At 39.8% G+C, this 121896-nt stretch overlaps 1 protein-coding gene across 1 annotated transcript; it reads left to right on the forward strand.

Annotated features, from left to right (window-relative positions):
- The first annotated feature begins 34883 nt into the window (after positions 1-34883).
- On the forward strand, positions 34884-121267 carry LOC148595134 (uncharacterized). The gene is made up of 5 exons (XM_088522159.1): positions 34884-35585; positions 63050-63196; positions 67235-67369; positions 112902-112935; positions 121173-121267. The coding sequence occupies exons 1-5, from the start codon at positions 34884-34886 to the stop codon at positions 121265-121267; spliced, it is 1113 nt and encodes a 370-aa protein (XP_088378285.1).
- The last annotated feature ends 629 nt before the right edge of the window (positions 121268-121896 follow it).

The following is a 121896-nucleotide window of genomic DNA, read 5'->3' on the forward strand; positions in this document are numbered from 1 at the left end:
GCGTGGGGGAAGCTGCTGATTTCCTCAGATTACAAGCAAAGACCTTTGGTAGGTTTCCCAGCACTAGGCTCCAGAGACCAAGAGGTAGGGCTCATGGCTGGGCAGGGAAGGCTCTGCAGCTGCCTGGAGGTGGGAAAACAAAACAGTATTTTTTTTTTTTAATATACTGTTAATGAGAGATCAGGGTGGGTCCCTACATCTGGAAAGACGAAGGGCAAGTGGAGGTCAGGGCTATTACCTTCAGCATTCAACAGATGTCCTCTAGCCTTCCTGGCAATGACTGCTGTAAGAGCAAATAGCCCTGGCCCTGCTCTTAGACAAGACTTGCTATGTCAAGAGGACTTTTCCTAGCTGCACAACCAGTCTGCTTCAGCCCCTCCTTCCAAACTTGGATGTGCTAAGGTTGGAGGGATGAAATGACAGCAAAAAAAATAACATAGCATAAGTACAGATGTAGAAGCAAACGTCCTTCATTCATTTAACCGGTGTCAGATGAGCACAAAACTGTGGGGCACTATAACTGAAGTTCAGACTCTATGAACTACCTGTGAATGGAAAGAAATTAAGAGAAGCAGACAGACTGGAAATTGAAATTGCTGCTGTTTGCAGGGCAAAATGTCCACAGGCAGTCTTGTAAACTATAGGATTTGATAAGTAAGGTGAGTTCCAACGGGAAGGCCTTCCAGGGAAGACCTTCTGTCTGGGTATGTGAGGATTGGGTATATGACCACAGGTTGATCTTTGGAAAACAAGATCAGAACAGATAAGTTTTGCGTGGTTTTAAATGAGGTAATTCAGAGGACAACTGAATATTGCAGTGAGGATGGGATGCCAAGAGCGTTGGTGTTTTAACATTACCAGTATTTGGCCCTCACACAGTGAGATATGGGAATAGTCAACCTAGACAGAAGGTGCCTTTTGGGTGGCCACTTTGTCACAGCAATGCTAAAAGGACAGACAAGAGACTATCCAAGCAATATTTTAGTGGTATTTCACCTAACTTCAAGCATATCAGTAGCCAAATTACATCATGCCTTGGGTGGGAGGGGCAAATTATTTGAATAATTTTCTTTAGGAAGACTGACCTGCCATTTGCCTTCAAAATAATGTCTAGCTTTCCCAAATCTGGTTCCTGCACAGGGTCAGGCATCTGCCTTCTGTTCTGGCCTGCCAGTGGCTTGGATATTTTCTGTCCTCTTCTTCCTCCAGATTTTCCTGTACGCTGGCCTCTCCTAATATCTCCCTGTGCCTAATGCATGTGTTTCACATCGGCTATGGCATATTTGCTGAATTCAAATTCTTCTCTCGAGTGCTTTACTACCGGACAGCTCTCCAAGGAAAGCTGCCTCCGGCGCTGCGGTCTGTCTCGCTCACGCCAGAGCGCGGCCACGTGAGGCCTGCGCACAGCTGCTTCATATCTCCTCTACTTGGTGCTGCGCCTCCCCTCTGCCCGCCCTCATCCTCCCCGCTGCATCATTTTAATTCTCTGCGTTCATCTGATTTACACCATTAACTCTGCCAGTCAGAGCTGTCTGGCCCAATTGTCATCCCAACTGCGGAGTTTTACACCACAAAGATGGAGCAAGAGGAGTCATTCTGGCATTGCTGATAGAGCAGGATCTGAATCTGGAACTGATTTTTCTTTCAATTATATGCACAATTTGGGCAATATAATTGAACAATGATCTGGTTTCCTTTGGAGTACACAACACCACATTTAAGCTTTTTAAAGTGAGACGGATTCTGAAAGAAAGCTTCCTACTTCGACTGTCTGTCTGAAAAATGGTGTCATCTGGCAAACAGGGGCAGTTAAGGAAGTTCCCGACAAGACAGTCGTAACCCGATATATGATATATTTGCTGTTGTGTATGCCATCAAACCAAACTGACAAACAAGCTAGTCTTCTGAGGCCTACAGCAGTTTAAATATTAAATTTTTTTGAAACATTTCAGAAATACTTTGAGACTTCTAATCTCAGCAATAAGATGGAGATCTTGGTTATTACTGCTCTTGAGTGAAATGTTCAGCTCATCAAGATCAAAATATTTTTCCAGTCAACAAAGGGACACGTTAGCTTGAACCTTCCCTAGTGCTTCATTTTCATCTGATACTGAGCTCACTGAAACTAAATTTCCCCAAAGCATCACTCTTTGGCTGAAAACAGGGTGGCTTCTTGCCAGATAGAAGACTTAAAGGTATTTGTGTGCTTACTTGACTTGCTTTGAATGGACATAACTGCGGAGTTTCGTACCGCCAGCTCCTTACATTCCTGCAGCAACTTCTTTCCTGTTGTGTTCTGGGTCCTCCCAGGCTCCTTGCCTCTACAGGTTAGGGGACACTGAAAAAATGTGTAACTCTAGAGCCGTGATGACAGCCTTGGCAAAGCCTGTTGTTGATGGGTGCTGGTTTGAGCAACATTGGCCTGCAATTTGCCCTGTGCCAGGAGTGCTTGATGGGGTGCAGCCTGGCATATGTCTGGGCTGGTTCGCGGGACGGGGAGAGTCTTGAGCACTGCCGTGCATGGGGAACCACACAGCCTTCCTCCCAGCAAAGGGGAGCAAGAGGAAGGATGAAAACAAGCATCTGCAAGCCTGGTAGTAAGGCTTAATGCAATATGTGCAATATGCAATGCAAAGGCAAAGCCAGGCTTTTGCTGATGCTCTCATTGCCGCTGCGGAATGACACTGGATGGATGCAAGCAGTACAGCTTGGATATTGGACATAGCCATACAGAAGCTGTGGACTGGCAATTGCACCCTGTCGACCACTGTCACCTTCAGCTGTGATATGTGGCTTAATCCTTTTCCGGGCCACATGCTCGCTGTCAGGAGGTGGCATCAATAAAGGAAATGAGCTGTGAACTGACACAGGTACAACTGTGACAGATATTAAAAACATTTTCAAGACATTCAGCATACCCTCTTTTGATGAGTGGTGTCACTTCCTATGGCTCTTGATGGCCGTTCTGACCTTGCCATGTGTCGCTGTGCTGCTGCCACTCCAGCCATGAGTTATGACACAAGTTACGACTCTGCGCAGTCCTATTTTATGATGATGATGATTTATCGCTTGTATTACAGTCGTGCCTAGAGGCCTGAAGCAAAACCAGGGCCTCATCATGCTAGTCACGGTATAAACATGCAGCAAGAGGCAGCCCTGCTCTTAAAAGATGACAAACAAAAGGTGGGAGGAGGAAGAGATACGCAGAAATATGAAGCAAATTTCCCAAGGCAGCCCAGCAGTGAGTGCCAATGCAGGGCAGAGGCTCATGACGCTGCCAGCATCTCCCAGCCCAAGAGTCCTCGACCTCTTCAGCACTGCCCAGCTTCTGCCACTCTCTGTTTCTCCTGTGCTTCAGGGAAATTTCTTCCTTTTTTCCAGTCTTTTTTTTTCACCATAGACATAACAGCCATTGCCACCAGCAAAAATGTCGGTCATCATTTCCAAACTGAGATCCAATGACTCCACTCCTCTTCAGAACGAAATGAAACAGATTAACCTAAATCACTGCTCTCTCGTTTAGGGACTTAAGTTATTTTTGGGTCAACAGCAAGGCTGAGAAAGTACTGAACCAAAAGTATAGAGATATCTGATGGAGCAGCTGCATCCTACCTCCACGGTAGCCCCTCCATGGGGCTTAATGCTCGTTTCCGCCCATGCCTAAAGTCTGTCCTTGCCTCTCCTTTGCAGTAGTTAGGGAGATATTGGAGGTCCTTGCTTTTGCTTCTAGTTGCGATCACACCTGACACTATGAGAGGAACTCTCCTCTGAGGATAAAGATGCTGTTTCCAGAGGTCAGCCTAAACCCTGGCTGCGCCGACTGGTGCCGGTCCTGTGCTAACATGAATTATACACTACTTTGAAAACTTTGCGAGCTGGCTTTTCTGGAGTGCACTGTGTATAGGAAAGACATATGAGATGCATACTTGGCCCAAAGATTTTCAAAGAGAGAGAGAAAAAAAGCCAGACCTCATATTTATGAAAATGTTGGGTTATGCCCTTTAGAAAAACTGGCAAATAAAACAGAGAGCTGCTCTGCCCCATGCTGCTAATCAGGAGCACCAGTTAAGCAGCCAAGAGTGGTACTGAGGCACTGATGTGGTATTCAGGGATTGTAAGATGTCTAAATAGTGGGCCCGGGTGTATGGTGACAGCTTACAGGAGAGGCTCCAGTACTTGCCAGACTCCAAGGCCTGCTAGAAAAAAACAGAATGTGCTGCCCCTAAAGCCCCGGAAATTGTGAACTGCGTCTAAGGAAAACAGAATTTTCTCTTCATTCCTTCTCTGGCTCTTCCCATTTCCATGATGTTGCTGCAGGTCTCAAGTATCATTGTGAGGGGAGTCCACCGAAAAGGAAATTTCCAACACATGATTTTAATGCTGATTTGACTATCAATAGCATATTTTAAATCATTTCATCTTGCATAATTCAGATGGAAAACAAAACAAAACAAAACAAAACCCAAAAAACAAACTGCAGCTTAATTTTTCTTCAAAGTGGCTGCTATCTAGAGTTATCTAATCTAGGAACATGGCCTTTGCCACTGCTCACTACACCACTCCTGAGTAACATTTCTGCACTCATTATCAATACAGCCAAATAACCAAATTTATGCATTTTGCAGATGTAATGTTCTCTTTGCCATGTTACACAGGGAGCCATATTATTGAATGAGCTACCCTAAGCTTTCAGACACTCCTTTAGCAGGTTGCCCCTTCCTCCTAGGTTTCCAATGATAACTAACTTTAGATACACTATGCAGTTTTGGGGTTTTTTTGCACGACCAAACTTGTGCCAACTATATGCTTGATATTCAGAGTCAACTAGAGTATAGGATTACAACATTAGCATGTTTCTACTGCTAATAACATTTTTTTCCAGACGATTTTTAATATTGCAATGTGCTTATGTTCTCAGCAGGCAGGCACTTAAGGAAAATCGTCACAGTTGAGCCACCATCACCATCTAAAGTGAGATGTCCAGTCCATCATAAGACTCTTCCCTGCTCAAAGACAACCTCTGACCCTTTCTCTGAGCAAGCACTGTAAATACAGCATCTGCAGGGGGACGCTTAGGGACCTAGGCACCAAGACAGCTTTGCTGGCTGGAGACATGTCCATAAGCACCATAAACATGGCAGTGCTCACGGGCTGTCAGCCTTTACCAAGTACACAACAACTCTGTGAAAACCAGTGCTGTCCAACAGTCCAGATTCCAAGGTCACTGCAGTGACCACAGTGCTGCTGTTTCTATGAGTAAATATTAAATATAATATAATATAATATAAATATACTATACACACAGGGTGGGAAAATGGGAGTCGAGTCTTAAAGGCGATAACATTGCCTGAGCTCCCGAGCGAACAAATTTAGTGCAGGCTCTATTATTGTTAAATGGCAACATTATCCTTGTAACAATATAGAAATGGAAATGCAACTGCGTATAAAATTGTATAATCATTAAAATCCATATAAATTTTGAGCACTCAAATAAAACACAATTGACTGCTGCTTGACACCTGAAACATTAGCATAATATTCGCACCATATGGTTGGCATTTTCTGTTTCTTATATCTGTCACTCTTCGTTCTTGTCAGCTGCTCTGGACAACTTGCCAGATAATATTTGCACTAGTGCCAAAAATGTCTAACAGCTGGTGCAGGACTGGTTAAACCCTCTGTGGCGTTTCAGAGTTCCGTGTTCCCATCACCACGCCAGCAAGCTGCCTCCTGGAGCAGATGTTTTGCTTTGTTTTTTTTTTTTTAAATTAACTTCAGTCGGCTTTTGTGCCTGTTGTCCGTTTTTTATGATCCCGCGTGCTGCTGCCTGCTGTGAGAGGAGTGAGCGCAGCGCTGTCCTGTCTTGGACAGTCTCAAACCACTTCGTGTAGCATCAGAAACACTTAGTGTGAGAAGAGCCCTGGGCCTCCGGCTTGGGTGTGCTTGTGCTGCTGAGGTACAGGGGACGAGCCAGAGCCCTTTGGGCCAAGGTCACCAGATATTAAATGCTCCTTTTTCAGCTGCAGCTCCTTGCAGCCTCTACACGTACATGTGCTGTGCTACAGCTGTGGGAGCACATCTGGGCTCCAGAGTTGGCACAGGGGGACCCACACTCCCAGTCACCCTCCCAAAAGCGGACAGGGCTTGCAGAAAACATATGCACACACTGCATGGGGATGGTCTTGCAGCCAGAGCAGGGCTTGGCACCCACCGCTCTGGAGGCCCTTGGCAGAGGCACAAGAGTCACCTCATGGGCTCTGCAAAAACCCTTTAGCACTAATGACTAAACTGGGGGGTTCTCTAGTGCCTTCTGTATGGAACTCAGTGTGCGTTTGGAAGAGCTTGGAAGCAATGTGCGTAGCTGATTTACATACCAGGATTTATGACGAGCAAGGCACAAGCACACCGTTGAATTAAACAAACAGGCAATTTCATAAACAATCCAATTTTATGGATGACACACGCAGTTCCCTCAAGGCTGTGAGCTTAAAGGGTTGATTTATACCTTGGGAAAGAGGATGCCTTGCGTTTGTGTTTATGCTCTTCTCTTGGTAGAGACAAGGAGTTATCTTCCCCTTACTCCTGTCAAATGCGGTCACTAGCCAGATCAATCAAACAGCTGAATCTTGAGTCCTCAGACACCACGATGCAGGTGTCTTGCTAAAATATGCTTCAGTCCCAGAGAGCATCACAGGGACAGTATATCTCCTTCTCTGGAGATCTTCCAAACCTGCCTGGATGCCACCCTGTGCCACGTGCTCTGCTGGAGCAGGGGATTGGATTAGATGATCTCTAGAGGTCCCTTCCCACCTCAAACATTCTGTGATTCTGTGACAAAGACAGGAAGAGAGGAGTGCGGAGGAGAGGGCAGTTCTGTCTCTCCAAAAAGGCTAATGTGATCATGTGAGGCTGCATCGTTTAACACAGATGAGCTTCGTGTCTAACAGGAGACAAGAAACAGAGTCAGAAAGAGCAGAAGGAAATATATGGGCCAGCCTGCAGTGGTGTCAGTACACCATCACCAAGCACAGTTTACACACTCCCCTTGACCACATGGGATGTGTAAATGCTGGATATTCAAGTAGTGGAAGTAGCGGCTTGTTCCTCATTTTCCTTTTTTTTTGCATATTCAGAATTTTTTTAAAAGTACATGTGTTAGAATATAGGCAGTGGGCTGCCTGTATCAGAAAACAGATTTGCATGCTTCTGATTTTTTGCAGACATTCCCTCCCCTGTACTGCATCCCTGGAAATTTTCCACCCTGGGTAATGGATGGAATTAGATTAGAAACAAGACAAGATACAATTACTCACTGAAGAAGAATCAGATAAACTGGTGAAATGGAGACTACAGCTGGGCCTGAGAGTGTCTGGTTTGTGTGTGTGCGGAGGAGTCACAGAGGATTTTATCCTTGGCATAGGTTATAACAGGCTAAACATATTTTCTGTATATTACAATATAGCTTTTTGCCTCCATTAAAAATAATTACTGAGTCATTACAGTCTCTCACATAATGGCTAGTATCACTTATTTCGAGTAAGGTGTTTGCCATGTGAAGCCCTCTCTTGAGAAACTGGGATTAAAACAAAAATAGGCTTCATTTTTTTTTTTCTGAGGGAAAAAAACCCCTTAGACCAGTGAGCTCTGCAAGGATCCTCTTCAGCACCATGGGATTCAGCACAGGTACAAACACCAGCCTGCTCATTTCTTCACCCAGACTCTTGCCTCACTTCATATGTAGATCGTACTGTCTACGTACATGAGTCATGTTCTTCATTTGCAATAGAATTTAATATATTTAGGTACATGGAACATCCCCTTGCATGCTCGTGCTTTTTTAAGGCATTTCACCACTGTTCAAATCTGACCATCGGATTAGGTTAAGGTCACACAAGAAGCAGAATATAGCTGAGGGCACAAGGGCTGTAGCGAGGTGTGTTGCGTTGCATTTCCTGCCACGTGTGTTTATTTGTGAATGCACTCCCTGACGTGGCTGGGTTTTGAATCCCATAGGTTAGGAGGGAAAATGAGAAATTTGTGCTAATCGATGTTACTACCTATTTTGGGGAGGGAGGTGACTGTAGAACTCTCCAAAATTTCTGCACATCCCTCTCCCCTGCCCCAAACTTTAGATGTTGGTTATCAAACTGTGGTGTTCTGCTCCAAGAGAAAAACAAAAAGAATGTCATAGGTGGCTGTTTCTGGAGGCGAAACATGCAGTACAGTGCAGCTCATTACTCAGTAATGTAGTGCACGTACATGTGGTTGCAATCCATCATTTTTACCACCACCTCAAGCAGGATTACAACCAATCCGTAGGGTCAGACAAGTACCTATAATCCTAGGCAGCAAGTTCCTTTCAGCTCGGGCCATCGCAAATCTGTCATCTGTGGTGTTCCACTGATATTCTTCAGCTTATGAATGTGAATTATGCGATGGAGATAGTCTGAGTGCCAAGGCGACCAGGCAATGCTTTTGAACAACTGCAAGCCGTCAGGTGAGAAAATCAGCATTTTGCACTTCTTGTTGGTACATTTCATTACAGGACTTTTAAAGTTTCTTGCCTATTGGTGAGAAATACATTAACATGAAGTTCCTAAACTGAGTCCCTGCTCTGTATGTTCTCTACAGCTTGTATGACCTTTGCATCACCCCATTCACTTTAGAGAGCAAATCAGGTACCTAACCAGAGATGTTTGCAGAGTTGGTTGTTAATTCTTAGTATGGGTATAAAGGAGAGGCAAGGACAGCATGGTGGTTGTGACATGAAGTTATTAATTGCTTCTTCTGTACGCCACTCAAGCCATTGAAGCCATGTGGATAAGCCCCACTGCTGGCATGGGCCTTTAGAGGTCTGAGACAATATGTCAGTGTATATCCTGCATGGAAAAAGGCACAGTAGGTACTGTCTGTACTAACAGGGAAGGCAGAGAAATAAAAAGACTGTTTTTATTCCTCTGGTTCCTTCGGTCATGCTGCAATGGCGTGCCAGTGCTGCCTACCAACATGGGATGTTGGCAGCTGTAGCCCAGTCCTCCACACACCTACAAAGGATTCACTGCCTTGATGCGTTCTGGAGTCAAACTTTTTTTTCTGATAGATTTTCCTAAGGACAGAAACTTTTTGGAAGATTGAAGAGTTGATGAACTTTTTCAAAGATTTTGAAGATTTCTAAATGTTTTATTTCTCAGAACTCCTCTTCAGGCTGGTGTAGTTCTGCCAGCTCTGTAATGTCATTAGAAGCAACTTAAAATAAGCTCAGTCAAAGTAATGAAGATGACTCACAATCCAAAAATACATTTTTGATTTGCTTGTATTTCTCTAAGAAATATTTTGCTGAATTTTAATACCACAAAACACTGTTGTCTATTTAAAAATCTTAAGTAACTTTTAAGGGTTTTGTTTGACTGACTTCTTGGCCTTGCATCAATCTTGGGATTGTCTCACAAGCGACTCAGGGAACACCCACTGATAACAATGTCAAACATTCAATGTATTTACTGAACGTTTCCACTTGCTTGATCATTAAGGCATGCTTTTACTATGAGGTCACCGAAGTTGTGTAAGTGTAGAATTTATGGGGTGATTTGAACTATAGGGGAGTCCTGACATGTTTTTGGCAAATACTGTCAGATACCATGGACTGATGCCACTCAGGATTTTAGCTTTGGGATATAATCAGGTTCTAGCATGAATGTGTTACATTAGAATTCAAGTGCACTGATTGCACAGAAGATGGGAAAAAGGTTATTTAAACAGTCCATCCCTAACATTGTTGAAATCTTTTAACAGAAGACATTTTCTTGTCTGTTAAAAAAGATGATTTAATCATAAAGCCTCTTCTTTGGCAAACAGAAATGAAAATGTTATTTTAGAAAATCAGAGGAAGAAAACTTCATACAAATATAGATACAAGTGTGTCCCTCTGCTTTCGAATCCTATATTTAATCTGGAAAGAGCAGAAAGACAAAGGTTAAGAAAATAGAAATGAGACCAATTCACCAGCAGAATGTGATGGTTTAGAGTCCAGACTTTCTCAACTATATTTCTGGATTTACCATGGACTTCCTAGGTGATCCTGGAAGAGCTTATTTAAGGTCTACTTGAAACTCACTTAAATCACTGAAAATATTCCATTTCATTTCAGCAATAATTATTTGGCTGCCTTAATTTACCACTTTTCTTACCTGATAGTACTCTTATGGGAATTACCTACGACTTGAATGAAAATAAGCAGGAAAAGGATCTGGATCTAGGTAAATTGCTGGCTTTATCACATACCTGCTACTTGACCTTGGGTTTTCTGACCCTGTTTTTCCTCCACTCTCTTGTTTTGCATGTTTAAATTGCAAGCTCTTTCAGACAGGGTCCATTTCTCACAAGAGATTTGTGGAGGCTGTCAGCTGTGGTCCTATTGTAAGACAAACAACCGATGGCGACTACCAATCATGTCTGCAGTTGCAATAGCTATCTCTGTGTTGTCTTAAAGATATAAATAAGGCCAGTTCTGGTGCTGAGGAAGGATGACACAACCAAAACCAAAATGTGTTAGTACTTTGCAAAGACATTAACCATTTCACATTAGTCCCATTAATTTGACTCTGTTTCATTACCTGAACTTCTTCCTTAACACTTTAAAAATCAAATGCAGTTAACTCTTCGTCAAATGTAGGAGAACACAGGTAAATCAGTAGCATCTCAGTGTGGATTATGGAAGGAAATATGTTTACAAGTATTGGCTTACACTATATTTCTTCATTTCACAAGGAGAAAGAATAAAAGGCACAGAAAAAATAAGATAAAAGGTAGAAGAGTGATTTTAGAAGCTTGAGGATATACTTGTCATATATAGACTAAGCAAGACTAGCTGATCCGTGGAAGATTCTTTCGTAAAGAAGGCATGACTGATACTTGCTGTATTGGATTTGATAAACATTTTCTATGGATCACTAGCAGAATATGCACTTGAGAACTTTAAGAAGTATTTCTTCTGTTGATATGTAACATTCATGCAGCTCTATTTATAAATGCGCTCACTAGTGCAAGAAGTCCATCTGTTATGGAAAAGACCTCTGAATAACACGTTTCAGAACTTTGTGGCCTACTGCTTGAAAGCTTTTGAGTATTGCTTTTTTAAAAAAATAACTTAATTTTATTAACCCATTTACCTGGGATAAGTGCACAAATACTGAAATATGTCATTCTATCTTTATTTTTTATTTAAAGGTTTATATTCCTATAATAGGCTTAATCCCAATTAGCCCTATCCTACCAGACAGAAAAGGGTATTGTCATTTTCTATGAAAAACAAACAAACAAAAAAACAAGTCATCTGACAAATAGCACTTTTTTTTTTGGTAGACCTCATTCTCAGGGTATCTGAATGAGACAGGTATTGGAGAAATGGGTGTACTAATGTAGTAAAGCTGACACTATCAAGTATTGTGTATGATAAATATCACTTATGAGTTGTCACACAGCTATTATTGAGAGACTATTCAGAAGAACTCAGTGCATCATAGTAACTATCACTGTGCTCGCCGCACTCACTGATCAACCAGACATGATTAAACACAGCATTTGTTCTGCTTTCAGGACAAGTTACGCATAGAGCTTATTTAGTTGATATATTATTTGTATATAGGCACCCAAAGGAATTATTGTAAACTGAATACAGAGGTGTAGACCATGCTGGCATGTAGACCTTGTCCTCGGGCAAGTCCGGCAGCTCTAGGCACCCTCCTGGACCCAGGCCAAGGGAAGCTGGAGTGATAGCCAAGAATCCATGAGGACTCCATCCGCCAGCCCCTGCTTTCCTATGCCACAACCTGTCTCCTTCCTTTGCTTCAGCATCATACACATACTCAGGTATCTCCAGCTAGACCCCACTTAGTGTAAATTGCAGTTACCCCATGGACTTCACTACAGCCATAGCTGTGACAGCAGCCAAGTGTCTGAACCACCTGGTAGTGAAGTACACAAACATAAATGCAAGTAGTACTAAGTGCAGGATTTGAATACATGCTGCTTGCATCCATGCTAATGTCCTTAGGACGTGTTCTGCTTTCAAATTCGTTGGCCTCTAATCCTTTAATCTTTCCTCGGGATGAACTTCCATTGGCTTGAACCTGCCCAGCCATATGCTTTCAAGTCAGCCTCCCCCAATTACTGCACCACGTGCAGCCCTGCTGGACTTCTAAATCTTTCAAGAGGTTTGTAATTTGGTGCATTCCCTAAGGAAAATTTGGAACGAGTCCAGGGAACAAGGCTAATTTAGGCACTGTGAGTATACATCTTCTGAAGAAATGGCTCCAAGACCTCAACATGTTGGGCCGTGAAAAAGGAGCAGGTGAGATGGATTTAATTATAGTGTACAAATACCTAAGGGGACAAACAAAGACCTAGGCCTGAATCTATAGTGAAAAGGTAAAATATGAGGTCATGGGCTAAAATTAAAGTGTGTTTCCCTCAGAAGAAGACTAATCCGTATGTGCAGCAATCTGACAAACAAAGTAATGGAATATAGTAGTATATATTATTAACAACACATTTATTACTATTTCAGCGTGATTAGGTTGACCTTCTGGTGGTTCTTTCAGTCGCAAATGATTCTTTTTCTGAGTTATTAAGGGTTTCATTCTATCATGCAATTCTGGGTTTTTTTTTTCAATGATGAAATTCCTGGACTGAAAAAAATAAAAAAAAATCTAAAGATTCACAATGAGAAATATGTATCCTTTCCTTTTTCATGAAATGCTTTAAAAGTTTAGATATATAGTATTGTAGATCCTGCAAAATAGCATGACTCCTTCTATGGTGTGCTGCTGTAGAAGAACATAGTGAATACTGTGGAAGGCTGACAAGGACTGTTTCACATTAAAGTTACTTTGAAAAGGTGTAGAAGACTTGGAAAACCCAAGATTCTGTAACATTGAGAACACTGACCTAAGTGGACATTCTCCATCATTCACTCTTCCTGTATGTGTAGCAGAGAGAAAATAAAATAACTAATTTTGAAGCTAATAAGAACATGTGAAGCATGAACTGAAGACTGCCTTAAAGACAAACTCCCTTCACTAATTTGCAATGTTTTGGGTTTAAGTATTTGATAAGTCCTGAGGCTGTCATTGCTTCCCAGAGTATGTAAGAGCTGGTGCCCTCAAGCAGCAGTGATGCTCCTCACTGATCCAGGTACTCCCAGGAGACCCTCCTGAGCTCTCCCGCAGGAAAGTGGGCCTTTGGCACACACAGACCTGGGGTGACCCATCTGGGCCACACAGACACCCCTTACAGGGGTCACCTTTGCTGCCTCTCCTCTCAGTGGAGAGAGGAAAACTCTTCCAAAACGCGGTTCATTTTGGTGCAGGCATTGAAAATGGGTCAAGTGGATTTTGCCCACCAGGGCCTGCTCTTAATAAGCAAGTTTAGTTATAGAGTAAGTCTGAGGTGACTAAACACTCTCCTGGGGTCCTTTCACAAGTTAAGTTTGCACATCTATTGAAGGTTCATCGCAACTGACAGAATTTTAGCTATTCAAATTCAATAGGTTGTCTTCTCCTGGGCTTTCCTTTCCACATAGATCTCCTGTAGGTTACACAGAGGCTGTCTTTGTGCTTCTTACATTTCCTGTGCCATCAGGCACACTGGGGTGAAGGGGACTGAATCCACAAGCTGCTTTTTTTTGTCATCAATGTTCTTTAGGTCATTTTATATGAGAGAGAGACTGATCTTCAAAATGAAGATTATACTACTTCTTTAGCTACATTGCCCATTTCTGTTAATTCTCTAGAGAAGAGACTATTTTCTCATGGGTTTGGACAACTGCAGATTAAAAGCCACCACATATATCTTGCCAAAAAAAAAGAACATTTTAAAATAGATTTTACTTTAGATTAGGATGGAAACAGCATTGCTGATTTTCTCAGAACTGGAAATATTGATATGATTCACATCAAAAACTATTTTTAATAACTCCATGTTTTTATTGTTTCATAAAATGCATTTTCTTGATAGTAAAAGGCCACCATTCTTTCTAAAATAAAATAGAAATTCCTAATTCTAACATAATTAGGCTATTTTTATGCCATACTGTAACATGTCAGAGTAGTGGTACATAAAAATATTTTTTTTCAATACTTGTAATTTTTTTCTAGTTCAAAATAGTTTTGTTTTAGTTTTTGTTTTCTGAGGGATTTCATGGTTCCTCAGATGGGTCCTCTAGCTGCAAACAAAACAAATCCTTTTTTTTAATTTTGTTTTGTAGCTCACATTGATTAATTCCGTGGGAACAGCAGTCAATAAAATTAATAATGCAGCAATGACATTTTTTAGACCAAGTTCTGAATACTGCTGTGAAGTGCTTTATTAGATGATAGATCTATAAGGTCTAGTTATATTAATCAACTTTAACAAAATGCAAGTAGGTGGCTCAGCCATAAACACATCACATCAGGGTTGCATGAATCTGAAGAGAAGCCAACACCTCAGCAGGCCGTTTTGTTCTGATTTAGTCAATCATTTGGAGCAAATCTTGGATGGATTTAATCCACTCTTATTGTTGCTATTTGGCATGATATAATCTGAAGAAGTGACTTAAATAACTACATTATAGAGGAGCAAAGAAGCTAATAGAGGAGAATCATCTCTAACTAACAGTGTTGGAAGAAAATGGAAGAAAATGGAAGAAATTTTGGACTTGGTTATTATAGCAAAGAGCTCCCATTGCCTACAGAGCTTATTTAATTCAGGAAATTGGCTGAAATTATACTAGCAAAAGAAGTTTGTTGAGGACTTTGCTGCCAAAATACACTGCATCTCTCTGAAGGACATTTTTCCAGGACTCTTCTTTAAATTTAAAGGTAAATATGGTGACAGACTGAAAATTGCTCCATGAAATGCTCTGGGGAGAAAAATCGATCCTGGTGTAATGTGTTTATAGCAACACATTACTTACGATGAAGTGTAAAATGCTCAGGCTTCTGTCATTAAGATTGATGTCAAATTTAATTCCAGAAGTTTCTGAAATTAGTTCTAAATTGCAAACTGTGCTAGAAACTATAGACACATATGTCTATAGCTCTTCTGGTATTTTATCTATATCTATTATCTACAGCACTTCTGATATTTTCTCATTCCTTACATCGCCTTTCCCTCATAACTGTGATACTGTGTTTTTTTTCCATAGTTAATGGAGCCTCAGAAAAAGAGGAGAACATAGGTTTGAGTAGATGATATATTAAGATTATTGTCAACTTTGTCAAAATTATTGTCATTTGAATCTATATGTTTTAACTAGTTTCTGGCTGAGAATAAATGGCTCATGAATCTTTAAAACATCAGCCTGAAAATACACCTAGAAGCATGAATAATATCAAACACACAAAAGAAAATTTTAAAAATAGATACTTTAGATGGTTGAAGTAGCTTGCAATGAGCAAGACATCTCAAAACTTTGGTAAGTGAAACTTTTACGAAGAAAGCATAAAACCAGCCATTAGCTAACTGCTCTTCCAGCAAGATCCCTGAAAATATTCCAACCTATATTTCTAATTATCCATTGCTTTTTGATTCCACCTGAATTTAAAGTGACAAAATAAAACAAACAAACAGGAAAAAAACAGCACCCTCATGTCTTTTTAGTAAGGACTCAAAACCCAGAACATATTAATGTATTTTAGGAGATGTTCTGTTACTTCTCCAGACTTCAGGCAGTTTCAGGAGCGTCAGGAGCCACTAGTGATCTGGCCCTCTGTACAGCTGCTTTTGCTATCCGCAGCTATTTGTGTCCTGCTGTTTTCAGAGATTACTGTGTATACATTGCATTTAGTCAGTAAAGAACTTATTACGCATACAGTGTCTCGGCCCTGGCATAACATAAACAGATTTTTTTTCTAACATTGATACAACCCCTTTCACGTCAAAGAAGGAGTCACAGAGAGAAGCAGTGAAGAAGGAGAAATCTCCTCCCTTTAAAATCACATTTTTGAAGCATGTATTCCTGTGAGATATCATCCAGAGAAGCACGAATCATATTTTGAAGATTTTAGTGACATTTTCAATCTCCATCTGCCTCGTATTGAAGACATTTTGCATCTTTTCTTTCTTTTTGTATTGACATGACATCAAAAAAAAATCTTGCCTTAGGCCACATTTTCTAAACCACAGATGCAACTGCAGATATAATGTTTTTAGTAAATTGACAGAGGGAGCTGTAAGAGTGGTTTAGGTGATTCATATTCCTCTGGGCAGCGTCCCAAGTCTACTCTGAGTTAGCTTTGGTGTTCCCTTATCAGGAGGCACAGCATTGTCAGAAAACAGCATTTTGGGGCTAAAGCAACTATTCCCTTGTAATAACCCTCCGGCACTGACAAATTTTTAGCTCCCTTTAATAGGGAAACTCCTTATGCATGCCAGCTAAATCCAAAGTGCTGCTCCTGAGTCATCTTTACATCAGATTATCTTTGTTTCTGACACTAAGAAGATTTTTTCCTTTCCCTTGTTATCTCAAAGCATTTTAGCTGCTAGCACTTGGGTGCAAATTCAGTGATTATACTGGGTTATAGAGAAATATGGTTCTAGTATTTTACTCTCACTTATTTGACTTTTTTTTCTGAAGTTTCCTTTCTTTGGCCTTTTTCTGCAGTTTCTTTCTTGTGCAGTTGCAGTATCCTTTTACTGTGCTTCTCTCAGCACTGTCCAAACAGCTCTGCTTCTACGTATGTTCTTGATTTTACCCCCTGGTTTACCCTCACTGCCAGATGTGGGCTCGTGGCCAGGCACAAGGCTAAAACCAGCCTTGCCAGCTTGCCTGGTGTGGAAACACAGGCCTGATTCATCAAATGACTTGAGCTCCTGCCAGCAAACTCAAAGTCCTTTAAAAGTGTGGGAGTTGGGGTGTTGCATCGACCTTCACATCCTCTTGAACCAGCCTCACCTGCCTGCCCTGAGCATTAATGTCATCTGCAGTAGGTGTCTGCAAGGATGCAAAAGGATCATCCCTTTTAGGGTAATGTTCCAGTGGCAGCAGGAGAAGAGGAGGCTCCTAAGTGCTTAATGAATCATCTATGCAGGGACTGCAACATTTGATTTCTAGGCCCTCAGCCTGAAACCACTGCTCCTACTTTTCAGGAAAGTCCAACCACATTGAGGCTACGGCATGACATGATTCTTCTGCTGAAGCCAAACACTGCAGAAAGCAAGATGAGATTCACAGGACAAGCAAGGGGATGCTGGGGTCCTTAGCCTGGTGAGCAAAGAACCTCCCTAAAAAAAAAAGAAAATTGAAGCGAGACAACTTTGCTTGCCAAGGGGTCCTGCTGCCTGGGCTGCCCACAGCTGGACTGCAGGTACCCAGCGAGGGGGGTTTGAGAGCTGATAGGAGGTCACGGATGGGGCAGCAATCTCATGCTGGCCCAACCATGGCTATGAGGACAGTCACATCCATGTCTGCAAGGCATCATTCACTGCAAACTTCCACCCAGAGAAGTGTGAGTATCTATAGTGCCAACAGATTTGAAATAGGTATAGCACAAGGTCATGTAGGGAACAGGAAGGAGAAAAAATGGGACTGGGCTGTTGAGGACTGGCAGAGGACAATCTCTCACAGATGAGGTGGGTTGGCAAACAGAGCTGAACAAATAGCTTTTGCCAGAGGCAGCTTTGGGAAGAGTTTGGAATTAGTTCTTAATGGGTTTGACCCTACCTCTCCCTCTCTTATTCTGACCCTGGTTGACCCTACTCCTGTAGCAGACAGTGGGTAGCATCTTCTACTGAGATGATCCATTTCATCTCATCAATAATTTCACTCTCCTGATTAGACCTTCTCTTGAGCACAGACTGTTATTACTAGCTACTGGGAAGAGGTAGGGTAGGAAAGAACAGTAAAATGCTCTTGATCAGATAGAAAAAGCTTTCCAGAGGCCTCAAAGGACTGACAGAAAAAGTGAATAAATCCTATGGCTCAAGATTTTCTACTAAACTATTTAAATAGATATTTCTAGTAATTTGACAGATGTGACACTGTATGATGACTACCTTTCTTCTCTTTCTTTCCAAACTTACCCCCTAGAAGTTTTTTATTAATGTATATATATATTTTTATTTTTATTCTCAGGATGTGAAATTACTCTGGTAGAAGGAGGAATTCCCACTTCAGCTAACCATTAGATACTGTAGAGCAATGTCTTCTACCAAGCAAGATTTATAGATCTCAGTCTCTTTCAGTATTCAATACACATCTAACTGTAATGTTTACAGTTTTCTAGGCTGTAGAAAGATATTTCAAAAGAGGGGAAACTGCTGTTTAGCAAAAAGCAGAAGAAATAGCAGCATAGATTAAACTCTAAAAACATATATTTATTCTGGTGTAGCAGACTATTTAAATATATTCTGAAATATCAACATTTTTTGATTTTCTGGATTTCCAGAAGCAATATCTTCAATCTGAAATGTTTTTGGCCTAGGTGAGTAAGTGGGAAATACCAAGGGAGATATACAGGAACCAAAGATAAGGTTTTAAAAGCATCACATTGGAACATGTGGAACTGCTGGAGAGAGTCCAGCGCGGGCCTATGAGGATGATCAGGGGCCCGGAACACCTACCCTGTGAGGAAAGGCTGAGGGAGCTGGGCCTGTTCAGCCTGGAGAAGAGGAAGCTGAGAGCGGACCTGATCAGTGTCTATAAGTACCTCAAGGGAGAGAGTGAGGATGGTGCTGGCCTCTCTTGAGTGGTGGCCACCAATAGGACTAGAGGTAATGGCCACAAACTGAAACACCAAAAGTTCCACAGGAACTTAAGGAAAATTTTTTTTCCTGTGAGGGTGACAGAGCCCTGGAACAGGCTGCCCAGAGAGGTTGTGGAGTCTCCTTCTCTGGAGATTTTCCAAACCTGCCTGGATGCAACCCTGTGCCACGTGCTCTAGGTGTCCCTGCTGGAGCAGGGTGGGTTGGACTAGATGCTCTCTAGAGGTCCCTTCCAACCTTAATGATTCTATGATTCTATGGTTTCTACTTGTTTTAACTCCAAAGAACAGTGAGTTATACTGAAAGCCTAACATACAATCTGCCTCATCTTTCACCAGTAATTTAGTTTCTGAAGATGTTTCCTTTCTCTCTCTGCATCATTCATAATCAGTTAATCTCTGCTATCCCAGACAGCTCTCCAGGCTAGAAACATTTCCATCTGTCAGGTGCTCCTTCGAGGGGTGTCTAAGCTCCTCTGCACTTGTATGGGTATTGATTTGTCACACATCTTTTGAGGAAAAAAAATGAACGCCATTAATTCAGCCCTAGTCACTGTTCCTGATTAAATGTAGAAGTATCTAGTGTTTAGGAATTCTTAAGAGTCATACTAGATCTTAGAGAGTAAGAGGCACTCCCAGTTTTGCAGACTTTGTAACAAGCATGTAAATATGTGACTGTATATCCTAAGTAGTATTACTTCTGCATATCTTACGCTCCTGAAATATCGCTCCTGAAATATGTGCAAATGCAACACACCCTATGAGAAAGATGCTGGACAAAATAAAGTTATAAAGCTATTTGCTGCATTTCTTGAAGCAAATGTAAAAGGAGAATTTTGAAAATCATAAGTTGGCATCATTTTATTTCTCATGCTCTTTAGTACGTCATCATGTATCTATCAGAAAATAGAAATCTTGCCACACAAATGTCAATTTGGGATATCATTGTTCTTTGTAAGGAGTATTAAGACTGGACTGTAGGTAATTTGCCATCCGTAAACAGAACACACACATTTGTGGGAATCTTCCTAGTCTTCTTTTCGACACTGCTTGCCCCTTAAGATACAACATTTGCAGTATGCTGTGTATTTCTACGGTAACATTTAAAATATCTTTGAAGAATTGTTTCCATGTGACTCTTGCTTCTATAGGCAGTATTTCAGCATGATACCACTCACGCACAATACACAAATTCTGTTCTAAAATCTCAATGTACAAATCGTAGCTAATTTTGTACCTGGTGTCCAAAATGATATATCATTTTGCAAGATATGTATATGCATTGTACTTCCCATGTATATACAATAGTGTTCTCCATTCCTAGGTCCCTGTCACATCTTCAGTAAGAATTAGCTTCCTGTAAAATAATACTTTGCTGTCTTAGTTGAAACACTAGGTAAAAACTCTCTCAAAGCAAATTCTGTAAATTAGCAGGCCAGCATTTTATCTTACTTGCATTGGTGGAGGTTCATTACTACAAAAGTTATTTTGGACTTGCTTCACGGTAATAAATACAGTCCAGTAGGGCAGTTTTCCTGGATAAATTATTAGTAAAGACTTTCAAGCATGTTTCAATGTCTAAAGAAATATCTTACTTCTAGGGCACATTGAGTTTGCTCAGTTAAGTGAGAAGTGGGAATCTGTAGCTGAAATGTTAAATACGTTAGGATTCAGCATATGAAGGATACAGAAAAAAAGAAAAGCTTCTTAATTATAAACTGATTTTTTTTTTGTTCCTGTTATGCCTCCAGAGCTTCTAAATGTGTCTCTTTTGAACAGAACACACTTTTCTTTCAGTATAGGAACTTCTTTTAGCTTAGTCACATTACTGGCTGTTACAGAACGTTATTACTTTAAAACAGAGTATTTCTGATGATCAAAAGAGAACCACATATACTTGATACAGGAACTAGCCTGCATGACAGTTTGCAGAACAGTTCTTTGAGGTTTACAAAGCTCTTGTCTGTGAAGATCTCTTTCCTTTTGACATGCGAATTCTAGGATTGTTTTGGTGTCAAGCTTAGGAACAATTCTAATTAAATTATATCCATTTTTATTATGGAGATTCTGTTGGAAATTGTGAACTGATCAACAGAGTTAAGTTTATATATATATATATATATATATAGTGTTAGATGTTGTAATTCACAGATAGTCTTGGACTCTTAAGGAACATGATTGTGGTCCGTGGTTATTTGCACCAGTAAACAATACAAGGGATCTTTAGCTACTGAAGAAGATATTATATGGTTAGCAATCTCCTTTTGGTCACTGGCCATCTGCATTCAGTTCAGCTTGTTCTTCTGCTTAGGTGCCAATGTGTCATTAGTGAAATAAATACATAAGCATGTATAAGTGAAATACAAGTACATAAGCGTTCTGCTTCTTGGTAATCCCATCTTTGTTCCTGCCGGAGTCCCCTGTGATTCAGATTATCCAGCTTTATGTCTCATTGAAAATTAAGAATCTTCAAACTCTTTTGCTTATGTGACATAGAAATTGAAATCTCTATATTTCTGTAAATGTCTTGAGCAAATATATAAAACTAAATAAAGAGAATTATCCAGAACTCTCAATTTCATTTCACTGACTAAAGCACCAGACCCATAAAGAGCAACACTGGGAGAAACTGAAACACAAGCTTTATGTTTTGGCTCTGCTGGGAAGAGCTAATATAGAAAGTATTACGCATCTTGAAAACAGACCCAAGTTTACAGCCAGAAGTTGCCTGTTCAAGCCTAATCTAAATGTTTAAATTAAATCAAACTACAACATGAGTCTTCACATGGCAGGGTTCATATTATAAAAGTTGTATCTATAAAGTAAAAATATGTCCATACGGTAGCTCTGGAAAGTACCTGAAACACCAAGTAGCAGAAAGAACTGAAATTTTCCATTACAATTTAATAAAATCAGTTCATTGGTCAAGAAGGGACAGGGAGAGAGACAGGATTCACTTAAAGCCCAATTTGTTTGCAGTTCCATACAAAATACTGACACCTTCTTCACCTAATTATTGCAAATGAATAGTGGACAGTCTTGGTCTCCCATATTTTCTTTTTGTGTAGGGAAATGGAGAGTGGTTTGGGAGCTTTGTTATAATAAATATACAGCATGTAAACTCACTGGCAGTCCACCTCTGCTCTGAGAAAAGGAGACTCAGCAGCACTTCAGGTAGAAGCTGGTAAAAACCTTCCACATGCCTGTACCCTTACTGCTTGTTTAGGATACTTTCAAATATCTTTGGAATTGTTTACATAAGTTAACATTTCTTTACTCAAGCGAAGGTTATCAAAGACAAGAATTCACTAAAAATGTGATTGTTCCAGTTACCATATTAGTATAAGAGGAAAATTTAGCCATTTGCACCATTACATAAACACACATAAATATGTCACTCAGAAGCGTGCTAAAGCAACATCAGCTAGATAGCAGAGGATATGGCCAAAAGTTAGCATGGTTCACTTCACCACTGCCTTGCTATAGTGACACTATCTTTGTCACCTGCCTCATGTCCAAGACAAAGTAGAAAATAGCAGGCTATAAAGTTGTAGGAACATGTAATTAAACAAAATTACCATATCATAATGCACATTTTCAGTGGGACCAAGGTGAGGTTGTGGAGAAAACTCAGTCTATCACTTGTCAATCAGTCATAAAAATGGAAACATTTAGCATCTAAAATCACCGTTGCTTTTCCTACATCTTAGAGAGATGATGAAAGCAGTGAATTATAACAAACATATGCAGAATATCTGCCAATATTTCACCTAGTGTATATAATTTTTAGGTTATTAGAACACAAAATGATCAGCTAAAGTGAGGTGGAAGAAGGCTAATAACAATCTTGCAAACTTTTATGCTTTATTCCTTTCAAACCAAAAGCAATTTGAGGGAAGTGTTGTAATTTGCTCTGTATCCATACACAATCTGACTCAACCTGGCCCCAATCTAGTTAGTAAAGAAGAACCAGAAATTTTAAACAAGTGCTAATCCTTGTATGCCCATTTATCTCTTATCTGCTCTTCTGCTAAGTGCAGACCACGGCTATACGCTAGGGTTGCGGCATCCCAGTTGTTGCAGGGCTTGTCAGAGCTCTGAGGATGTATGTTCTTGTGACGACCCGCTTACTCCATTTCTTCTGGTTTCTTTCCTACACAGGGCTCTCTTCCTGAGAAAGCCTGAGAGCACCTTCACTCTGGGTGCCATCTTGCAATGTAGGGTTCTACCAAAGCAATGCAGCTTCATGGCTAAAAATAAATTTGCCTCTGTGGTCCCCAGTACTTTCAAGTGTTCACACAACTTGTGGCAATGAAAGACTAATGAGATCAATTCCTTGCTCCCCACCCACCAATAACACAACATTCATTTGCTGCAGTTTTAAGGGAAGCGAGAAAGGTGGCAGAGAGAAACCTGTTAGCAGTAAGTACACAGAACCAGAGATGGTCATGTGGCTGGGTGTAGTTGGAGACATTCCTCTTTTCTTGTTACTCCTGCAGCTCCTGGCTCCAGTTGTTTGCAATCTATGCCTTGCTGTACAGGGCAGTCGGTATTTCACAGAACCCACCAGCTCTGTCATCACTCCAGCTTGGGAAGCAAAGGTTGTTTTCATTAGGTCTCTTATATTTTTAAGGTTGTCTTCAGAATAGGGTGGACTAAAATATGATTAAAAAACTGATAAGAGTGTGATGTTTTGAAATCCCATCATTTCAGAATTTTGATTATTCCACAAACGATCCCCTCAGAGTCACTGGGGTTTTTGTTCAATTTAGATCAAGTAGATTTTGCCCGTTTCTATGGCCTTGCATACAGCAGGCTCCCCTGAAGATGTCGGCAGCATCTGCTCTACTCTTTCTAGACCTCTGTTGGAGAACTGTGGCTGGAAGATATGAGAGCAAGCAGCCAGCGTGCTTCCAGACTGCTTCTTACCATTCTCTGATTCCCTGGACCCCTTTCCAGCTGATCTTGTGCTTCTCTATCCTCTTCGGCATCATCATATCATTCTTTTCCAGCCTGAGCTCCTTGTGCATCGCTCTACATCACAGCCAGCTCCAGACCCCTGGGAAGGTACTGCAGACAGCACTAGAGACAGAAATCCACACCGAACCAGCAGACAGGACAGCGAAGTCACCAACCTGGCCTTCATGGCCCCTGGCTGGAGCACAGTGAAGGTCTTATGGACATTTGATCTGAACTCAGCTAGGGAACATATTTTAAAGAGGGAAGTTTTATGGCGATGGCAAGGATTTTATGGTGTAGTTACTAGTTCAAAGGGAAACACTTTGAAAACCACAGCAATGAAAGACATTGACAGTGTCTTCACCACAAGACCACTGCTCATCTGGAGAAAAAGAAACTAGCAGCTTGGAGGTGAAAATTTCCTTTTTTTAAAAAAAAAAAAAATTCTTTTTTGTTGTTGTTGTTTATATATCAATTCAAGCATACTGAGATTTTATTCCCTGCAATGTTATTTGTAATTCCCAATTCCCTTCACCTCTCAATTTCTCTTATTTGGTTCCCCAGGGTAATTCAGTCTATCTTTATTTTCTTCTCCCCTACACATATTTTTGCAGATGCATCCTCTCTATTCTCACCTCCCCCCCTCCCTATTAGCTTGTTGAAGGTTATTGCTTTGTAGTCAGGATTTAAGCTACTTCTCTGAAAAAAGCCTGATTTCTGAACAATTGTATTTCCTTGTTCTTTTTCCAAAAAAAAAAAATCTGATTTGCTGATTTGCCTAAAATATTGCATGCTGCATTCCATCATGAAGTTTTTTTTTCTTTTCTGCCAAGAATTTCAATAAATATCAGAAAAATAATATTACAATAAATATGATTTGAACGGTGCAAAGCTGCTTATTTTGAGAAATGGTGCTTATGCAATGGTGCTTGGGCCAGTCCTATATATTTGCCTAGAAATACTCAGTAGATTTTATTCTGTAGATCCTCCTAGGAAATTTACCGTCCTATTAGTTTGGAGGCAAATAGGTTGTATCTATACTAATAAATTCAAAGCACATGACAGGAATTGAAACACTGAAACAGTCCATGCTGGTAAATAGTTCCCTGCCACGTCAATAGTTTTCCTTCCATCCCTGAAATAATTCCTTGGCACTGCTTGGTAGTTATAACAGATAAGGGGCCATCCCTAGGACCCAGCTTGCTTGGAGCCCCTCTGTTTTAGTGGCTAAGGCCATTTACTAATACGGACTATTCTGTACCAGATGGAGCTCAGCATTATTCCTGGTCCTGTTCATTTTACTGGAATAGATGTAACCTCAGTGGCCAAGGAACAGAAAGAAGTCTAAACCCACTATGTTACTACAGCTAATCGTGTGAGTCAGATGGATAATAAGAAATGGGAGAGAAAACATCATATATATATGAGGAGACTAAAGATGAGAGCAGAAGATTGGCAGCTGTGAGTGCAAGTCCCTTCCTGAATTATTCTATGGTTCTGTCTTCTCAAAATAAGGGGAATTTGGAGAATAAGGATTTATCCCAAATTCCAGCAGGATCAGGCAGCAGGACTATGAGAGGTGAATGCAAGAAGCTACACAAAGCCCATAAGGTGTAAGCTTTGTAGTAGAGTGGAAAAATGAGAGCTTCTTATTACAAATGCAAATGGTGGTTTCGATGTACACTGCCATTCATGCTTCAAAAGTAGTTGATTTTTGAAAAAGAGAAGGCCCGTGATTTTTTGAAGATCAGTCTGAGCTCAGCATAAAAACTTTGACCTTAATCTGTATGGATAATTAATTAGCAGTGGAAAGGGAGAAGAGGGACTGTCCTCCCTTATTTGTTTATAGAGTCTATGTATTCCTCTTTATTCTAAAATCACCATTTTTTTTGACCAGAATGCTAATGAAACTGTCAAGTATATTTATATATAAATACTTGTTTTTCTGCTTTTTAAGTAAAAATTACTGATATGATCATTATTTATCATTGCTAGGAAAAAAAAAAAGACCTTCTGCATCTAGCATGACAAAAATATGCCAAGACTTTAGCCTGATATGATTTACAGTGCCTAAGTTTTAAAACCATGAAAAACTGGTTTGCTGACAGATCTTTGCCTCCTAATATGTTTCAAGCATGCTGTCCCATAATAGATCGCTTATATGAGTACATGTGATGAACACAGGGGAATTTTCAATGAAAAAAGACTGAAACGTGGGCTCTTCTGAAGCTCAGGCAAGGCAGCTAAGCTTTTTCACATGTCAAGGAAAAAAAAACTTGGTGAGTTTGTTCCTCTCTGTTATTAGAGGTCACCTCTCTGCCCTGAATTAATGACTGTCATTAGCAGTACTCTGAAGGGAAAAAATCTCTCTCGTTAACACAACACATTTTCTACCTTTAAAAGCAAGGATGAAAGAGTTAATTTATCTCAGAATTTAACATATCTGAACAGATCTGCAGAGGCCACTGGCCAGTGAAAGGTGGACTAAGCTGTTTGAACGATGCTTGTATAAGGCACAGATTCTGCTTCTTTTAAGGGACTCCATGACAAGACTGTACTAATACTTAGGCCTCCATGTAAATCAGATTAATCAAATTTCATGTTCTGTGTCAGCTTTGTCATGCCAGGGAACTGACAGTCCTTTTGGTTAAGATATCTACTTATTCTTTCTTTTTATTTCCTGAAGGCTGGAAAAAAAATGGAGAGGAGAGGAGAGTAGAGGACAGGAGAGGAGAGGAGAGGAGAAGAGAGGAAAAGTTAAGAAATCTCCCTCACTTTTGCTTCGTATATCTTTTAGTCAAGATATAAGCTGAGAGATTCTGGCAGTTTTCTTCACTCCAACTTTCTTTTTGGGAAAAAAATATCCAGCTCAGTTGTTAATCATGGACTTTGCTTTGGACTTTAAAAGTTCTGGCAGGATTCACTAGTAGATACAGATAACATAGTTTTTCATGAAGGGCTGGTTATTTGTTATTTGTAGCTGCACTGACTTTGCTGGTAGATCTGGAAATCCCTCTCCTCCTCCAACAAACTAACCCCAGAATGGAGAATTCAAAAGAACTGTGAGTTTCTGTCAAATTTGTGAATATTTAATAACACCCCCCAAAAATCATAGGAGAAAAACAAAAGCGGTAAAAATGTTGGAAATATTTAAACATATGTCTAACCACTTTTTATCTGAGAGCTCTGAAAAAAAATAAACAGATTTATCAAAAGTAAATACCTTCCAACATAAGAATAAATATTTTTGTCAGATAGAATAAAATGTGCTGGACTGACCAACAAAAAGCATGTTGTTTTTGAGAGAAGAGTTCTTTTACCAGAAAAATAGTTCTTGACCAAAACTGAATGTGTCTCCTGATCTTTTGCTAACAACTGTTGCTCTTTTGTTCATAAATGGGCTGTGCAGGGTACTCAGTGGCCTGACTGCCCATACAGATAGAGTTCACAGAAGGTTCTCCTGAAATAACTTATCTTCATTGCAGCTGACACAGGCCCCCGTTGCTGCCGTTTATAACTCACTCAGCCATCAGATCTGCAGAGGAGGAGCTGCCCTCCGCATGCCTTGGAAGCAATAGGCATTTATTGGTGGGGTCATCAACTCTTTGGCATTCATGATGGACACTGATTAGAGAAGGTGATAAAGGCATTACTAGAAACCAAAGCCAGACACAGAATGAAAAAAAAAAAAAAAGAAAGGAAAAAAAAAAAGGTGTGCAAAGTAACATTTTAAATAGACACACCTATTTACAACTGCTGGTATTTTTATTCAAAGGGTATCAGTAAGAATTTAGTACTATTAGGCTCAGACGGTACAGCTGAGGTTTTAATTTGCTACAGTTCTGTTCTAATAGGTATAAAGAGACTAGAAGATTTTGAAACACTGAACTCAGAGGTGTTCTGACAAACCTTTGTACTCAGAACAGCAAGAGCTAGCGTGAGCTTATACAATTTAAAGCTAATTGCCCAGCCAACATCCTCATTACCATATTGATGCAGTTCATAAATCAAAGCCCTGCCTCTCCAAGCTGTTAGCCAGCCCTGTGCTAACTGTGTGCTTGGGCTGAGACACACAGCGAGTTGCACTGCAGCACGAGCACTGCAGAACCTTTAAAAGACGGATGGGAGCACAGACCTGGGGAGCTGAACTGCTGCGAACTGATTTAATGCACATGGCACAAAAGCAGTTGTTCTCGTTTGCTTTCTGAGTATGTTCTGACTTAGCCTGAAAACTTTCCATAATTGCTACTGGGTATAGATATGGGACTTTAGAGAGCCGAGAGCCGAGGGCTGTTTGGCTGCCAATTTACCTTCCTACAGGATCTTTTCTTAACCAAGAGACTCAGACCTACATTTTTATGAGCAATGGAGTTCACGGATGAGCTGAATTTAACCATGTACATTTAACTGCATGAATTTAATTGTGTACATAAGGTTTTATATAGGAAAGGGCAGGTTCAAGCCCCTACCAAAAACTCCTAAATTAATCACTTAAATAAGGTGCTTGAAGATAAGTTTCTGGAATAGTTTACTTAGTAAAATCAAGATGAAATTCAGTTGCCTAAATAAGTGCCTACCTACTTGCAGATACCTACTAGTGTTCTTTGGAATACCCTGTTATCCTAAGACACCCACACAGTATATATGCTAAAGAACATAGAGAAGAGCCACAGCTCTCTGAGCTGGCCACCGAAGGGCAGATGAGATAGTCCAGGACTTCACCAGGCAATTGAATTTAGGCAACTGAGTCCTGTCTGGACTAATTTTTCCTTCAGGTGTGCTAAAGTATTTCCTTCAGCGAGCTAAAGTAGGTATCAGAAGCAACCTAGTCATATGAACAGCACAAATAAATCTGAGCTGGGTTCGTTAGCTCGCACCGCAAGACTGTGTCCAGCTCCTCAAGCTCACTGCATAGAACTAGCCGAGAATTTCTCCGAGTATTATTGTTCCAAATCTGGGCGCCTCATGAGCTATTTTTCTTTGTATGCCTTGCTTAGAAAGCAGCAAGTGAGATTTATATTGCCTGTGGTTTCTCATGAGCTAAGCATGATAGACCCGGCCATCAGCTGGGGGCCAACACAACTGTCATCTTCTAATGACAGGCTGTTGTGCAGGATGAGCTTTGATGATACACAAGAGCCAAACAGTAAAAAAATAACAAACTAAAACAACCTGCTCCCTATTTACCTAGTCAGTGAGACACAGCTGTCATATGCCATTTCTCTTTCATCAACTTAGAAAAAAAATAGAGATATGACTATGATGTTTCAGTAGTTTATCTCATATATATATCCTCCAATATGAGAAAATTGTTTCTTCTAAACTCTCTTTATGTGTGCATAGTAAAGATTAATTTCTAATCAGTCTAATGAGCATCCTATGAACAAGTGTAATGGAATTCACTCTAGAGTCTGAAGAAATAATGGCGATATGGAGGCTGGAGAGAGAAAACAGCTCATAGCTGCATGTTTGCTTGTAGCAAGGATGTGTCTTGACTGTGGGTTGGACTGGCTGCTCAGATGAAGCGCTAGGATTTAACAATGCCAAGATCCATGCCAGGATCCTCACCCTAGAGGGAGACAGATCTTTTTTTTTCATATGTGTTTTGCCCAGTGCTAGTTTTAAAATATTTATAAGGTGTCAGTTCATTTTGGGGCCTCTGCAGTGTCTGAGTTTGGCTGCTGTTCTGTTTCATGTTCTTTGCACCATTCAAATAAAAACAAAATGGAAGTATTCTAGGGTAGTATAGATTTTTTTTTATAATTAATAACACAATTTTAAGTACACACATATGGACACACATACACCTTTCACCCATTTTTTCCTCTCAATTTGCCTCCATTTCACATCAGGTTTAATTTCTATAGTTCACTGTAATTTTAAATCACTTGAAATTACCTTCTAAAACATGCAGTCCAACAGCCTCAGGCCAGTATCTCATCAGGAGCTTGATGCTGCATTTCAGAGGTTTAAGACAAAATAGCACGAAGCACAACAGAAAATACAAAATTTGAATGCAATGTTAAAAGAGCCTCATGGTAGAAGGAAAGCCAGAGTAGCACTTATTCTTTAAATATACTTCACTGATATGCTGATAATTGCGCTGAAAGCCATAAACTCTAAATACACCATTCACACTTTTTGGTACCTTCTGGCCAGAGGAAGGAATCAGGTAGGCAAGGGGTATGGGACATTTCCAAAGGTGAAGAACCATGTCTAGTCCTTAGTTTTACTGGTGCTCACAGGCTCCTGATCTCTGATTTTGCTCAGTTTATGTAACTGTTCAAAGCACAGGCCGCAATTCCTTGCAAAGACAAAACTCTCTATTATGTAAACGGACTGGAACTAAACATCACCCAGATGTCTATGTTCTTAGAAATGGCATGAATAATACTATTGCAAAAGCTCACCTAAGTTGTGATTAAACCCTCCTTCCTCTAAGGCGACAATGACAGTGGGGTTGATAATGATGTTTTAGACCCAAACACAAGTGAGGCAAGATGTGCTATTACTGGTAGTATGTTAGCATCTTGTCTGGATCAACCTCAAGCTCAGCTAACTAAACTGAATGCATCAGTGATTCCTCCTGGAGTTGAATCTTCCCCTGCTAAATATTATTAGTAGTCCCAGCTGTAAATATTTTGCTATGCATTAGTCAGGAAGGTGGTTGGAAAATGACATATCTGTAACTATGAGACAGCGTGTCTGTAACTAGGAGCTGCACCAGAGAAAAAACAGGAATGTAGGCACAGTTATGCTTGAAAAAATGTCCCTTTGCCCATATAATTTGTTCCATCTGGGAAGACATTTCACTTTCCTTGATGGTGTAAAATGACCACCTGATTGAAGTGGGGCTGGACATTGGAAAGTTAAAAGGAAGGGTTGATAGTTAAGCTATTTTGAGATAATAAGCATATCTAAAGCTGAGGCAAGTTTTATTGAATTATCATATCAAGAAATTTCTGTAAAATGGTTGCCTAAAGAGAGGAGTTCATTTGCTGAGTGACTCATTCATAAATATACCTAATTCTTTGTTGACTTAAATACTAGTTAAGTTCAGTGAAGGCAATCGGTGCACGGAGTGCAAGAGAACTCAACACCTTAACGCAGTCTCCCTCACTCACTGAATGAGTCAGCAGGGGTCTAGATTTTGCAGCATCTATGAGTACTTCTGGATATTTCAAAGTGAAATATTACATAGTATTACTATATAATATGCAAGATCCCTTACCTGAGTAGAACGGTATTGCAGCTTCTCCATTTTGCTGTTTGCTCTAATCAAAAGCAATATAGAAAAACACTTCCAAAATTAAACTATGACTCAGCAGCCAAGAATATTGCTGAGAAGATAAGAAGACTTTCCAGTGTGTATTTCTACTGACAATTCACACATTCCTCTTTCCAGACTAGATTTGCAAATAACTGTTCTGTAATCACACCAGGAAACTCACATTCCCAGAGTGAGTACACTCTGCAGTACATGTAGAAGCCTGTCTGCAGCTTGTCTGCAGCTATGATCCTCTACCTACATATAGAGGAAGGCTCGTAAAATGTTGGCAGCAAAATGCAAGTCTTGAAGCAATGGACACAAATAATAATTAGAATTTGCAAGTGACATGAAAACCTAATTCTGGTGTTCCTTTACACTGGCTTGGAGGTACTACATCCAAAGGCATTTCGCAGCCTACCTGTTCAAACTGACAGTATCCAGAGCAGAGGGAGGGCTGTGTGAAACTGCAGCCAGGTGCTTGGGATGATAAAGTAAAGCACAATCTGAATGAGGTCACGCACGTTGTATTTTTAGAAGTACCTGGTGTTCCTGTGAAGCACGCTTTTGCTCTCTCCTTTTTTTTTTTAATTTTCCTCACTTTTTTTCCCTTTCTTTCTGTGAATAATTTGGCCAGTGCTTGCAGAGGCTGTTTTAGCCCTGGGGCTTCTCACACACACTTCTGTTGACAGAGCTCTGTGCAGCACGCAGGCTGAAATGCCTTTTGTCAAGGATCTGTTCCCCTCTCTCTCTGTTCTGCCCCAATGCTTGGAGGATCTTTTGGCTACTGAAAGTTCCTGTTGTTACGCTCATGGAAATTAACTGACTTGAAAAATATGGAGTTACCTTGCAAAACAGGTAAAACTATAAGTAGGAAAAAAAGTCCTAGTTTGCTATTAGTCTATGTGTTTCAATTTTTTTTTTTGCTACTTTTTTAATTTGTCAGGGAAAGACTAAGTCATTAGAGATTGTTAAACAAAGTTAAAAGGGAAACAAATGCATTAGGGGCTGAGGGATAAAAACTCACTATTTTAAGCAACTAGTGTTGCACTGTTCCAACCAGGATCAGGACTCAATATGCTAATTTACTATGTCAGTTCACATTTAAATGGACGTAATAAAAAGTAATAAAATTTCACACATTCACATGCTTTGTAACACCAAAATACATAATGGGTAGTGAAATGTGCTAGTTTTGTCAGGGTTTGCAAAGTTAGTTTGCTATTGTAGTAACCTTATGAAATAAAGCATAATCATTTGCCCCAGAAAACAATGCTCCTAAAGAAAATAGAAATGAGGCTATCCATGTTAAAGTCTTTGCAAAATCCTCCTATTTAATGATTAAGTTTAATACGTGCTTTTTGTGTGATATTTGTTTGAGCAAATCAGATCAAGATGCACAAAAATCTGAGAGTATGCACATATAAATTTACTCTTACCAGACCATAAGAGAACTTTCTTTCTACAGCATTTTACTAGCTATGTCACCAATCTTTACTAATTTATTCCTAACTTGCATGGATCTTTCCTTAGAGAATAAAAATCAGGTTGCAAGTTTTAAACTCCTGTAAGTGTAATAAGATGTAGTTGATTGGATCCCACATTGCACATTTTACCTTAGAAAAAAATCCTTTGCAACTCTTTGGTGCTCTTCTGAAACCTATTTTGGAGTTGGCTTTAGCTAAACAGTTGAATGCAATCTGAGGGATATTCTACATTGTCCCTTCCAGGTGGAAAAGAAAAAACAACAAAAACAAAACAAAACACTTTTTGGTGTTTAGTTTTAGTGATAATTATGCTATTTTGAAGGTCTGTACTATGCGCCTTTTACTGCAAGGACAAATTTAGCTCTAAATGTGTAGATTTCTCTGAGTTATTAATTTTGCAATAGGCAAGATTTCCAAGTGGACAGCTCTGCTGAATATATTCCATTTTTAGGAGCTATAATGTGAGAGTAAATCTCTATAACATAAGGAATTTTGTATAATAGTTTTTTTTTCCAGTCACTGCAACACTATGTGAGGAGATATGATCCATAGGATGAACATCGGTAAATTCACACTCTGCCTTCTTTTCCCTTCCTATTCATAGATTTTTTGCCACACCTGCACAAAATCAGCCTACTCCTGGGTTCTTTCTTTGTCCCAATCTCAAGGAGAAAAAGAAAAAAGTTCAGTGGAGGAGGAAAATCTAATAAAAAGCAAAACTTTTACAGTTAAATTTCAGCTTCACACCACACTTGGTAAAACTGAGCAAAGGCAAAGGCAAACAAGACAAAGAACATAATTTAAAAAGAAACTGGACCTTTATTTTGGATGCTAGGAAAATCCAGAGATAACTAATAATACACATTTTTGCAAGGATCCAAACTCCTGTTTGAGGATCTAAAGCATCATCTTAAAATATCAGACTTAAATAAAATACCTTTAACTTACCCCATCCTTGCCTCCTTCAGAATTATTGCAGCTTCTTCTGGAACATTTTAACCAGACTGTTACAGCAAAGATGTTCCTGTGAGCAAACAGCTGTATTTCTACAGGATGTCATTACAGCAGAGTCTGCTCAGCAGCATCAGCTGCACTGAAGAGGGTGAAGGGAAGAGGCTAAGGCTGGGCAGTTTCTGCCAGAAGAGGGAAAATATACATGTATATTTATACATATATCCATTATATATATATATATATATGTACACACATATATGTATTGTTATAGATTATAGATACAGAGAGAGTATCTATAATGTTTATAACATTAACATGTATACTGAGCAATGACAAAATATGCCTTGCTGGCATGCATTGCTCGGTTTATGGCACCCACAGTGACAAGCATGTCACAAATCAGCATCTTCCTTTGCCTGCTCCCCGCTTTGACAATGACAGTGCTGCCTTGTGACACGTCGTGCTCATCGCTGACAGGCTTGCCATGTACATCAAAGGCTTAAGCTTCTCTTCTTATTTTGAAAAGCTTCTGTTCCGCTTTGTTGTCTCACATGTGAAGTCCTGAAACAATCATTAAAATAAATGCTATCAATATTCAATACATCACAAAAAGCAAAATACATATATGGGACAATTCCTTGATGCAAGATCAGTTCTTCAGAGGCCCATTTCCTCCCGTGCCCTGGAGCTCCATAGAGGAGATGCAAGTGCAGAAGTTAGAACTAAATCACACCCACAGCCACCTTCAGTTTAGAATTGAAACTCCCTGTATTTTTATCTTTCTCTTTCTTGGTTTGCAAGTGTATTGGAAATGGACAAGTGCTACAAAGCAATGGCAATTCAGAGAACCAAGAGAGAGAAAATTCTAGCTAAATTAAATGTACTTTCTTTGCGCCCCTTCCTTTGGCTCCTTGCTCTTTCCAATGATATTTTAATAGCTATGCCAGAGCAGTGTGTGAGTTTTCAATTATTTAACTGACAATAAAATACAGTGAACAGAAATATGTTTAGATAACAAATACATACCTAACAAATATCAGTTTGAATAATTCCAATCCATTGTGTCAACAATCAAAGCAAAGTCAACATTTAAAAACATTTCTGCATTTGCCACTTCTTTCCTAATCTGTAAGGCAAACAATTCAAAGTTCTCTGGTTTTAAGTTCATTTAATCTGCATACATCAAATATTTTTGAAGAAAAACTATGTGCAAATTTGATGTTGGAATTATATACTCTAGGATCACTCTCACTAATGCAGTCCAATGCAAGCATGTTACCATTTTATTTTTTTTTAATTTTCAGGAGCAGCAAGAGTTCAGATCAACGGTATGAGAATTCAAATATTAATAATGATACTGTGATTATGTTTATGAAACAATAAGAAGGTATTTCTTGGCTACATATGCCGAGCTATGTTCCTTAGGAAAACCAAGAATGAAGTCTTTTTGATCTCTGGTGGATGAAAATTGTTGGAATGGAAACTAATATCTGTGAAGAAGAACAGGACTCACCTTATCGTACATCTGTCAAGTGTCTGGGGACTCCAAAGGAAGCAAAGCATGAACAGGAAGCAGAAGAACAGGAAAGTCCATCTCCATTTCATACTGTTTTAGTGGATTCTGAGTTGAGTTTGTCAGCTTTGTCACCCTTGCTAGACTACAACGGGACATCCTTGGCACCTGGCGTGGTTGCTGGCTGTGTGAGTGCCCCTGACCAGTCCGAGACGAAGCAGCTTTGTGAAGAATTTTTGAGTTCTGCAAAGCACAAGCCCAAGAAAGATCCTTTAAACCTGCCCTCGCACTCAGACTGGAAACAAGAAAGACATCATGAGATCAGAGTCATCAAACACAAAACAAGTGCTATCACATTTTCTGACTTTGAATCTTTATCACATGAAGCTAACACTAAACTCCACATTTACGAGGAAGCAGGAGGAGCAGCTTTTTTGTCTGAAGAGGAAGCAGCAGATGGTAGAGGTGATGATGATGTGTTTACAGAACTGCCAAGGTATCAGGCATATTTCAGTAGTCTTCATAAAAGGAATGTTTCCCAAAGGAAACAAGATAAATGTGAACCTATCAAACATCAACGCATCTGTCATCTAGAGGACTGTAGTGATCCTTCTGAAAAGGAACTGAGGGACCATAACAAGGATGAAAAACACATGGACCCAGAGGTAATACAAGCTACTCTTTTGTTCCAAACGTGTTTTAAATAATTTAATAATTCAATCATCTAAATTATTTAATTATTTACTACCATTTAAGTTTGGTTAGTGGTGGGGAAGGAATTTCACAAGTTATTAGATAGGGCTAGTTGACGAAAATGGAACTGATCAACATGAATGGTCATTTTAAATAAAATGGTGATTACAGTATACATGGGGAACCTTTATACATAACTTTCTGCAGCTTTTCACAGGGTATATTCAAAGACTATATGTCTCGAACACATAGAACATTTCTGTTTTAGTCTTTGGGGAGCCCCATAAATGGATCCTTCTCTCTTTTTTTGGCCCTGATTTTTTACTAATAAAGTAAAATGCATCAGAATCACTTATGCTGGTTCCTTTTGCACTGTTAACTAAAAAACAGCTGTAAACTGGACTGTTCAGATATTTTTAAGGTTGCTTCACAGAATAAAGTGGAACAAAACAGTTGGAATGCACCAGTAAATCTGATTCAATAATCCTTTTTTAATTAAAAACCTTTCAAAATTAATTTCCCCTACTGTATAAATATATTTGTTAAATAAAATAAACATGCAAATAGAACCATAGAATAATTTAGGGTGGAAGAAATATTTGAAGATCACTAGGTCCAACCTCATGTGCAAACCAATTAGAAAATATCCGAAAATACAATTACAACCCCGTGGATTTTCTACCATTCAAAATTTTTTTGGCATACTTTTTCCAAATTACATACCAAGAATAAAAACTCATAGTAAAATATACTAAACATTAAAAATATAATGATAGGCTTTTAAATGAGTCCAATCTCCTTCTCCAGACTGACTGTGTTTCCATTAGCCTGGGCTTCAAACTTTGATTTTCCATTTTGTCTTTCTTTCAATATGGGAACATTGGCTCAGTTTCCTCTGCTCTTACAAGATTGAATATGACACCACACCAAGGTGTGTATTCCCAGCCATTCCCTGTGTCCAGTGACACTTAGGAAGCAATAGAGTAAGGAGTCCTGTGAGGACGCAGCATATTTCTTCATGCTGAATAATGGATATTTTTACTGTAGTATCAGTGCAGCCACTCCTAACCCATAGCACTGTTCTGTTAAACAGCACTGTTTTCTGTTTTCTTATTTCACTAAAATAATACACAGGATAGGTAACAATCTAGTCTATAATAAAATAAAATAAATAGTTTATATCTATACTGGTCTACATCATGGCGCTTTGCAGACTCCTAATGTTCATAATGAAAACAAGAAGTTTTAGCACAAAGTCAAAAACGCTCTGTAATAAGAATCATCCAGCTATAATATAACATTTTGGAGGGAAAAAAAATGGAGTAAATTAACTGTGTTTTTTGGAACTGGAGGAATAGGAGCTTTTCAAATGAGTTCTCGCTAGTCTGGAGAATAAACAGAGCTCTCCCTTACCAGCTGGTGACAAACCAAGTGCCTGGAGCAAAACATGTTTATCTTTGGAGAAGTTCGGCTCTGGTACAAAAATATGAAGTGATTCCAAATGATGGGGAAAACAAACTCTTAAAAATCCCAACATTCCTGAAGCTGTGGCACAAATTAATCTCGAACTCCCAGGTCAGTCATACCTTGCCTTTTTCTCTCTTCCTCTCCTCCTTCTTTATTAGGTTATTTTCCATGTAAGTCAGCTTTATGCCTTGAAAATCATTGTGGTTCCTTGTTTTTATGCAGTGTTTTCTAATTTTCCTCTACCTGTATCTGTCCTTTTACTTCTACTGCATAGAACACAGTGTTGCTTCATTAATTTCTGATTAAATCAAAGTAAGAGAGTAAACGTAGGAGAATAATGTCTAAATTATCGTCAAAATTGTGATATATAACACTTAATTACTTCTCTCCTTTAATCTTTCTCCAATTTTATGAGACTAATTCTGCCTCTCTCTCAATGGGAGTTTTGTAGTTTTCTTCCACGCTGACCCCAACTTTACTGAGGAAACCCATTAACTCACAGAGAAATAAGGCAGGTTTCTACGAACTGTTCACAGCAACTAATATTAGGAAACGTAGGCCCATTTTTCCAAAACATTCTACTTTTTGATGCGATACTGACTCAGAGATATTCTTGTGACATATAATTTATTAAACTATTATATTGCTCTCATAATCTATGCCAAGTCTTGCTTCCTCATGTATTCAAGAACAGTAATATCCACATTCCACTTAAAATAAATACAGACGCAAATGCATATGCAATATGCCTTGGATTCTGCTTATGGAAGGTCATTCCTGGAGGTAAGTGGGGAAGACCAGGGCCTGTTGTCAGTTACTTCATGTCCACGTCATAAAATAAACTCAAGGATGCAGCTTGCAGTGCAAATAATGGATTATAAATTGCCATAGAAGCATATGAAATGTGTCAAAGACATTTCAAAAACTCTGTGGATGCAATACTTCAGTCCTGGCTTTGATTTTGATTTTTTCTATGTAAATCAATACATATCACTCTTGGAAGGCCTCCAATATATATATACTCATATATATAAATAAAAGGATTATCTTGTCTTTGAAATTTCAGCAGCAGTCATGCATTAATATTCAGAATAAAAGCTCTCCCCATGATTCTAGTCCGAAGCCACATTAAGCAAATGTGCATCATTGTTAGGTTAACACTATTACTTAGAAATGGAACTGTGGAGAAATGCCTTTCCAGTGGAAAGGAATTAGCTAAAAAAAAAGACAGCATGGAGTAAAAATATTGTCAAAAGCGACCATTATTGCTAAGCCCCAGACTTAAAAATAGTATAATAAACAAATCCCCCTAGCCATTCAATACAGATAAGAACTATCAAATGTAATGGCCTGATTGATACCCTGGCTAAATCCATGGTGCTGCAGCTCACAGTGAAACAGCGATTAGGATCTGCCCCGCAGGGCTATTCCTAAGCAAATGCACTTGTTACGGAGCACAGAGGGATGCACGGCAGCAGATTGCCTATTTTAACTATAGAAAGCGAATTTGCTACCTTCTGCACTCTGCGGAACACTGTCTCTCGCAGGCAGTCACAAAGAGCAAAGCTGGTGTCGAGTCTGCTCTTAAACAGCTGTTACAGGCATCTAAGTGATAGTTGTTGAGCTTGTTTCATACTAATTAATAAGCAGAGAAGAATCTCCAGATACACCAAACAGTGCAGTACAGCTAAGAGGTGACAAACACAACTTGCGCACGCTGCCAATGCCATGCCAAGGGGAAGAAACGGCTGAAAACAGTTCTCACAATGATGTCCATTAAAAATGTTCTTTCTTCTTTTCTAAAGGCATACAGAATCTTTTAGCTCTGAATAGTACAAGATAAATGATGCCTGTGTTCAATTTATGGACTCAGTGTGGTCCCTCAGCTTTCACTCCTAGGGCAGTCTCATATATATTTCCTGTGGTTTCTCATCAAATCTAAATTTGGCAACAGCATCTTCTTTTCAGGAGCCTGGAATCAGTGGTATAAGTAAAGCCCAAATATATTTCTTAAAGGAATTTTAACTGAAGGAGCAAAAATTTAAGCATTTAAAATCAAACCTGAAATATTATATCAGGTTATTCTTCATTTTCTGAGATCTATTTGGGTGACATCATGGCTAACATAGCACTAAAGAGATTTTGACGTCTTTAACCATGCCAGTGAGTTTCTGCATCCTTAGTACAGACTTTTCTCCTGTGGCTACCTCCCTTGCAAAATTGCCCTCTTATCTTGAGAATGAGATTATTTTTAAAATCATTAATCTTCTCCTGATATTATTTATGATTGTTGTGACTTGTTCTGTCCAAACATTTTCTCAGCAGCTCTGAAGTGGTATCTTGGGATGTTCTTTCTAGCTCACATTTTTTTCAATACGCCTTCCTATTAAACTATGCATACTGCTTGTCCCAGGGAACCCATCTTAGCTCTTTAGATGCTCTGTTGCAAAGGCTGAGACATGAACTGGCACCAGCACATGTCGTCTGGGTCCAGTTTCCTCTGAGGATTATGTTTGTACATTTTTTACCTGCAATATGGGTTTGTAAGAGATGTAACTTTCAGAAGAATTCAAGAGAAGTAATTTCTTGTTAAAGAAGAAATGTAAAGAAGAAATGTGAAGGAGAATGTAAGGAAGATGGAGTCAAACTCTTCTCAGTGGTGGCCAGTGACAGGACAAGGGTTAATGAGTACAAGTTGAAACACAGGAAGTTCCATCTCCATGTGAGGAAGAACTTCTTTCCTGTGAGGGTGACAGAGCCCTGGAACAGGCTGCCCAGAGAGGTTGTGGAGTCTCCTTCTCTGGAGATCTTCAAAACCTGCCTGGATGCCACCCTGTGCCATGTGCTCTAGGTGTCCCTGCTGGAGCAGGGGGTTGGACTAGATGATCTCTAGAGGTCCCTTCCAACCTCAACCATTCTGTGATTCTATGTGAAACGAGTCCTTCCTATTTCTATGGAATCTGCTGAATGAGCTGCTTTTGTATCGTTGTGTGCTACACAGCCTGTCTGAGCTGTAGAGGCTGGTGAGCAGGGTGCAGAGCACCAAACCTGCTAGTCCTTACACAGGAGCCCGAGAGACCTTACAGGGCCTGGAGTGGCACACAGGTTCCCCCCATGTCTTCCTCCTCGCAGGGAGGAAGATGAAACCCAATAGGCTTGTTGGTTTTCATACTTTTCAGCTGGGACAAATATGCAGTGACTTACCACTCCCTATGAGTAAGCGAGATGAGATGACATAAACAGATATTTAATATAGCATTCAGAAGGAATAAATTGTCAGGATTTGGTCTTTAGACTGTAAACATAGAGACCTTGGAGGAACCTGCACATTCACAGGCTCCATAAAATGTCACAGGAATCTGTGCACAATGTTGGGTTGTGTTCATGGGCAGCTGTGCACCACAAGGAGAGGGTCTACTCCTTTCTGAGTTAACCCCTACCTGTTTTAAGCAAAACTGTAATGTGTTTCACCACAGGGGACATCTGAAGGACACTTGTGAAAGCTCCATCGATTTTGATGTTTAGAGGTAGACTGTCTGAAAATGGTCATAGAAAATAGCTGGAAGATGGATAATCTGTCTTTCTAGTTTCTCTCTCTTTTTTTTATGATTCATTTATTTTCATTAATTTGCTTGTTCCATCCATGTACTACAGTTAGATTGTTTTATTTCCTCATTATACAACCATAACTGAGTGACAAGTTTGATAATCATCGTTTAAGCTTGGACCACATGAAAATAATTGTTGAGATATAATAGGGAAGTTTCCATGATATCTGTCCTATATTTTGCCTGATTCTAGACTGTGTTTTCATTCTTTAACAAACACCAGAAGTCCACCAAAGGAACAAGACAGAGAAAACAGATGTAGATTTATCCCCTAAGAATTTATTTATTCAAAGGCCTTCTTTGAAGTTAGTTATTGATTCTTTGCTACCACACATCCTTCTATGTAACTTATAAATATCTAAATCAAATAATCATATCCAATGAAAAAAGAATAAGAAAAGTTTAAGTCTTTGACAATGAATAAACATGTTCCATTTCAATTAGATTGAGCAAATTCAATTTAAATGATCAAAAGTCAGGCCTACAATTATAACCAGCAATTGGGCCTGCCAAAGCAAGCTTCTTAGACTATATTTAGATGTCTTCAATTGTGCTAAGTCCCTGTGCCTCACATATTCCTGCTCAGTGCCTTCCTTAGCCACTCTGAAGCACTTTTCAGAGAGGTGCTTTGCTCTTTTCGTTAATGAGGCACTGGAAATTAGGTGGAATTTAAGCTATCTGAAAATTGCCTTGAAACAGGCTCTTGTCTAATTCAGTCATACAAGAGCAAAAGCTACTGAAGAACATAACAGAGTGAAGCACAGATTCCTTCTCCCATTCCTCCCATTCTTTGGGAGGGATGGGAATTCTTCTCTTTACCCTGTCAAACTGAAACTCCAAACCTAGAGAAGAAGAAGAATGCAAACTCATGCTGACTTCTTTATGAGAAATAATATAGTTATTATTACCTCCTTTTTTGTCCATTCTCTGCAGCTACGGGATGTCTACCCAGGTAGGAAAGCTGAGACTTGAAGTAACAGTTGCCACGGGGGACTGAGCTTTGTACATTCCTACTTTCTTTGGGTGTCAATGGGATTCACACTTTCTGTATCCCAATTACACCTTCTCTCAAGTTGATAGATGGAAACACTGTGATTTGAACTTTGCAAAGTTCTAGCTTTTATGCATGTTTTCTGCCTGCCTGGGAAAAGAATTGGAGACGAACTGTTGCTTGTTTTAGCATTATCATCAGCCAATAGACAAAACCAACTATAAATAAAAGTCAGACAAATGCTAAGAAATGGGCTCTAACTATGAATTGGGAAAAAAGAACCTTTTATTAATTCTATAATTTAAAGGACTAATTACAAACATAGCGTTTTGTAAGAAGTACATTTTTCTCTCATCCTGCTATCCTTAATAACGTAGCCATTTTCCATTAGGTTATGACATATCTCATGTCATGCTTCTTAACATGACTGGAGGGAGCTGTACGTTCAAATTTATATCTTACTAAAATGGAAATTAACTGCATGGCTGTTCCTATAACAAAATTATAAGCAGTATGGAAAACACTGCAGTCAGGGTATTTTAAGGATATGCCTTACTGAAAGATCATATCAACATGAAATGGTATATTGGAATCGTGTAGATTGCATGTATCTCCTATAAAAAGCATGTAGATACTATCAAAATGAGTCTCTTATCTCTTCAGAACACTTGCACGCTGCCCATAGAGTATTTGAAAAACTGCTTTGTGAAGCATGCATGATTTGTTATCCATTACTAGAGGAATAAAAAAAAAATGCCCCCAAAACAAATTTGATTTCTTGACAGTAGTAAATACCTCTCTTTGGAATGACAGGACTGTCTTCAGCTCACATTAATGGCTGAATTGAGATTGGATGCATCATATGTGGTCTGATTTTGTAAAAAAAAAATAGCCTATGAACTATTTTCTGCAATCTTAACTTGGGCTCTGCCAAGAGCTTCCTGAAGCTGTAGTACGAGGGGACAAAGTCTATCCTCTCACAGCAAAGTCCATAAGCAACTATCCACGTGATACCTGCAGCTGGAAGAGAACTCTTAAAGTTGATTCTCCGTCAGTCTAAAGTCATTTGGGGTGCAGAGTATCATTGCTCTGGTACATGCACATTATTGAGATATATATGGTATGTATTAACTATAGTACATGGCACATGTTACCTATATAGTAAGATTCTGAGAAAGTTAAACCAGGGAAACATTAAAAAGGAGATAATGCAATCAAAAAGAAGCCTCACTTGGATTTTTGAATTTCCTCAAAAAAAAAAAAATAAAATGTCACCTGGTGCTAAATTAAGTGGTATAAAATTACAGGAGGTGAGATTATGTGAGTTAGACTGCACAGCGTGAAACCTCAGTCTGTTCAAGTTAAGGTGTAAAACTTTGGCCTTTATAGTTCTCATAACATAATGAAAGGTTCCTAGACTAGCCGTTTCCAAAGCGTGCCTATTGCCACTAGTGCCTGACCACCGTTTTATGCTGCCATCCTAAGAGCAGCTTTTCGATTGGGAAAATGGATTTTGTTGCTCAGTCCGGCATGTCCCACACATCAACAGGCCCTCCCTGAACAAAATTTTGGAAAATCCTGTGTTAGCTTGTTCTTAAGTATTAGTACATGTTTTATACTTATCTTTAAAGCTTCAGGAGAAGAAATAATTAACACAAACATAAGAGTATACTCAGATGGGACAGTATACAGCGTATGTAACTGGGGGATGACTTTTTTTTTCTGATATTAAGGCTCCATCATTTGTTGTGCATTTCAGTACTTCAAAATCCTGTGACCACCATAGGAAAATATTATTATTATGTCTATTACGAGAGGAGATGATGGACTTACGGTCACACTAAGCCCATAAAGAGGTCTATTAGGATTCCCTTTCACAAATATTTGAAAATATCTGGGCCTGTGCCACATAAGACCACTCAGGTGTTCTATATATCTCTACAGAAGTAGAGCAAAAGTCAAGAGGGAAAAAACGCCTTTTATAAGTCAAGGCTCGAGTGAACTACATTCCTCTGGGTGAACATGGGAGAATGGGGTAGTTTAGGAAATCTGCAAGAGTCAGGTGTCAGAAACTATGAGAAACATGTAGAAATCTCTTAATTTATTTACCACTGGAATTAAGATATTCCTTCAAAGTGCAGATGGAGATTCTGGATAATTTGTGGGATGGGTTGTAAAGAGAACAACTTGTGAAACTGGGAAGTTGTACAAAAGGTGAGAGGGAAGGGGTTGGGTTGCATTTTCAAGCTTGTTTGCCTGGTAGGGGAAGATTTTGCATGTTTCTTAGGTTCAGCAATAGAACTGCAGAATAAGAAAAACAAAAGAGAATGCAACTGTCAATGTTTCATAGGTTTCACATAGGTTTCATATAATATAAACTGTATTTTGTAATATGGTGAAGTTCTGGGGATGGAATAAGAAAAGTGAGTTACAAATTTAAGCACACACTTAAAAGTTCTACTGAAAGTCCATGGCACCTAACTAAGGTATTTTGCCGCTTTTGAAAGTCTTTCCTAGGTGACATTTGCCTGGTTAATACAGTTGGCAACACTCTAGTTCGAGACTTTGGACCCCTCAGTCCTTCTGTGTGTTCAATTCCAATTACATAGTGTTAGCTTGGTATTTCAGGGCATATTTTCCACTTAGTAACATGAGACAACTGGCTCTGTCATATGATTTGACATGTCCAGGTACTTCCCAATCCGTTTGGTCATGCGACATAAGCAGCACTCACATAACCAGCTCTCTGTGCGAACTGTGAGGTCCATGTTTGAAACCAATTCAGGGAAATTTAATAACTAAGATAATGTGGCAAAACGTCATAGAAAAAATAGGTCGACAGATCTGAGATTTCATCTTCAGACATTTTTGTGTGCTTATTCTCTGTAGGAGAGAATGACTTCAGCCTCACACCCTTTCTTACTAACAGTTCCAATTACTGAATATTTTGAATTTCAACAACAACAAAAAAATTAGAATAGACTGTTCCTACCTGTTCCTCGAGTTTCCTGGACTATGGATGCCTCATCCTCTACCCAAATTAAAAGCTTTGCCTAATTTTCAATTATTTCAAAACTAAGACTGCACTAAGTAATTTGGAGTTTTCTAGAAATAGAAGGGACAGGACGGTGAGGCCAGCTGCTGCATTTGAAACATTTTTCTTCTTGAAATTAACTTCAGTATAATCATGCCAGGCTCTGAACTGGACTGGACTGTCTTTATTCATAATTTCTGTGGATTCTGAATTTTCCTGAAATTTAGTTTGCTAATCTAATGTTTCAAAAATTGGGTCTGGAGTAAGAAAGCAAGTTCTGAAGATTTAAGGACATATTTATGCCTCTTATTCAGCAAAAAGTTATCTGACCTTGTTTTAATGTTTGTGACGAAATACCTACTGATATGCTATGTAATCTATATAAGTTTTTACAGTTGTTATTTATTGTTCCTATTCAGACAGTAAAATGGTGAAATTTCACTAGTTCTGTAACAAGGATTTTGCATTTAAGCGAAAGCCTCTTAGTCTAGGGACTGATCTACTTACATTAAAATGTCAAAAACGCTTCCTAAAATGATCAAAAAATAACAGAATATAAATCAGCAAGTCGAATTAATTTCATTCCATAATGCATTCAGTATACATCAAAACCAAAAGCAACATATGCAAAATCAGTAACTTGAAGACAGAATACACAGATTGACCACAACAGCAATATAAAGTTAGCAGCAATATAAAGTTAGGAGCTTTCTGTGAACAGCACGTCTAAGATCAGTACTTGCTTGTACTGAGCAAAAGCAAAGCAAAAACCAGAGCACTATGTATGTGTGTGGCTAAACACATTCACAAGGGTTGAAAGACGCCTGCTGTCCTGAGATTTCACCTCAAGATCATGTCTAGAAGACAAACGATGATGAAACTATAAGAGATCACCCCTGAAGGCAAAAATATTTCACAGACCCTGTTTTTAAAATAAAAAATACAATACTAGTTTATAAATATAAGTTTTGAGGCCTCTCTTAAGCAATTACATGGAATTTATACTATACAAAACACAAAACAGGGGGTTATCTTGAGTAGTCTGAGTCTGGAGAAACTTAGACAGTAAGGACTGAACAGCTTTAGTCTTATCTTGAGGAACACATATATAAGATGGTAATCATACTGAGATAAAGAGAAAGAATGCTAAAAGAAAGTCAGAAATCAAACCTCAGTGGGAAAACCCCACTAAGCAAGCAGGCCCAAACTCAGCTCTTTCTGAAGGAAAGGCAAAAGCATTATACAGGCTCACGAAGTGATGCTGAAACCAAACTTTTCAGACAAGACAAAGCACGCATTTTTGTATGCCAATGTCAGAACAGCAAGAACTAGAATTGCCTCTGCAATGTTCTCATATAACAGTATTTTAAATAAAGGAATTTACCGTGAATACAAACAACTCATAATGTCAGACTTTAAAAGCACAGCAATAATTGCTGTGATTTCAGATGCATGCACACCAACAGGTTTTAACTCAGATCAGCTTCTCATGGGTAATGCTTCCACCTTGGTTCACATTTCTTACAAAAATGTTGTGTTTAAGCTGCATTAAATGGAATGCAGATACCTAAGTGAAGAAAATAAAAACTGGACCTTCTGGTATTCCCCATCAAGCACTTCTTTCCTCCAGAAAGCTGCGCTGCCATTGAGGGGGACCTGGACAGGCTGGAGAGTTGGGCAGAGAGGAACCTCATGAGGTTCAACAACGACAAGTGCAGGGTCCTGCACCTCGGCAGGAATAACCCCAGATACAGGACAGATTAGGGGTTGACCTCCTGGAAAGCAGCTCCGCGGAGAAGGATTTGGGAGTCCTGGTTGACAACAAGTTAACCAGGAGTCAGTAATGTGCCCTCATGGCCAAGAAGGCCAATGGGATCCTGACCTACATCAGGAGGAGCGTTGCCAACAGGTGGAGGGAGGGGATTCTGCCTCTCTGCTCAGCTCTGGTGAGGCCACACCTGGAGTATTGGGTGCAGTTCTGGGCTCCCCAGGACAAGAGGGATGTGGAGCTTCTAGAGAGGGTCCAGTGTAGAACAAAGATGATTAAAGGACTGCAGCATCTGCTGTATGAGGAAAGACTTAGTGAGCTGGGCCTGTATAGTCTGGAGAAGAGAAGGCTGAGAGGGGATCTGATCAATATGTATAAGTACCTGAGTGGAGAATGTAGGGAGGATGGGGCCAAACTCTTCTTCATGGTGGCCAGTGGCAGGACAAGGGGTAATGGGTACAAACTGAAACGCTTAAGTTCCATCTCCATGTGAGGAAGAACTTCTTTTCTGTGAGGGTCACAGAGCCCTGGAACAGGCTGCCCAGAGAGGTTGTGCAGTCTCCTTCTCTGGAGATCTTCCAAACCCGCCTGGATGCCACCCTGTGCCACGTGCTCTAGGTGTCCCTGCTGGAGCAGGGGGTTGGACTAGATGATCTCTAGAGGTCCCTTCCAACCTCAGCCATTCTGTGATTCTGTGCTCAAACACTTGCAAATGCTAATGCGCAGTCACACAAGAAGATCAGGGAACTCAGCATTTAAAACGAATGTTTAAGATGAGCAAGCATGAAGTTGAAAAGATGACAAAATTAAACACGAAACATTTTTTATGCATCAGAGAAAAAAAAAGAGTATATACTCAAAGTCAAATAAAAGCACAATGATCAGTGTATGTACATTCACACTGTATCTGTGCTTGAGCCCATTTCCTGCTGCCAGCAATATTCCAAAGGGAGTATCCAGAGGTGAGCAGTACTGGAAAAAAAAAGTGGGAGAGTGTGCCCCTGTTTTTTGAGACTTTTGAGATTAAAGTTCAAATCTTACTTGAAGATACACCTTAAAACAGAGACTATTACATTTCCAACTTGTATCGCAGAACTTTTAGTGTGGGAGCTAATGCCTTCTAAGCTAAAGCCTAAGGCCTTCTCCACGGGGAGGTATCTAAATAAGCCTCTTGTATCTACCCATCTCACAAATCTAGATTGTACAGTGTTTTGGTAGGAAGATTTTGAATATTATTGTTATTGGTAAGTCTCCTGTGTTTCAAAATACTCTTTCAAAAACTTGTTTGAGGAACTAAGTGAAATCCTACCCTTCTTGAATAAGATGAGGAATTGTTTATTTCCATTTTTCTGCCAGAATTATGTCAACAGATGTTTCTATTTGAATTTGTGTGGTTTTTTTTTTTTTTGGTTAAATTGTTTGCTATCATGTGGAATATATGTAAATGTTATAAAAAAATATCACTACAAATAATCATTCTTCTGGAAGGTTTTTTCCCCTCTTTCTTACAGTCCTCTTTTTAAATCCAAATAATAATGTTTTCCTGTTCATCTTAATAACCATTACTTTTCCAAATATTAAAAAGGGCACCAAATATCCTACCATGGATTACCAGAGATATTAAATGCTTTCAGATACTGCACTTGCGTTCACAAAGAGCCAGGCAAGTGCTTTGCTAGTATTAATGTTAGCATATTAGCACTGGAAGTCAGTAATGGATAGGCTAAACTTCCATCTGATAATGCAGACACTGGGACAGGCTCATCCTTTCATGTCTCAAAACATTTTTTTGTGAACATTTGTGTCTTGAAGAGTTTACAGAACTCGTGTGTGTTTATAAAAGCAGTTCTACAGATCATTTCTCTCTCTCCTCTCTTGTCAGCAAAAGGTACTGATGTAAGGCACAGGGAATGAGGTACCCATAACAATAGCAGCAGTTTCTTTGTGCCCACCATATTCTTCAAAATAAAACTGAAAAGCCAGTGATATTTTTTCCCATTTCTAGGCCACATTCTGCAACCCTTATGTTATATTAAAATATTTACATGGTGTAAGCAGTACATTTACATGCTCTTGACACGCAACTTTTCTTCACAACTGAGATCAAACTGATTTTTTATTAGTTTTTTTATAGTTTTTTACTATTTTTTTTCCCAAGCTAAAAAGGACATGTTAAAAATCCATCATCACTATTCTGTTTCTCAGGTTATGATTAAAAAAGACAATGAAAGATTTTCCACAAAGCAAGATATCCAAGGGAAGCAAAATAAGTCAATATTATGCAGTATTAATGGAACATTACCACACATAAGACTCTTACATACCTATTTATTTTTATTCTAGCAGGACAAGACTTCAACTGTTTACATATAATCATGAAAACTGCTTTGGTTATTTAAATCAAACCGCAAAATCAAATCAAAAATGTTTACCTCTGTGTTTTTGATCTCTGAAAGAAGAAATGGAGTTAGAATTCTCAAATCTGTGGGCAAATAACTAACATGATCAATTAAAACATAAGCCAAAATGCATACAACATAAATTAATAAGGAATTAAGAAACTATTCTTGCTCATGAGGTGATGATCTATTCTGCATTTAAACTCTACTGGATTCTCTCAGCTCCTGCGTATGGCATGAGCATTCTTGCCATAGGAAAAAGAAGGAACATCAATTGCAGCAGATTATAGTAGCCCTCCTGACATTGTGGGTTTCAGCATAAACAGAAAAAGGAACATAACACCTTACTATCACCAAAGGGTGAGGAGAAAAATGCAAAGAGGTTATTTGCAAGAAGTTTTTTGTAGAGCCGGAGCTCCATTGAAGGCTTTATCCATAGGAAAATATACTTCTCCAGGCTGAAAGCTTTTGCTGGTTTTAGCTACTATTTCTAATGGAGAAATGTCATCAAGTCCTCCATCAAACAAATCGGTAAAGAAAAATACATTTATCAACTTTAGTAAGCAAGGAGTGAAATCCAATCTCTATAATTCAGGCACTGATTTTCACCTAAACTTTAGGTATGTAACTAGGTGTGGTGCCTGGTGGTGTGGGCTTGCTGCTCTCATAGTCTGATTTCCTTCCCATAGAAACTAGGTACGTAGGAAAAGGAGGAACACAGGAGAGGATGGGAGTGGAGGCGGTGCACAACAGGTCTTGTCTCAACACGGAACTGAGCCATGCACAGGGTATTCCCAGGATCTGGGGGTTAGGGAATGCATCCAGTGCTCATTATAGATTTTTCTACGATTAGTATGGAATAAGAAATCCAATCAAGCACCTAAATTCGTCACACAGAGGAAAAAGAGGCTAGTGTCTTTAAAAATCTCCAGAGAGAGAGCCCATCTGATTGAGCATTTAAGAGAATTATCCAATGAAAAGAAAACATGTGGCTCTTCAGTCATCTCACTCACTTATGAAAATTTACACAAGATTTGTCCCTGTGATCAGTGTCATTACAACATTTTGACAAGCTTCTTAGAATTGAAGCCCTCTCGGAACAGAGGATAGAATATCAAAACAGAACTATGCAAATGCACTATAAATAACTTTTGGAGCCAGTTTTATCTAGTTACCAAGCGTGGTGGTATTTCTGATGTCAGACTCAAACCTCCACCTCCCTTTAACACTGGAGAACCGGACAACCAAATAACAAAGTGTCTTGAGTGCAGGAAATGAACATTTATTGTCCCGCTGTTTCTTCAGAATTCGCTTAATACAGGGTGATGATGGCAGAAGCCAACTTTCAAATTTAAGATTACTTAAAATTACCACAACTGACATACTGCCCAACACCTGCATCCTGGCAGCCTGTGCCATCCTGATTCAGCCACTTGGGCATCTCTTGCTCCCCGATCCCTCCTTCTTTTCCAGCCATATTCCAATCCCAGCCTTCTTTCCAACTTCCAGGTTCCACTTTTAACTACTTTCCTCACACTTTTCCATGTCTTCTGTATTTCCCTTTCCCCAGAATGTCCCTGGACATTCCACATGAGTCTTATTTGGCAAGAGACAAACTATACACTTCGGCTGTAGCCGTATTTTTTCCTGACTGGTCAGTTGACTGATACATGCCGACTGGCAGATGCTCGGAGTGGATATGAGCTGATACAGACTAATACTCAGTTTATTGCAGGAAGCCACTTGAATGTCTTGTATCCAGCCAGCCACAAATTTTTGTTCAGCTTTGAAATTTGATCTCCCTGAAATTTTTTCCCCTCTTTCAAATGGGCTTGAAACTACTTAAAGACTGGACAGAACAGTGTAACTGTGTTGTTTTAGAACACCGGCCTAAAAGAGAGAAAATAGGAAAACATTATTTTAAAGTATTATTACCTTAAATACCATTATCAATAAATACAATGGAAGTAACTGATTAAAAATGCATTTAGATTTTTAATTAAGACCATAAATTTAAATAATGAACACTCATAAAAGGCCTACAAAAAGAAGCAAATGAAGCTACACAATCTTTAAAGAAAAACTGATAATTGATTCCTAAACTATTTTTTTTTTGAATGATAAGCAGTGCAACATTCTTCAGTTTTCTGTAGTAAAGACGCGCTTCTTTTGGCCATGTCTTGAAATCCAGGGAGTGTGAAGGGCTGGATCTCTTGCTCCAAGTCACCTTTTGTGCTCTGATCTGGGAGCTCAGCTCGGACCGCCCGAACCCTGGCAAAAGTTAGCACCTATGAGCAGGGCGAACCACAGCAGGATTAAACAGTTCCAACAAAGTTGTGTCATCAAAAAGAGCAGCCTAGCTCTGACCGCCACAGTGCCCCGGTGCTGCAAATTTTGATAATCTTTGCATTTGCAACTAAGAACATCAGAAGTTATACTTTCAGTGCCCATGTATAGGATGTTCTAAACCCAGTGAAACGAATCGAATCGCGGGTTTGACATAACCGTTTTGGTGAATCTCAGCAGAACCAGCCTGGGTTCAATCAGCCTCGCTCACCCCGGCCGTCCCCTCCCACCGCCCCGGCGGGGCCGGCGGGTCTCGCGGGGCGCCGCGGGCCGCTCTCCGCGCGCGTTGGCCGCGTTCCCCCCGTTTGCGCCGCGGTAGCTCTGCCCGGCGCCCCCCGCGGCCGCGCGCCAACGGCGCCAACGGTCCCCGCGCTGCGCGGCTCCGCCCTGCCCCCTGCAGGGCCGCGCCAGGGGCGGCGCCCGCCCGCGGCCGCCGCAGGGGGGCGCCCCCGTCCCGCCCGCGCCGCCCGCGCCGCCCGCGCCGCCCGCCAGGTGGCGCCGCCGCCCCGCGAGCCGCCGCGCGCAGCCGCGCCCGCCCGCCCGGGACGTCACGCGGGGCGGCTGCGCGCGCAGCACGGGGCGCTGGCCGAGGCGGAGCCCCGCCCCCTCCCCTCCCCCTCCAACGGGCGGGCGCGGCCGTTGGGCGCCATTGCGGGGGGCAGGGCCCTCACGGCCGCCCGCGCTAAATGGCGGCCTCGCCGCGCTGCCGCCGGGGGAGGATGGGAGTGGGTTTGGTGGGGGGTTTTGTCTTGGTCCGCGGAGTGGAGCTGGTTCTGGGCGGCAGGCGGTGCGTGTGGTTCGGCCCTGCTGCTGGCTGCTTCTTTGCGTGGAGGGGACTGAGCCCTTGAGCATAGGGTTCAAGTCAAGACGGCTTGACTTGATCTGTGCTTTTATTATTATCATCATTATTGTTATTATCGTGCAATAAAGGCAGCAGGATGTGATCTGTGCTTTTTTATTATTATGAAGCCCTTTCCAAAGTGTAGGATGGGGAGCGCAGTGGACTGTGTGGACTAATTTGATTGTGTTGTTTGTTTTGCCTTTAAGTATGCTGTGGTCAAAGAGGAGTTATTTTAGGGCTCAATGCCACTGTGACCTGGGTGAAATCTGGTGGTCTGTGTCATTGCTGTGGAAGGTCAAAATGTACCAGGTGTGGTTGTATGCTGAAGTGGAGAAAAACTTTCTTTGTTCTTCTCCTGCTGTAGGCTCCTTAAAGGAAAATATAAAATCTTTCTGGTGGTGCCTCTTGCTGGCTGTTTTTCCTGTGTCCCTGGGGACTCTATAGGGAGGGTCTCTGTGGTGGTGGGACGTGCTGTATTTTGAAAGCAGGTTTCCATCCAATCCCTAGGAGATACGAGTGTGTATGTCATAAATGGACAGAGATTAAAGGATTAATTAAAGGATTAATGCCTTTTAATTTCATGTGTTTATAACACTGGTGGGTCTGTTACACTGGGGCCCCCAGGACTTTGGTGTCACCAGTATAGGTACAGGAGGGGAAAGCTGGGCCCAGGCTATTGCTGTTAAGATAACACTGAGTGCTTCTGCAAAATGGCCTTTGGTACTCTAGCAAATTAGTATCATGTGATTTGAAATGAAATAATTTGAGATAATAAAAGGATATTGTTATAGCTGTGTATAATTAAGGAAAATAGATATGTGAATTTTATATCAGTATTATGAGTTCTTGAGGCAACCAAATAAGTAAGGACTGTGCAACTTGCCACTTTTGTTGCTCTAAAAAAGATTCAAGCGTGGTTCATATAATTTAAGATGCATTTAAATATATTAGTAGATACTTGCAGCATGTCCACAGATGGAATGTAACCTGTGTTCAGCTAATACTGCTCTTCTAGTAGTTAAACTTGGGTACTTAGGTGCTTAAGTCATGGTGAAGATACGGCCTAACAACAGTTTTGGATCAGAGATTAATGTCTCTTCCTTATTATTAGCTAGAAGAAAAATATTTTGTGGTATAAGTTAGAAGTTCTATGTTATTTCCATTTTCTATGATTTTGCTTTTTCATAGTTTGTATTTTGTGTTCTTCCCCATTCTTCCTTATTCTTAGCCATAAAGAATATATATTCTCTTCTGCCAAGCTTTCTTTTCTCTGTCATTGAGTACTTTGAATTCCTAAAGGTGCCTTTCACTGGTTATTTTCTCTATTCTGCTTTCTTTTTTAGAAAGACTGCTAACCTTAATACTTCTCTTGACAGTAGATTGTAAGAACTTGTGGGTAGGAAACAAGGTCAAACATGACAGGAGCCTGTGAATATCTGAGAATTGTAGGAATATGTCCCTTTATAAAATCCTGTGCAGTATTTATTTTTCATGATAGCCTCGCACAAATCTAATAGCAGTACTGGAATCATTTTACGTTTATCAATAGTGATTTTGTGAGTTACGTTTTTATATGTTATGTAGACAGCACAGAAGTTCCATATGATTCTTAATCCAAAATACACTGAAGCTCTATAATATATGAAACATCTCTATTACCAGTTCCCTTGAGAATTCTATCTTTTCATTTTTTTTATTAAAATAGTTGAAAATTTGGAACTTAGGAATGTCAGTGTCTTAAGAAAAATATAATATTGTTACCTACATAGAAGACATTTAAAAAAAAGTTGTTTAAGCTACATTCTTAATTTGTATTTAGGTATTTGGCAGAGTTTTGACGATGAAGCTCTGCCTGTGTTCTTAAACGTCCTCATTCCTTCAGAGTCTGCTCTGGAGTTACCTGACTTTAAAGAAAACGCTGTGATTCTGTGTTACAGTGTTAGGGTGCCCATAGCACTGGGAGGCTTGGATTGATTCCCAGCTCTCTGCACCTATAACACCTTTTGGCTCACGCTAAGCCTGAAGAGTTGTCTGAAGTGTTCTCAAAGTTTGCTCTGACAGTTGACTCGTGAGCGTGGCTGGTGCAAAGCCAGGAAAACAGATGAGCCCTTGCTTCATACAACTGCTTACTGTATTAAGTAAGATTAATAAAGCAGTAACAAAAGTTACTATAGCAGTGCTAGCTAAAACACTGCTTGGACATCAGCAACAGTCACAAGTTCTCATAGCTGCTTTTTTCCTCCCACATAACCCCCAAATCATACAGTTCATACTGGGACTAAGCAACATTGTGCATGTCCTCAGGCAGGTCTTGGTTTTAGAGGCTGGCAGGTGGGAGGGACTGATGACTCTGGAGTCGTTCTGGTGTCCGTGGAGCCTCCATGTTCTTGGAGAGCTTCAGGACTTCCACAACACGCAATGCTGACTGCCACTTTCTTTGTGAAAGAAGCAGGTGGTGTATTTTTATTTGCATAGTCAAGGGATTAGTTCCTTCGAAAATGTAGAGGATAAAGATTCTGTTTCTCAACTATTTGAAAGCCTCCGGCAAAATGTTTCCTATCTTATATAATTTCTGATGAACATCTGTTCTCAGGTTAGTGTTTCTTCCTGCTCTGATTTTGCGAAAATAATTCAGGATTCATTGGACAACTAAGAGGAAGCGTGTGTGATGGAAGGAGCTTGTATGTGGAATTTGGAGATGAAGCTCTGTTTGCAGAATGGGAAGACCCATATCTCGCAGAACTGTTCATATAATTAGTGGAGGATAGTTGCTGGATAAAGCTCTCAGAAAAGCTCTCTGCTGCTCTGTCTGTACTCTTCAGGATGGGTGCCAGTAGGTTGTCATGCTTGTTTCCTCTTTCTTTGGCCTAACTAAGCCTGAATTGTTTCTATAGACAGCACAGCTTCAGCAAGGACAGGAGAAACGGTCTGCGGTCAGTTGTACGCAGTTCTCCATGAAAATGGTGCTATTCTTCCTTTCGCTGCCCCCTTCTTTTTTTTTTTTTTTTTTTTTTTTTTTTTTTTTTTTTATCTTACGGAAGAGCTGATACAAATTGTATTAAACCAAAGGTGGAAGGTGAGCCCATTTCTTCAACATCCTGGATAGCTCTAACCAGGGGATTTCATGAAGAGGTAACCCTGCCTTTTTTTTTTTTTTTTTTTTAATCCTAATCAAACTCAAAAGACTGTTTATAGACACTACTGAAAACTGAAGAGAGGCATCTGAAAGTTGAACGTTGCTGTCCCTGCCTCGGTTTTAGTGGTATAAGACCCTACTACCTTTCATGAATCGCAATCTGAAAACCAGTGTGATGAATAAGCACTGCAAAAAAAAAATCTATAAACAGACACAGGTGAATTGTATTTTTCAAGGCACTTATGGTACAAGTTAATGCTACTCTGAAGTTTGTAATTTTGGCAAAGTAGTATCCTAGTATCTATGTGTGCAAGCTATTTTGGCATTCATGGCACAACTAGATACAACTACTGTTTCTTGACAAATGTACCAGAGCAAATGCAAATGCACCAGAGTCAGAAGTTTGACTACAATTTAGAGCAGGTGAGATCTGGCGTCTAGGAAGCACAGATAACTTGTTTGAAGGTGGAGGAAATGTTCAAGCTGTGAGCAGATAAGTGATGAGCTGGCATCCCTTCTGAAGCAGCTGAAGATGGGATAACCCAAGAGGATAATTCGTATGCTGCAGTAGGAGCAGATGTCAATTAAGACAGCTTGTCTGGCCTTTTGGGTGCCAGATCTGGAGCATGTGTTGACAGTGTAGGCTTGTCTGACAGCATGTTTGTGAAATTCAGTGTTGCCTGACATAATAATTTGTTAGAAGGTGGAGAGTTTTGCTGTAGGCATAGTGAACTGGAAGAAAAAAATATAGTTTTAGTCATTTGACCAAATGATACAACAATTTTATGTTAAAAACAGTACATGTCACTTTGTGCTGTCTTTTTTTTTTTTTTTTTTATCGGAACTCCTCTACAAAAGTGGTTGCCTTTGCTAGAAGTGAAGTGCAATAGAATTTTCGTACTGGAATATCTGGAGCAATGGGCTACTGTACTTTAAAACTTCTGGGGTGTGTGTGGTTTGTGTCCCAAGACATTTTGCCTTCGACCTTTTCTTCAAGTGAGTTCGTCCTTTTCTTCTTTGTCTCTTAGCTTAGATGTAGTGCTCTGCTAGTGCAGCCAATGACTTTTGGCCTCAGAAATCAACTCAGAGTTCTTCACCTGGGAAATATTTCTGTAAATTAATAAATATTTCGAAGACTCTGGCAGTGCCTTAATGAACTGATGCAGGAACTCTTTAAAGACAGATGGGACTTGGGGAGTCTCTCTACCTCCTTTCCTCTAATGAGTGTTATCGCTGTGCGAAGTGACCACAAATTAAAAGCCAGATTTTCCTGTTCATTGTTCAAAGCATAAAAAGCTGTTAAATACTTAGTGAATCTTTTTTTTTTTTGGTGCACTTTTTTTTTTTTTTTTTTTAATTGAAATATGTTGTATTGTTTTCACCTCTTTGGGTATCCTTTTGCTTGGTCTTCTGCACCATTTAATCATCAGAAGGAGGAAGGCATGTCCTTAGTGTTCTGCATTTTGAAGTTAGCATTTTCAGGTTTTATATATATATATACCTATATAGTATGTATATATAGTATACATATACTATATACAGTATATATGTAGTACTGTATTCATCATCAAACAAAGCATAGATTGGCAAAGACTTAGCTAACCATTTACTAAAATGTAAGGTAGGCTATAGAAATGCATAGAAAAATGAAGCCAGTGTTACGGTGGCACTGCAAACAGACATGGAAGAGAGACAAAAATAACTTTTTTGTGTGTGTGTAACCAAAACTGGAGATAATTAAAAAAAAAAAAAAAAAAAGAGATAAACAGAACCCTAGCTAAAGTGTTTACCTGCTTTACAAGAGAAGGGTGCTGCACGTTAGTTGTCCATCTTTATTAGGCCTCTTTATTTGTACTAGAATCTTGTGGGATGAGGTATGTGGCAAAATTCCCTTTGGAAGTATTTTATCATCATTATAGAGTGCACACATAAATCTATTTTGAGAATAAAAGCCTCCTTTGTGTTCTAAATGCTCTTTCAGCAGGATTTGGTGTATGATCCCGTGTAGCTCCCTCCACCAGCCTCTGTGGGCGAAGCCGCGAATGGTTGCAGAGAACTTCTGCACAGAGCTGCTTTTGAGAACAGAGGAGCCCCATCAGTGGAGCACAAGCAAAACATGATATTTGTCCACTGCCATACAAACATCATTTTATATCTACTCAGCACATCAGAGAATTTTATCTAAATGAGTTTAATATCACGGAAAAGAGTAAAATAGCAATTTTTCATTTGGAGGGTAGTAATTTGTCGCTAGTGGTTCTACATTGCATTTGCTATTAGAACAAATGGGTCTATTGAAACTTTCTGCAATGAAAGCCATAAGATAACAGATAAATTTAGAATTGTGTAATTTTCTCATAACCTTTCACTTGGGAGTCTTTCTGCTTCCAGTATATGTTGAGGTCTGGCAGCAAGGCTAACCCTGACCTCTGCGTGTTCTATATGGATTTGTTCATTTTTGCCACATTCTTCTAGTTTAAATTTAGATTTGCTGGCAGCTATTGTGCCTATTGCAACAAGCTTTATGGGCAAAACATTGAAACAAACATGGCTTTTATCACAGATGTTTTTGCTGAATATGATCAGTGAAGAACACTTGCAAGCTGAAAAACAGGATGAAGAAGCTTTTGGTCCAAAAAGCCCAAGTAACTGAATGTCTGGAATGTATTTACTTCTCAGCCCGAGGAAAAGAACAAGTTATTGTTTAGATGATGCACTGCAATCCCATGACCTTTTTTACCTCTGTTGATTGGTAGTAATCAAATCTGAATTTGCATCTGTGCTTTTAACAAAGACATTAAATTTGCTGTTTAAAAAAAAACAGGCTGCAACTTATGTAAGAAACAGCAACGTATAACTAAATTACTTGTTTGATGATTAAATATGTCTCGGTAAATAACATATAACTGGGTTAATTCTTCAAATACAGTAGCTACCTGAAGCATAGAACGGCTGCATTAGTAACTGCTTTATATGGAAGCATATACAACTTGCATGTTATTCTCTGTGCTAAATATAAAATTGTTCTGTTGTATTTGTATTCCTTGATGTCTATGGAAGTATGTGGCAGTTGACAAATTTTCCTGACAAGGAAATTGTCTTTCAAAATTTGTACTTTTTTTTTTTCTCCAATGTGTGACATGGTCTTTGTAGGCCAGGTCACTTTGCTTTGAAAGATTTGTTTAAAAAGAGATTCTCTTGTCTTATTTTTCAATGTTGTTCATATGTCTAAGGGTATTCCAAGATAATACAAAAGAAGAGTTCCTGTAACACGCTTATTTTTCATCCTTTTCTGGTATTTTAAAGGATGAAAATAACAACATTCCCATACACTACTGAATGACAGTGGTTCCAACAAATAAGGGAGACCTTGAGAGTGTATGGAAAGGAGCGTTCTCCCAATATACCCTTTTTTATGGGAAAGGAATGGATAAAATAGTCCATGACTCATAAACACTTGGTACTCAGACTTTTCTTCCTGAAGGAGAGTGTATAAAAGCTTCCAAAAATGCTCCAACCCAACTGCCTTTGTAGTTCCTATGGACAAGATATGGTGATAATAAAAAGCTATTCGACCTGTCACACTTTGATAGTATCCAGCTTAGTTGCTTGGTATAAACACTGAGGAATTGTGTACTTTTTAAGGGGATTTGACATAATTTATTCTCATATTAGAAGTCCTACTGTGCAAGCTCTATATTTTTAAATGTAAGTAGCATGTTCTTGCTGTTCAGCAGGAATTTCAGGCAACCTTTGAAATATATAACCAATGAGCTTTGTTCCAGATGTCGCTTTTGTGCCAATTTTCTAATTAATGAATGTAATTTGTTAACTAGGCCCATTTAGCTTTATATTGAAGGATAATGAAAACCCATCTTTTTTCCTCATCCCCTTAATTTAATAGACACAATTTAGAATGTTACTGAACTAGAAAAGGCAAAATCTGATGGGAACTAGGGGACTTGTAGTTGGGGGGGAGCTCTTTAAAGCTTATAGCTGTAAGAAAGGACTGTGCTTTGAGTTCTATATAGAAAAAAATAACTTGTTTGGACATATAGTGTACTGAAAAATAGTGACATACTATAAAGAATTATTGATACAGCAGGAAAATATTTGTCAAGATAAAGGCCAAGTGTGTCTCAGCATGTGGAGCTAGGTAAGGATTATTTAAGCAAAATGCACATACACAAGTCTATGGTCCTGACAGGATGCACTGCAGGTGCTGAGGGAGCTGGCAGGTGCTTTTTTGAGACTGCTGTCAATCATCTTTGAAGGTTATAGTGACCTAGGAGAGGTGCCTAAGTTTTGGAAGAAGGTAAATGTCTCTCCATCTTCCAAAAGGGCAAGAAGGAGGACCCAAGGCACTGCAGGCCAGTCAACTCACCTTGATCCCTGTGAAAGTGGTGAAACAGCTAATCCTGGATACCACGGCCAAGCGCATGGAGGATAAGATGATGAGGATAAGGTGATGCATTCATGGAGAGGGGATCATGCTTAACCAACCTGATAGTTGGTTAGCCTGCTATAATGGAATGACTAGCTGGGTAGATGAGGGGAGAGCAGTGTATGTTTTCTACTTTGACATCAGTAAGGCTTCTGACACTGTCTCCACACAAAGCCCTCTTTGACAAACCGATAATGTACAGCCTAGATAAATGGACAGGAGGGTGGCCTGAAACTGCCTGAACTGCTGGACATCAAGGGTTCTGTCCAGTGATGGGAAGCCTGGCTGGAGGCCATCACTAGCAGTGACTAGCACTACTGGTCCAGTAGTGTTTAACATCTTTGTTAATGATCTAAACAGTAGGACTAAGTGCAACATCATGTACAACACAAAACTGGGGGAGCGGTTGATGCTCCAGGTGGTTGTGCTGCTGTTAAGAGGGGCTTCCACTGGTTGGAAAAAATTAACCAACAGCAACATACTCACTGATGGAGAGTAGATGGACCTGGACATCCTGGTGAAAAGTTAAATAAGGACCAGCAATGTGCACGTGGGGAAGAAGACACTCATGGTATTGTGGGCTGCAATAGGAAGTGCATTAGCAGGGGTCGAGTGAGGTGATGCTTCCGCTCTCCTGAGCCCCAGCAAGGCCGCACCTGAGTGCTGGGTCCAGTGATGGGCCCCTCAGTGTGAGAGAGACGTGGGCAAGCTGAGTGAGTCCAGCGAAGGCCCACAAAAATGAATACAGCATTGGACTATGTCATGTGAGGAAGAGCTGAGAGTGCTGGGAGTCTCAGCCTGGAAGAGCAAAGACTGCTCTTGTCTTTGTGTATAAATATCTGAAGGGAAGGAGTAAAGAGGATGGGACCAGATACTCCTCATAGTGCCCAGTGATTGGGTGAAAGGCTACAAGCACAAAGTGAAATACTGGAATTTGCTCTCTGAATATAAGGAAAAACTCACTTTTTGTGAGGGTAGTTTAGCACTGGCACAGGTTGACAGGAGAAGTTGTGGAATCCCTGTCCTTGGAGATGATCAGGGGCCACCTGGATAGGGGCCTGGCCTACCTGCTCTAGATGACCCTGCCTGAGCAGGACAGTTGGACTTGATCTCTGAAGGTCCCTTCCACATCTCAGCTGTTCCATGATTCTGTGAACTGTGTTGTAGCATTATATCATGTATGTGTGTTATTACATGTATGCGGAATGTCACTAGAATTCAGTCTTTCTTAAGGACTTTGTGAACTTTCATCTTCATGTTTTCTTTGGAAAACACTATATTAAAGTTCCACCACCCTAAACATAGGTATTAACTACTATTTTCTGCCATGGAGCAGAAAATGTCCCATTTGCCTTCACGATATCTCTTCAAAGCTACTTTTTATGGAAATTTAAATCCAAACTTCCAAATTTAGCTTTAATGTTTGTCACTTTATAGTACAGTTTTTACATATACCACTGAAATGAAAAATATTTTACTCATTTCCATATGCAATCATCTCAGAATTAATTACCACAGATTAGTAAGAACGCATATTATTAGCTCCTTGTTGTCAAATTTGAGGACTGGGAGCTTTATATTAGATTTGACAGAGTGCTGCACTGATTGTTGCTATTGTTTGGGTTGATTGATTGATTTTTCTGAGTATTCTTTAGTATGGCAAAATCAGTACATTAGCAAGCAAATGGAGAATGTTTATCTAAAAATGAGTATTGTAGACATATATCAACATGCACATTTCCTATAAAAGTTCAGCTTACTAAAAAAAGATCTGCCATGAAATCTTTTTTTTATATTCACTTGCTGTGGAACAACTTACATTTTAAATTAAAATGTTTAGGAAGACAGCAAAAGTAATCAAAGTGTGTGTTTTAAATAATTTGAATAATTTGATATAAGGTTAGCACTTTTAACAGAATTCCAATAAAATGCTCAACTATAGATTAGGGAAAAAAGAAAATTATAAAGATTTAGAAAATTAAAGAGTGGACGTTTAATTTCTGTGCGAATTTCTGTGGACATTTAATTGTATCTATTAAGACAAACTATCCCCTTTGGAAGGAATATAGTCCTGTAAGTAATATGGTACTAGGAGTCTGAAGATCCAGGACCCTGTGCGATGTGCTCTAAGCGACCCTGCTTGGGCAGGGGGTTGGACTAGGTAATCTCTAGAGGTCCCTTCCAACCTCAGCCATTCTGTGATCTGTGACCACATTCTTGAGTTACTGTGGTGAAGATGAGCAAATACATGTCATCATGCACTGGTGTGAGCCTCCTGGGTTCTATTTGTACAGCTTTGTTCTGTGATAGTGCATAAATTACGTGCTCCATGTGTCCCATGTGCTACTCCCTCGGAAGGAAACAGATTAACACAAAGATTTATCAGGTGAGAATAATAATAGTATTTATCTAGCTCCCCTAGGTAATTTGCAGCGTTGATACAATACTCCTAGGGATTTTAGAAGGATGGCAATGCAATATTAGTGTTTGTAGGCTCGGTCTATTAAAATTGATTGCTATAAAATGAACTCTGAGCCAAAGTTATGTATAATTCATGAAAATAAGAAAGACGAAAGAAGCAAAGCAGCTTCAGGATAGAGCGTAAACTCTGGACTTGCAGCTGCCCTTGATGACAGGGAGGTCAGTGGCTGTTTTTGCCATGGGTCTTTAGAAGTGATTTGAATAAGAAAAATTGGGCATCTTTGGGCAGCATGCACAGGGACTGCTGTGGAAAGAAGTTTAAAGAGGAGTCACGGGAAAAGACTTTTGAGGAAACCAAGGAATAAGAAAAATGTTTTTGGCAGCTGCACTTAAATGGATTAAAATTTTTGCTATAGAGTGAGGCAAGTTAGATATAAGGAGGAAAATACATCCATTAAAACATAAAATGCATAGAACCCACAAAATATTTTGACAGTCCAAGCACATTTTCCGAACTTATGGACAGAAAAAAAAGCTACAAGACTTGATGAAGTCTGAATATGCAATAAAGAAAAAATATGGCACACAGGATGACTCAATTTTTTGATCCTCATTGACAGAGCAGTTAGAGGAGAGATGTTCAAATGGAAATGGCTTAAGTGTGGGCTTTAAAGTTATTTTTGTTTTGGTGTTGGTCATGCTTAGGTCGAGCTGGCAACGGTTTGTCCCAGATGAAGTGTCAGAAAGCTGTTCAGTTCAGATATGCAGAGGTGGTGTGATCATTTGAGTTTGAAGAACAGCTATGAATATGTGTCATCAGGACCAGAGTGACTGCTGCAGTTTTCTAAGTCGAGAAAGTCACCCAAGGATAGGAAAGAGCTGATCAGCTTTTTCTGTTGAGGACTGGACAAAAAAAATGAGTCCTCAAGTCACAAAAAGCTAGAGTGTTTTAAGACTTGTTGTATGTTTGATTTCTTTTAGACCCAACCAGGAAAAGAATCTGAATGGTCAGACTCTATGTCATGTCTTATGAAGAAGCTGGAACGATTGAATTTAGATATTGAAGAAGCTCTGAGTGCTGGCTCTTCTCCCTCCAGCACTCCTTCTGCCAAAAGGCACAAGCAACCGGTAAGAATGTTACCTACGTTTTCTAACATCAGATGCTCCTGAAATAAAGGCTTTCAGAGATAGATGTGGTTCTTGATAGCATGAGGCAGTCAAGTTTTAAGGATAAAATGTTACAGTTTTGATGCAGTAATAATGGAATCTTATGAGCTGCTTGAACTCCTGTAGGCCAGATCAACAGATATGTCAGGGTAAGACTGCAGGTTTTCTGTTAACATGAGCTAAGTTCATAAAATACCCTTTTCAGAGGGGAGTTTGGATTCCGGTATTTGATATATTTCATCAATACAAAACGTTGTGAATCTGAAATTCTACCGTTAGCCTATTTGAACTTGTGGTGTTTATGTAAAGGCATAACAGCAAGAGAGACACTATATAGCTTCATTAACACTGGAATTAATATTTGTTTTTATCTTAGATGAGTAATTGATTTAGAGTTGCATTGATATATTTAAGAATATATTTGATTGCTAATGTCAAAAGTTGATGTGATGAAGCTTTTCAAGATTTTTTTTTTGAGGGCAAATGGGTTTCAGAAGCTATAATTCAATTTCGTTTCGGTTAATTTAATTCGGTTAATTTTTAAGTAAACAATTTTTTATAGAAACAAGTAATTGGAGATAGAACAGTCTGAGAAGTTAGAAGTGTTTGTTTTCTGCTTTAGTCTATGATTAAAGTCAATTTTGAAGATAGAGTTACTTGCAATTGTAGCTCTGAATGTTGGTGCTAGCTTGAAGTTCCCAGAAAGTGAGTTTACTTGAAAGTTCTTGCTCTCTGTGGTGTTTCAAGGCTGGCACATTTTGTAAAAATAAGCTCTTTTAGGTAATGTCTGCTTGCATCACAACATATATGTTCGTGTCTGTCAGGCTAGAGAGTTGTGAATCGGGCACCTCTGCGTGCTGCACTGCTGCTGCACCCATTTTCATGTTGTACAGTGAGAATGCAAGCAACAGAGGAACCATAACCATCTCTCCTTCCTTTCTTGCTGTACTTACTGCAAGTCAGAACCAGCTCTGTCCAGCTGAATTCTTTTGATCATTCACTTTGGCTTCTCTTGTCTTCTGTTAATGGACAGTGATTTGTGTTCGTGTAGGCAACTGCTCAATGTCATCTGTAAAGGTACAGAGGCAACATAGCTGGCTTCTCTGCCTGAAGACGAAATTTAAACCATCGGAGTTCAAGCAGTTCCCACTGCGAGGCCGTCTGATTTTGCCAGCTAGTGATCCTCACAGCTGTCATCTAATGCCTGTGCCTAGTCTAAGGCAAAATTCATAGTTTCACTAGGCCTCATTTCTTTTCTGTGAAGATCTAAACATCAAGGGATGCTGGACTTAAATCCACAGGTGGAGTATTCGGTGAAAGACATTTGGCATTCAGACAGTGAAGAGTAAGTCCAAATATTCAGTGCATTCAAATGCCTTTGATACTTAGTAACATCAGCATCAGAAGTGGTGCATAGAGAACACCAACACCAGCTATTCCAGATGTTTACTATTCTATTACTGAAGCCCAGTGTCAAAACTCATGTCTTGAGTATAGAAGCCAGGGCTTCAGGCACAGCCTAAAATGTTGATAAAACTCACCTCCAAGCCAGTCTCACAAATCTTGGCACCATTTTTTCCTTACCACTATTCGCTTCTGTTCCATTGAATCCAGAAGGATTCCAAGGTTATTTCTAATATCAATGCAAAAATCACCATTTTTTTCAATACGATGTTTGCTTTGCTTGTCTACGGAAGGGCAAACATCAGGTGAATCGGCCCACATTCTTACTGTGGTCTTCCTTGATAGGCTGAAAATGACCTTCAGACATCCAAGAGCCAGTTTCACAACGAGAGAGGTACCACAACTGTTTTCCTGACCAAACCAACAAAAGCAGGCCAAGAGAATCAGCAAGCATCTGCTGTGGATCTGATGATAGGACACTATTTGCTGTCACTTGCCAAGGAATTTGCAATGAAGCCATTTCTGAGCAAGGGAATCATCTGCCCTAATGTAAACATTTAAGAATTAGTTTCAAACTGAGTTGACCTTAGTCTTCCTGTATAGACAAAGAGGAGAAATAGATCCTCTTAAATCTTCCATTAATTTACTGTGAAGAAACAGACTTTGTAAATCTCAAAGTGACAGTTGCAGGAAAAAATGAACGAAGTCTTGTTTTCATACAGTTTGTATGAGTAATTTATCTTTTATTGATTCATCCCATTTGGTCTATATTTCTTAATATAGCTTGTAATTTGTTCCACGCACATCTAATGTTTTATCTTTGTCATTCACACTGAAACTTGAGTAGAAATATCTCCCGCAGACATATGTTTACTAGTGAATGTGTAAATCTGGCATCTATAAAATGATGCAACACTTACGGGCTCTTCATATGTTTTTATCCCATTTTCATTATATAAGTTGGGAGTTGAAGCAAGAAATTATGATTGAAAAGCCATTTGGGGCAAAATGCTCACAGATGCAAGGCCAAAGTCACAGATCCAAAGTCTCAGAAGGATGTGACTGTGCCATATAAGCAGCAGCAGGTTTGCTGGAGCTGCTGCTCTGAATATTGGTCTCTTGAGGGCATGGGCAATTCCTAACAGATGATGCAGTATTTGTGTGGCAGATGCTGTGTCTCAAGAATATACCTATAGTTTAATCACTAGCTTGAGACAGTCTATTTTATAGTGAAGGGTTTTTCATCTGTTAATTGAAGTAAGTTTTTGATTCTTTATTATTATTTATATTTTCCTGTTATGGAGATATTTTTCTTAATGATAATACTGTATTGAATAACAATGTTGTGGAAAGAAATGCTGATACTTGTTAGATAATTAAAACAGATGATTGGGTGAATTAATTTTATGGAAGTTCTTGAGTGAGTGTAGGGGTCTAGCAGTATTTTGTGGAACAAATTCAAAGTTTCTAAGTCATTCATTCATTAACTTATAATATTAGGTTTAATTTGCTTGGCCTATCTTTACATCTCTGTAAACTACAAATTACAACTGGTCAATTTTTTATTGGAAAATAGCATTGGGCAGTACCACAGAGTGATTCACGGTGCATCTAGTCCAGTAAAGATACTAGCAAAAAAAGTATCCATCATCTCTGTTTTTTTTCTGAAGTTTCTCGCCAATGCCATAAATACATGCTATAAATATGGGAAGCTGGGCTGTCTGCATACACTAACAGAGCAAATGGGCTACTTTTGAAAAACTGCAATTAGTTGAATATCTCCTCAAAAACCTGTTCATTTCCTATGAAAAAAATCTTAATAAGATAGGTAATTTATAAATGAAATAACCTAATTAAAAAGCCTTCTGGTAAACATTGTCTTTCACTTTATTTTAATGTATCTTCCTAGTTTCCTTTTAACATCTGGTAATCAGTGTTAGTACAGAAAAGAAAACAACAGATCTGAAGATAAGAATTGCATTTATCATTCATGAATAATGACACAGAAATACTGTTTGATTCTAAATACCGTGTCTGATATTAGAGATAATATTTGCAGAACAAAACTTTGTCTGCAACATTCACATCCTCTCAATTCTTTTGAAATGCCATGTTTTCTTCAGATTCTCAATTTGGTTTGTTTTACCTTGCCTCCTCTTTTTACAGCCCTAGGAATATACTAAGAACTAGGCAGTTACTGCTATGGACCAGTAGCAGTTTTTTTCCTTTTGTGAAGGAGAGCAGCCTGATTTTGCCTGATGGCAGGGTACAGCTTGGGACTGCTCTGCAGTGCTCCTACAATCCTGACTGTAGGAGCTGGGTTGTCTCCAGTTGTGTACTCCAGTTGTATACAACAGCTTTTAAGGAAAGCATTTTACAAAGCTTCTGAATGTCTAATGTAGCAAAATGTTAAAAAAAAATCCAGATATTTTTAAGAAACAAAAAATCTAAGATTGAGACCAAATATTTACTTTGCATCGGGTTAAAAAAAGCATTTAAAAAGAGGAAGATAAAATTCCGATGTTTTTATCATGTTCACATAAAAAATATTTATGACTTGCCTTTATTTACAGGGTTTTTAAAATTCTTTTACAGTGTCCTGTTCAGTTGGAGTCTGGCTTTTGTGGAGATCATCAAGCAAAGGGGCCTTGGAAGAACAGAAGAGCAGGCTACCAGAATCCAGACTGTTCGCCTTGCCCAGTGTCGACTGGAGCACGACCGAAAACTGATGTGAGTAGCTACTGCATATCTACAACATACTCTGACTTGGCCAGTAACCCAGAACTTACTATCTATCATTAAAATCATTTATGTGTTTCTTTAACTTGTTCTGCAAATGCTGCAGTGCGTAGAGCAGTTCTAAATGCAAAATGCCTACAGGTAAAAAGTCAGTGTTCAGTAAGACTCCAAGGCAGTGATCTGTCTAATGTAGCCTGCTACATCTGAATTAGTCACTTGGACTCCCTGGAAAGAAATGATTATGTCTAAAGAATAATTAATCTCATCTGGAAGTTACGTTACATGAGATGGATCCTATGCAGGCATCACAGAGCCACTACTGCATCTTCGTTCATTACTTTAGAATTAGAGTCTTTAGATTTTTAGTTTGACTGTTGATTAGCCCCAGATTTGAATTCCACCCTGAATTCTTTGCAAGGGGAAGCATTCAGCTCTGGAGTTTTAGTTGAGCCCTATCAATAACAGCAAAGTTTATTTTGTTTCTTATGTTGTTTCTTTACAATGCGGTGCTATAGGCTGTGACCAAAGTGTTTTTTAATACAACACAGAATTTCTTCACAGGCTTTATTTCATTTTCTAAACAGCTCAATATTGTTACTTTTATGAAATAAGACATTAGAATGACTTATTTCAGGATCAGTGTCTTAGTTTCAAAATGCAAAAGTTTTTATCTCTCAGTTGAAAGTTACTTTGGTCCTGGTAGTGTTTGTGAACATCAGTAACATGGTACAAAAATAGGTGCACTGATCTGAATCAAAGTTACTTCTAGTCCAATATCCTGTCTTTGACAGTGCTCAGCACTGGATGCTGAGGAAAGAAGCATGAGAATAGGGTATGGGCCAGTTTGCCATCTCGGCTTCTCTTGAGACGTTTATGCTGCAGACACATGAGGCTACAAGCTATATGGCAATTTTGTAGTTTATAACTGCTTGGAGTCTTTTTGTCATTTATTTTGGCTAATTGCTCTTCATTTTTTCCTTTGATATTCAAAGCATCTTGTAGCAATGAGTTCCAAAGTTTAACTGTGAAGAATGTGAAAAAAAACCCTACCTCTTTCTTTTTTTAAAAAATATGCTAGTGGATAATTCATTTGTTGCCCTATAATTCTTGTACTATGAAAAATTGAATCCAGGGAACCGTGTAAGAAGTAGTGAGTAGTAACTAGCATCGTTTTTTTTGAATATGTATTTATTGACTTTAACTTTTATCTGTCAGTTTATCTTATCCTTACTCAATATGATGAGATCCTTTTCCATCAACTTTCATTCATTTTTTAATTATTATTATCAATACCATCTGAAAACTGCCTGTTTTCATTCGCCCATTCTCCAGGGCATTTATGAGTAAACTGTTGATGAAACCACCAGCTTAGCTCTACCCAATGTAAAATAAATAAATAAATAAGTAAAAAAAAAAAAAGCTTATTGCCAGTCTTTTTATTTGTCCTGTCTTTTAGTCAGTCTGAGAGGGCATTATTATTTTTTTTTCCTTGACAGCTTAGTTTAAAAATTTATGATAGACAACTTCGTCAGAAGGTTTTTGAAAATGGCCATATATGTTATCAAGCAGATCACCCATATCCACATCATTCAAATGAACTAGATTATTGAGGCATGACGTCCAAAAGCTGTACTGACACCTCGCTATGAGCCTGTCTTGCTGTCCGTGTCTTTTCCACAAATTGCTTTGGAGTCGTTTTCAAATATTAGCATCACATATGCCACCCTGCATTCCTTTGATACCCAAGCCAAGAGATTTTAGCAATAATTACACATTAAGTTAATAGCTCAGCAATTCTTTTTCTCCTAATGAGGTACTTATTTCAAGTTATCTATGCAATTTTGGTTAAAGCAAAATCTTTTCTATTAAAGGCATCTTTAAACTGTCACACTGGCTAGCTCCTACAAAATGATGTGTGTGTTACCAGGCAAATTCTGTATTTCATTAAATGAGCCTGCTCCTGTTCATTGAAATGGAAATTTGAAAGTGGGATTCACCTGCTTACTCATTGCCCTTCCACTAGTCCACCTTTACTTATAAAATAAAATAACTAATGAAAAGAAAATTTCAATTTTACAAAAGTAAATTATTTGAACAAAGAATTTAATAAACAACAAATAAAATAAACAAGTTATTTTGAAGTAATGCAGTAATACCATTGCTCAACTATAAATGTGTGGGAGAAAAGGCAGAGAAACAATATTCTGGGGATTATTTTTCTTTTCTGAAATCTGCATTTCTCTGTTTGCTGAACCACAAGAAGTACTAGTATAGTAAATCTCAGTCCCATAAATCTTCATCAGTCCATGGATTAATTGTATCAAAACATTCTTGTAAAACCATGTAGCACAATGCACAAAATGTACTACTATTGTTTAGGGTACAGTCTAGTCTAAAATCCTACTGAAAGCACGTGGGCTTTTTGTTTTGTTTTCTTTAATTAACAGTCTTTTTTTGGAATTGTCCAGTGTTGTTAATCAGATATAGATTTTGAAACGTTTCAATATTTTTTTACAGGTTAATATGAATAGTGGCATGTCTAGATCCAGATATTCTTTCTGTCATTTTTTGCTTCTTGTTACCTAAGATACAAACTTTTCCAGATTTCTAAAAAAGGGCACACCAAAGTTACTTTTGTTACAATGAAAGGGATGGATCCAAATGACAAAAGGCGCGGTTCCTTTTGTGCGGCATGAGGTTTGCATCCATTTAACTCCCTTCATTGCAGTGGTATAACACTATCCTGGGATGATGCAAAGATAAATCAGACCCATTGGGTGTTGGTGCATTAGTTTCTTTTCCCTTCCATTTTTTTGCATGAGTCATAGGGCCAAAAAGAGCTTATCTGTTTCTACACAGTCCCCAGGTACTCATGCACCCAGGCATTTAGAAAATCAAATACTCCACAGTTTGTCATGATTAGCAAACTTAGCCTAAGAGACCAATGCTGGAATTAGCAGGGATGCTTTAATTCAAGAATAATATGTACAGAATTGTGCAGGACCAAGTTGTTCAATTCTCAGAAGAAGGCAGGGTGTTTGCTGCGTGCTTTCATAGACGCCAGATATGCTGGTAGCCTACGAGATGCAGTGAAAGTGGCTCTGGGAATTTTTTATATGCCTTTAAAACATTACTCCAATTTGTAGAAAAATAGAATACTGAAAATAGGCTTTCAAGGCAAAGATGTGTCATTCACACATCCTTCCCCACAAACAAGTTATTTCCTTTGAAACATTTTTGTGGAAGCTAGAGAAGGCTTATGTGAATCTGTCATGAGGATATTTAATATAATACACCAAAAATTCAGACAAGGACTTACTGTGAGAAACACTTTTTGTGAGGCACTGGAGGAAATAACAGCAAGTTTCATGTGACACGTGTAGATATCACAAGTCCGTGTCTACAACATCTAGACCACACATCCCTCGTGGAGAGACACTTCTACAAGATCCATCTCATCCTGAAGTAGTCAGCTAAACCTAGGTCACTCAGTCTAAGTGCTTTATGCCCCAAAAGTGCTGATTTTTGTTGTTTGGATATTCAAAGAGCCTGGAGAGACTGACTGCGTCGTAGGTGCTCAAAGCTAGGTGAGATAAATCCCTCCCATGGTATGTGGGTTATGATCTTGTGTTTGATGGGAAATCTGCTTTTGTTATCTATTAAAGTACATGTGATTAGCACAGTTTTAATTTCTCATGCTTTTGTTCCTCAAATAGCTGAACTGAGAGGGTTAAAGTTAATGCTTTTATACCTTTTTTTTTTTTTTTTAACTTGGATTTCTCATCTGGGTCACTGCTTAGCCCCATGAATATGTATGCTGGTGCAAGAGAAGGAAAGAGAAGCTAGAGATGAGACAGGGTGAATTGCTTGTTTCAGCATCAGTGCGGGCTTTTGATAGCTTAAACTGTAGAACTAAAGCTTAACTGCATTAGCCACTTGATTCAGCAAATGGGAAGCAAAATAGTGCCTTGTAATCTACCTGAGTAAAAAGTGTTTACCATTCTTTTGGGAAGATATTGATTATTCATTTCTGCTGAGAAATACTAGTTAATGCTTAAAACAGAGCTTAGGTCAGGGGTTCCAGAGACATCTCATACCATTTGGCGTTGCTTGGAAATATATAACTAATAATACTATAATCCTATAGTAGTCATGATCTCATTGTAGACAATGTGATGCCTGCCTGACCCTGTGATGTTTTTTGTTTTTGAATTTCTCTGGCATCAAACACAGCCAAAGGAAAAGCAAAATCATTGTGTTTCTTATGCATCATGTGTTCTGTATTGCTGCCCCTGGACCAGCAGAGATCAGAAATTATTCCATTAGTGAGTGTGTGACAAGCATTTTATTACATAGCTGACCACATCCAATGCAGAAGGGAAGTTATATCGTGACAAGTGATAACAGTTTGCATTTATTCTAGCGCAATTTTGCGGTTTGAGGGTCTTAAATGTATTTACAGACTTCAGGCTAATCTTTTATTTCCCACTGAAATAAAAATAGTCACCATTTTATATCCAAGATTAGGACATTAACTGTATCTAACCTGGTTCTGAAGTATGTCTCCCACTGTCTCGTTCCTGGACATGGTCATAAATATATCAGTTTATGGGACAATTTGCAGCAGCAGTTATGTCATTTATCTAGTAGAGTGTGTTTCTGTAGGTGAAGATCGGGCAGATCCTGCTTTACTCTGACCTTGGCCTGCACTGAAAAAGTTCGTAGTGAAGTGCTGAGAGGACTTGTGCAACCTCTGGGCATGCTTAAAGATTTCTTACCTCAGTGAATTCTCTGCCCATTCTGGCGTAGGTGTTTCTGAGCCACTTTGTATTCCTCATGGAGTGAGAGGAAGATGAAGCAGGAGGCCTAGACCAGGACGAGGACGACAGAGGGTCTGGTGCTTTGTTTCCACAAGCCAGTTGTGTGCTTGACGATATAGTTATTTGGCTCTGATGGAGCTAAAGATTTCTGCCTATGCTTTAGCCAAATGTGCATAGCTCAAGCAGGTGAGAGATGCATAAGTCTTTGTGGAAATAAAGTCCTAAAATTGGTTTTCAGAAATTCACACTGGTTGGTTACAGCATATTCAGGAGCAGAACCTATACTCCTTCTTTGGCCTGTGTTTTTGCTACAAGACCATCCCTGCTCCTAAAGAAAAACGGCTATCTCCAGTTGTTCCCCTTCTTGCAAAAAACAAATATCAAACTATGTGTTGTTAGTTGTATGGGGAATTTAGAGCAATCAACTTCATTACACATTTCTCCTTTAACATAGTGACCTATATGTTCTGATATTAACAAATAATACTCTAGACTTCCTCATTCACCTAATCTGAAATAAATCACTCTGATTATTTAAGAACAAATTCTGGAATGTTTCAAAATTGACTTGAAAGTATTTATTGAATAATTCGTTCGACTAATTTCACAACATTCCTCAAATAAAATATTTACATTCCTTAAATAAAATATATAACATATTTTTTCTTAATTATTTAGTCAATTCCAGTTTTTACTGACAAAAAAATGTCACTGAAATCACATGAAGAAAATAATCCAAATGTAGCCATATAGCAATTAATATTACCCTGAACTTTTACAGTTAGATCACTCAGTCTTTGAGAATGCTTACTTAATTTTTAATTACATTAGCAATAGCCATTTCACGTACTTTATTTTTGCATCAGATATTAATTATTTTCATATAATTTTCAGAAGGATTATTTGAAGGCAGGATACATGTTTTATGTACTTTTTTATACACAATCTGTAAGGAAGTGGAGAGAGCCTCTTTATACATTAAAAAAAGGGAAATAATTTCGTGATAATTTATTAGTGGGTGGGTATATTCAAGGTCATTTATATACACTTTTAGTGCACAATAGAAAGAAAATTGAAGTTTCCAACTCATTTTGGAGTTCATTTGACATAGAACAAAAGGTGTATAAAGTCCAAATCTGTTTTTGACGAGGCTAAAATTGGTTATTTTTATTGCTCTGCATTACGTGGCTCTTTATACAGCTCAGGGTGATAATGTGTTTTTATGTTGTGAGAAAAGCCTTGTCATAATGAGCAGCTGCCGGAATCGCCGTGGAGCGGAGGTGACGGCCCTGCGAGGGCAGCCAGCCGTCCCGGCAGCGACTGCGGCAGCCGCAGAGCAGCTGTGCTTGGCAGGGACTTCGCCAGCACCCATGGCCAGAGGCTGCCTGCGGAATATCCCGAGTCAGGGCTTTCCTGAGCCAGCCTAGTCCCTGTCCCTGGTAACCATCCCAGCAGGGAGATTTGCCATCCAGGTTCGGCTGCAGTGATGGATGAGAGCTGCGAACAGACAGGGATTCATTAGTATATGCATACCAAATTAAGTCTACATATCATACCTGGGTTTTCTAGGCATACTTAGTATATATAAGTTGAAATACTTAATATTCTAGGTTCACATTTGCTGTTATGTTAATTTACAGTTCTTCTGTTTTTTTTTTTTTTCTTTTTGCCAAAATTTTAACGGTTGAGGTTGGAATCTTGGAAGAAACCTCAGGAGATGATCTAGTTTAATCCCCCCTGTGCTCAAAGGAGGATAACCTAGAGCAGATTCCACAGGACATTGTCCAGCTGGGTTTTGAATATCTCCATAGATGGAGATACCACAAACCTCTGTGGGCAACCTATTCAAATGTTTGACTCCCATGCCTTCAAAAAGTGTGAAGGAACTTTAAATAGAATCTTTAAACTGATTTTCGTGTGTTTCTGTTTGCACTCATTGCCTCTTGTCTTTTCACTGCAAAATGCTGAGAAGAATCTCTGTCTTCTTTCCTCCCTCCCTCCATATACTGAAACACATTGATAAGATCCTCCTCAATCTTCTCTTCTTCAGGCTGAAGACTCCCAGCTTTCTCATCCCTTCCTCACATGACAGATGCTCTTTCTTTGTGTCCCTTCACTGCACTCACTCAGTTTGCCCACATCTCTGTCACACTGGGCCCATCACTGGACCCAGCACTCAGTGGGGCTCAGGAGAAGGGAAGGATCACCTATCTTAACTGCCCCTCAACGCTTTTCGTAATGCAACCCAGAACACACCATTGGCCTTCTTTGCCCCAAGCACACTTTGCTGACTGATGATCAGCTTGTCCTCCAGGACCTCTAGGTCCTTTTCTGCAAGGCTGTTTTCCAGCCAGTCAGCCCTCAAACAGCACTGGTGCCTGGAGTTATTTGTCTGCAGCTGCAGAACTCTGAACTTCCCTTCATTGAACTTCCTGAGGTTCCTTCGCGCTGGCTTCTTCAACCCATGGCGGTCTCTCTGAATGGCAGCACAACCACCTGGAGTATGAACCACCTCCCCCAGTTTTGTGCTGTCTGCAAACTTACTGATGGTGCACTTGATCCTACTGTCTACATCATTAATTAAAATACTAAACACTGCTGGACCCAGAATCAGGCCCTGGGGCGCGCTGCTAGTGACTGGCCTCCAGTCAGGCCTCACACCACTGAGCATCCCCCTTTGAGTCCAACAATTCAGGCAGTTTTTGGTCCACCCTCCTGTCCATTGATCAGTTTGTCAGAGGTCCTTGTGGGGATACAGTGTCAGAAGCCTTACTGAAGGTTTATTGAAGGCTGCTGAAGGATGGAGACAATATCCACTGTCCTCCATCCACCCAGCCGGTCATTCCATCATAGTGGACTATCAGGTTAGTTAAGTATGATCCCTGCTCTGTGTATCTGTGCTGACTGCTCCTGATCACCTTCTTGTTCTTCATGTGCTTGGACATGGTCTCCAGGATTAGCTGCTTCACCATTTTCAGAGGGATTAAGTTGAGGCTGACTGGCCTGCAATTCCTTGGAATGGCATTTGCTTTCTCCTAGTCCTCAGAAATCTCTCCTGGTCACACTGTTCTTACAGTGCTAATTGAGAGCAGCCCCAAAATGATATCAACCAGCCCCCTCAGGCCTTGCAGTTCACCTGCTCTGGTCCCATGGACTTGTGCGTGTCCAGCCTTTATACATGTTCCCTGCCTTTATAAAGTCTTCCTTACTCTGTTGATTCAAGGTACCCATGGTTTTTTTTGTGTGTTTTATTTCTGGTGACACTGACTGTTCGCATGACTGCCATGACATTTCATAGCAATGCAGTATTAATGATAGACACGAAGTGCTGAGTGAAATTTAGCTTTGCTGAAATGCATTCAGCTCAGAAACGCATTGCTCTTCAAGGACAGGCCGAAATCGCATTGCCTGGAAGTAGATGGGGGGCGCAAGCTGTCAAATAAGAATCCCTATGAACAAGAGGAGATCAGGAATCATACGAATAAGTAATATACATATGCAAAATCACATAACCTTGTTTCCTTATAGATAACTATTTAATCAATGAAGTGCAAAAGGGAAACAATTTATCTCCTTTTTCATATGTTTGCATGTTTTATGTGAGAAGCTGGCTCATGCTTTTATTTGCCAAACGTTGTTTGTTTAATTGGATGGCAGCACAGTTTTCTGGAGTGTTTTGTAGCAGTCACACAGAACAGATTACAGAGATCCCAGCTCCCAGGGATCTGGGAAGTGCTACACTGGGCCCTAGCAGACTGTCTGCTGTATTTTTATTTGTGGGTTTTTTTTGTTTGCTTTGGTTCGTTTTTTTTTTTTTTTTTTTTTTTTTTGCTGAACAGTTTTCTGCTGGGAGGTATGTACAGTTATCTTGTATCTGTCTTATTTGTTTAACTGTCAGTTTTCTGCTTACTGTCTTTCATGAGTGAATATGTTCTGTGTGTATAGCATTTTCAAAGTCATTTCTCTTATAGTGCAGCTATTCATCATTTCACTCTCTTGGCCCCTATTTGGGGACTTTTTCACTCTTTTTCAGGCAGGATGCTGTCAGCTGCTTATCACGTTGATCAAACTGCACATGGAACTGAGCTGAATCCTTTGACTTGTACAATAGTTGTTGTTCACAGCAGGAAAGAAGGGGAGAGATTTAAAAATTAACGGAGACATATAATTAAAAATGTGTCCTGCCTGGAGTGCAGCAGGGCTCGTGTGATGACTTGGAGCTTGGGTACAGTGGGACCTCTAGTCCCTCGTACACGGAGGTGCAAAGGTCCCCCATAATACGAGCCTGGCGGCTCTTTGTGCGCTCGAGAGCCCGTGGGCTGCGCTCTCCGCTTTCCCACGCTAGAGAAGAAGGGACTTCTCTCTATAAGAGACCAGAGTCAGAGGCCAGCACAATGCATAGGGAGAGCATTTTTTAATGTAAATGAGTGTAGCAAGGTCATGGCATCTCTTTACCCAAGATAATCCTCTCAAGGTGCAACTTTAGTGCTTCTGTTAGGAGGAGGCGTCTTTGCCTAGCTGCCACTCCCTCATCCCATAATAAGGAGTATTTCACAGGACAGAACAGGGTTATGCAGGCTGTGTGTAAGTGCTAGTAGTGGCAGCAAGGGTTGGTATCCTACTCCATGTCAGCAGTTAGTTCCAGCTGCACTTTTTTTTTTTTTTTCTGTAAATGTACCTATCATTTCCTAGGATTTTTCTTAGTAGTTCCTGTAGTCCTTCCTCCTCCTCCCCCCCCCAAAAAAAAAGGAAATTAAAAAAAATCGGATGTTCCTCAGTTTTTCAACAGTAACCATGTACCTATGTAGCTGGCTCTGTGTTTCTGGCAGCTGGTCCATCAGGCACGGCTGCCTCACTGAATTGTCCTTAAATAGCTTCTCCGAGGCCTCTGCGGTGCTCAGCTCTTTTAGACGGGGATCAGTGCCATGCAGGCCTGCACTGGCAGTGCTCCAGGTGTGTGCTGCAGTGCATCCCACGTCCTCATCTCTCCATCACCCATCCTGAGCAGGACCTGCCTCAAGGAAGCTGTAGATCCCACTGAATCCATTTGACTGCACCATGAGCAGTCAATCAGGGAATATAGAGCAGTGGTCCTTGTTTGAGTCTCCTGTTGCCTGAAAGTCAAGAAGGACACCCAGAACCAGATGATGGGCCTCTTCTAGGCCCTACACCTGAAATGTAGTGTGAGATTCCAGCTCCTCAGCAGCTTCTTGCCCTTCTTCTCATGGAGATGCTCCCAGCTGCAAGGTAAGGTTCATGAGAAAGTCAACTGATAGTCTCTCTAATGTTGCCCTTTTCCCATTCATGATTGCACAGAAGCCAGTTTTTCCTGTTTTGGGCAGGAAAAGGTTCGGATATGGAAGTCTTGCTACTGTCATCATCTGGTGTACACATAGGAAAATGGACACGGCTTCAGAAAGGAAGTTCTGTCCTATCCTTTCTTGGTGTATCAAGAGAACTACAACTTCAGAAAAACTGTTTGTGAAATGTTCCTGTCTAGCTACTGTTAAGATGCATTTAGGTAGATTCCCAGAACTGAACTGAACACTGCGTGATAAAGTACAAATCTTGAAATGAACTGCTAGCCATTAGAGGCAGCCTGCTGATAATCCACAGCAGGAGAAAGGTCACACATTATTTGAAGCAGCCAAGTGTCAAGATTTTGACCTTCTTTAAATTAGCATTACATGGTTTAAATATTACAGTGACTGATCACCTGATATAAAACCAAACTGCTCAGCAAATAAAAATGCCCAAATCTTCTGTATTGCGAAATGTCTGTGACCAGCCATTAAAGTAGAGTTTGAGAATGGGGTGTATGAGCTAGCACATTGCAAATTGTAGTCAGGATTTCCTGACTTACTTGCATGCCTTGCAGCCTGAGCTGAGATTGATCTTTGCATTTAGGACTGGAATCTGTACTGCAACAAAATTAGCAGACTTCTAGAGGAAACTGAGTGATCTGTAGTACGAGAGATCAGAAGGACCTGGGTACTATTCCCCTGTCCATATCAGGATCAGCTATACCTACATCACCCTGACAAAAGTTTGGCTGCCATTTTTTAAATCTATGTTGACAGACTGCAGAACCTTTTAAGATTATGTATTTCAGTGTCTCACTTAGCAATAGAGAGTTTTACTGTTCTCTCTCCCTGTAAATTGTCTTCATTTATTCATCAAGAACATCTAGAACAAATAGTTTCCTTTTTCTTCTGCCTTTCTTCTTCAGAATAGCCTAGTTCATCTAGCCTTTCCTTGTGGGTCCCGGTTTCCAAACTCCTTGGCCCACGTGGTGTGTTGAACTGCACACCAAGTATTAGTTTGAGAATGTCCAGAGAGCTAGATACGTGTGTTTCAGCCTGATCTAGCAAGTTTGCAATTGAGGCCCTAGCAGAATCTGAACTCTTTGTAAAAGATATTGAACAGTGAGTTGCATAGACATACAAATGTGTAGTTATGTATGATCCTCCAAATCCAGCAATCATCAAAACTAAAAGCAAAAAAAAAAAAAAAACCCATGTTATTTGGAATTCATAGGGGGATTGTACAGTGATAGGCCAACTAGTAATAATTCAAACTGTCTTTGATATAAGAATGCAAGCTCAACAGTTTGATGTCTGTCCATACTGAAGACACATCTACATTACTCTTAAGTGTGTGGAAATCCAATAACTGAATAAAATCTTCAGCTTTTAGGAACTGTTTCTCAGCGCAAAGGTGAAAACTTCCTAAAAATGATTAAATGAAAGAATAAAATAAGAAAGAACGATAAGCAGACTGACAAAAATATGCTGTTTCTTAGTGTTCAGATGTGCTGGGTGTAATATAATCTCTCCGTGATCACTGTTGCAAAAGTTACATGTTCCACGTTAGTGGTATTGATTCCCGTCCTTCATCCTAGAATGTCATTAAAAATGTGCTGTAGTTTGGCTGTATTAATTGACCGAACTTGATCCATGGAGCATGGATCCACATAGAAAAGATCTCTATGCAGGCAAACACAACATTTAACAAAACAGTTGTTGTCAGACAGTGATTCCCATGAGATCTGCCACCTGATTCAGATTTCCTGCTAGCTTTACTCCTGTGTTAGTGAAAAGGGAATCTGTTTCACTTCTTTTAATTTCGCGGGCCGAATGCCCCCTCACTCCCTCCGTGATCACAGCGCAGCGGGGAAGCTTCGCCTTTGCTGCTGGCGGACACGCAATCTGGGGGATCTTCAAAATCAGCTGCACTGGAGGAGGGTCAGACGTGGCCAGTGCGAGAGGAACACGAGAGGAAAGCCAGAATCTGCAGGAAGCCGAACGAGTGACTCAGTAGGTGGCACTCTTCCCTCTGCATCGGGAGCAAGGTGAACCAAAATCTGTGAAAGACACTGAGCATCAGTCTGCTGAAATGCGAGTTTGGGATACAGTGTGAAATCCAAGGCCTTGACCTCTTTTGATCACTGTTTTTTTATGGAGTCACCCGTGATTCATGTATAAAAATAGTTTACCAAAGGTTCGTGAAATTTCAGCTCAGATGATCTGCCTAATGAGATTTCCATTTATAGCTTCAGGCCTGTAAATTATGCTTTACTTCTTGTTCTAGCAGTGCAGTCCTATGCCAACTGTGGTTGACGTCGGACAGAACTATCTTTCTACACTGGTAGCGATTCTGGTCTGTGCAGTCTTAAGTATTTTGAGATGCAAATTCCCATATACATTTTCTGATTCTTTTGCACTGCGTTTTAAATCACTTTGTTCACGGAGTGTATTTATGAGAGCTTAGACAGCCAGCTTAAGCTTGAAGTATAAAAAGCACTATGTGGAATATATCCCATTTTTTTAATGAACCCCTTTTTGCAGGGAACCTGTTTTGGATGATTAAAGGTGTCTTGTCCCCCCTTCCTCCCCAGTGCTACTCCTTGTGGTGATATTGTAAAGAAAAGAAAAAGAAATTAATATAAATTTCTGCTCAGTAGGTTGTTGGTCTCCTATTTGCTTTTTGTTCTTGAAGATGTTCATTATATCAACAAAAAGCAGGATTTGTCTGCTGAGTAGTTTTACAACTCAGCTGTGTCACCCTGTAAAAAGGTGTGTTTGACCGGATACCATTTTCTTCTGACTTTGATGGGGACACTGAAGTGTGTGCCCTGTGCCAAACACTGATCATTGAGATTCTAGCAGTTCTGAGAATTCTGAGGATTCCGTTGCTTTGCTTTTGTAGTAGATGGTTACATGTGCAATTAGGACCAGATTGTCCCTCACCAGTATTAGGTCAGGATAGGGGAGTTCATTTGCTCATCTGCAAGGTAAGGTTCCAGGTACAATGTTTCTTCCTACCTTGGGCTCCGATGCACATGACTTTCTGATCCAGCCATCCTGCACACTGGACAAGTACCCGGAATGGGGAGGCAGCTCTGTCATTCTCTGCAGGACATTATTTCTACATCTAGAAATTCTGTGATTGGTTATATGTTTGTCTGGAGTTTAAGCTCTGTTTCTTGCTCTATCCCTCAGTTGCCAGTGATGGGTTCAAATCCAGTCACTACTGGTCACACTGTTTTCTAAGTACATAACCCCACAGTCTTGACTTCTTTTTTTTTTTTTTAACATCTTTCTTACCTATTCATGTTTGTCTGTTGTCCAGTTGCAGGGCCAAATCAAAGACCATCCTTTCAGTGGGTTAGTGTCATCTCTAACTATTGCTTATAGTGCTTTCATGCCCTAAGTGTTATGACTGTTTCTTAGCCTTCTGCTGTGTTTCGAATTCTTCCCAGGCTGCCCTCATGCATGATATTCTGGATGACTGTGATGTTGTTGCTGGAAGGAAGCCTGTGCCCGTGACTTTGCACATGAGGGGTGAATCCAGCAAGTCTCGTAAGGTCCAGCTTTCCAGCTCTTGTGCTGCTGTAAGGCAGAGAATAGATGCCCTTCACTTCTGAATGGCCCACCAAGCAGATGAACTTTGGGTCAGATGCAGATGGAATTTCTACATGGGTTTAATTAGAGTTCTCACAAGTCTAATTTTGCTGCTAGGTCCAGCTTTGCTGTTCTTACAACTTAGTTGCCCTCCTCTTAGTTCTAGATATTTTATGACTCACCTGGGAGCAATCATGTCCAGCTTCTTGGCACATGCTTCATGGTTCTGACTTTGAAGATAAAGGCAGGGTTGATGTAGAACCATTAGGGCTTTAGCCTGGATTTTAAGTTTTCCATTAGTTGATTGCTCTTGTTGATACTTGCCCAGGAGCTGCTGGGCAGAACGTGGTCATGCACCTTTGCTATTACGGCATCCATGAAATTGTCTTGGATTCTGGTCTGCAGATCAGTGGATTGATTTCCAGTTTGAAGATCAGTGGTGACACTAGATCTACTGGTTTGATTCCATGGTAATGATGTTGATCATTCTTGTCTCAATTCTGTGAGATGATAAAGATGCAGTCAGGGATCCACAGCTTTGTCCATGGTTTCAGGCTCTGCTGAAATCCTGCAAGTTGCTGTGGTAAGAACAGCTAGGCCTCTTCTTCAGAGTAAAGTCCTCTGGACCAGTTTGGGGGGCCACTACACATTCATATATAAAACAATTCTGTAGAGGTTGCAAGTGTGATCTTGGTAGATCCATTCGCTGGTAGTACCATCACAGTTGCTTCAATTCCTTGTGGTAAGCATACACTTTATATAAATGCACAGAAGAACCATTATTGTGGTTCATGTATCAATACTGTTGACTGGATGGTGAGGTCAGTGAAGAGATTGAAAGTGACTGTAAATATTTTTTTTTTGTCAAATGAGAACGTTTTTCTCTTAGTTACATATTATTCTAAGAAAAATTACATTAGTAACCCTCCTTCCCCAGCCCTTGCTAACGAATGAAGCACTGGAATGAAACATGCTCCATCTCTGAACACCTCAGTGTCATTGTGTGGGAATATGTACTATATGGCAAGTCTAAAATAAAATATTAAGTAATTTGAAAATTGTGTTTACCAAAATAAAAGGAATATGTCTCATCCGTTACGTTCATTTTGCAATGGGGAAGCAGAGGAACAGAATGCAAATGACTGTCCAAGAAGCTACATGAAGTCTTTTGCAGCAGTGAAGTATCAGCATCTTTTGATCTTCAGTCGTGGTCTTGGGTCCCTATACTTTCAGTCACAAGATTGTATTCATTCTTTGCTGAATTCTCTTGTATCCTGCCATCCCTACTAGCCGTGCTTCTTCTTACCTAGCCCAGAATATAGAAAATACCAGAATGTACATTGTTTTCATTCTTCACAGGGCCGTTTGCTCTTTTCAGACTGACTACAGTGAGATAGGCCCTGAACGTGGTGATGCTGAGAGATGTGCAAGTAAAATCAGGGTGTTTGTGCTTCCTAGTGACTCAGCATCTCAATAACATGGTTGACATTGAACAGACTCCTAGCCTATAGCCTGCCCTGTCTGGAAAAGCTGCATTTGCAAAACAAGGGCGATGATAGCAACTAGGAAGGGCTCCAGATGGCTCCCTCAGCCACAGTGCACCACAGAGACTCTTAAGGGCAACAATGCCCCTGATTTGACTGAAAACTGTACATCTATGGTAGGCATTTCAACAGAGTGGGTGCTGGGGCATCCCAATTCCTGGTGTATATCACCTGGCAGCTCTCATTCCATCAAAATTGCCTGTTCTTTCCTCTAATTTTTTTTCGTTCTCAACTGAAACTGAGGTGTCTTAACAAAGGGGAAGCAGCAAGCCTAGCTGAGCCTGCTGGCACCCTCACATTTATTTGCACAGATCAGCAATCTGCTTTGCATGCTATACCTCCACTCCTTGTTATACACTTATTGTGGGAATATTTATTCTGCCAATGACTAGCTGTTTGCTCTTAATAGGCTTCCATCTGCATATAAATTTGTTAAACCACTCCCCTTAGGCATATGAAAGTTTGCTTTCCCTTTACGGAGACTATAACTGTGTAATTAGATTTTTCCTATCATGATCTGGATGTTCAGCTCTGCACATCCACTGCAGAATGAATGTATGGAAGCTGAGCTGGGAAAAGTAGATCCCACAATTCTGCAGATGCAAAAAAAAAAAATGGCTAAGTTTTAGAGCAAGAGCCTGTAAGGGTGAACACTCATATTTTATGGAATCTTTTGGGGAATTTTTGAGGTCTGAGAAGTAACAATATAGTTAAAATAACTGGGAAGGAGCCAGAGACAGATCTAGCCATAAGTAAAGGCATGGATTGCTGGGAATAACAAAATGACCATATCACCTGCTTTGTGTCAGATACTTGGAGAAATTCAGGTTGGTCTTTATCAAAACTCCCTGGGCTTTATGGGAGAGCTGTGTGAGGGAAAGACCCTTTGTGGTTCTTCCCTCTGGGAGGATCCAGAGAAAGACTGAATTACAGCTGAGGATTGGAAAGGCAGGTTCTGATTTCTGAATTATTCAGACTTCTCTGAATTGTGCAGTTCATGCATAAGAAATAAGAAAAAGAAAGAAGAAAAGAGAAGAGGTGGCTTGGGATTTGAGGGGGGTTTGTTTGTTTGTGCAAACTTCTTGTTTTCTTCACAAACAGAATTATGCAGGCTAATATATATATATATTTTTACTCTTCTGCTCTTGTTAAATTCTAGCAGAATATTAAAAGGCCATGTCCCCTAACAACATCCACCTGAGCATCTGGCACATAGTACTGTTCTTGACTAACTTGAATTCCGAGAAACTGTGTTTTTCAAAATTAATTAGCTCCTCCATCTCATCCTAATCAATACCAGCAGGATTTTGCTCACAAATAAATAAATAAATAAATAAAGGAAGCAGTGAGAGAGGAAATGCAGAACCAGAAGTCATCACGGTCATAACTCATATGCAAGACAAAGCAAAGTGTTTACTTTAAAAATTATTTAAAGTGAGATATGCCTGAACACATCATTCCCCCAGCAATAGCAGACAGTCTCTGGTAAGTACTTAAAAATCCATACTCCTGGGATAGTGGTTTATTTATTTATTTATTTGAGTTATGACCGTGTTGACTTCTGGTTCTGCATTTCCTCTCTCAGTGTTTCCTTCCCCTAGAACTCTCCTAATGATAATGCTGCAGAGTATGGGAATGAGCCCAGGCTGCTCTTCATTCCTAGGTATTTACCCGACATTTTGCCAACGCGCTATTATGCCGCTCTTCATGTTGCAGAAGGAGGCCCTGGATCCCACATTGGAGATGTTCAGCGGCAGAGCCTGAAGCCTCAGTCACGCTGGCACAGGCAGCCGGGCAGTCCCCATGCAGGCTGTTGGGTGGCTGGCAGGGAAGGCCCAAGACCTGGTGGCTTCCTGGGGACAGCTCGGTGTCTGCAGGAGCCCGGTGAGCCCAGCAGGCTTTGGCACACGATTGAGACTCACCAGGGAATTTCAGGCAGATTGGCATTTATTGTAAAGGTCTGCCTGCCTCCCCGTTTCAATCTCTGTGAACGTGTTGGTCAGAGTTACAGCTTGTTCTTGCTGTTTGAGCCATGACTTCTGAGGGGGTATCTTGAGGTTATACAATATCCTGTCGCTAGCTGGTTCTCTGAAGGCTCCCGGCCAGTGTTCTGCAAGTCACTGCCACATTACAGACTCACTTTGGCAAACACGGAATTAAGGCATATGCTCACAACTTAAAACTGCTTTGCTGATAATGAGACGTCAGGCAAACTCGTGGCTATCTGACTCTCTAAGAATAGTGTTGTAATACAAATCAGGAAGATACAATGTGAAGAAAAGATACAGCTCTAGTTCTTTAGGCCTGGGCATACTTTCATTCTCAGTGAGGTCAGTAGCAACCCTACAGGTTTGATTGCAGACCTCAGAGCACTGTGCCTGGCGGGAACTGGGCATCAACCCTCTTCAGCAGCACCTAGTACATCACTGAGCAACTTTTAGGCAGGTGACCCTTCACCTGAGAACCTTGATTATATTTTGTGTCTTGTTGTTTCGGCTGCTCACTCAAATCTATTCCAGGTCTATCAGTAGTTTTGCTCTATCATCTTTCTTGCCTGGTGATTGCCATCATATCCATCCTTACTTCTTCACTGCCAATTTTGCTGCCAGGTCCAGCGCCAAGACTGAGATTATAACCTGACTTTACCTGGTTTATCTGGCCTTCCAGAGCCAGAGGGGTGTCTGCCCTATGCTGTGATATGGTTCTGATGCAGGAATACAGAGCAGGGCCATCCCAACCAGCTTGCAGGCATTTGCACAAGTCTGAGAGAGCTCGCTTGCACACTCTTCATGCTGCATCTCCTGTGTGCTCATGCATCACCCCTGAGAGCTTCCTGCCCTGCCAGAAAACTCTTAACAAGAGTCCTCAACATTTTAGCAACCTTTCAAATATTTTTGTAAACAGAGAGTAAGTTTACTCACAGAAGAAAATTATATAATTCCATGTAGTTAATGCACTAATTCAGAGAAATTTAAAAAATGATTATGGAACAATAAGAAAGAATTTGCTGGTAGATGAAAGAAAAGTTAATTTGCGTGAGGATTAGCAGTAAAAATATTATTTAAGTAGTCTGTATTGTCTTTGGATACATGTACCTCAGCAGAAGAATTTCATTTATAACACTTGGTATAAATAGTGTGATAACACTTCACAGAGGCTCCACTTATCAGGGGAATTCCAAATTCTTACACAGGCTGAAGCATACTGGTTGTCATGCCATCCTTGTAAATATTTTATGTTGGCTTAAGGCTCAAGGGCAGATGTCTATTTTTACATTGTGTTTGCACAGAATTATGAACCAAAAAAGCTTTTGATATGAAAGATTTAGCAGTAGCAAAGTCAGTTCAAAGCTATTGCCAGAAACAGAAATTGCGATGCAGCCTTTTTTTGCTTTGCTGTTATATTATATATAATAATTTTGCTATACATCTCTGGTAAGTGTGTCTGCAATAAATAGTTGTCCCAAACAATAACATCCATATAGCAAAGTAGCTCGCAAGTCAGTATTAAGAAAACGAGGCATACCTTTCCTGTCTCTTCATGCAGCTGCCTTGCATTGGCATCTCCAGCAGTAACTTGCTTTTTTTTTGCCCCCCTTTCTTTTAAACAACTATAGCTTAGCCTCATCAGCCTGCCAAAATAAGACTTGAAGATTGGCAAAGATATCGAGTTAGGCTGTCTCATGTTCCAACAAGCTTTCCTAGATACCTATTTGTTTTTCAAAGAAATAAAATAAAGCTTCCATTTGGAGCGTAGTCTGAGGTTCTTTTAAACACAAAAAATGGCACTCATTTGCTCTTTATTATGTGAGAACATTTAAAAATATTTGAGAACTGAAGATTTACTGTGTAGTTAACAAGTATAAATATTGAGGTTAAACAAGTATACAAGCAAATGAGTATAAATAAATATAAGTAATAATGAAACAATAAGCAAACAAGTATAAATAAATGTAAACAAGCATAAAGCAAGTAAACAAATATAAACACTGAGGCACCTAAGCCACACAGACGACTAACTCAGAACCCAAGCTGCATATGTGCATTTGGAAATGAGACAGAGAGCTTCAGTCATTAAGACGCTTTTTAATTTTTTAGCCAGCATTAATATTTATTTTAAAATTCAAATTTCAATAGCTTAATGCATTCCTGTGTCTCCCTGGCAAACTTTCAGAAGTCCATCACGTTACCAGCTCGAATATCTATCCCTACTTAGAGACTTCTTGCACTACCAAGTCCTTGGTTCTGTGCTGGTCCAAGAGGACTGCGTGTGACATCGTTATTAATTAGGTTTGAGCACAGAGCTGTGTTTGAGAGCCAGAGGAAGTCCAGGAAGGAAGCGGAGTGTCAATGAGTCATGTCATATGAATGCATGGCAAGCAGTTATTGATAACATACAGCCAAACCACATTGTTGATTTTGGAAGATTTGGCATGGGAACTGAAAGCAGCATCCTGGCCTCTGTTGTGATTTGTTTCTATTTAGATTTCCAATAATGTTATTTTGTTTTTTTGGAATAATTGGTTCTTTTCAGATACTATGTCTATATTTATCTTGTAGTTCTCACTAGATTAAAGAGCCGTAAGAGGCTTTAATGTATTCTGTATGTGAACAAGACACTAGCATTTTTTCTGAAGACTGTCTCCCACTTTCTGTGTGAAGGAAAAATGTCTCTTTAGTGGCAGGCACCCTGCTTTGTAATTTCCGTTGTGTGAGCTTGGACATCTGTGTGATTATCCTCTGGGAACACTTGCAGCTTGACACACATGCATCTACTCTAGCTATTTTTAATCCCTGCATTTCAAGTGTCTGTAGTGAGTTTGGTGACATGAATGGGAATAGTGTTTCCCAAATTTCACTCCTTTGGTATTTGCTTTTTGTAGTCCCTCAGCCCCACTAAAACCTCCAAGTATCATAAAGGTTAACCACTTCCAACTGTCCAGGAAACTTCATTATACAGCTTGAAAATACTGCAGTGCCCCCAGAATTTGAATGTAAAGTTACTTTTAAATATGATGAGAAAAATCTAATTTCTGTGCTACGTATGCATAGGAACCAGATAGTTTATAAGCTTTTCAGAAGTTCTATTTAAATACAATTATATATGCATTTTGGCTTTATTTATATGAAAAATGATAGCTCTGTACCAGCAACAATAGGAGCAGCTCATCTTGTTAGTGAGTTATTCTGGTACTTTTTTCACTTTACTCTCTGGACTAGAACTGACCTCAAGTAGTAATCTTATCCTTTGCTTTCCCTTTCTTTCACAGTTCTAGGAATTGTATCTTTATTGCTTACCTCATGGTAAGGAAACTCCATGCCCAGCTCTCCCACTGGCATTGTGGGAAGTAGTGGTAAACCAAGGCATAAAGAGCAAACATCCATTTCATGTCTCAGACCTCTAACTGATTCCTATTCCAATCAATGAAAGACACTTGAAAAAGTGTAGTGCAGAATTTGGGCTAATAAAGCAGTATCTTCAGTGAGGCTGCAGATGTAAAAGTCAAGAATAGCATAAATATCTCATTTTATTTGCCAAGTCATGAAGGACACCTTATATTACAGATTCACTTAAAACTGACTATTAAGAAGTTAGCAGTGTAAGAAAGAGGAGGAAAAGGTTTCTAGGGATTCCCGAAAACTGCATAATTCTGCTCCTTGGCAACAATGTAGGGTTGTCTAGGTCTGGTTCATTTCTGAGATGTTTATGTATCCTATTCTTGAAGACATCTGATGATGGAGGCTCCACAATATCGCCATGCAAAAAGTGCTTCACTGTATTTTACCATTAGAAACATGTCCTTAAAGTGGTCTGATGTACTGAATGACAAATTTGTTTCCTCTTTTCTTCCTTAGTTGTGGAAAAAAATGTATTTCCTTTCTTTTTATGACAACTCTTTACACATCTGAAAACTGTTCTCATTTTTCAGCCCACTTGTTTTGCTAAATTAACAATCCCATTTCCATTAAATTCACGTTTTTTACTTTCTTGATTATTTTTGTTTCTCCCCTTTGCTCCATGCTCTTCTTGCCATGCAGTACCCAGTACTGAATAGTCCAAGCCCAAGTTTTAGGTAGTTCGAAGTTCAAACCGCCAGTCCAACACTGGAGTTTGTGCATCTAGGTCAGATGCTGGTGGATGATTGCTCACATAAGTAACCCCTCCGGATACAGCAGAGTCACAGGGTGAGAAAGGAGTACAATCTTGCCACTCGAGTCTACCAAATGCTACTGCAAAGATCATTTTCCTAATTCATCACTTCAATCATGTTCTTTTGCATTGATCGGGTCGTGTCTCCTTTCTCTACTGCATCAAATATAAACTCTTTGTTTCACTTTAAAATTCCTTCATAGGCCTTTCTTATTATCCTTTCTTTCTGTCTTTTCCTCTTAACATACTGTGATACCTTCCATCTCTCCATACTCTATTTCCTGAATCCTAGATTTAGGGGAAGCTCTTTTGAGATTTCTGCATTTGGATCCATGTGCTTTGGAAAGCTTCTTCATAAACAGACAGACTCAGTGATAATCTTCCCTTTAAAGCCCCCTTTCACACCCAGGTCAGTGGCATTTGGGCCACTTGTGTGCCGAGCACCCCAGTGCACCAACCTAACAAACACAGTTGTGCTGATTCCTTGTGCTCTCCTGTTTAGGTCCACCCGTTGTCTCTTGTCTCTTTTACACTTACAAGGAAGGCATTTTGGAACATCTTCTCTTTCTCGTATGTGAAGTATTAACATGATAGTTTTGACGGTATTTAATACGATAATACAAATAATGCTGGTAAATGGGTATGAGATGCTATAGGATCTGCCTTATGCAGATCTATTAAGTAAAGAGCAAAATATTTCAGAGGACTGGTGTATCCTGACGTACTTTTTCCAGCCCGTAGAAGTATCCTGTTACAATATTTTCACAGGAGAGCAAGGTGAGCCAAGGCCCAGTCATTACTGAGTTTTTTCCATGTAATTGAGTGGTTCAAGAAAACATTGTGAAAGATTATCTTGGCAGAAGATGCAAATGTGAAGAGCAGCTGGAAATCCCATGAAGATCCTGCTTGTCTATAAATTAATACACACCACTGGGAATACTGTTAGTTTGTCTTGGAAATGAAATGGTTGAAAAGAGATTTTGGCATTCAATCAGCAGATGATATGACAGTCATAAAAGCAGCAGTATGTTTATGGCATAGTACAATGGTTTATTGGTCTGATATATGTTTATATTCATATAAAATCAAGCAACTGTTTCTCATCTCTCTCTCCTTTTCCTTTTCTTTGTCTGGGTGTGTGTTTGTGTGGGTAAAAATACATAAACTGAACATTCCTAGTGGAATTGCTGCAGAAGAGCATTCCTACAGGAGAGCAAAAACTTCCCTTATCACAGATGCATAGCTCCTACCATCAGAGCTGAATAAAACATTTTTGCAATTCTGTGTACAAATATTTTTCTCACAGCCTTTCTCCTCTCTGCTGCCTTTATTTTACTGTGTGATGAAAGCAAGATGCAATGAACTATACATGAACTAGGAGCAGAAGAACAGTTTTAAAGTGGTAATAGTCAAATACCTGGCTTAGCCATTGAGTAACTGGAAGGAAGGCCAGGAGCTGTTAATGTGTCCTTCCTTCACACATGCATGCATACAAACACAAATGTATGGATAAAAAACATGTATGATTGGTAAACATGACAGTTGTGGGATAAATATGTGTGTGGATAGATACATCAGCTAATCAAACATTAGTAAAACTAAATTGGCTTTATGTGGTTGAAAGCAGATTAGGATTGGCAGCGGCTAGTGAGAATGAGAAACAAGCAGAACTTGAATGCACCAGACTGGCTTCCTCTGCCATCAGCAGGGGCAGATCCCCCCAGCGGCAAGAGCAGCATTCCCTCCAGGCTGCCTAAGCCAGAGAGCAACCGCAAATCCCATTTTGTTCTCTACATGGTTTACTTTTCCACCTGGAAAATCTGCCTAGGCAGAACGGCTTGGATTTACCCCGGATTCCTGGCAGCCCTGGCTGTGCTCCTGCCGTGCCGAGCTGCCGACGCAGCGCGTGGGAACCTCCCGCGGGGTGTAAGCACCACGGTCCTGCGGTCTCTGCAGGACCCACATAGGTCCTGTCCTTCCAGTCCCCTCTGCTGCAGATCCCATCTCCATCGGCACCAAATTAGGACCCAGTGCTATCATTCTCATGTTTATATCACACTCCCCAAACCAAACACCTGGGATTCAGCCCTGCATTTCCAATCTCAGCTTCTTCTCTGTAGCCTCCACACACTGTGGTAGTTCCTACTTGCTGTTATTGGGAAGGCACATGAATTTGGCCACTTTGGTCTTTCTTGGCTGAGTTGTGTGCATTTAAATGTTGCACTCGTTCAGGTTAATCCTTTTTTATTAGTAAAAGCATCTCTCCCCTCCTCTCCCCCTTCCCTTCCCTTCCCTTCCCTTCCCTTCCCTTCCCTTCCCTTCCCTTCCCTCATCTGCAGGTGTGAGGCTTTGAACAGAAAGAAGCACCAGAGGGAGCATTAAAGATTTCCCTTAAGCAGGTCCTTTTTTTTCTGCCCTGGATTCCAAGTTAAGAGTTGAGATCCAGGTTGGATTGTGATCCAGATTGACACTCTAGGTCTTTCATCATCAAAATAAAGATGCATCTGGCTGAAGATCTGCATCCCACCTCCCATGCTGCAGTTCCAGGAAGAAGGGAAAGGACAACTTTGATTTCACTCTTTCTTTCCTTTGATATCTAGTGGCATTTCCAACAGAAGAATATCTATGCCTATGCCTGCTGCTCTGTTTGAATGGCCCAGGGTCTTCCTAGAGTTACTGGAATTGTTTGGTGAAAGATTTCCTGAGGTCTTTTGGAAGAGTGTCCCTGGTTAAATTGATATGCCGTGTCTGCCTGTTCTGACCTATACAGTGATGCTGATGAATGAGACTATGTCTCTTAGTTTGCTGTAGCAAGCACTGGATTAAGTGCAGCTTCTGCTATGTGTAATGACAGATGCTACCAAATGGGACTCACATTCTCTCTTTGTCCTTCTTTCTACAGCAGCCTCTCTGCTGCTGCAACCTCTCAGTGTGAGGAGCAATCGTATTTCTCAATAAATAAACAATTTGGCAAGAACTCCAGACATCTAGGCCGTGCTCATTACCTATTCCCCAGAAGAGAACAGTAAATGTGCAAGCCTTGCTGTCTGGGACAGGATTCATGCCCTATGGAACGAGCTGGGTATGCAGAGAATGGAAGAAATTACCCCTTCAGGAATAAAATCCTTCTCTTCCAAGTTTCTCCTGTAGGCTGTCCTGGATGTGTGCCACATAATAGAACTGTTGTTTGATGCATTTTTGCTTTTAAAGAAAATTCTTGATTCTGTGACAGAGATAGGACTGCTTTATGGGGTGAAGTTTGTGGTTGAGAGAATTTGCCGTAAGAGTTTTCCCTAGTATGGGATGTTCACTCTTGCCTTCGAGGCAAGATTCTCCAAGAAGGTAGCAGAGCTACCCTTGTCACAAACCTTTTGTCCGTATTTCTTGACTGCATTTATAGTCCCCAGCTGAGCATCTTTGAAGGTGTGCTGGACAGATAGGAGGCCTTTTTATTTTTACAGTATCATTTTTTGCCCCTCTCAGACTGGGACAGGATGTTCAGCTTTGCCTCATCGATGATCCCGTTGTTAGAATGGACCAGGTCTCATGTAATTGCAGAGCTTTACAGTGTTTGGATCTAAGCTGTATCTAGCTACTTATCTTGCCACCATGATCTCTGCAAGCAGATGCAGGTGAGCAAAAGTGTTTCGAGCTAGGTGGAGACGGGTGGGAAGTCTAAGAGAGCCTGAGTTTGCTTTTATAGGATAAGACAGATTCATCAAAAATAACATGAAATACCAACTCCTCTGCTCCACAACTAACCTGTGTCCAGGCTCTCTATTCTCCTGTGACCTTCACTGGACTGCCTTGCAGTCGTGTTTCTCCTCACAGGTCTGAGAAAGTTAAAGCTGCCCCTTATCTTCTAAACACTGGAAGTGATTGAACAGGGTTTAGTTATAGGAAAGGCCATGATTTTTGTGTGGAGCATATAGATCTAAAAAATCTAAAATCAGTTCATTTTAAGGGTCTACTTTGGTTTTTATTTTGTTTGATTTTCTTTTTTCTTTTTTTAATTTTCCCTCCCCAGTAAGTCTGCCTGCATGATCTTCTCTCTATCCTATATTTAATTTTTGTTAAAGCTCTGTTGGGTTTTTGTTTTGTTTTGTTTGTTTTTCTTGTACCTTACCTATCCCAAACAATAAATTAATCAATAAAAACACTACCTCAGGATCTCTGCCTTCAAGGCTTCTTTACTCATTCCTCATCCCAGCAGCAGAACTCTCTCACATTTAGTCAGTGATCTTGGCCTGTGGCTGCAGGAGTCTCAGTGACTCCTGAATTGCTCACGGAGCAAGATCTTGTATCTATCTATCTGCTTTACCACCGATGTGTTTTTAGTCCTGGAGAACTGTTTTAAAGGGCTTTGCCTGTTTCTGCAATCAGTCTTGGCTCTATTATTTCCATTGTGAGGAAATTTTAAGTACTCCCTTGGAGAGGTTGGCATCACTGATACCAGAGCAGAGTACTTGTACTTTTTGATTTGATTTTTCTACTTAAGGTTGTTTTCTTTCATCTCAAATAATTGTACTCAACCACAGTTAAAATTCCTTTTCTGCAGTCTTTGATTAATAAGTAACTCTGGCTCTGCAGGCCTGTGAGGAGCAAAGTGTTTAATAAAAGATGAAGTGAATCTATTTGCAGCAAAAATAATTCGAAAAGAATACACTAGTTTTATTTTGTTCCAAATTACCACATGCTTGAAATGCACTGCTCTGTTCCTATTAGTTTGTCCTGCAGTCTCTTTGGTTATAATTTCATGCAGGCTTAAGATAACCTGTTCCTTTATAGTCAGACCCCAATCCCGTGTAAGACACTGAATGCAAAAATCCATCTGTGAAGATGACACTTCACTAGCGTCCTGCTACAGGGCTTCTCAGAAGTGGCAGAATCATGGCGTTATTTAGTTTGATTTCAAGGAAAACTGCGTGTGAAATAAAAGGCATAGAAATTACAGAACGTTGCCCCCCAAAAGAAAGTAATTAAAATGAGCAAGAAAAAGTAGGTCAAATTTCAGCCTATGTTCAGGTTGCTCCTCTTAAATACAAAGAGAGCAGAGAAAATAAGCAGATGGGAGTAGAGAAAAGGGAAATAAGCCAAAGTGATTAGCCCAATGACCTCCCTTTGTTTCTGGTGGGTTTGTATGTATGTGCACTGTGCCTTTGGTTTTGATGAATAAAATTAACATATTCAATTTATACCCAAAAAGAAGTTTGAATTCAGTTATCTACTGAGTACTGCAATTCAAACTTAAGGTGCACATTTTAACACTGGAAATAATTTGTTGCACTTATTTTCTATATTTTCCCTAGTTATGTGTTCAGATTGAAGGTACATAAAGCAGAGAGTAGTTTTAAAAAATAGCATTAGCACTAATTAAGAAAAGAAAATAGCTCAGAACAATAGCTTTCTCCAGGATTTTTGTTTGTATGCCATTTTTAAACAACTGAACATTGAGCCACTCAATAATGGATTAGCTTATTCATCAGCTTTCTAAAAGCTAAATTTCAATGTATTTCTCCTTATGTTCTTTCAAATCATTTACATACACAAAAGTTTTCACTAAGTTGATAAAGGTTTCCCAAGAAATTTCCGAGCGGTGCTTAGTTAAATAAATTGACTAGAAATTTATATTGTAATTAGTTCAATGAGTGGGCTATATTGCACAGCTGAAATCATCTAGAGGTTTCTACTAGGAAAGTAAATAAAGTGAAAAAAATGAAGGCAGCAGCAAAATTAAGGAATGGATTATATGTATTACTTTAGAACATGGTTATAATTTATGATAATTTTAGTATATGTTGCAGTATTACATTTGACTCCTCTTGAATGTTTGCTAGATATTTGAGGGGCATAGAACTTGCAATGTAGATGAGATCAATAGTGTCTTTTTTTCAAAGAGTGGCCAGAAAGATACATTTCAGGGCATGATATCAATGCTCTGATAGCCCGATGCTGCTGTGCCATCATGTAGTTGCTAGAAGCATGCGTTTTATCCTCCAGCCTAAGAGCTTCTTTCCTGTGTGAAAATAGGTTTATGAAGATCAACTTTTTTCTCAAAGTTGCTGGCTTGAAAAATATTAAATCTGGATATTTCTATATCCAAAAAAGTGTCTTAGTCTCTTTTGCCTATTGCTAAATTCTTGCTTGTAAGGAAATCATATAATTTTCTGTTTTGCAAAATAAGTATTTTCTATTAGCATGTTTAAAATTCATTTATTGCGTGTTCTGGAGTTATGAATTAAGACAGAGCTCCTGAAATTCCTTTTATTGCTTATAAATTTTGATCCTCTTCCATGATCCATTCCTAGGGGGAACCTTCCTTTTCAAGCTCTCTCCATAGTTTTTGACATCTCTCAGTGCCCCCGCTGTGAACCCTCCTGCACCTGCAAGGTGACCTGTGCCACCACAGTGTCCACGGTGGCACTGCACATCAGTCCACAGAAAGATATTGTCGTATTTCCAGCGTCACTCTCTCCAACATGTAGGTATCCCAACAATTTTCCTACTTTTTTGGCTATACTGACTTGGAGAGCAGAGCGTTATTGAGCTGGTGTAGCGTCAGAGTGCTCCACTTCTTAGGAGATAAACATTGTCCTCTCCTTTCTCCTGCTGTCCCATGTCCTCCTGTCCACCCTGGTCATTTTCTTGGATCTCATTCAAGATGCTCTAATCTGTCTTGGCTCACTTACCTCAAATGGTTTAAATGGTAGGTGCTCCATTTCCTTGAGAGAGGCCATGGAGGCCACTTCTGACAACAAATCTGGGGAGGATAGAGGACAAGCAACAGGAATCCATTTATTAGGATTAATAAATACATTTAAAGGGGGCTAGCTTTGCTACACAAATCAAATCCTAAGGTTCAGCCTGCTGGAAGTATTAAATGTTTTGAAAAACTTACACAAACAGCTACTGTTTGCTTGGTGACAGCTTTGATGCCAAGCATATGTTTTTAATTGAGATATATTTATGCTGAAGAAAGCAACTTGGCAACTTCATATATTAGTGCCTACTTTCAAATAGTCTTTTAGATTATTCACACCTTGTGTGAGGCTGTTACAATTTTTGTTTGTTTGGAATCTTTTGCATTTACTAGATGCCTTCTGCAACCATCTGTACTACAGAGAGGTCAGGTAGTATTAGAGCAGTTATCTGCTGGACTATTCAGGTAGACAAGACAAATTTTGCATGACTAAAGTGCTGTGGAAAATGCTGCTTCTACAAGATGCAAATGCTGACTTTTTTATTTGCTACAGGAATAGGGAGATGGTTTCTTGGTTAAGGGATAAAATAGGCATATTTAGAAAGTGATCTGTTATTTTGTGAGATGACTGATGCCTCATATGGAATGACTGGCTCATTTGTAAATGTTTAGGTTGTAGACACCTGAATGAATTGATTTAGCATTACTCTAACTGCAAGTTTGTTGTGTACCACATGCAAAAAATATAGCAGGGCTTACCAAAACATTCCTTTTCAGTCAAATATAAAAATTAGGCATGGCATTTCTAATTCTTTCTTTTTTTGTTGTATCTGAAATTATTTTGTTTATTCATTAGATATGACAGAAATGCTGGTATGAAAATTCAGATTTTCTTTTCGCTCCTGTTTTTGTTTCCCTCACCTGTTCTTCAGCTGAAACGTTTTTGTGGAACTGCTTTAGCAGGCACCTAGAACACCCATGTTCTGCCCACACAGTCTGCAACGGACACGTCACAGTGGGCAGAAGGAGTCAAGGTACAAGGTTCTGCCCTTCACAATACATATTTTTTCAGGGGACTTGCCCTGTAGGATCCTACCCCCACAGTAAATAAATTTGATCAGTAAGTAGCTCTAACAACAGCTTTGCCTCTTCGGTTAATTTTGATTATATTTGTTTCTCCTCTGGCATTAATAACTTCTTCCAAAGCGTTATTTCATCAGCATCACATTTATAGGACTCCTCCAGCAGAGCTAATTGATTCTGAAATGCCCAATGTTACTGGTTTGATAACTTGCAAAACTGTTAAGGTAGCTGTGCTTTTTATTGCAGCCGTGCCAGCATCTCAAAACAAGTTGAGGAGGCTCTCAGGGGTAAAATATTTAGCTGCTTAATGTCGGCTGTTAGATAAAGATAGCGATGAGAATAGTGCGGTTAAACTCTCTAATTAGCTTCCCTCTGCAAAATGAGAATTAGATGAAAATATGAAAGCGATTATAGCTATTATGGTAAGGCACAAGTTTAATGCTCTTTGCTAATAATAATCAAATAAGCTTTCTAACAAAGCGAGATCCTCAGACTCGACCTTTCTCTTCACCTTGCTGGAAGCAAGTTAAAGATAAGTGGTAAATATATCTTCTAGGGAAGAGTTTCTCTGTAAGTGTTGTTTTGCCTTCAAAATGTATGTTAGAAATGAGAACTGTATTGATTCCTTAGATACTGCATAGTATGCTCAAAATACATTCTTCCATACAGTAATATTACACTTGTAATATCTCCAGAGTAACAATGTTAGAAAATTAAGTTTGCAAACATCTTTTAAAAACAATCCAGCTTTGCTGATATCTTAGAAGAGCGGTTGCTCTTAATTTATATCTATTACCTAATTTATAAATATTTCAAATGAACTCATACATGTGTTACATGGTTGACTGCTGTTTATTACTCTGCTAACAGTAACTATGTACTCTCCCTTTTATTAAACTATTATATGTTTGCTACACCCAAGACCTAAAAACTGTGATGTGTAGCGTAGAAACTAAAACAACCTTTCAGGTTGAGAAACAACTGATTTATTGTTGTAAAAATGTCTTAAATTAGGCAACAACTACCAATTGAAATCCACAGTAATCTCTAGTGCCACTGTTTAACATCTCTAGACTTGCAGAGTCTTTCTATATACTGACCTTTTCCTTTATGTTTCCTAGTTTTTGATTATAACATCAGAAGAGCAAGGTCTGAAATTGCAGTTAAATCAATCTGACAATGAGTCATGCTCTGGCAACTAAAGAGGACTGAGGAAACAATAATCTAATCTTAAACATGAATGGTATTTGCTGGAGGGAAGGCAGAAAGGGAGGCTTTTTAAAAAAACTATATATGTATATATATATAAAGGGGAATGTACAACTTGCCAGGAATTGGTTAGATTATTTTCTAGTTATTTTTTTCATAAGCTTCTGCTCTATGCTGTAGAACAGCTACTGGAACAGACTATCATCTTGGGAAAATAGTGTTATGTTGAAATCACCCATAAATACACATTTTCCTCTGTCTGCAAAATGGCAAGTTTAAGCTTTTGATTACAATCACTCACAGAGACAGAACTTGGACTTGCTAAAAATAACTGCAAGAAGAAACACCTTCTTTCTGCACCCAGTATCTGCTGGCACCAGTTCAGAAACGTGAAGGATCTATAGTAGGCACCTAAGCACCCTGCAGGGTCACTGTGGGTAGCTGCCTGGTTCTGCAGAGCCTTCCATGCAGCCTTCATCAGGGCTCTGAAATCTGCCACTGGCTGGTTTGAAATAGTCAGCACTGAGTGTTTCTGAGCTCTTAGACTTCTCTGGAGCTCCTGTGTCTGCTTACGTCTTTTATCTCCTATCCACTGGAGATCCAAGCTTGGAAATCTCTTTTGAGACCAGACACCCAGCTGAGCAAGGAAATTGTCTTCACAGTTGCATGCCAGATGTCCTCTTCATGGCAGCACCTCTAATGAAACTCTCATCTAGACCATAAGGTGTCTGAAGCAAGGGTCATCTTCTCGCCCATAGATGTGTGTGATTTTTCATGTATTCTGTAGGCCTCTACAAAAGCGATCCCATTTCTGGTTAGATCCTCAACATGCTGTGGTTTGTAATGTAAGTAACAAATAAAGATAACATGGTGTTAGTGGTAAGTTGTTCCTGTCTTGAATCACTGGTCTAAACACATAGGGGAAAAGCTTTGAAATGATACTCAGCAAACACTGTGTCTATCAAAAGCTTAGCAGGTAGTGTATTGCAAAACCACAACACAAGCCAGAAACATAAAGACTAGTGGAGATAAGAGATGTGAATACATTCTGGTACTAAATGTGGAGCAATCCTTATGTAGATCGTAATTTGAGCCTCTTTTTCTTCTGAAACATTTAAGATTAAAACCATCCAAGTGTTGTCGTTTGCGTAATTGGTTATTTTCTAAAATCCAATTGTTCTTACTAGACATCAAAAACAATTTTTAGTCCAGAGAGAAGATGGGAATTAGGTTTTCCTAAGATTAGGTTTCAATTTTATTAGATTTAGCCTAGAATGAAGACAAATATTGTGATATGCAATATTTAGAGGAATGAAAGAGCAAGTATTTATTGTATCTGTCTGTCTGCTATGGTAGCATTAGTTTAAAAAAAATGGTGGAATATAGATTTATTCTCACATGTGAAACAGTGGAATAAAAATTAAAGCAAGTTTGTCCCAAAGAGAAAATGCGATAAAAACTCATACCACATTTACTATAAAGAGGTTTAGGAATGTTTAGCATGAAAATCTGAGGAACTCCAATAATACTGGTTACTTCAATATTTTGATAGTGTATATGTCCAATGTTTGGTATTGCACAGCTGTGCGTTCAGACTAACACTAAGAATTCAAAGTGTGAGAAAGTGAGCAGTAGAGTGATGATTCATTAAACTCACAAATCAAAAGAATTTATAAGTAAGACCGCTTCTCTCTTAAATCATCTGGCCAGAATTACATAATCTTATTCTTTAATCATGTAAATGATAAGGAGGCTTGGCACAGTGCATGGTTGTTATAATCGATGAACTAAAACATGCTGTCATAAAGTACATCCTTGTTTCTGATCTTCTGCTGTTGTATCTGGTTTAGTATAAACACTTAACTATTTAAACTAATGTTCTAGTTGAATGTCGCAGTCGAATCTGCAGTCAAAAGTGCAGTTCTAGTTGAATCAGTAGTAAAACATTAATAGATAATTGTAGTGATAGTTGGGTTTTAAAGACAGGCTAGAAATAATGGGAAGGCCCTGAATGTAAAAATACAACTGACTATTAAGACGGCTGTTGCTGTAAGGAGAGGTGAAAAATCTGAGCTTCAGTAGTAACCAAATCAAAGTTCTGGACATTCTATAATTAATTCGCAGCAGATCTCTGTTAGCTCAGATTAAGACTGCATAGCGGATGGTCACAGCACTTCAAGGTCACAGCCGTGGCATAATTAAAGTCTGCTCAATTTTAGGAGAATCAGTCTTCCTCAGAGTAGATGAAACCTGGATTTTGCTACCCCTGGATATCTGCAAAGACTTGTGAATGTGGTAGGTCCCTTAATAAGTCAAGATGTAGTCAATAGCCTTGAACTAGCCTAGGAGAAGGAGATGAGACTTTTTTTTTTGTGAAAAGTCAAGTGGCAATGGTAAAGGAGAATCTAGTCCTTGAAAATTCAGTTGCAGAAAGCTCTGCTTTTGTGGCTAAATTGTGCTGTTCTTTATTTAAAGGTCCTGTTCACTGCTACTGTTCTGAGACTACAGTAAGGACAAATCCTGGACCACATACAGCCGTGGACTGGAATACAGGAGGGAAGATGACTGTAACGTGGCATTTCTCTCCTCTTATAGTGCCATTATCCCATGAAATACTAAGTTACTGCTCCAACTCCTTAGTCTTCCAGGACATACCCACAGCTGAAAGAGTCCAGTCCACTAAAATCTGAGCTGTAGTAATCAACCACGAATCCTTCTGTTCCCTGCCACTTCTAGTACACTGGAGTTGTACACAGGCCTCTTCTAGAAAAGACAGTTAAGTTCTTTTTGGATGTATTATATTTTTATTCTTTGTTTTATTTATTGATTTTATTATAGCTTTATTTTTTAAAATCTTTTCCTTTATTTTTTTTCTTTGTCGAGATACCTAAACCTTGGTAGAACTTCTCCCACTTTCTCTGCTTAATTAAACGGCAAAGGAAAGTCTATTTTGATGACAGTTATTCTGCCACAAGCTATCATAGCACATGCTAATGCTCAGCTTAATCACTCTCTTGCACACGTTGTTTTGCATCCCTGTGTCTGGAGTCAAAGCCATCTTGACTACATCAGGCTGGCATGCTGAGGAGCAGGTCTGATTCTTCAGATTGGATTTGGGTGGTATGTCCAGCTGTCACTGACAGCTATTGTTCTTTGTACAGCATGGAATTTTGCAAGGATTGGGGAGCTTGGGATGTAGAGCCATCTTAGCATCCCACTCTCTGAGAGCTGCTATCACCAAATGTGTTGACAGGTGGGAATTTTAGCAAGATTCCAGATGCTCAATCAGAGGACGTAGGAAACTGAGGTTCCTTTCTTGTGGTAATCAGTAATTTTTGTCCATTGCGAGGGCATTTAAGAATGTTTCATGTGTGCATAATTGCTTCTTGAGCATTGGAATATACTGATTAGGAAATATTATTTTTAAAACAGAATAATAATAGTCATTTTCTAAGATCAGATATTCTTTCTAGTGATTATGGTTTGGCTACTACAGCTACACAGTGGATAGGTGAGGATCAGTAGATACATCCTTTACTGTAGGGCTTTTTCATATTGAGAGATGACAGCAAAAATTTTCACTTTAAAAGTTTAATCTTCTTGGATCTGACTTTTAGCTGGTATAAATCAGACCTACCTTGATTTAAGACCAGCTGAAGCAATGGTGTTTTTTGTCAAATCAGTACTTCTCAAAAGAGGAATAATGCTCTAAATCTAACTGTAAAAACCAATTTCAAGTACTGGCCATTTACTTGAATTATGAAGCAGAAAGCAGAGAATGATATTTGTCTCATAATTTTATGCATAATGATATAAACTCTTTGTCAGTTCTGTCAGTGTTTAGCTGTAATCCACGGGGGCAGTATAAAAGTTAAACAACAAACATTAGCATAAATCTTTTGCAATGCTAGGAAATATTTCTTCTGATTTTATTTCTATCTTAAACTTGCCTAATATCACTTTGTTGGAATTATGCAATCTTAAATTCATTTCAGAGGTCCTATGAACTATCCAGAATAGTAACATTGCAAGAAGATTATGGAGCTTTCCACTAAAGGATTCTTGAAAGTTTCTAGGAAGGTCATATTGTTCAGCATAAAAAGAGAGAAATGAAATGTTTGTCTGCATTGCAGAGGAGCCTGAGGAGCATAAAATCAGTTGATCATACAGGAGCAAAAATTACATAGCCAGTTCTGGGAATATATTTGCTCTGGCTTTTCATGCCAGCTAAAAGATAATATATGCCAAATTTTAAAACCCTTCTGTGGGAGTATATTTTACTCTAATTATAGGAGTAAAGTGTGTTCATTTTGCTTTAAAGTATCTGAGTCAGTAATATGTGTATTTAAATGAGTTAGTTTGAAGCTGCTTTAGGCTGTGCAGGAGAGTATGTGTGTTTTAAGTCAGTGAGAAAGAGAGGGAGAGATCCAGCCAAATGTTAACAAATCTCTGCCTTCTTCTGCTGAGAGAGAATGATGCATACAAGCAACTAAATATCACATTAGTATCCATATTTTCAAAAATAAAATGATGGAGAAAAGTCAAGATTTTTATACTTCCATACAGACATTTTATGACAAGAAGCTTGGACTGTACTTGATATAAGAGGTTTTTATTCAAACAACAATTAGTGTCTAAAAATTATTACTTTTTAGTTAGTATAAAAGACAGCTTCCTCATGTGCTGTAAAGACATACTTGGCTCTGTACCTCTGACATTCAAGAATGGCCAACTACATCCAAAAGTGCACCAGCTAGCTCTTCCACTGCATTAGTGCCCATGTCCTTGAGGAGCTCTTGATTCATAATAAAGCCGAAATTCATACAGCTTGTCCCACTATAGGGATACTATAGGGATTCTTCAAAGGGACCTAGACAGGTTGGAGAGTTGGGCAGAGAGGAACTTCATGAGGTTCGACAAGTGCAGGATCCTGCACCTGGGCAGGAATAACTCCAGACACCAGGACAGATTAGGGGCTGACCTGCTGGAAAGCAGCTCCATGGAGAGGGATTTGGGAGTCCTGGTTGATAACAGGTTAACCATGAGGCAGCAATGTGCCCTCGTGGCCAAGAAGGCCAATGGGATCCTGGCTGCATCAGGGGGACTGTTGCCAGCAGGTCAAGGGAGGGGATCCTGCCCCTCTGCTCAGCTCTGGTGAGGCCGCACCTGGAGTATTGGGTGCAGTTCTGGGCTCCCCAGTACAAGAGGAACGCAGAGCTTCTAGAGAGGGTCCTGCATAGAGCCACGAAGATGATTAAGGGACTGGAGCATCTATCGTATGAGAAAAGACTCAGCGAGCTGCGCCTGTTTAGCCTGGAGAAGAGCAGATTGAGAGGGTATCTGATCAGTATGTGTAAATACCTGAGGGGCGAAACTCTTCTCTGTGGTGGCCAGTCTAATGGGTACAAGTTGAAACACAGGAAGTTCCATCTCCATGTGAGGAAGAACTTCTTTCCTGTGAGGGTGCCAGAGCCCTGGAACAGGCTGCCCAGAGAGGTTGTGGAGTCTCCTTCTCTGGAGATCTTCCAAACCCGCCTGGATGCCACCCTGTGCCACATGCTCTAGGTGTCCCTGCTGGAGCAGGGGGTTGGACTAGATGATCTCTAGAGGTCCCTTCCAACCTCAACCCTTCTGTGATTCTATGATACTGTTGCACATAGTCTCTATAGGGAAGGTGGAATGTACTGCAAATAACGAGGCTGGAAGTTGTTAGAAGTTTACATGATTGTTACCTGCATTGCAACTGGGTTTTTGGTGAAAGTAGAAGAGAATGAATCACACTACAAAGGGAATGTATGCCCTTAGATGAAAATCTTACTTCTTGCAACCATCACAGAAATTCAGTTTACTTTGTCTATAGGGGTGGAAGATTTCATTTTGAAAATAAGCAATATAAATTGATGTAGGTCACAGTTGCTGAAGAGTTCCTTTTCTTACAAACTGCACCCAAATTTCCAATGAAGTAGTCATTTCTGAAATGTCTTGTGTGAGTTCACTGTGGATATGTGACCTGCTGAGGAGGTTTCGCCTGTGCATTTGATGCTGATGACAGTGAAAGACATTATGTTCTTTCTTAGAAAGAGAGAACTATGAACTTCCAAAGAGATAACATAATTTTCATGAGAAAACAAGGCAAGATTGTTCTTTAAATCTGACCCAATAGCAAATGATAAACCACAAAGACAAACAAAGAAAATTGAATATAAATTGAAAGGGATATACAGCAAGGCTCTAATACAGAAATCTTGTACAAAGCTTACAAAATATAACCTAATCATAATATGGAAACCAGTTAGCATCTCTGCTTCTTTTAAGGCCTTTGCACTCATACTAGGAGATGCAAAGATTCTGCCTAACTTTCCTCCACACATAGGCTCAGTCAAACCTTGCCAATAGGCATGCTTTCTCTAATTTACCATGTGTTTTGAATAAAATATTTAAACCTCCATTTCCCCTCCTTTTTTAACTGAAAACTGACTATTTAACAAACCTGTTTTTGTTTTGTTCTTCCCCAAAAAGCATAAAAAGTTGATGAGGATTGTAAGATTGCTAATACTTTAATTGATTTACTGGGGGGAAAAAGTGTATTTTTGGCTGAGGTCACATTTCAGTGATAATTTTTTTAACTGTCATCGACAATATGTGGTAGTCAGTTAGAGCCCAGCCATCATGTCTATGGTCATTTAATAGAGAAAACATGAAAAAAGCTGCTAATGGCTGTCTGAAGTTCTTTCGTAACTAAACGCTGCTCTAGGCCAAGCTACAAAGACAACAGAGATCTAGCCAGAGGTCACAGAGCTTAGGCTTTATTTTCTGCTCTGAGTTACTACTGACTCCCGTTTGCTTTAATCATTCATTTCCCAGAGCAGCGTAGCAAAATCCCAGATTTTATGCCTCCCTTTTTTGTTTTGTAACCTCTTGTACCTTTTCCACTTCATTTTATCTTCGAAATAGATACAGTACTTCTTCCTACTCAAGAGGGTACAAGTGATAGCAGTGCATGACTCACTGTGTTGTTTCAGCATGGTAGAAAAGAGGGACTCTCCTTTCTCCTTTTACCCATTTCCATTAGGAAGCTGTTGCTCTTCTTTTTGTCTTTCTTCTTCCCTCCTCTGTCTGTTTCCATCTGACCTACACGTATATATATGGAGACCACAGTGATGTTATCTCCAGCTTTTATTCATGCCTGTGTTTATAAAGCAGCATAACTGGTTATCTTAGCATTAGTTGGTATTTGTGAAGCTTTGAGTGTGGTGATGCTAATCCTGCTGCAGAGTCAAGAGCTCAAAATAAAACAATTCTGGTGGATAATGCAGTGCACTCAGATCTATACACACCATCAGGGCTGCTGGGACACGCACAGGTAAAAACAGCAAAAATAAAACATTTTGGAATTCCAGATGCTGTATAAAGAGGAAAAAATTGTTTCTATCAGAAACAGATTTGCTGAAACATGGCATAAATATATCCTTAGTTGTAAGAAAATGATTGCAGAGAGCAGTATTGGGATTGTGGGAGGATGAACTGAAAATTCAGGGCACTGTTTACACCAAACATTGCTGTGTGAGCCTCAGGATGTTACCTTGACTAAACATTCAAGACTGACTGCATTTCCATATTCTTATAGATATTGTGCAAGAACACAATACCAAACTATCAGGTTAGATTCCATGTTAGTTTTTTAAATATCAACGACTATAAAAGACTATTTAGAACAAAAAAGTAGTAAGTAAGTGTTATGAACAATTTATTTAAGGGAATGACAGATGTGCACCTTGGTTCATGCCAGGACCAGATAAAAAGTTTTGTGGATTTCTTATCTAATCTAATATGCTTAGTTAAATTTTAAAGAAAATACATTTTAATCAGAAAAAAAGCTTTAGGGTTTTTTTTTATGATAACTATTGAAATAAAACATTTTAACAGTGTCAATATTTTGCTATTGAGTCTATCGATTGTTTGCTCAAGGTAAACAGATGTGGTTAGCAGAGCTAGAGGGAGGAAAGCTGCCTTCCAATTTGATGACAAAAGGAGCAATTACACTGGTTTAAAATTATAAAAATTTCTGTAAAATCACACTATTTATTCTGTCACTGCAGACGAGTGCTCCTAAAGTGCTGGAAATGAATCTTCCTCAACAAAAATTTAGGTATCACCACCAGTGCTATTATTTCTTGAAATTTTGAAATCAGATTGGTGATCATATTGCTGAATGTAAAAATTCCTCTGGGTTTATTAATCTAGTACATTTGAAGTGTGATGAGCTATGGTTACTAACATGACCCTTTACTCTGTGTTTTGTTTTGTTTTGTTTCTGATTTCACTTCTGACATTGCTGAAATGGTTTTCATTATTACCCAGCTCCACTTTTTTTTCCTCTAAGTTATTAAAAAGTTTTCATTTTAAAATACCTTTCATCTAGGTTCCTGTTTGAGCAAAGCTTCAAAGCCTACAGTAACATGAAATGTCACATTAATTTCCAGCCATCTGTCAATATTACATGGACAGAATAGATATAGGAAAAAAATAAAAGCAGATAGAAGAAAAAAACTGAATATGTCTTTCTTTCTATGTCAGTCCTTTCGAAATTGGAACTGATCTTTGTGTAAAATTTTTGAAATAAATATTTGGAGTGAAAAAATACATTTAAAAAACAAGTCTTTTTATTTTTTCAATTATCATTAAACTAAGGAAAATAATTATCAAATTTTCATTACGTGCTCTTTAAAGCTGTACCAAATGATTCATTATGCATTTATATCTGTGGACAATTTTTAGAGTTTAGACAATTTTGACTTTTTAGAATATAAGTCATTATTAAGTAAGTGCAGGGTTTTCTACAGGCATTTCAGTGTTCTCTGAATTCCCCTGGGAGTTAGATGCTTAAATCCCTTAGTCTCATTTTAAAAATATCCTTATAAAACAATTCAGTTTTCTGTGCACAAGATTAAAAGACTCAATATGCAAAATCCTCAGAGAAATCAGGGGAAAGATGACAACCTACATGTTTTTGCCAACTGAAGGCAAAGAAACAAATTGAAATCTGTAAATTAGACTTGCTCCAAGGCAGCTAGAGTAAAAAAAAAAAAAAAAAAATTTACATTTACAGTCCTGTCCTGAAAATCACTTGAAACACTACATAGCTCTCAGGAAAACATGAAGTAAGAGAAGTTTAAAATGCCTGTGACTGCAGTGCAAGCACCGCAGCTCCGATGCTTCCGCGCTTGGACTTGTTTGCAAACGGCTCCGTTCGTTTCTGACAGCACCCGGGAATGCAGATCAGATGGACGCAGAGTGCAGCTTGCATCTCTGTGAGTTATGCTAGGAAAAAAGGAAGGAGCCTGAGAAAGCCTTTCAAGTGACATTCAATTTTATTAATTTTTGTTATTGTACCTGTAAAAAACAACCCAAAGGGGTACATGCATCCATTAATTTAAGCTGATGTGTATTTGGACTATATGTGTCTTTTTGCAATAGCTAAAATAACATTATTTTTTTCATATCTGTGCATCTTCAAAAATACCCAACATCATTACATCTGAGAGTACCTGAAGTAGCCATCTTTCACTAGGACAGCACCTGACGTAGGTTACAGCATAATCCAATCTTTTTTTTTAATATTAGCAGGTTATTTAGGATAGGTCTATACAGGAAAGAGCCCTAAGGAAGCATGTCTAGGAGATGGAGCGTCTCCTGTGGACTCCTTGTGCTGCTGCCAGCAATGACACTGGGGGTCTTGAGCACAGGACACGAGTACTGCAAGCTGTGAGTGTGGTGTGAGGAGGCCTTCAAGGGGCCAGAGGGTGCTCAGATGGTGTTGGAGGACAGTGCAAGGTGGTAAGAGATCTGGTCCTCCTCCATCCTGATGCTTGGAAAGGCCCAATCTCTTGAACTATGCCCAGGCTGAGTTGTTAGGACTGGCTGAAAACAGAGGTAGGAGAGATGCAGCGGCTGCGCCGTGCGGCTGCGCAGGGCTCAGTGTTCATGTATGCACTCGGGTTGTCCGTTCAGCAATGCGTTACCGTGTCCAATTCAGTAGCAAAAAGCCCCGCAGAAACGGGTTTGCATGTGAGGAACAAACTTCCATTGCTCAGCACCACGTATATTCTTATTGCCTACTTCAAAAGATTATGGTGAGAACATCCTGAGAACAGTGGTTTTTAATAACATTTGCTTATTCTAAATATTTTCTTTTTCTGGGGAAAAGGCCCCAAGGTCTTGGGACCTGGCCCCAAGTTTCTCCATTGTGGATGAGCAGGCAAAGTTGCTGAACTGCAAAGATCCTCCCTCCCTCCCTCCCTCCCTCCCTCCCTCCCTCCCTTCCTTCCTTCTTTCCTTCCTTCCTTCCTTCCTTCCTTCCTTCCTTCCTTCCTTCCTTCCTTCCTTCCTTCCTTCCTTCCTTCCTTCCTTCCTTCCTTCCTTTCCTTCTTCCTTCCTTCCTTCCTTCCTTCCTTCCTTCCTTCCTTCCTTCCTTCCTTCCTTCCTTCCTTCCTTCCTTCCTTCCTTCCTTCCTTCCTTCCTTCCTTCCTTCCTTCCTTCCTTCCTTCCTTCCTTCCTTCCTTCCTTCCTTCCTTCCTTCCTTCCTTCCTTTCTTTTTCTTCCTTTCTTCCCCATGAGTCAAAACTAGTTTGCAAAATGCCATAGCCCAGCTTCAGCAAAACAAATGGAAATTTTCCCACTTCCCCCTCCTTTCTAATCTGGTAAGGAGCTAAGCTGTTGTGATGCAGGAGGCATGACTTTGAATCCCATCTGACCAAGAAGACCAGTTAATCTGTCTTCCAAGTCTTAAGTGACTTCTCTAACGTTCAGGCAGTATATTAAACATGATCTCTCAACACCTCCGCAGTGGCTGCATTTTAAAGAAAAATTATGAGCCCACTTGTCACCCTCTGAGGATACAACATCAGCACTGAAATACAGCAGAAGCTGCAGCACCGTAACAAAGATTGGTGCCAAATCTCCGAAGAGAAATGGGATTTCAGGCCTAGCTCTGTCAGCAGCGTTTTCTCTGGATAACTCAAGTATTGCCATTCTGAGCCGACTCACTCCGTGCAGGGAGCTTGTCGGTGCAATTCAGACTGCAGATCTCGCTGCTGGGGCCAGACCACATCGAGCTAATCCTCGCCTTGCTGAGTGTCCCTCTTACTTCTCTTTCTGCGTCACGGGATTTCATTTTGCAATAGTAACCCAGAACTTCTTTCCTTCTGTTAAGCGTTTTGAGGGAATATTTAACAGACTTGCTAATCAGGTGACTGAAGTTTTCTGGTTTCCTCCTTTAGAACTTCTCTTAATGGAGCTTGAATTAAAGCCAAGCAGATTATTAAATCAGTGGCATTAAGAGCCAAAAGGATTTGCAATCTTTATACTTTGCAGAACTGTTTCCAGCCCACAGTGCTCTCTTTCTATATGAGTTAATCAGGAAGAAGTCACCCAGATCTGCATTTCCTCTTCAGAAAGGGTGGTGTTCCACAGTTGTGCTGCTGTATTTTACCGTCCCATAGAATATCAACTCACAGAATCCAAGGCTTCTTCAATAACATCGGATGTCAGGTGGCCTTGTCAAAATGCCAGGGTTTATTTGATAGCAGTGATAGCAATGACTGAGTCCACATCTATGTTGAATCCATTCTCTGGCCTTTTAATAAGCACTGGAAAAGTCATTTGTATGCTGGGCAGAAACACTTAATGCTTTTTTTTCTACTTTTGAGGGTGTGAGCTGTTAAGAATGAACAATTACAGTTTGATAGTCACTTGAAACATCACTGACAGATTGGGCGTATTTCAAATGTTTATGTTTTGAGCACAAAATAGCTAATAATTAATAAGAGCTGTTAGGGTAGAGGCAGGTAAAGGACTTACAGACAAAATTGTCATTTTTGTTCTTTGAAAGTAATACGTGATATTATGGGATTGACTGGCATTGCAGAATCCCCGTGCTGTTGCAATTTAAAAAGGTTTTGAAGTTGATAAAGTCAACTGTTTCATATTTATCGTCTTTGTCAGAAAACCTCTTTTATGTGACAATAATCTTACCAGGACATTATTAAATCATTTAATCCAGTTGTTTGATGAGTTTCATGCCCCACTCACTTATAACTATGAAAGATTGAGGAAAACATGAAGAAAAACAATTTTTTGAGGAGTGTGTTTATTTTGTTTGGTGAGTTTATAATACCACAGTTTCGCTTTGACCTTCACTTCCAGTTAATATGAGGAGTTCATTGGAGCAATTTGCTTTTACACAGAATCACTTTCAGGACAATCTTTCAGATTCTTTGCTGATGCGTTATCTTCTCTCTCCTCCGCCAGGCCGATCTACAGCTTTTCTTCTCTCCTTCACCTCACAAGGCTCTGTAAAAGAAAGGTGGCTTTAATGGATCGCTGACATACTTAAAACGGTGCCTGTTTTTAAATATACATTCAACATAGAGATTATTTTCCTTTTGTTCTACATAGAGCACATTCAGGTAGTGATTCCTAAGAAATTCTTACAAATTGTTTATCCCCACAGGACCTGTACATCTAACAGTACAGATTCTGAGGCTGTGTCTATTCTGCAGTGTAAATGGGGGCCAGGGACCCTCAACCAAGGAGATGGGGGGTGTCTGTTTTCAGCTGCGCTGCCCCAGGCTGCGTTTTCGGCAGCCGGCTCCTTCGGCCGAGGGCTGCTCAGGACCACAGCAAAGCAAGGAGTGAGCTGGTGGTGACGCAGTGTGGAGAAACCAGCTGTCATCTTCGGCCTCATCAGCCCCCTGCTTTTATTTAGTGACGTATTTGACCCCTCTGAGGTTGACTTAACACCAGATTGCCTGTTTGAGCTGGTTGCACCATGGCAGGAGGTAGATTTGGCCCATCAGACACCCCAGACTGGCCCATTCTGCTGTGACCATAGGGCAAAAGTTGCCAACATAACTAGATGGACATGGAACTTGGCTAACGTAGGTAAACTTGGGTGGCCTTTGGGGGGGATAGCTGGACCACATACCTATCTAATGAATGCCTGCATTCTGCATGACAGTTTACATACTCATGGAAATAAAACATGGTTTTATCAGCACGGTGGCTTCTTTTTGACACTTCTACTTGCAAATTGCTACAGCTGGAGTTGTAGGCAAATGATTTCTTTGTTATTCAGAGAAGCAGGTGCTGAACAGCCTTTTGGATAGAGTTGTGCTCTCCTGGACCATGGTTTCTATATATCTGATTAGACAGTGCCATGTTGCTCAGATGGGATGCTAGTCCTCCAATAAATGTATTTTGTTATTCAATCAGTTATGTAGTACATTATCATTATTATTTCCATAAATCACTTTCAGTAAGCAGCTTTCTGTTGCCACTTGGGTTTGTTCCAGCAACAATTTGCATATTTTCTGTGTGGCATCCTAAAAAGATTTTGGAAGCTATTATAAAATCAAACTCATAGCCAAGGGTTTGATTTTATAATAACTGGTGCCCTTATGGCTGCACTAGAATGCAGAAACTGGCTACGCAAGCAGGGTTGACATGTTTATTTTGATCCGTGCATCATTGCTGTGTTTTGAAGTGCTTATCCCAAGATTCAGAGGGGCAATTTCTTTAGGCACCCACCTCCAGTGTGCCCATAACAGTGTCATGATGCTAAAAATCAGCTCGCGCTCCCTCTCTGGTAAACGGGGCTTATCCACAGGCCTTGTGTGCATTTGGTCCTACACTGTCACTGAATTAAAAACAAGAAGAAGCCTGGGTAAAATCTATACAAATAAATTCAGTATTGGCAAGTAGGCAGCAGTGCCTTGAGGACAGGGCTCAAACCAAACCCAAGCTACAGAGAGTCATTAAGAAAACCTGATTTGGACTCTGCCAACTGTTTTTTTGTGTCCCAGCAGTGACCACGTCACTTAGTCCCTGCTGGCTAAGGGCAGGCTAACTTCAGCTGCGGCTTTCAAGGATAGAAACCTCCAAACTGCAGAGGCTCTTTTAGAATGGTGATTACCTTGCAGAAGGGAAATCTGTAGCCTAATCCACCCAGATTGGATTGGATCCACCTAGTTTGTTCATTTGTTTGCTTGCTTAGAGGAATAATTTTTCAAAATTTCAATAAAATTTCTTGACTAAATAAAAGGTAAATCAAAAGCACATTTTTATAGAGAGAGTTTTCCCAAGACCAGAAAGGCAATATTTACAGAAAAATAAATGGAGTATTTAATGCATGCGACAGAAAGGTGCAGGTGGTTGTCCGTATGGGGACCACCAGGGAATGTGTCTCTGCAAGACACCGGAGCGGCTGCAGGCTCCATGCAGTTCACACCTGAAAACTCAGTCGAAGGATCATTTCAGCCTTCTGCTTAATTCAAGAAAAGATTGGGTGCAAACTGCCACATTTTATTATAGGAGCTTCATGTACAGATTGCATTCCTCTGAGAGATCTGACACATAGCTATCATATTGAGAGAGAACAGGTGATAAGCATTTAATCTCTGGCTGGCAGCATGAGGACAACCTCCTCACTGCGGCATTGAAAACTATTCAAGAGCAAAGTAATGGACCAAGAGAAGCATCCAAGTGTGACTTGAATGGTAGCACTTTCAATTAGCACGGCAGACCTGAATCAGGGAGGTGAACAATATTAAGGATGGACCTGACTGAAAGTCAGTTTGGCCACATCCCTTGGGCAGTAAGCTCTCTTGGCTGCTAAATAATTCAAACCAGAAGCATCTCTGTAGCCCCGTGGCAGCTCTAACCCCCGCGTGCCGCTTCGCAGCGGTCAGCACAGCTGCCTCGCGCGCCGTCCCCATGCTGCAGTAGAGGCACCTGCACAGGCTCTCGTGGGCTCGTTCCAGCAAGCTGGACCTCACGTGCTTGGCATTTGGTGCTCTGCTCACACCAGAGGCTGCTCGCAAGCGCACACTGCAAAACCTGTAGCCTGGGGACAGGCACAAGGTTGTCCTCGGCGAGCAAGGTTACATATGCTTGTCTAGTCCCCAGTGATCTTTATTTTATGTGGGCTTTATTTTATGACCATAGTAAGGTGATGATGATGTTTAAGAGCTACATTTGTTGTCACCGCCAATATGTGGAACTTATTTGAAGAAAGAATCTACAAATTTTAAGCAAAAACTGCTTTATTTGTTACAGGTGCTGCTTCAGAAGCTATGCAAAGAGAAAGCAGGTAAGACACTGCATTGCTTCTTGAAAGTTTCTTGATGGTGTGCCCATAGGAATTGCTGGTATTCTGAATTTTAGTTATTTGGTGCAGTTGCTATGAACACTTTTGTGCTTTTGCTCAAACAGTAGTGATGTATGATTTACTTGGTTCTAAGGAAAGCTGATGATTCAACAACTTTTGACTTACATCTTGCAAAGCAAGTTCTGAAATAATAAGGCTAACATGAATTGTTTCTGGATATTGGTGTCAGAGTAAAAATAAATGTTTTGAATGGCATTTTTAGGCTTAAGGTGTGTTGAAATAAGGTGCACTTAGAGTGACTTATTGTCCTGAGACAAGTAGAGGCTGGGTAGAAGGTCATTATAGAGGCACACTGTGCAACAGATGTCAACACCTCCCAGATCTTGTCACCAATAACGGAGTTATGATGACAAGATAATTTATTAGTCATTTTACAAGACCACTGGCCAGTTAATGAGACTGTCAATATTAATGGCATTTGTTTGCTTGACTATTATGGAAAAAATTATTTACAACTGGAATAGTACGAGGCAGCAAGCATCATCACAATAAGTGGAGTTAAGGAAATAGGTACCTGGAATTAAACTTACATTACATACAAGAGTTAAGGAAAGGTTTGGATAGACATCTGTGTGCACTGAGGTCCTGATTCTGCAACATATTTAACACACAATTAAACCTATATTGGGCAAGTCCAATTCATCGCAGTGAGGAATAAACAACTGCTTGAATGATTTGCTTAATTGAGGGCAAATGACCTTTCTAAATTGTAATGAAGTACCATAATGAAACACAGAGAAAAGAACCTTCTTCCCTGGGGGTGAAGTTACTGGAATTTAATAGCAACCCCAAGGTTTTGCAAAGAAATCCCTTCAAAATCTAAGCAAACCCTTTTTGAGACAAATTCCTTTGCAGCTAGAGCCTTTTGAATAAATCACACGGCAGCTGACTTCTGCAGCCACCTATTTCCTACTAGCTCTTGTCTTTCATTAGCCAACATGTAGCAGGGTGCGTTAATTTAAATTGAAAGCAGTTGGACAACGTTGTTCTAATTATCACTTTGTCCCTAGATGACTTCTCATCTTCTTTGGCCAGAAGGACTTGTTTCAACCAGTTTGATCTCTTCTTGCGTGAAGCAGCATTTGTCTCTGCTCTGAATTGCCTCTCCAGTCCTTTCCAAGGGCTACCTTAACTCTGTTATGAGCAGACGAATGGGTCCTTTTGCAGCCCATGTCACCAACCCAATGGTGCCACTGGCAAACATGCTGACTTAGCAAAATGCCATCAACTCTGGCCTAAATAACCAAGGTCTCAGTAGACGGTTCTGCACTCACATACGTAACATCATGTCAGCCAAATATGAAGACTATTGTGCATAGCAAAATACAAGCATTTTCATTCAAGTTTTGTGCACATTAACGTTTTCTGCCTTACTAGTTATATGCGTGTTCATTCCATGCTGGTGTTTGCATGTGAAAAATAGGCCTATGCTTTCCCAAAGCTAAATGTATTCCATCAGTTTTGAGATTGATTCAGCAATAATTTTTTGTAGCATTTTTCTGCTGTTCACATAAAGGAACAATACCTTTATGTGACACTGAAGGTTTGCTTTATAAAAAAAAAAAAGGAAAACACAGCAATGGCACATAAATTAAAAAAAAAAAAAGATTATTTTAACAGCACTCCCATTTTTGACTATGATGAATTTTTGAATTGTTTTTCTTTTATGATAGCATAAATTGTGGCACTGAAAGAGAAATAAAGTTTAGCACTCATCTGACAGAACATGATGGTTGAAAATTTGATGTTTTCAGGAATGAAAGAAGAATGACAGGTGACTTTTCAGAGGCAGTTTGGTCACCGAGGTGGAACTTTAATCATGGAAATCTATTATGTGATACAGCCAGTCATAAATTTATCATTAAAATGCTTCTAGCAGAAAATGCCAATTTGTAAAACTGAAGCATTTTATAGGAAAAGGTTACTGTCCATTGATTTCTATTTTAAAACATTTCGACAAAATAGGCACGTAATTTTTCACCTGAGATTTTTTAACAGTTCTCAAAATGGAAAGTTTTGATTTTTGCTTTTAAAACTTTTGGCTTTGCAAGTTAACTTACATCATGGTTTAAGAAAAGAAGGAAAATGGAGAAAGAAGGAAAGAAGGAAAAAAAGGCCGAAAAGGAATGGTTAAAAACATTACTGAAACTGTGCAGCTGGCTATCTCTACGTTGCAGACGGTGCGAGGGAGGTACTAGGCGTGCTAGGAGCAGGCGCTCTCCTGCACTCTGCCATTCACCACCATGCAGAACGAAGAACCATGGAGGGGAGGGAGGTCTCCCCTGGCCTGGGCAGCCCCTGCAGTGCTGCTCGAGCCCAGGAAGGGGCGTTGGGAAGGGAAGATGTCCCGGCATGGGCAGTGAGGCGGTGCTGTGCGGGCAAGAGTGCCGCGCGCCGTCCTCTTTGAGCTCTAGTTATTCTCCATGTAACTCAGGTATTCATCTGCGCAAGGAGGAAACAGCGTCCTTTGGACTGTTGTTCTTTCTCTTGCTCCCATTTTATTAGCTTTTACAAATAAATGCAATATTGGGGGATTACGTTTCCTGGATTTGCAGGGAGTGCTTTGCAGTATGGTGATCAGAATACTCAAAACATTTGCTGAGGAAAGCTGAAGCTGCTCCGGGCCCCTGGGAAGCCGGTGATGCCCCGTACTCTTGGAAGTGCTGTGCCCTGCTAGCCAGGCCCGATAGCTTTATTTCCAGAAGTAGTAACACCTGGGTTTCTAACTCTGCTTGCATTGGAGATGATAATGTGCTGGCCATTAAGAAACCAATGCATTAGGAAATGTTGAAGTACCAATACTAGGGACTAGCAGTGGTTCTGGAGGATCAAATTTATTCTGGTTGCTCTTTTTTTGCATGGTATCTGGGTGCCAGAGGCCTTGGGGTCAGCCCTGCTCCCAGCATCCAGCATTGCCAGAGCAGGACTGATGACTCTAAGCTGACCAGCGGCTGGCAGTGTCCTCAGGGCCCTGGTAATGGGGGCCTCAGGGTACAGCATACGGTGTATCCCATATGCCACAGTAAGGTTTCCATTTGTAGGTTACGGTTGCAGGCTTTTGTATGCAGTAACAAGCATGAAAAACTTCCGCAGTAAGTCGTAGCTCTAACTCTAGTCCTTCCGGCAGAGAAAAGGGGGTTGGGGTTCAGGCTTCTCCACAAATTTGGCTAAGTGTTTGTGTAGCATGGTTAACTACAAAAAATAAATGTGGGGCTACAAAACTTATTATAAATGGTGAAAAATGCTACCCCTAGGAACTTGAACTGGAGCTTTTGGAGACAAAATGAAGAATATCTGCAGCCAGCTCCTACTGTTAGAGATTATTGGTACAGCTGAGAAATAGGGCGACTTATTTAGAAATCAAAATGTAGGTACTGGAGTCTGAGAATGTATAAATGCTGGGAAATGTATATAATTCTATGCTACTAAGTACATTTTATGTTGTTAGAAGTTAGTATGTTATTAAGTTGCAAATGGGGTGTCAAGCAAGTTGATGAACTCTCAGCACTGTACTAGGCACTCACTGCACTGCTGCTGTCATGCTGAAAGAAAGTCCTTCGAGGTGCAGATAGCAAAGTGCACAAGAGAGCTGTGATGAGAGAGAATATATATACCCTAGAGTGGAAAAGTTGGCTTTCATTTAGACAGGCCTCCCATTGCTCTATAGGTTGGTGTCCACTGGCTCCATTTAGAAGAATTAGACGGGAAGATGATTCAGGAATGCTCTGTATAGAGCTTATACTCCTTGTACACAGGGCTATGAATAAGTAAGTTTCTAATGGATATGTATAAAATACCCTAGTCTGCGGCCTTATCAAGACCTTTTAAAATGCCAGTTTCATCCACTGAACCATAGCTTCTTCCTGAATTAGCATATCTGTCCTGATGGTAATAATGTGGTCCTAACCATTAGATCATATTCCCACTGTCATGATGCTAGCATTAGGACTCTTTAAATCCCATCACTATCCAATAGACCAGTCTGTTCAAGTCATCATCATCATCAGTGCTTTTCCTCCCAATCTGCATTCATATCTGTACATGCTACAGAGTCATACAAAATAATAATGATAATAAAATCCAAATAGCATCAGGAAGATTCAGAGCTAAAGACCTTGAAACAAAACTCAGCTTAACATTAGTTCTGTTCTTCTCCAACTAAATCTCAAGCGGTCCTCCATAGGCTCAAAATAAAAAGAGGCCCTTACCTTTAGAAATATTGTATACACAGAACTGCCAAGCACAACTGAGAGATCATGGAAGAAAGAAAAAGGTGAAGTAGAAAAACTTGAGACAATTTTTCAAACCCTGCTACTTTATTCTGGCCTCCAGGCATGCATCTGATTTACTCAAATGGTCAACTAAAAGCACCTGCTCTTTTAGATGATAACCTTTTAGACGATCTGTGTGTGTGGCGTGTGTATCTGGTGTAGAAAGAAATTATTTTTTCTATTTCTCACCCAAACCATAACCTTGACTGAATGACATCACCATTCCTAATACTTCCTAGGGTACCTCTTAGTAACTTGTTCTGTTCACCCTCAGCATTCTGCTGCCTAATACATTTTAAAGTTAGCACCATATAGCTCAAGATGACTAATAGAGACTACACATTGGTAAGGAAAATGAGCTTTATTTTGTTGACAAAAAATTGAAGTTATATTAGAAGCTGACACATCTTCTATTTTAGCAGTATGTCTGAAACACTAAATATAGCAGCACACTGGTGTATTTGCTGATGCATAGTAATGCAGTCTCCAGCAGAACAGCAATGGGCTGGCAAGGAAGATGGTGCACTGCAGTAACACAATAAAATCCTCATGCGACCTTGGCCCTTTCAGAAGTACTCAGAAGTGGAGATAATTGCGTATCCTTGACTGATAAATCACAAAATTCAAATAGAGGCAAAAAGCCTGATCCTGCAGTGCTTCCCAGGCACGTTGCTAATTGGCTAATTGACTGCGAGGAGAGCTCTCCAAAGAAAAACAAGGAACTGCTCTATATAGTAGCTCTATAGGGACTATGGATTCTTGGATGCATGAGGGAACTGCAGCTCCATCTGGCCCATGTTAGAAATCAGGAGTGCTTGACTCATTGCAAGATCAAACCCACAGACACGCTGAGTACATATTTTTGTGCTTCCTTGGTCATATAAACATGACGAAGCTTTATATTTGACCTTTGCTGAAGTCTCCAGACTTCAGGTTAACCTGAAGTTAACTTGGTTGATTGCACTGTGGACAGGAAAATGGGTGTCATTCACACCATCATCTGTGCTTGGATTTTCCTCTCACTGGTGGGGAGGTGAAGTAAGCAACCTCTTCCAGCCTTTTACCTAGGATGATTTCTCCTGCCTAGCAAGTGTGTTGGAGAGGAGCCGAGGCCAAGTCTCTGAGTCCCATCCTCTGCTTGGAGGAGCATCAGCTGTAGCAGATGCTCTGCCCACCCAGACCAGAACCTGAACTTAAAGTCTAGGGGAAAATAAATCATTCTAATCAAACGGTTCCTCTGTACTTACTAGAAATCAGAGTGGGGTCATTTTGTTGTCTTTACAACACCTAAACTGAGAAACTTATATCGGACTGAAAAAGGAACAGGATGTTTTCCCTGGAAGGGGTGTAGTCAAAGTGAAATAATGAAGAAACTCAGCTGTTTGGTGTCCTAGGCCTGTTGAGTGATAAATTTTGCGGTAGTCACATTAGAAGTAGGTAGACTTTCTGCTGCTTCTGCCATCAGTGGATCAGACAGTCCTTTCAATTTGGCATTTGTTCTGATCTCCACCAGGTGCCAGATTCTCTGCATTAGTTATACAGACAGGGTAGGGAAATTAGGTGCTTGGCTTGGGCCTCTAAGTTTGGCTTCTGAAGTAGCCAATGAGATTGCCTCTTCCTCCTTATATTTTCTGTCATAATCAGAATCAACAGAACAGATCCCTTCTTTGTTCTTCTGAAAAAGAAAAATATTTGATACTCTGCTCTTAGTGATGTATTGGAGCAGCTGAGGGCAAAGTGTGATCCTCAGCCCTCAGAAGCAAGAACAAAATGAGAACTATTACTAGAAATATTTCAGAGTGTTTCTGTTTTAAAAAGACATGTAGATGCATGGGTATTTATTGTTTTAATATTTGAATTATAGACAAAAGCTTGATATATTAAGGAATACTTTGTATTTCATATAACAAACCTCCCCTGTGAAGTGTCATTCTAAAAGTCTTTCTCTGTTTTACTGCTCTACAGTTCTTTCTGTGACTTTTGGTCAATTTTAATAAGAAAAGTATTTTAAAGACTAGCACTGGTAAATGGTAAAAATAATATCACATTTGGCCTATTTTAAATCTGTTTTGTTTATAATTTGGACTGGTAAAGACAGTTGAACACTAAACAGTTGATAGATGAACTTCAGTCTGTAACTTGTCATGTGACTTAAGAAGAACCAACAAGAACCTTGCTGGATCACCAACAGGATGGTGATCTAATGCAGGCTAACAAATTGCTCTGAGTTTTACCTCTGTTGGAATCAAAGGGTGTTGCTTTCCAGGATTGATGTTCAGATATCGAGTCACACGATATTAGAGTTGTCACCATCTGAACCAGTGATGATTATGAGCAAACAGCTATATTTACTTCCATCTCATCCAAGCAACCAACTTTCTTAAAGCTGGCATTTTCCAAGAGTCATGGAAGATGGCAGATTTTGTCATTTAACATTTATTCCAAATGTTACAAAACTATTTGGAAAATTTTCACTAAAAAGAAGCTTGTATATCTGTTTTCTCTATCAAGTAGTTCTTTCCCTCAGATCTCTCTAGTAACAGCAGTGTGAGAAATATGCTTATACTTCTTACAAGTATAATCTCAAATATTTAAATATTAGTCATTGTGGAGTATATAGGCAACTAAATAGCTCTTTTGTAATGCACACCAAGCATTACAGCTCTCAGAGGGAAACACACATGGAAGAATGAGCCTTTCGTTTTCACAGTATGCAGTTCTAAAGGGTAACAGTTTCCACCCAGTTCAGTGTTCCCAACTAAGCAACATTTCCCTTGTATAACAATTCTAAATGTTCAGTTTTGCTGTGTAACTACTTAGGATCAATCCCTACAGAGTAACTTGGGAGTTTTTGTGCTAAATTTGAGTGATAGGAAGCTCCTCTCTGAACAGCTTGGGGAACGAAAAGGATGGATTTTACATTATTTCTTTGTTATTTCTTTGGCAATCAAGCACGGAAGAATGCTTTCGGCTGTAACGTACTTAGTGTAAACTATATAGAGCAATAAAGCGAATCCATGAAGCAGCTAGCTTCTGACTTCTTGCCTTCTATGGCCTTTAGCTGGACCACAATCAGAGCGTACCAGAGTTATATGCCACGGTTTGAACCTCTGCTCTTGGAAGACGACCATGGCACAAAAGACACTTCATCTGTATTGACGGGTGCTACACCTCTGCACAGAAGGGCTCCTGGTGGACAACAGGTTGACCACGAGCCAGCAATGTGCTCTTGTGGCAAAGGAGGCCAGTGGCATCCTGGAATGCGTTAGGAAGAGCGTTGCCAACAGGTCGAGAGAGGTGATCCCCTTTACTCGGCCAAGGTGAGGCTGCATCTGGAGTGTTGTGTCCAGTTTCAGGCTCTCTAGTGTAGGAGAGGTATGGAGCAACTGGAGTGAGTCCAGCAAAGGACAACTGAGATGGTTAAGGGACTGGAGCATCTCTCATCATCACTGAGGAAAGGCTGAGAGAACTGAGCCTGATAAATCTGGAGAAGAGAAGACTGAGGGGGAAATTCTGTCAATGTGTGAGGGAGTAAAGAAGATGAGGCCAGACTCTTCTCAGTGGTGACCAGCAGTAGGACCAGGGGCAACAGGCACAAACTGAAACACAGGAAGTTCCATCGGAGCATGAGGAAAAACCCTTTTTCTGAGAGGGTGACTGAGCACTAGCACAGGTTGTCTACAGAAGTTGTGGAGTCTCCATCCTTGGAAAACTCAAAAGACATCTGGACAGGGCCCTGGGCAACATGACACTCCTTGGACAGGAGGTTGGACTAGATGATCTCCAAAGCTCCCTCCCAACATCAACCATTCTGCGATTCTGTGACTGGCTGTGGTCAGTGATACCAGATTCCATTTTTATGAATATCAGTGTTATGCTTGTTTCTAGGGTTCACATTGAATCCAGGATCTTCAGATAAGAGCCTCAAAACCTTGAACTCAAATAATAACGATAGTAGCTTAAATGAAACAATCACTATATAGCCTCTATCTAAATATGATGGAAAAGCACCAGATGAGGACTCAGAGCTATGCAGCACTCATCTCCATCACAGAGGAACCATCCTAAGAAATTGGAGAGTTGCTTTAACAAGTTTTTAAACTGAAAATCATACAGTCTCTGCCCTTCTTATTCTCTGTATTAGATTCCATCCCTGCCAGCAAGTTGCTATGATAGAAATGCACTTACAGATGCGGGTATTTATTGAGCACTCAGCACAAGCAATAACAAATTAGTAATCTCCACCATGCTGTCAAACCACAGCTGAAGTGCAGCTATAGGAGGCGGCTGGAGCTGCGTACAAAACAGAAGCGATGTGCCAAAGCCATCGCATGTGTAATTCCATGAATATAATGGCGTTTGTCAGTTATAAATTTGGCTCTGTGTCTTCATGAAGGCAGAGCAATAAGAAAAGCAAGTTCAAGAGAACAGCTGGCAAAAAAAGCTGGCTTGTATATGGGTATTATTAAGTGGATCTGAATTTGCTATTCATTCTATTCTTGGTGAAGTGGTTTTGTGTGTGTGTATGTTTGGTTTTGTCTTTTGTTTTTTTTATGTAGGAGCTGAGAACATATATGACTTGAGGCTTTTGTTTGAAATATGTTTATATTAG

The sequence above is a fragment of the Tinamus guttatus genome, unplaced genomic scaffold, assembly GCF_059628265.1.
Source record: "Tinamus guttatus ecotype Peru unplaced genomic scaffold, ASM5962826v1 Tinamus_guttatus_pri_ptg000150l, whole genome shotgun sequence".
Classification (NCBI taxonomy): domain Eukaryota; kingdom Metazoa; phylum Chordata; class Aves; order Tinamiformes; family Tinamidae; genus Tinamus; species Tinamus guttatus.

Coding starts and splice junctions, on each gene's coding strand:
- LOC148595134 (XM_088522159.1), top strand. CDS start 34,884: ATGGAAACTAATATCTGTGAAGAAGAACAGGACTCACCTTATCGTACA. Junction 35,586..63,049: donor AAAAACACATGGACCCAGAG/GTAATACAAGCT, acceptor GATTTCTTTTAG/ACCCAACCAGGAAAAGAATC. Junction 112,936..121,172: donor GCTATGCAAAGAGAAAGCAG/GTAAGACACTGC, acceptor GCTTGTTTCTAG/GGTTCACATTGAATCCAGGA.